Genomic DNA, 144,179 nt, shown 5'->3' on the forward strand with positions numbered 1-144,179 from the left:
AGAGAAATGTGTTCATCACTAGGGTGACTAAGTTGGGAATAAGTGTGTAGACATAAAGAATGATGATGTAGAATGTTATTAAAGCTTGTTTTATTTAATAAGCTGTACAAGTTTTCACATAAAAAATTCGAAGGTATTGCTTTTCAGCACGCCCTCGTAAATTCCCTTACCCTCATTTAAAATACAGATCAGGTCAGCCTATAGACTGGCTGCTGCCCTCTCGGTATGACATAAAGGGTACTTGATAAAAATATCCCTTCCTTCACTAGAAACATCGCAGCGGCCCTCACATCGCACTTGAGTCACAGCGTGCGGTGCGGATGCCTCCTTGAGTGCGGCACCTGCCAATTTATTTCCCCGGCTCTCCCGAAGGAGTGCGTAGAGAGCATACCGTCCACATAAACAAACATCGTAAATGATTTCTTTAGTTCAAGTATTTTCCCAGAATAATTAAGCATGCACGAGACGTGCCCTTAAAAAAGAAAGGTAATGCGAAGGGTATTGGAAACTTCACGCATGGTTCACTATTGTCTGCATTCTCAAAGACATTTCAATCAGTCATGGGTTGCATGCATTAATACAGTCTCTATAACGAGGTACATTTTGGTTTCCGAAGTGGGAGAAATGCAATATCATCCATTAAGAATTCACGAAATTGGTAATTGAAGCGCTTGACAAGGATGACTGTGTCAGAGGCACATTCTTATTCTTGTCCAAGGATCCTGACTCTGTTGACTGTTAAGATTAGATCAGATTAGATTAGATTCAGTTTTCCTTCAATAGACCCAAAAATTAGATGATTCTCGTTGGTGTGAAACATGTCAGAAAGTATAATATAAAAAAATGACACATTTGAATATAATACTTACTGCCCGGATCATTTGTCAGGAGATTGTCGAAATAGGTGAATACAGTGCGCTAATCTGGACCAGCTAATATTTACAGAATTAACACGCTGTCAGAATGGAACATGGTTATGCACTATGCATAAATCTGTCATATAAAATACCTAATCTTGACTGTTGTGACAAAGTGCTGTCAAAACTGAAATCTAACAGACACTTTTACTTAAGCTGGCATAACAGACTCTGTTAAAATTTTCATCTATAGAGTAGAAGGAGATGCCTATCGAAAAGTCTTTCAAACTCTGTTTAAACCAAGATTTATCTGAAACCAAATCTTTCATGGTTGCTGGCAGTTCATTGAAATGTGTATATCTGGATATTGGATCCCTTTTTTGGACCAAGGTAAGTGATTTTAGATCTTTATGTAGATTGTTCTTATTCCTAATACTGATAATATGCATTGAACTATTGGCAACAAATTTCATTCAGGAGTAAATATACTGAGAAACAGTGGTTAGAATACTAAGTTCCTTGAACAGAATTTTACACGATGTCCTTGAATTTACACCACAAATGATTCTCATCACACGCTTTTCCATCCTAAAAACGTTTGCTCTGTTTGATGAGTTATCCCATAGTATGATCCTGTATGACATAACAGAATGAAAGTAAGCCAAGTATACAAGTTTTTTATGTTTACATCTCCTACATCTGACATCATTCTCACTGCAAATACAGACTTGTTTAGGCGCTTAAACAATTCTGTATTATGCCCTCCCCAACTGAATTTATTATCGAGTTGTAATCTCCGAACTTTAACACTGTCGACCTCTCTGATCTGATATGTCTTCATATGTTATAAACTTGTGGGAAGAAAATCTCTTACGGGTTCTGAACGCCATATAATGGGTCTTCTGAAAGTTTTATGACAGTGAAATAGCCTTAAACCATTTATTGTCAGAGAATATTTGATTAGCAATTATTTCTCAATCTGTACTTGACTTCCTACTTTGCTACTTATTGCAATGTTCGTATCGTCTGCAAACAAAACAAACTTAGCATCTGGCAATGTAACAGAGGAGAGGTCATTAATGTGCACAAGAAAAAGCAATGGACCCAAGATGGAACCTCGAGGAACACCACATGTAATTAATTCCCAGACAGATGAAGACTGACTGCTTACTACACAGGTATTTTGAAACTACACACTTTGTTTCCTATTAGATAGATAAGACTGAAACCACTTCGCAGCGTTGTCAGTGACTCCATAATATTCTAATTTACTTAAGATAATGCTGTGGTTCACACAGTCAAAGGCTTTTGACAGGTCACAGAAAATGCCAGTAGCTTCTAATTTATTATTACGTACATTTTCACTGCAAGTGTAAATAGCTTTCTTCTATATCAGTACCCTTAAGAAATCCAAACTGTGATTTGGACAATATATTACTTGCAGTCAGATGCTTAAGGAGACGCTTGAACACAACTTTTCAAATATTTTTGAGACAGCCGCCAAAAGTGAAATTGGTTAGATAGTTTGATGGTATCTCTTTATCCCCCTTCTTGTAAAGAGGCTTAACTTTAGCACATTTTAAACAGTCTGGAAATGTTCCGCTGATAGGAGATTGATCACACAAATAAGATAGAACTCAACTCTCATGAGAACTCTTTGATTAACTTCGTTGATATGTTTTCATACCCACTGGATTACTTAGATTTTAAGGATTTTATGATGGATGCTACTTCGTTGGGAGACGTCAGTGTCACTTCCATTTTACTCAAGCTATTTTTAAAGACTGATTTCAGATACTCCATTGCACTGTTTACTGAAACTGATACCCCCAAGCTGTCACTAACAGAAATGAAGTACCTGTTTAAGAGGTTTGCTACACTACACGCATTTGTTAGCAAAGTCTCATTTATTTTTATAGCTATCTGTTCCTCTTCCTTTTCCCCACCTGTCTCTGTCTTCACTATATCCGATGCAGTCTTTATTTTGTTGCCTGGTGTAATTATCTTTATCTCATAATAAAGCTACTTCGATTTCTGGATTACTTGCTTCAATATCTTGCAGTATTCTTTGTAATTCATACAATTCTAACATCAAAACTGTTCCTAGATAGTAGATATAGTCTCCTTTTTGTCCCACATGATATCTTTATTCCTTGTGTAACCAATGGTTTATTTTTTGACTTCTGTCTGATTTGAGTTATCTTTAGGGGAAAACAATTTTCAAAAGAGGAGGTAACTTTATTAATGAATGCTGTGTATTTTCCATTTGAGTCAGAAGTATTGTAAACATCAATCCAGTTCATGTCTTTGAGCAATTTCCTGAATTTCTCTATTTTTTACTTATTTATTACCCTCCTGTACTCAGATTAATTATATTTTTTATCCTGACAAGTTTCAAAATTTAACACTAGATGCTGAATGTCATGAACAGATAGCCCATTTACTATTGCTTTTGTGATATGACTTTTTTCCCTAGATTTGTCTACAAAGACATTATTAATAGCAATCTCAGAGCATTTACATATCCCAGTTGGAAAGTTCACAGAAGGAACTAAATTGAATGATAGTGTTACTGAGTGCAATAAGTGTTCACTGACAGATCTTTCCAATAAATCCACATTAAAATCACCAGCAACCACTATTTCTTTGTTTTTTTGCCATGAAATGGGACACCAAAGCTTCTAGATTTTTTTATGAATAGGTTAAAATTTCCTGAAAGTGATCTGTATATACGTACTATTACAAAGGATTTTTTATGAAATACTACTTATAATGCACAAGCTTCTAAGTGCTCTCTGAGCAAAATTCATTGATATCACTATTCTTGAAATCAAAACAGTTTCTGACAAATGTGGCAACTCCTCCTTTCTTCTCTATTTTCTTTACAGAAGTAAGAAGCTAACTTGAATCCTTTAACATTTAACATATCATACCAGTGGCCACATGATGTTCAGAGAGCCAGATTGTATGAATTGGTTTGCTCAACTCTAATTCTTCAACACAAATAGGCAACTCATTAAGCTTACTCCTTAGTCTGCAGATACTCTGGGGCAATAAGGATAACTGATTTTGTCCACTGGCTGAATTACAACTGGGTTTCACAATTTTTTAGTTTTTCTAATTTCATTCAGAGGCTGTCTGCATGAACTGTGTACATTAAAATTTGCTTTCTGGTTGCCTGTTTTATCAATTTGAATGTCCTTTTCAGCCTGTTTCTGAACATCTTCTTTTCTGCCCTCCGTACCCCAAAAACAGCTCATCTGTCACTTACAACCATTGGCACTTTACCACTTGTGACAGTTCCCCCCCCCCCCCCAATTTATTTGCAAGTAGCCCAGACACTTTCTGATAGAGTCAACAGGAACCACACTGATAGGAGATCTCATACCTGATCCAAGGAGCCTTTCCACCTCTAAATTAACTCTCCTAACCGAAGAATTTAAATGAGGCTGGTCATGGCGCCTTAGGACAGACAAAAGCCCAACACCAATATGTCTCTTTGCTGAAGCTACTAAACAAGCTAGAAAAAATGGTTCAAATGGCTGTAAGCACTATGGGACTTAACATCTGAGGTAATCAGTCCCCTAGAACTTAGAACTATTTAAACCTAACTTTACCACTTGTGACAGTTCCCCCCCCCCCCCCCCCAATTTATTTGCAAGTAGCCCAGACACTTTCTGATAGAGTCAACAGGAACCACACTGATAGGAGATCTCATACCTGATCCAAGGAGCCTTTCCACCTCTAAATTAACTCTCCTAACCGAAGAATTTAAATGAGGCTGGTCATGGCGCCTTAGGACAGACAAAAGCCCAACACCAATATGTCTCTTTGCTGAAGCTACTAAACAAGCTAGAAAAAATGGTTCAAATGGCTGTAAGCACTATGGGACTTAACATCTGAGGTAATCAGTCCCCTAGAACTTAGAACTATTTAAACCTAACTAACCTAAGGACATCACACATCCATGCCCGAGGCAGGATTCTAACCTGCGACCGTAGTGCTCGCGCGGTTCCAGACTGATTCGCCTAGGACCGCTCGGCCACAACGGCCGGCTAAACAAGCTAGAAGCGCTAGATGTAATGGATATAGCAAACGAGTGATTTCAGTCCTACTGTAAAACAGGGTGTGGAAGACAGAGATATTAACATACTTGCTGATGATAAATTTTTAGTAAAAGAACAAGAAACATATGAACATAGGAATTAATCATGGCAGTGTATTGGGTCCCGTTCTGTTAACATACATAATGACTTTCCAGACAGTATAAGACAACGAGGAAAAGTTTTCTTTGGTGATGACAACAACATTATGGTCACTACTAAAGACCCGAACCCCTATTAGAGAAAGCAAGTTTAGTTCTCAAGGTTGTTTACCATTGGGCTGCATGTAATAAATTAACAGTGAACATAAAGAAACTAAAAGGCATGCAGTTCAGTATAAAGAGGGAACATAACTGTCACATTAAGTGCAGGTGATAAACTTACGGATAGTGTAACAAGCACAAGGTTTTTAGCGGTGAATGTTGATTGTCAGTTAACGTGGAAAGAACACACAAAGATATTTCGAAAATAATGTCATCTGCATGTTTTGCTCTTAGGGTTCTATCATCTGTTTGTAGCAGCCAGGGTCTTTTGGTGACATGCTATTCTTACGTACACACAGCTCTTATCTGGGAATCGGAGACACAAAACATGGATACAATTTTTAAACTGCAGAAAAGAGCCGTAATTAGGAGTATAACAGCTAGAGACAGTAGACGGACTTACTGCAGTGAACTGTTTAAAAAAAACGGGTATCCATACTGCACCAAGTGAATACATGGACCAATCTGTTGCGCATATCAGGGAGAACATTACTAAGTATTTCACTAATAGTCGTATACAGAAAGCGGAACAAGAATCAGTTTGGACTTACGTTTATCAAGGAAACACAAGCACTCAAAACGGTGTTTTCTATCAGGGCATAAAACTGCGTAATAAATTGCCAAAGGAGATGAAACAGATTACTAAAATACATATGTTTAAAGAGGCAGTTAAAACGTTCTTCATTACTAATGCATGCACACACTCAAAGATTACTTAGAGCATTCAGAGTAGTGATTAATAATGGAAGGGATGATTACATCACTTTGTCACATTATCATACTGTAATGGTTTTGCAAGAAAGTCATTTGCCAAGATTTATAATCAATGATAGTAATATCTTGTCATTCTCCTGTATTCAGTATCTCGCTTATCACGGAGGGAGGCCGATTCAGTTTGTCAGGTGGAGTGAGGGAACGACATGAAAACGGAACTGGGAAATAGTGGCATGTTCACCGCCTTTGACTCAGTTTCCCAAATGGACTGGAGTTAGTGCAAGGGGTACAGCAGCAGTTTCGTGGTTCCGGAGTCATCAATTTTTGTATGCAGCGGTGAGGAGTAAAACTATGTTTGTATCAAAGGACTCTGTACAATAGGGACCAACTGAATGAAATAGTGTAATTGTCAAGACGCTTACCTCACATTCGGGAGGATGGATCTTGCTCTATCCGGATATCCTGATTCAGTTTTTTCTTCATTTTCGTAAGTCACCTCAGGCAAATGGCGTGATGGTATCTTCACCAAGGCAGCAGTTGATTACATGTTCTATCATCTTAAAGAATACTCAAATTTTCTTTGGGAATGTATATTTTAAAGCTATTTATTTTCATTGCATTACGATGACAAATCCTGTATCACTGGAAGATGACCCCTGGATGAGCTAATTAATGAATAAAACGTGCCCTTGTACACACAGAGTGACACTTCCTTTCCCTATTTTTTTAATGTGCAGAGGGCGTCGAGAATTTTATAGACTGTTTTATCTGTTGAGAACTAGTTATGGATTGTCTCCAGAACACACATGGCATCGGAACATTGATGGTATTTCAGTACTTGGTCTCATCTCTTCTGGTTTACGCTAAGAACTGCTTAGAGTTCAGAATCGAATATTCTGAATTAAATGGGGCACCGATTTCTGAGCAAGTCGTCAGGCAAATGACGCAACGACTGTTGGTTTGTCCCGCTTCGATCTTAAGTTCCGAAAGAAAGCTCACTTCCGGTTCTGCGTTATTAAACATTTCCATTAATGTTTTATTTCTGAAACGGGTTTAAACATTTCTAGTGGCTGAACACTTTCGTGCTGGCATTAATTTGCAGGCTTTAAATATAGGACATCAGATTCTGTAGTGTCAACTGTGTGCATTCAACATTAGGAACATCGCCTGTGTTCACAGCGTTTCTCGAGTTTCCGTAGTGTGCGAGAGCCACACAGAAGACTGTTTCTGTACTTTAATCGTTTTTAAACTTCTTACTTCATTGAGAAAGCGCTCAGTCATCGAGAAGAGTATCACTCAAAATTCATATATCATTTGACTTAAATACTAACTTAGAATTTTGTATTTTAACGTGAGCCTTCTGTTCTGCCTAGGAATCTCTTGGTCTCAACTGGCTCGAGCGTGCTGCGAGCTATCCGCATATATCACCCAGATGGTTATCGTTGCACATTTACCCTTAGATCCACGAGCAGGAACAGAAAGGATTCCACCATGTTGGCTTGCAGGCTTTTTCGGATTCCCAATTTCACGTGTGCCATATTGAATGAGTCATCATGTAATTTAGGCTAACCGTTGGATACAAAAAAGTTAGTCCCCTCAAAAGTGACTGCACTTATAAATTCACATGGCTTAGGTTTCAGAAACCTTAACAATTTCGTGAGATCCGTCGTGGAGTAGTACGTTCCGTACATTCTAGTCATGCTTCTACAATTTTCGATACTGGTAGTTTACTTGTCCCGGTTTCGATTTGTATTTCACTTATGTGTGTCACATTAGCTTTCTTTCTCATTTTTTTGGGGTGTGTTCACTGATGATGATATCTAATAGAAGTGTTGAGACATTGTTTTGTAGTTCACTATGCTATCGAAAGTGTATGTAAGTTATAACTTGGTTCATAGATTACGTAAAAGAGGGTGGAAAAGTATATGTTAACGGCAGCGGCCTGTGCAATTGTTAGCTTTATATGGACTTGCAAATCTTTCCTACCATTGTTGTTGTTGTGGTCTTCAGTCCTGAGACTGGTTTGATGCAGCTCTCCATGCTATTCTATCCTGTGCAACCTTCTTCATCTCCCAGTACCTACTGCAACCTACATCCTTCTGAATCTGCTTAGTGTATTCATGTCTTGGTCTCCCTCTAAGATTTGTACCCTCCACACAGCCCTCCAATGCTAAATTGGTGATCCCCTGATCCCTCAGAACATGTCCTACCAACCGATCCCTTCCTCTTGTTAAGTTGTGCTACAAACTCCTCTTCTCCCCAATTCTAATCAATACCTCCTCATTATTTATGTGATCTACCCATCTAATCTTCAGCATTCTTCTGTAGCACCACATTTCGAAAGGTTCTATTCTCTTCTTGTCCACACTATTTATCGTCCATGTTTCACTTCCATACATGGCTACACTCCATACAAATACTTTCAGAAAGGACTTCCTGACACTTAAATCTATACTCGATGTTAACAAATTTCTCTTCCTCAGAAACGCTTTCCTTGCCATTGCCAGTCTACATTTTATATCCTCTCTACTTCGACCATCATCAGTTATTTTGCTCCCCAAATAGCAAAACTCCTTTACTACTTTAAGTGTCTCATTTCCTAATCTAATTCCCTCAGCATCACGAGACTTAATTCGACTACATTCCATTATCTTCGTTTTGCTTTTGTTGATGTTCATCTTATATCGTCCTTTCACGACACTATCCATTCCGTTCAACTGCTCTTCCAAGTCCTTTGGTGTCTCTGACAGAATTACAATGTCATCGGCAAACCCCAAAGTTTTTATTCTTCTCCATGGGTTTTAATACCTACACCATATATTTCTTTTGTTTCCTTTACTGCTTGCTCAATATACGGACTGAATAACATCGGGGAGAGGGTACAACCCTGTCTCACTCCCTTCCCAACCATTGCTTCCCTTTCATGTCCCTCGACTCTTATAACTGCCATCTGCTTTCTGTACAAATTGGAAATATCCTTTCGCTCCCTGTATTTTACCCCTGCCACATTTAGAATTTGAAAGAGAGTATTCCATACAGTAAACCATACTGATTTTGTATCAGTTCCTCGTTTCTGTTAAAATACGCTAGAATACGTCACGAGGCTCTGATGAACATCAGTTACATTTATGGATACCTCCGACACGCTAAACCACTTCGTCGTATACGAGAACCAACACCTTCAGAACTGATACTCCAGTTTGGGGAAGAGAATATACCAGGAGATTTAGATGCAAGTTTTCAAATTTACGCTAAATAGTTTCGTGTTATCGCTATATTAGCTTCTTTATAATGGCACAGCCGATTTTTTCTACATGTAGTTTCCTTCCTTTCATTCATGAGATCTGGTTCCTAGGACACACTGCAGTCCTAGAATAATACCTTCTCAAACATTTCGTAGATCTATGTGCACATTTCTATGCGCACAGATCCGTTGCTTAAAGTCTGCGGTAGCAATATTCATCAAAAACATATGCACCCAATGCGGTCTTACAGAAAAGGGATTCAGTGTTACGTCAGTGACCTATAACAGGTCACTTTCTAGAGTATATCTTGAGAGAGAAACCACTACGTATACAGAATTATTTGGGGAAAGTAATAAAAAATAAGACGAATGGAAAGCTCTGTCTTGCGAGAGAAACCACTGAGCATATAAACTGATTTGGGGAAAGTAATCAAAAATAAGACGGAAGGAAAACAAAGCTAACTGCATAAATAATTTCCTTCTTCAGTGGTCTGAACCTGCACCCACTTACAGTTCATGTAGTTCGGCCACATTTCTCGTTACGGAAGCCGATCACGTGATTAAAGGGACGAGACTGCTGGCCGTCAGATAGCATCACATTTCGGGCCTTGTGAACTCGGCCAGATGGCTGCGTTCCTTCGGAACGGGCCAGTGTTAACTGGATGGCCCAATGAGCGAGAGAGTCCGTATGGGGCGGCTGTCAGCAATGAAGATAAGTGAGGCGGCGCAGCGCAGCTCATCAGTCAGCGCGCTACAATGGTCAGACAGAAGCGCCTGGCCTATCTGCCATCGCCGCTACCGGCCGCCGCCGCCGCCGCCGCCAGCGCAGCCGCCGAGCGGTCCGTGTCACAATGCGACGCAGCGGCTCCGTCGCCGTCACAACATCGTCCGCGAATGTTATCTGCCCGAAATCGCTCTCCAGTCGGGCGACGATTAATCGTCTCCGGCAGCGGTCACACCTCGCGTGCACCATAGTTCCATCATTATGCCACGACCGTGTAAAACACGTGATACATTTCACAGCTCGTCGCCCGTGAAACAGGCGTCCCAAGTCTTCTCTACTTAAGATTATCTCAGCGACTGCCTGTGCTGAAATGCGGATAGCCATATCAAACCGTGTTACGTATTTTTAAGCTTGAAAACCTATACACTGACACTGTCAGCACATTGAAGCACTCCCTGCACTATTCAAATCAGTTCCATATTCTCTATTGATCTTCAACAACAGTATAAACTCTTGGGCAGCTTTATCGGCTTCCTCCTAGTGGAGGTGTTTTGAGATTTTCTAGAGCGTTATGGGACTTAACATTTGAGGTCATCAGTCCCCTAGAACTTAGAACTACTTAAACCTAACCTAACCTAAGGACATCATACACATCCATGCCCGAGGCAGGATTCGAACCTGCGACCGTAGCGGTCAAGCGGTTCCAGACTAAAGTGCATAGAACCGCTCCGCCACAAGGGCAAGACCCCTGTTGGGCAACTGTGCGTCAATTACTTATCTGTACTGCCCAGGTGACTGTAATGAGTGCTAGTACAGTGTATTATTGAACTTGTGTTTCTGTGAAAACACAGAGAATGAAAGGAAGGAAGCACCAGAGGTACCATCTCTTTCTTAATAATACCAATGGGATCAAAGAGATCAACATCCCCATACCACAGAAAAACAAGCATCCGTAGTGTTATACGTCCAAATTCCATTACACGCCGTGGAGGTTTTTAGACAGTACTCAGAATACTGGGGCACAAGGAATTCCCACCGCTCTTCTACGCAGCTAGACAAATTATGTCGAACAATTTGTTTCTTTCTAACCACCAGTATTGAAGGAGGTCTTTTACAAATTGAGTGCTATCGTTCTGTTCAAAGTATCTGCTTCGTTTGTGCCCCCCTCAGAACACTAGAAAATTGAAGTATAGTCGTCTTCCTTCGTTGCAACTAGTAAGAACGCCCATAAACCGCCGGCCGCTGTGGCGGAGCGGGTCTAGGCGCTTGAGTCCGAAACCGCGCTGCTGCTACGGTCGCAGGTTCGAATCCTGCCTTGGGCATGGATGTGTGTGATGTCCTTAGGTTAGTTAGGTTTAAGTAGTTCTGAGTCTAGGGGACTGATGACCTCAGATGTTAAGTCCCATAGTGCTTAGAGCCATTTGAACCATTTTCCCATAAACCGTAATATTTTGTATGATGTCATCTATTATAATTTGTCTTCAGCATCTGAAGACAACGAACTGTGGTTCCAGCAGTCAAGTTCCGCTGTTCGTCGACAGGTGGTAGTATCTACCTTTCCCATGTTCCAGAGGACTGTATACGGTTTGTTGTAATAGTTTAGAAGAAATCAAACAGCCAAAGGCAAAAACTTTACTTTTAACGTCCCAATACTAAAGTGATTGGGGAAACCTATTAGCGCCATTATAGGTAACCAAATCGGAAGTGACAGTGTTAAAATGACGGAAATAGCGTATAGTTAATCTGAGAAAGTATGAGAACATAGTTTTGGACAACCGTACTTGAATTTGCACCACCCCGCTCCAAAACAAATTCCCAAAGCCATAACTTTCACACCACGACGTTCATTTCCAATCAAAAGGTATATTGTTTCGTAGAATGGAATTTCCTTAATTTTTTAGTGTTTTCATGTAATTTTCAACTTCTAACGCCAGAGAGTTACTAATGTCGAGGAGGTCCGAAATAAAGGGTTCTAAAATTTTAATTCCGTCTTTAGGAGGGAAAACGTGACGATGGAGATCTCACTGATTAATCAAAGTAAGCAATCATTACTTTATTTAGCACCGAGCATTTCGTACTTAAGTTGAATAATATGACAGATACACTGATGAGCCAAAAGACAATGACCACTGTCCACCGCGAGGTTAAATGTCTCCTCGTGGCGTTGCGGACACGTGACGCAGTAAGAAGAGAATGTAAGAAGAAGGGAGTCGAATGGACAGTCATTATAGCGAAGGTACGGGCCGCAAGTGCAGGCATAAGTGTTTCAGAGCACAGAGTTCAAAGCACTTTATTCAGCATGGAGCTCCACATCACACAATCCCTAGTGTTCTTGCTTTGACCCAACGACATCGTCAGTTATGTTTGCAGTGGGCTCAGCATGACTGACTTTTCACAGTGGATTGACAGAATTGTGTCTCCATTTCTTGTTACGCTAGGTCGACGGATGGGTCTTTCCACGCCGTCATCTAGCTGAATGGCGGCACGAAACATGCATCGCGCCACAGATGAAGAGTGGTGAGAGCGGAATTATACTATGGGTACACTGAGTTGGGCTTACATTGGATCTGTGGTGGTAATCGATGGTGTCATGACAGCAGTGACCTACGTAAACATTATTGCGGATCACCTGCATCGCTTCATGCTCGAAGTCTTTCCATACGGTGATGACATCTTCCGATAGGGTAACTGAGCGTATTGCAATGACAGAATCGTGCTACTGTGGTTTAAGGGGCATTGTAGTGAACTCAAATCGATGTTTTGGCCAGCAGGTGTGCCTGATGTAAACCCACTGTAACTAACACATATCGGGTGCCAGCTGTGCGACCGTAAACCACCATCCCGTAATTTGCGGGAATTGCTTGGTCTGTGGGTAGACATCTGGTGCTACATACTTCTGGAATCCTGTCAAAGACGTTTAGAATCCATGCTACGCATAATTTCTGTTGTACTTTCTTCTAAAAGTGGAACAACACGCTATTAAGCAGGTGTCATCCTGCATTATTGCTCGGAGACTTGCAGCAACTCGACTAAGAAATTTCCGTCTCATTCGTAGGCTGCCGGGAGCACCACAACACAAACTCCGTTCGCAGTGTTGTCGTGACAGGTGCACATCGACTGCTGAGACATGGCGTCACATTGTTTTCAGCCATGAATAGCGGTTGCGCACTATATCAGACGACCATCGTCAGTTACCTCCCATGCGACAGTATCGTGGTGCCATTTTTCAACAGGACAATGTCTGTCCAAATTTCTCGTGTCTCTGTGATCTGTCTATGTGGTTCTGAGGTACTCTCATGGCCATCAAGATCACCATATCTGTCCGGGAGTCCCGTTTGTGTTCCCGAAGCATCTCCGTAACACTTACGTGTTGTATGGACCTGCCTCTGAACTGCTTCGATGTATTCCTTCAGTCCGACCTGTTACGGATCCCAAACACTCGAGCAGTAATCAAGAATAGGTCGCACCAGCGTTCTACATGCGGCCTACTTTACATGTGAACATGTGAACCACTCTTTCCTAGAATTCCCCCAATGAACCGAAGTCGACCATATCGCTTTGCAGCGTCACCCTCCAGATATTTAAACGACTTCACCGTGTACCCCTTCTGGATACTTCACTTTTTTTGCCACGTCCCGAGATAGAACAGATGAGCTCTCAACAATAGATTAACAGTAGTTTATATTCTGCAGTAGATGATATTAGGCTTCTACTTTCTGTATCGCTTGACTATCTCTAACGTGATCTTGCTATCTCGATTCGGCAGTTGCGTGGATTGAGTTTCACGGAAACGGCCTTAGTGTACTTGCGTCTGCAGTGAACCCCGAGTAAGCCAGATTTAAACCCAGTCAGTCATGCCATAAACGTCTGCATTCCGTCTTCTATTTTGCAGCAGACGACGCATAGCTGTGTGTCTTAAATAATATGTTTGGTATCTCGTAGTGAAGTCCGTGGGAGATGCTCATATGCAGTGAAATGTATTTATTTATAGCTGGAGAATACAGCATAACTTCGGCCACATTCCATACAACTCTGAATCACTGTTATTATTTCTTGCTGAAAATTATACAGAACCACGTTTCTAACAACAGCACAGTTAATACCGGTTCCCCGTGTCTGCCGACAAAGTATAGTCGTGAAACGTTCCTTTACCAAGTCCACGATCCTTCGATCCTGCTTCCATAAATAGTGCTGGGTGGTGAAAAATTTGTTACCTCCAAGTGTTCATTACCTGCGCGTGAAATTTCTGTTAGCCGCGTAACGTAGACAATATTTTCAAAAAAATGTTGCACGAAATATTGTGGAAGGAATATCAGTTTGGAGTAATCAGAGTTAAGAAATATTGAAACCGTCTTCTACTAACTAGCCCTAATTTCTAATAAATTTTACCTGTCTCTATTGCCACTCATTAGAACAGTTGATGGTTCAAATGGCTCTGAGCACTATGGCACTTAACTTCTGAGGTCATCAGTCCACTAGAACTTAGAACCACTTAAACCTAACTAACCTAAGGACATCACACACATCCATGCCCAAGGCAAGATTCGAACATGCGACCGTAGCGGTCGCGCGGTTCCAGACTGTAGCGCCTAGAACCGCTCGGCCACCTCGGCCGGCTAGAACAATTGATCCAAATCATGGAGTACAGAGGTTTAAATCACTTTCTAGAGGTCCATATTTACATTCTCCATGATTTCCACAATGAGCTTAATGCTACTACCGCGCTGGTTCGTTTGAAAAGAGCACGGCATTTTTCCGAGTATGTATTCCTCCTACAGTGGCCTCATCATTGATGCGACTTAAGACGCTAACTTTGCTTGATTTGTTTTTCTAAATCAACTAATAATAATTTCGTATGGATCAATGTCTTTGCGCATATATTACAATTGGACTGAACTTACGTGACTTGCGTGTTCTTAATCAATCCAGTATCCCTACCACCGAGCGAGGTGGCGCAGTGGTTAGACACTTGACTCGCATTCGGAAGGACGACGGTTCAATCCCGCGTCCGGCCATCCTGATTTAGGTTTTCCGTCATTTCCCTGAATCACTCGAGGCAAATGCCGGGATGGTTCCTCTGAAAGGGCACGGCCGACTTCCTTCCCCATCCTTCCCTAATCCGATGAGACCGATGACCTCGCTGTATGGTCTCCTTCCCCAAACAACCCAACCCAATCCCTGCCATGGACAAAGGGACTAGAGTCCTGCCAATTCTTCACATCTTTGAGAGGAGAGGTCTAGGTTAAAGGCAGAATGAAATAATCCGTGGTCCGATAGGTTCTATCCTGCTACGTTTCGGTTTTCAGGCACGCGCTTACCGTTTGACCTCCAGGTCCGAACTGAATCAGCTGATGCCTCATTTACATGTGGGAGCATGATAATGATGTTCAAGTATTTATTGCTATAATTCAGTGTAGTGCGTCCACAGTTAACTATAGGGGTATGTCCTCTGAACTACACGTTATAAATTAAAGCCTCCACCACGTTTTTCTGTTTGTATGTGAAAGCTAATCTCAGGAACAACTATACGGATTTTGATACGGTTTTCGCTAATAAATAATTTAATTCATGAGGAAGCTTTATGCACATAATTTATTACCACTACACCAGAAAAGGAGTCCTGCGGTAGATACTTAGTACCAGGCGTGCATAGCTCAGGCAGTTCTATAGTTAATCTACACTGCCGAACAAGAGGAGGTGAAGCGTCGAAGGGGAGGAGAAAACGAAATGAAACTGCACAGGTTGAGAGGATATGTGAAGTTATTTCACTGATTAAAAAACTGGGTTAAAATTGAGAAGAACTTGTCAGTATGGACCCATTTAACAGTGCACCGCCTATGGCCTAGATACATACAATGATTTGGTTGGGAAGGGTGTCATAAAGGTGTTGTATCCCCTCCCGACGCTATCTGATAGACAATTGTTGTAACTGGTCGTTGATATCCAGCATACAGGCACTGTAACAGAGTAGACTTCCTAGCTGTTCCATACCCGTTCTATTGGGGACAGATTTGCATCTGTTTCTAACCACAGAAGTGCCTCAGCGTCACGCAGGCAGTTCACAGAGACGCGTGCAGTCCGTGGACGAGCGTTCTACTGTTGATAACTGGCACCACGAAACTGTCGTATGAGACACCCGAGGATGCAGGATGATCGTGACGAGCCGCTGTGCCGTCACAGTTCTCTCAATCCCTACCACCCAGACGCGAAGTCATATCTGATGGTTCACAGCTGTGGTTCTCCAAAACATTTTAAGAATGCGACCTCTGCCCAGGTCACCTCCATAATCGACGAGTTGTGATGGACTTTCCGACCGCGGACTTCGCGATCCACTACGCTAACGTGTTCTTTCCGATCACGAATATTTTAGCCGTAGATTTTCCGACCATTTGGCATTTAAGAACACCATACTGAATTTAGAACGGGTCCACATTTTTGCAGGTATATGACTAGTTTTTTGCTTTAATATCCAAACATCTTATTAAAGTTAGGGCGTTCTCAGTGACCTTTTTTCTTTCATTTTTCAAAACTACCTGTATATGGATTGTATTTCGGTTAGGAAATGTTTGTATTGTGCTTTACTTTTTATTTTACACTGGGTGTATGTTGTGACGGGCAACCGAAATTAGCCACAAGTCTAAATGAGTACACCATATCGTATGCAAACAATAAGAAATCTAAGGATATCGTCTGCTTTGAATTTTTGTTTATAAACCACCCTTTAAGACACGTATTCCGGTAAAATCGTTGCATGTCGCCCTTGCTTATGTTTTTGGTGTTAACATTACTGTATTTGGCTTGTTCTGAGCTGTAGCTGATTTGCATTTGCGTGCCGTAAGTATTTTTTCTTTGTTTTTTGTTTTTTGTTTTTGTGGGGCTGACCTGTGGACATCATAATAAAATCTGAAACTTTGGTTCTGAGAACTATTGGTGAGGTTTATTATTCATTGGATTGTGGTGCGTTTTTTAACAGCGTTTACTCACATATTCTCCTGCACATTTGTGAAACCTGCGGCCGGCCGTTGTGGCCGAACGGTTCTAGGCGCTTCAGTCTGGAACCGCGGGATCGCTAAGGTCGCAGGTTCGAATCCTGCCTCGGACATGGATGTGTGCCATGTACTTAGATTAGTCAGGTTTAAGTAGTTCTAAGTTCTCGGGGCCTGATGAAACGTGCGCCATGTATTGCTGTGGCTTAGACACACTTTTCACTGTACAACTTAAGTTTCTGATGTGCTGTTGCCTGCTGTTTATTTCACTATTTTGTTTTTGTTTGATGGCAGTCATCTTTGATTTTGTTTCTTTTGCTTTCATTCTGTTTGTGTAGTGTGGTATGTGTGTGTGTGTGTGTGTGTGTGTGTGTGTGTGTGTGTGTGCGTGCGTGCGGGGTGTGTGTGTGTGTGTGTGTGTGTGTGTGTGTGTGTGTGTGTGTGTGTCATTGATGACTTTCTTGCCCTGTGTGAAAGCATTTTGGATGTGGTAATTTTCTTCTTTAGTTAAAGAATGGCACACATGAATAGTGTTTTTTTTATGATTCGGAGGTCTGTTTCTATGTCACTGGGGTGGTAGTTGTTTTTAATAAGGTCATCTGCATATGTGGAATATGTGTTGCTACTTTTAAGTACTCTTAAATGGTGCGAGTGTCTCATCACGAAATTTCTACATGGATCATACAATTCGCAAGTTTGCTGGTGTACACCTGCATTGTTCAATTTATCTATGGTGGTATTTGGTATTTTTAATATTTTCTGCAGTGTGTTGTTTGTTTTATATGCCATATATGCAGTATATCTTGATTTCTCATAACGTTTCCTATTCTGTGTGTTATTTTGTTGTCGAACGCAAGGGTTTGCCATGGCTTCTTGTTGTTTGTGGTTCCTTCATCTTGTGTATGTCGTGTGTTCTCTGTTCTGTGGTTGTTGCTCGTGTTGTGTTGTGATACTGCTGTGTGTGTTCGAAGTCACTTTATGGTTCAATTTGGCAATAGTGTCTAATTTGTAACTATTTTCTGTGGCAGTCTATCTGATTACGTTTCGTTCAATCTGTATAGGAGGTATTTGTGGCTGGACCATGTATGTGCTGGTTTTCCGTGTTGTGAATAACAGTTCTTGTTGATGTATGTTTCCTGTGTACGGAGAACTGGTGTTTGTGTTTCTTGTTTTCTGTAGTGAAATCCAGGAAATACCTTTCTTTTCTGTTTTATTTTCAAGGGTGAAGTGTATTTTTGGGTGAGCGGTATTGATGTTTGTGTGCGAATGTGCTATCGAATAATACCCAATAAAAGACACACACACACACACACACACACACAAAACAAACAGAATTATATCAAACGAAACAAATAGAAAATTCACTGCCATCAATCCAAAATAAAACAGTGAAGCAAAGGCCATTAAAAAGCACTTCAGGAACGTAAGTTGTACATTGAAAAGTGTCTCCAGGCCACACTAACATAAGACGATGCATGTTCCACATATGTACAGGAGGATATCTTAACAAATGCTTTTAAAGTACGAAACATAATGAAATGAATATCAAACCACATCAAATAGTTCTCCATACAAAAGCTTCACAATTTTTAGCGATGCTCACACGTAAGTCCAACAACAGGAATAAAACAAAAACACTTTTAGCATACAAATACAAATCAGCCACAGCTCAGGACAAACCAAACAGAGCATTGATAAGGCCAAAAAAAGGGGGGGGGGGACGGCGAGGGGACAATATGCAATGATTTTCACGGGAATATGTATTTTAAGGGTTAGATTACAAACAAGAATTCAATGCTGACGATATACTAACATCCCTTAAGTTAGCAGATAATGTGGTGTACTAATTAAGAGCCGGCCGCTGTTGCCGTGCGGTTCTAGGCTCTTCAGTCCGGAGCCGCGCGACTGCTACGGTCGCAGGTTCGAATCCTGCCTCGGGCATGGATATGTGTAATGTCCTTAGGTTAGTTAGGTTTAAGTAGTTCTAAGTTCTAGGGGAGTGATGACCTCAGATGTTAAGTCCCATAGTGTTCAGAGCCATTTGAACCATTTGAACTAATTAAGACCTGTGGCTGATTTCGCTTGGCATCTACAAGACACGCAGCGTAAAACAAAAGATAGATACATACGCAGTTTAAATAACAAGTAAATCTGATGTAACTTATTTCCTAACCTAAATATAATCTGTAGGTATGTATTTCAGAAAAATAAAAGAAAAAACCTTACTGAGGATACCACAACTATGGTGAAACATATTTGGGTGTTAAAGCAATAGAATAACTATGAAGTTACAAGCAGACGGGCCCATCCTTAATTTATTACTATTTTTTTCTGCTAGCATGGGAACTGAGATTAAAATCCCAATATGATAGTTTCAGCGCCATGCCGGGCATTTCTCTACAACAATTGTAAGAATAGAACAATCCACTTCCACCAAACCATACTCAGTGTAAGGTTTAGCACAATATGTTCACCTAACTATGTTATTCCTAACAACGCCAAGGTTCATGTAAACAATAAGTCATCTGCTGCGCGATAGGCAAAATAAAATCAGAATTTTCTTGGCTTAGAAAAGAAATCCAAGAACTGTACTCGATGGAACGACGGTTTAACATAACACTTTAAAAACAACACACTTACAACTGTGCAATCACATGAAACAATCTGTAATACTTGATGGTGTTACTAGGAATGTTAAATCTTAAATAGAAAGAACAATACAAAAGAAACTTGGGAAACAGGACCAGAAACTAAAGAATCAAATCCATACAATACGAATAACCGACATCAGCACACATAACATACTTTCTATGAAACAGTAGCTAATTTGACAGAAATAAAATTTTCAAAACAAGAAAAAAACTGTTCTAAAAGCGTCCCACAATCTAAACACCCGTGTCACACTGAGAACAACAGAAAACATCATTACTGAAAGTGAATATACAGGGTGTTTCTCCTAAGAAACTTGAGGAGCATTTTCTCTAGTGTGTCAGCTGATATCTGAAATTCAGTTTTTGCACTGTGTAGGTACAGTCAGTTCAGACAAGTAATGCTCATGAAGTCTTTCATACGACGCCTATTGTCAACGAAAAGCGTCGGTTTGTTTCTCTTTACAAAGAAAATAATTTTTAAAGCGGAATTTTACATGCCCATTCTATAGAGCAGTCCCGTATTAGTATATTGCGATATCTGTTTCATCGATATCTATTAACAGGGACAGTAATACTCGATGAATAACTTGTACTCCAGCAGCGAGAACATTGCCCTGGCCCGCGCTGACTCCTGCCGCCAAGGATGCACCACTACCGAGTCGTTGTTGGAGTATTGGATATTCTTCGTGTTTTACTGTCCCTCTTAAGACATATCGAAAAGAATAAAGGTCTCATGTATAAAAGGAACCACACCAAGAAAACATTGAAGTTTACAACAGGAAACCAAGTAACAAAACTAAAAAGTGATCCCGCTCGAAGATTTCAAAGTGAGATAAATAAGTTAAAAAAAACATCAAATTCAGTCTCCCACAAAGCCAAAACAAAAGACCAACACAAAAGAACCCCAGGGCGCCCAGTCACTGTTTTTCCAAACAACAACAAGCCTGATGGTTGACCTGTCGGTCTTCAGAACTGCACCATCATATCCATTAGCCCAACACATGCACAGTTATCTACAAAAACGCTACACTTATACAAATAACAGAAGTTTAGAAAACACTAAAAACCTAATTGACTATATGAAATATACGAATACACCCAACACAGCTACACCACTCTCATTTCATGCGTATGTTTGACATTGCATCAGTCGCTTGGTGAGACCTGAAGGTTATATTAATCTTGAGGAATCAAGTTTTCCAATATCGCTACCAATTCTACTTGCTAGCTGGTGATGGTGACGGTGAAAATACAATAAGAAAACCCTCTTTCTGAGCTTTCAGAGGAACCACCCTTCAAGTAGTGTTGTCTCCACAAGTCTCATCAAGCCCACAGCAGACCACATCAAATGTAAACAGAACCAAGCTATTCGTTCCACTTGCCTAAGCAGGAGGAAGTGTGTTATCATAATACTGTGTCCCTGTAATGTAGGATTGTGAACTAAGACGATTCTTCTGTTGGGTATAAAAATGGTCCATAGTCCAAGAGCTATTCAAAACACTTGACCCTATCTTTTCATCACCAATAGAACCCGAGGTATGGGAACCGTAAAATACTGTTTTTATGCGCGGCGTTTTGGAATATTTGAGGCACATATGATGTCGCATGCACACCGATTATTTATTATTACTTTCGACACAATTATCTGGCTATTTCTGAGTTATTACTGTGTTATTCATCTTGAAGAGATTTGATACTGGCATCTGAATAGCTGAATCGTTTTGGTTTCAAGAAATTTTACCTATTCCCCCTATTTGTTCCCGACATCCCTTAGATAACTGATACACCTAGCGCGTTCAAGTTTCATATAGCACTGACATCTTATATATCTTCCACAGGGGACACTCAAACGGTAAACGAAAGGTCCATCATGTACGATGGACAGTTGTGCAATGTGTATCATTAAATTTACCCACCTTCCTGATCCCATGTTTCTAGTCTACTTCCTTTAGGCAGCAATGACCTATGTACTGTTGGGATGAGGGGGTAATAGTAGAAACTTCATGTGTCTCACCACAGACCTGCTGCCAGCATTTCGGTCTTTAATGACACTCGAAATATCGTGTCGACAGACCAAAATTATTAGTTCACTATGCCCCGCCGATGCTCAAAAGGAATTAGGTGTGGTGAGCGCAGGAGCCAAGTAAAATATGAAATTTCGCTCTGTGAGTTCCGGAACAATCCAGCGGAAGTAGTTCTGCAGCCACGCGTTCTATTGTGTGTAGTAAACTCTTTCACTCACCGTTCGGTGACTTCTTCTGCAGCATGTACGCCTGCCTTGAAAAGACGACTAATGTTTTTATAGCAAGGAAAGCTGCAAGAAAAATTAGCCGCTCTAGACATATCGACAGGCTGAAATAAATGATTTGCAGTCCCATGTCCGGCTAACTACCAAATGAGAGAAGATCACAGAATGAAAACTCTGGTATATTATCACTTTTAAGTACAACTTTGCGTCGCCAAGTCCGTGCTAAATACAGTTTGAAATGTTACTTTCACGAGACGAACAGTTTAAGGTATTCATAATGACCTGTTACCAAAAATACACATGGACTGGGTTAAATGTCTCTGAGCACTATGGGACTTACATCTGAGGTCATCAGTCCCATAGAACTGATAACTACTTAACCTAAGGCCATCACACATACCCATGCCCGAGGCAGGATTCGAAACTGTGACCGTAGCAGTCGCTCGGTTCCGGACTAAAGAGCCTAGAACCGCTCGGTCTTCGAGGCCGGCACACACGGACTGTCTGTGGATTCAAAACTCGCTGAATACTATTCAAACATCCCTCTATCCCTCTGAACTCTTCCAGAATGAGTCTGACAGGGACATAAGAAAACTGAGGTCATCTAATGTCGAAGATTTATGGAATAATTTGCAGATGTGTTTGAGTGCAATATCTGAAAAAAAAAAATTACATAATCGTATCTCCTATATGCCAAAAGTTTTTGCAGCTGTTCTGATGGTAAATTGTGATACCCTAATGAGGTTAAAATATAAACCGTATTGTATTGTACTTAATGACAGAGAGAAAGAATATTTATTTGATTTCTACGATTTGCTGGTACACTGAAATAAGCTATAGAGTTCTTATGCTGAGTGAACGAAAACTTATATGGATTGATGAGAGAACACGCCTTTGTTTTAGCCCTGACTTACAGCCAATAACTCTTGGTTTGTAGAATTTTTTTAGTTATAATACAGTGATTTCATGGTATTCAACAATTTTCTGCAATCATCCATAACAGTACATACTCAATAATGCGCATCACGAGCACCCTTACCAATCATCCACACAATGAAGGTAAGTGCGTGACACACAACGCTGCGGAAATGAGTGTTCAATAACTCTCACGAGCACTGCGCTAACTCAGTTACAAGGCTGGGTTCGAAGTAATGATTAGACGAGCTCGATTAGTGGGAGTAACCTGGCCGTGATGGAGCAACTGCGGCTGGCAGGAGAAGCTGTGCGTGTGTGAAGGCGCGCCTCATGATGCTGGGCGCCCGAGGCTGTCCGGAAGCCGAGCCACTTTTCTCTGACACTCCCAGCAGCGCCTTCTTGTCACGCACTTACCCGTGAGTGCCGCGTCTTCCCAAGATCAACTTTGCTTAACAAAGTGGCTCAGACAGCTTCGCTGTAGTGTCCGTGAGGTTCTGGTAATCTTGTAGCAAGTTTGCTCTTGGGCTCACGCGCGCTTGTGTGTGTCTGTGCGTGGATGGGTGGGTGGGTGGGTGGGTTTCAATGATCACAGTCAAGATGAAAATTTTACGGAAGTGTTCTTCATCTGTAAAGGAGACAGCGCATAGGACACTAGTTTGATCTATTCACGAGTACTGCTTGAGTATTTGGGATCGGCACCAGGTCAGATTAAAGAAAGACATGGAAGCAACTGAGAGGCGGGCTGCTGGGTTTCTTACGAATGGGTTCAAACAACACGCAAGTGTTACGGAGATTCCTTGGGAACTCAAATGAGAGGAACTCCACTGAGAAATTTAGAGAACCGGCAATTGAAGCTGACTGCAAAACAAACCCACTGCCACCATCGTACGTTTCGCATAAAGACCACCATAGTGCGATACGAGAAATTAGGGTTCATACGGTGGCATGTTGACAGCCTCCGACAGGAAAGGAATGACTAGTAATGGTAGCTTGCGCAGCATTCATGTAGATGCAGATCGTAATTAATGCACTGAATCAGAGTTAAATTCTCCAGCCATGCTTACTTTTCGAGTAATTCTTATCAACTCATTCCAACATCACTGCTCCCAACGTCCATTTAAAAGTCTTTTTCACGAAATTTGACGATATTTCATTGAATTTTTCAGCTAGTCACGTAGCTATGTAGCAATACTGTACGAGAGAGAGCAACGAGTTTTTTTTTTTTTAAAAAAGACTGGTTCTACATTGTATGATATGATGAGAAAGAAGTTTTAATACTCACCCTTTTTCGTGAATGCATTTCTGGTTACAAACTTCTCCTTCTCTAGGGTAACATGTAAAGGTCCTGGTTTATCGAACATTAATGAAGATACTTGTTACATTTTCATAGTATTTTCTTTTATTTCCCATCCAGGCACGGAAAGTGTTCTGCACATGACAAGAGAGAGTCTTCTTTCGAACACAGATTTCATAAGACATTCTAAATGCAGCTTCAGTACAAACTACAGTTTTCAACACAATTGAGTCGTACTTGGCGCACATTCTGTCCACAGCACAAACACTAACTTACAACTTCGTGTCTAGAAGAAAAACTGTACAATTCCAACCTGTGGGAAAGATTAATTACTTTTGGCACATATGAAAAATGATACCTTATGGCATTAAGTTCTACTCTGATCTAGAACTAGCAACTGGTCAAATGAACTTTTGTACATGATTTTCTGTAAAGCAGAGTGAACAGTTCAAATAAAATATACATATTGAGATTAGTCAAATTTATAAAACTATAAACCATTGTATAATGTTGTACATAATTTGAAAGCAGAGTTGATACTTACTGGCAGATTAAAACTGTGTGTCGGACCGAGACTCGAACTCTGGACCAGCACACAGTTTTAATATGCCAGGAAGTTTCATATCAGCGTACACTCCGCTGCACGGTGAAAATCTCATTCTGGAAACATCCCCCAGGCTTTGGCTAAGTCATGTCTCCGCAATATCCTTTCTTTCAGGAGTGCTAGTTCTGCAAGGTTCGCAGGAGAGCTTCTGTAAAGTTTGGAAGGTAGGAGACGAGGTATTGGCAGAAGTAAAGCTGTGAGGACGGGGTGTGAGTCATGCTTGGTTAGCTTAGATGGTAGAACACTTGCCCGCGAAAGGGAAAGGTCCCGAGTTCGAGTCTCGCTCCATTGCACAGTTTTAATCTGCCAGGAAGTTTCATATCAGTGAACACCCCGCTGCAGAGTGAAAACCTCATTCTGGTTCAAATGGCTCTGAGCACTATGGGACTTAATTTCTGAGTTCATCAGTGCCCTAGAACTTAGAATTACTTGAACCTAACTAACCTAAGGACATCACACATAACCATGTCCGAGGCAGGATTCGAACCTGCGAGAGTAGCTGTCATGCGGTTCCAGACTGTAGCGCCTAGAACCGCTCGGCCACCCCATCCGGCACTTCATTCTGGAAGCAGAGTTGTAAAATTTGCGATGTATGCCAAGTAGCCGAAGTAATAAAGATTTCATATTATATTTCCGATTGCATTTTTTTTAATGAAAACCAGATTTTGCTTCCAAAACATGACAAAAATTCTTCATTTAATGCTTAACAAAATGTTAAGACAAAGTATGTAACTGAAATATTCTACACTGGGAAATATGTGTCATTAATAGTCAAATAAAGCAGATGGAATTTATAGAACAATTAATTTCTTTTAAAATCAAAAACAGAAATACTGTTCCAAACTATAAAAGGAAAAATTGGAGAAGTATGAAATTTAAATAACCATATCCACACAATACACGGATCTCATAGGATTCCCGATTGTACTTCAGACTTGGAATTTTAGGTATAACGTAGCTGCAAAAAATGGGATCACAAATTTCGTCATACAAGTTTCTTTGTATTGTAATGTACTTTGGAATGTTTGTATGATATTGAATACGTGGAAATTGTCATCGCAGCCCTAAACTTTGGAGCAGTTGGCAACTTTGATCGGGGCCACTCAATTTATTAATTAAAATTTAACTGGATCTCATGAAATAAAAGTACATTTATTAATTTCAAACAAACATGTAAATGATTCAAAAATTTAAAAACCTCTCACACACCTATATCTATATTAATTTATACACTGAAACGCCAAAGGAACTGGTATAGTCATATGTATTCAAATACAGAGATACATAAACAGGCAAAATACGGCACTGTGGTAGGAAACGCTTATATAAGACAACAAGTGTCTGGTGCAGTTGTTAGATTGGTTACTGCTGCTACAATAGCAGGTTATCAAGATTTAAGTGAGTTTCAACGTAGTGTTGTAGTCGGAGTACGACCGATGGGACACACCCATCTCTGAGGTATCGATGAAGTGGGGATTTTCCCATATGATCATTTCACGACCATACATTGAATATCAGGAATCCGATAAAACATCAAATCTCCGATGTCACTGTAGCCGGAAAACGTTCCTGCTAGAACGGTTTCAATGACGGATGAAGAGAATCATTGAACGTGACAAAAGTGCAACCCTTCCGCAAACTGCTGCAGATTTTGGGGCTGGACCATCAATGTGTGTTAGCGTGGGAACCTTTGAACTAAGTATCATCGACATCGGCTTTCAGAGATGAAGGCCCACTCATGTACCCTTGATTATTGCACCACAAAAAAGCGCCACTCTTCGCCTGGGCCCATCAACACTCACATTGGAGTGTTGATGCCCCTGAAACATGATGCCTGGTCAGATGAGTCTCGTTTCGAATTGTATCCAGCGGATGGACATGTACAGCACCTTATGTCAGCACGGGATTGTTTAAGCTGGTGCAGGGTCTGTAACGGTGTGGGACGTTTGCAGTTGGACTGGTATGGGACCCCTGATACATCTACGTCCATTGTGCATTCTGACGGACTTGGGCAATTCCAGCAGGACAACGTGACATCCCCAACGTCCAGAATTGCTACAAAGTGGCTCCAGAAACACTCTTCGAAGTTTAAATGCTTTCACTCCCCACCAGACTGGCTAGACATTCACATTATTGTGCATATCTGGAATGTCTTGCAACATGCTGTTCAAAAGAGATCATCAACCCCTCGTACTCTTACAGATTTATGGAGAGTTGTGCTGGATTCCTGGTGTCAGCTCCCTCCAGCACTATTTCAGACATTAGTAGAGTCCATTTCATGTAGTGTTGCGGTAGTTCCGTGTGCTCGCAAGGACCCTATTCAATATTAGGCATATGTATCAGTTTCTTTGGATCTTCAGTGTAAATTTCTATTAGAAATATCTAAAATGCGTGAGGTAAATTATGCAAAAATCAAATTAAATACAGTATACCTTTTCGATTATTAATAAAAAATCATTAAAATAATTTGTTAACATCTTTGTAATCCTTATATTTTCATTATAATAAATTTGTTTTCAGCTAAATCCTCTCCATGCAAAATTGCTAATGTATGAGTTAAATCTAAAAATCATTCTTCCAAATATATTCCATTAGTTTCTCTATACATTTTTTTAATCATTCAGCAATTTTTTCACTTTCTCTTGAATTATGAAATTTATCTGAAAAATAACTACCAGTGATTTCCTTTTATGAAATAATAATATTTATTACCTTGGTTGATTTCATTATGTTTGTATTATTATCAGAATGTAATGCACCTTAAATATGTAATACATTCACATAGTTTAATAAATATAGGAAAGACAAAAATGTAAAAATAATGAGTTGCACAATGTGGAATTCATAAATTAATATCTTTAATTTCTTAAAACTTTATTTTTAAATAAATTTCTGTTTTTCATTTTTTAAATTTTAATTTTTAACTACAGTTAATGCCAACACTCTTATTAATTTTTTTCCTGGCAAGTTAATATACCAAAAAACAGTATTAAATTATTAGTGAAGTACAATTAAATTTTTGATATAATAGTACTAACTTCCAATATACAAATACTAAATATGATGAAACAATTTCTGTAGAACTCAATAATGAATTTAAAATTATATTGTCAAGAAGATTTAATAAACTAATAGATAAACATCATTTTCAAATAAAATGCAAAGATATAAACAACTGTAAGGTTTAAAATTTAGAAATCACTAACCGCTAGCTGTGGCTACAGTTTGTGATTTTCTTAAAAGTTATTTCACTGTAAATGAACCTCAAATTATTGGAAATTAGAACATTTGAAAAGCTATTATAAATTAAGAAACAAATTGTAATTATATTTACAGTTAATTACATAATACTAAGCAGACATATAAGAAAAGGTTGTAAACGATTATCATATTCTCAAATTGAAAATGACCATGAAATGTTTAAAAATGACATAAACTCAGAAAAAATTATAGAAGAGATTGACTTTTCCCTTTTCATAAACTATATTTAGAAAACAAAAACATAGAAAAACATTTAACCATTACTGAGATGAAAAAAATTAAAAAGTTTACAAACTATAAAATTGGAAAGTAATATAAATTCAACTGCACTTAATCATTTCTTAAATGAGGCAAAACAATATATTATGAAAGCAGTGAAAACAAAAGTTAAAATGATTTAATAGCTTTAAAATAAATTGTATTTTTTATGAAACATAATATAGGCAATTAATTAAGTTATGGAACATGGACATCAAACCCAAAGTTATGGGATTACTACAGAAAAAGGAATGATTAAAAAATTTAAGAGATGGAAATTACTTATTTTAATAAATAAAATTATTGTAATATAGTTACCAACAAATAGATATGTTGCTGTATTAAGGTTCCTCTTATACTGAGCTACCTGAAAAATAAAAGGAGAACAAGCTTGTAGTAATGTAAGAACTAATGATCAATATTGTTTTCTGTGATCTATAGCTTCGACATTATACGTAGTGAATAGGCAGAAATTTAAAAATCCAGATAGCACAAGTAATTATAAGGAATTTGATAAGAGCTTGAAGAAAAAATACATTATATTTTATTTCCTGTTGAAATTGACTATATTCCAGAAACTGAGAGTAATATTAGCATATCTATGAAAATTTATTCTTTTGATGAAAAAAATCAAGCATCTTTATTGAAATTAACAGTTATAGAAAATTTATTATATTTGAAAAAGGAAACTCGTTGACACTACTGTTGGATAAAAGAGTTATCTGAAAATGTTTCAAGTAAAATTAATAAAAATGGGAAACAAAAATATTACATTTTAATAACAAATATATTACATTTTAATAACAAAGAAAAATTAGATGAGAGCAAAATAACTGTTTATTCAATAAACAAGTAAAAGTAGAACTACAAAAGAAAGGTTAATATATAAAATTTACCCAAAACATTCATTTTGTTAATTATGCAGATTTTGAAAGTATATTATTAACACTGGATAACTGTCGACTCCATCCCAAAAATTCCTTTATTATAAAATATCAACAACACAAACCAAGTGGCTTTGGTTATTTTACTGAATATACAAAATATACTGAAAATATAAAATATAAAACATTATGAATTCCAGTTCGTTATTGGACTAAATTGCCATAAAAAGTTTGTAGAATATATTAAAAAACTAGTTAAACTTATGGGAAATTTATGTTTAAACTGAACAATTGAAACTGCTAACGTCTAAAGACCAATCGAGACATAATTAGTCCAAAATTTGTTCTTTGTGTAGAAAACATTTTACAAAATGTAATGAGAAAGTTGATCATCACGATCATTTGACTGGAAAATACATGAAACCAATATGTAATAATTGTAATTTACAGTTAAACATGTTAATTTTTCACCAATTTATTTGCATAATTTATCAGAATATGATTCTCATTTATTTGTAAAAGAAGTCAATTATCATAAAATATGAGCGTCATTTTATAAGTAATGCTCTACATTTTTTTCAGAACATATTTATTGTTAAGAGCCAGAATTTGGTGACAACATACATCAACATGTCCTGTCCATGTCCTATTCTTCTACGTAGTCTCCATCATGTTCGATGGCCAGATGCCAACATTGTGGAAGAGCATGTATTCCCTGCTGGTAAAAGCTCTTGGTCTGCACGGGTAGCCATGTTTTCACTATGTGAGCGACACTCTCATCATCTTCAATCTGTGCCTTCCGAACAGAATCTTTACGGGTCCTAAACAGATGGAAGTTTGCAGGTGCCAGGTCTGGACTGTAGGGTGGATGAGGCAGTCATGTCGAACCCCATTTGGCCATGTGTTCCTGGGTTTGCAGACTTGTTTGTGGGTGTGCATCATCATGTTGGAGCAAGATTTCTGCTGGATTCTTGTGTGATCGAAGATATCGGAAATGGTTCTTGAGTTTATACAGAGTCTTCACGTATTCCTCTGAATTGATGGTTGACCCTCTTGGCATCACATCCACGAGAAGGACGCCATCGCAATACCAGAAGATAGTCACCATGGCTTTACTGGCAGAGGCGTTGCCTTGAATTTCTTCTTTTGTTGTGAATAAAGATGATGCCTCTCCATGGACTGCCTGTTGGTTGCCAGCACAAAGTGGTGCACCCAGCTTTTGTCACCCTCAACAGGGACCCATATGGAAGACCTGCTATATCCACCCACTAAGGAGTTCCTACTCCAGTCCCGTCACGAGCCTCTCCCACCCCATGAGAGGCTGGGTCGCCTGTGAAAGCAGCCATCGTATTTACCAGCTCTTCTGTAACCATTGCACAGCATTTTACATTGGTATGGCAACCAACCAACTGTCAACCAGAATGAATGGCCACCGCCAAACTGTTGCCGAAAAAAAGGTGGACCACCCAGTGGGATAACATGCAGTGGAGCTCAAAATGCGAAATTCCAATGGCTGCTTCATAACCCATACCATCTGGATCCTCCCCACCACAAGCAGCTATTCTGAGCTGTGCTGTGAGCGCGCGCGCGCGCTAGTGTGTGTGTGTGTGTGTGTGTGTGTGTGTGTGTGTGTGTGCGTGCGTGCGTTTGTGTATGGGTGTACAAACACTATCCCCTGTCCCAGTACTCCTGCCCAGTATATGTCAGCTAGTTGTGTGCTGCCGTCTCACACCCCAATCTGTGAAATCACATGCCCTGCTGGCTGCCACCAGCCCCTTAGCGAGCCCACAGACGGCTCCCCACTCTCCCACCAGCAGCCCCTGCCTCCCATCTCTCTCCATCTCTCACCCTGCCCCACCCTACACCACCACCTCACTACAGTACACTCACTGTGGGTCAGGCAAGAGTTGGCAGTCTATTGAGCACAAATTAGGCAGACAGGCATGGTGTATGTGAGCGAGTGTGTATGTTTGTGTGCATGTTTCTCCTACAAGCTTGAGATGGGAATTTCATTCTCAAGGCTAGCAAAGGAAATCTCTGTACCTTTCGTTTGTGTACCTGTCGAGGACGCAGTGCTTTGTTCCTAAATAATTCATTAACATATAATATGTTTTAAAGGAAACATTAAAAGAGTTATTTGATAATTCTATTAAAATGTTAATTAATGCAAAAATACATTACAAATTGAGAATTATGATAATTTTTTTCAGATGTTATTGAAGTTATGAATGTAAAAGATGATTATGATGGTTGAGAATATAGCTTTGAGATAAAGAACACATAATTGGTTTATTTTTCAATGGAAAACATAAATATAATAAATGTTACTTTTTAAAAATTAAAGAAGTATTAGATTTTTAAAAATGGAAAAATTGTAATTTTATTAACTTTCAGAAAAATGAGAAAATAAAAACTTTTGTTAGATTTTAAAAATGAAAATATTTATTACATTTGTTTTAAAATGAAAAATAAAAAGAAATTCATGTGTGAGATTTTTAAAATTTTAATCTTTTCATATTTGGTTAAAATTTATGTTTTCTGAGCTTTTATTTCATGATATTTGGGTAAATTTTAATTATCAAATTGAGTTGAAATGCTCCATTTTTCAACCGAAAGGTTTTCAGCAGTAGTATATGGAAATTGCCGACTGCCCCAAAATTTGGCGACGCATTGGCAACTTCCATCTGCTATAATGAATACTTCAGCCTTACAGCTGACTTACTTTGGCTATCATCAATCATTAATTGCCATGCTGAGACCTTCGAACCGTATCTCGTGGGCTACGTAGTTGATGCCAATGGAAGAGGTTCTGAACCCATCTAAATCTGGTGTGTTTATTATTATTATTGTTATTATGTTTTCATTACGTTGTATAGTGCATTTGCGTCTGCAAGTCATGAACTACTGTCGTATCTCTAGACATAAAAGCCGTTCAACGACGAGACACAACATGTGGACTGTGAAATACTGACACAGCTACTGAAAACAGAAAGGAGTTGTTAACCCTCGAGCGGGCGCGCCGTTTTACATAACACGAGCGGTCGCACGGGGCACTTTGTACACATGAAAAGAATAGGTTTCCTTATGTCCTAAGGTAAGTCATGTTGATGAAAATCACAGTTTCATCTTAGTTTATTTCAACAAGGAGAAAATAAACTTACGTTATATGAGCTAAACGACTGTTTTAGTGAAAAATAATGAAATAAATTTTCGCTGTAACTCACTGTTGCCAAGGACAGGTGTTAAAGAGACAGTAACGTCGCATTCGAAGCATTAAGCAGTTGCATCAGATCTCGGTTAGCTGCTTATTCGATCACTAATTACCTCGCAGACAAATGACTCGATGTGGGATTATGTTGCTAGTTTGTAACTAGGGTCATTTTTTTCAACTGATAGTAAATTTTTTTCTCACCATGCTCACTTTGTATTTATATTACTGCTGCTCCTCTGGACGTACGAGAACGCAACTGCGTTAGCTGAAGCAATACTGAAGGAATGGGTATAGGTCTGCAGTTGTGAAACAAAAATGGAACCGCACAACATCATTTTATTTTTGATTGGCGCGCTTTTTACACAGGCGCCCCCGCTTGAAGGTTAATAAATAATGGGCCTGAGTGATACGAGATTCATCGGAATTGCTTTGGTGAGAGATCTGTAGTCGCCTGCAGCCTCGATCATACAGGCATGCATCGCACGCAGAAAATTGAAGTCATGGAGAAGTACGGAGCTGTCGCTCAGCAGACACCAAGGCGCTCGTAGCCATTACTGTCGATGCGTCACTCCCATGGCAGAGATCCACGCGGTTGGTCAGGGTGGCTGACAGGTTTACGAATGCTGTCAAGGCTAATGAAAGGTCCCATCATCGGCCTTGGAGATATCAAAGCCTACATCTTGGAAGTTCTGCACTTGCCCCAATGCTGCATCAAGAATCCAACAGTCCACCAATTTCCCGAACCTGTTATCTTCGCGCCGACGCAGTATTGCTTCAGTCGCATTTGCGTGCGTTCCGTTACCGAGAGCAGTACCTAGATGAACCTGCGCCCCTCCCTCCAGAAAGCGACAAAACTACATTTATCCATTTTTACATAGTTTTAGATAGTTTTGTAGCAGGTTTAATAAAATAAATCATTACTGAAAAACATTACTTAAGTGAACTACATTTATGTAAAATGTGGCACACAAATCAACTAAGCACTGTATCAGGGGAGATCAAGAAATTTCCATTCGAAGGCCGTTTATTCCAGAATCAATATGCTAATCAGGCAAAACTGCCGTGAGCATCCCACGTTGAAGATACGTGTTTGGTAAAACATCGTGTCCTACTGCGTGAACAATTTCGAAGTTGTCTGCTGTACATCCTCGCCCGACAGCAATCGTCGACCCTTCAAGGCCTTTTTTAAGGGACCATAGGCGTATTAATCGCATGGGGAGAGACCAGAGCTACGGGGAGCGTGGTAACGTGTCTCCCACTTGAGCTGGAGTCACTTCTACGTTACATTTGCGATATGGGCATCGGTGTTATCAAGAATCTGGTGCAACCCTTGTCGTAGCTTTCCTCCATGGTGGATGTCTACCGATGTTTGTCACACGGCAGCCAAGAAAGGTATAACAACAACACGTTGGTCCCGTTTGGGTGCATTTGGTAGAAACGTCGCCATAGTTGACGTTTCCGCATTTACCGCATGCACGCCGGAAAGACACGAATGCCACACTTATCACTTGTCTGTATCTAGGTGCTAATATACCCATATCGAAATCGCGGTACCTTGCCTATTCACTGTAGCAATCTCCTCAAACGGAAATTCTGATCGACACTTATAGTAAATAAATCACTTGTAGTTTATATTTTATAGAAAAATTAAAGTAAAACGCCATCATATTGTTTATGGTTACACTTTACATTAGTTTTAGTGTTAGGTATAACAAAGAACTGATATAAGAACAATAGTAGGCACTGTGAATAGTAGACATTGTGGATAACAAGCTCACCAACGAACCATTAGCAATTTTCCAACTCAGAAATTTATCATCAAGATTGGGGACGGATTCACTGCATTGTGCCGACAAAAAAATTTAAAATCGTGTTGGCCTATCTGAGGAAACATTTACAAATGCAAAAGACCTGGCGATAACTCATCCAACTGCTTGATGAATATCAAATCCATCACATTGCCATCATATGCCGTCCACAGAAAGAAATCCACGACGTACAAATCCGTAGAAAATCCTCCGCAAGCTACCGTACGGTTCATGGCGATGGTAACCCCGTACCATTACCTGTCTTTTCCTTTCCTACTCCACTCGCAAATAGAGCGAGAGAAAAACGACTGTCTGTGTGCTTCCGTATGTCCCCTTACTTCTCGTATATCTTCATGGTCCTTATCCGAAATGTTTTTTGCTGGCAGTAGAATAGTTCTGCAGTCAGCTTCAAATACCGGTTCTCTAAAATTTCTCAATAGCTGTACAAAACATTTTAGGACTTCTTACTACATCATTTCAGGGTAAAACCTCGAGCTTTCGACAATTACCTTCATCGTCTTCTTCAGGAGCAACTGACTTTCAAAACTGCTGCAGTGGTGGCGTTATATAGACCAAAGGCGGCATCTGATTGGTCGGTAATAATGTCATGCTGTCGCAGATTATGTCAACGTCTGCGCTGGTGGCGCCACCACTCCCGCCATAGCATAAACATTGCGACTGATATCTCTAGGTCCCCTCTGCATCAAGAGCTCGCTTCCTTGCAACGCTAAGACCATACCACAGTCACGTTTGAAGATTTCTTCTTACATTCTTGCTTGTACAGGCTCTTTAATTGCAGAATCCCAGTATGAAGGAGCCTGGGACAACATTTTTGTTTCGTCAATCAATGTTTTATGTTTGTTTGTGAGGCTGTGCTCAGCAACTGCAGATTTCTCCAGTTCTCGATTTTTAGTATACTATTTGACGGAAAGAAGTTCTGTCCCAGGCTCCTACAGATTAGGATTTTGTAATTAAGTAGGCTGTAGAAATAAGAATGTGTGATAAAATCTTAAACCGTAACAGCAGATATAATCTTAGGTGTGCAGAGAAGAGCCAGAGATTTTAGTCGCAATGCTTACGCTACGGCGGGAGCACTGGTACCACCAGAGCAAACGTTGACATTATCTGCAACAGTATGGCGTAATTACCGACCAATCAGAAGCCGTCTTTGAGCTATATAAGACCGTCACAAGAGCAGTTTTGATGGTCAGTTTCACCTGAGGAAGACGATGAGGATAGTCGTCGAAAGCTCGAGATTTTAGCCTGAACTGACACAGCAAGAAGTCCGAGAACGTTTTATACAACAGCACAGTCGCGAAAGACTTCGTTCTGATTTCTCAATAGTGTTGCTAGAAACGAATGTCACCTTCCTCCAGGGATTGCCATTTGAGTTCCAGAAGCATCTCCATAATACTTGCGTGTTGTTCGAACCTACTGGTAACAAATCTAGCAGCCCACCTTTGAACTGCTTCCTTTGATCTAACCTGGTACGTATTCCAAACACTCTATCAGCACTCAAAAATAGATCGCACTACCGTCCTATATGCAGTGTTCTTTACAATTGAACCACACTTTTCTAAAATTCTCCCAAAACTGACCATTCGCCTTCCCTACAGCAAGCCTCACATGCTCCTTTCATTCCATATCGCTTTGCAATGTGACGCCCACATATTTAAACGACTTGACTTTGTTAAGCTGGACACTACTGCTGCTGTACTCGAACAAAAAAAAATGGTTCAAATGGCTCTGAGCACTATGGGACTTAACATCTATGGTCATCAGTCCCCTATAACTTAGAACTACTTAAACCTAAATAACCTTGAAACGTCCCCTTAGAAAAATTATACACGACTGTGCTTAAACTGACACACAATATTTTTAACGCAACGCAATCTGACTTTCAATAATCCCTACAAAAGAATGGCCCTGACTAATATTAACCTATACCTTTCACAAATCACTTACCTCACCAAAAATCTTCCTTACTCAAACTACTGCAATACAACGAGCGCCACTACTGCCAGCTAAATAAAAGATTCAAACTACGGAAGTCACTAACTACTGATAGGCACAGTTAGCAAATGAAAGATTTTAATAGAGAACGAACAATGTATTTGCCTTAATAGTAATTATATATATATCAGTTCATGACATCTATTCTTACAAATTTCAAAACTCCGCCATCTCTCTCCCCACGTCCACAACTGCTGGTGGCTCACCTCCAACTGCCCAACGCTACGCGTTGTTAGCATCCAGCTGCCGCTGCCCGACACTACAATGGCAGACAACAATGCAAACTAGCCACAGACTGCTCACAGCACAGCCAGTGATTTTTCATACAGAGCGCTATGTGGCGTTACCAATAAGAAAACCTAAACAGCCTACTTACAACCTAAGGACATCACACAACACCCAGCCATCATGAGGAAGAGAAAATCCCTGACCCCGCCGGGAATCGAGCCCGGGAACCCGGGCATGGGAAGCGAGAACGCTACCGCACGACCACGAGCTGCGAGAGTACTCGAACATTCTGGGTTTGTTTTTCCTATCCATCTGCATTAAATTTAATTTTCTACCTTGAGGACTAGCTGAAATTATTCACAGCAATTATAAATTTTCTACAGGTCATCTTGTATCATCTTACAGTCACTCAACTTCGACACTTTCCCGTACGCCATAGCATCATTAGCAAACAACAGCAGATTGCTACTCACCGCGACCGCTAAATTATTTATGTATATAGAAAATAATGGCGGTCCTTTCACACTTCCGCAGGGCACTCCTGATGATACCCTTGCCTCTGATGAACATTCCCCGTCGAGGATAACATACTGAATCCCATTACTCTAGAAGTCTTCGAGACACTCACACATCTGGAAATCTATTCCTTATGCTCGTGCCCTGCTTAACATTCTCAAGTGGTCTGATGTGTCAAATGCTTCCCGGATACCTAGGAATATGGAATCTGCCTGTTCCTTTCATCCATTGTTCGCAGTATATCACTTGAGAAAAGAGTAAGCCGAGTTTCACATGAGGGATGCTTTCTGAAACCGTGATGATGCGTGATGGACAGAAAATTTTCGGTCTCAAGGAAATGTGTTATACTGTAAGTCATAATATACTCTAGAGGTCTGCATTAAAACGATGTTAATTCCATTAGCTTGTAATTTTGCGGGGCCGTTCTTTTTCTCTTGCTATACACAGGAGTCAGCTGCGCTTTTTTCCGGTCGCTCAGGTCTTTGCGCTGGGAGAGGGATTGACGATAAAAGCAAGCTAAGTAAGGGGCCAGTGCGTTAGAGTATTCTTTGTGAAACCGAATTGGGTTTCCTTGTGCACCTAGCAACTTATTTGTTTTCACTATTTTAGTTGTCTTTCTACGTCAGGGATACTCACGACTGTGTGATCCACACAGGACTCTATGCCATGGTCAAACGACGGTAAATCTGTACGACTATCCTGCATGAACGATTTCTAAAACGCATATTTTAAGACCTTGGCTTTCGTTTTGCCATCTTTGGCTGAAGTCGATTAGCGGGTTTAGAGGGAGTTATTGCATGCGTACGCACATGTTAAACACATTTTCACACATAGACTACTGACCATTACAATTGCTACACCACGAAAATGACGTTCTACAGGCCCGAAATTTAAATCACAGGAAGAAGATGCTGTGATATGCAAATGATTAACTTTTCAGAGCATTCACACAAGGTTGGCGTCGGTGGCGACATCTACAACGTGCTGACGTGAGGAAAATTTCCAACCGATTTCTCATACACAAACAGCAGTTGACCGGCGTTGCCTGGTGAAACGTTGTTGTGATGCCACGTGTAAGGAGGAGAATGCGTACCATCACGTTTCCCACTTTGATAAAGGTCAGATTGCAGCCTATCGCTATTGCGGTTTATCGTATCGTAACATTTCTTCTCGCGTTGGTCGAGATCCAATGACTGTTAGCAGAATACGAAATCGGTAAGTTCAGGAATGTAATGCGGAACGCCGTGCTGGATCCCAACTGCCTCGTATCACTAGCAGTCGAGGTGACAGACATCTTATCCGCATGGCTGTAACGGATCGTGCAGCTACGTCTCGATCCTTGAGTCAACAGATGGGGACGTTTCCAAGACAGCAACCATCTGCACGAGCAGTTCGACGACGTTTGCAGCAGCATCGACTATCAGCTCAGAGACCATGGCTGCGGTTACCGTTGACGCTGCATCACAGACAGGAGCCCCTGCGATGCTGTACTCAACGACGAACCTGGGTGCACGAATGGCAAAACGTCATTTTTTCGGATGAATCCAGGGTCTGTTTACAGCATCATGATCGTCGCATCCGTGGTAGGTGCCATCGCGATGAACGCACACTGGAAGCGTGTATTCGTCATCGCCATACTGGCGTATCACCCGGCGTGATGGTATGGGGTGCGATTGATTACACGTCTCGGTCATCTTTTGTTCGAATTGACGGCACTTTGAACAGAGGACGTTACATTTCAGATGTGTTACGACCCGTGACTCTGCTCTTCATTCGATCCCTGCGAAACCCTACATTTCAGCAGGATATTGCACGACCGCATGTTGCAGGTCCTGTACGGGCCTTTCTGGATACAGAAAATGTTCGACTGCTGCCCTGGCCAGCTCATTCTCCAGATCTCTCACCAACTGAATCCGTCTGGTCAATGGTGGCCGAGCACAATACGCCAGTCACTACTCTTGATTAACTGTGGTATCGTGTTGAAGCTGCATGGGAAGTTGTACCTGTACACGCCATCCAAGCCCTGTTTGACTCAATGCCCAGGCGTATGAAGGCCATTATTACGGCCAGAGGTGGTTCTTCTGGGTACTGATTTCTCAGGATCTATGCACCCAAATTACGTGAAAATGTAATCACATGTCAGTTCTAGTATAATATATTTGTCCAATGAATACCCATTTTTCATCTGCATTTCTTCTTGATGTAGCAATTTTAATGGCCAGTAGTGTATTTGTGCACAGAGTTCATCTATATCTCTAGCGAACTTCGCACTGCCGCTTTGTTTTCACGTAGGTCAGATTTATGATGCCATATCTCCTGAACTATGTGTCTTACGACATTGTAATTTTGTTCGTACATTCAGCGGCATATGTGGATACTGTTAGCCAAACATGTTGCGGACGGTGTTGGTAGCAAAGAAGGAATTAATTTAAAAATCTTTCAATATGCCGCAGTTTTACTGCAGTAGCAGCTAATCGTTTTTCGGGGGTATTCAGAGAAAAAAGATTCGTAAAGATTTAAAATTATGTGTAAAACTTGTTACAAGTCGCTAAGCGCCCACATTCTCAAATAAAGTGTGAGTAAAGTCTGGGTAGTCGCACCTTGTGATCTACTCTACTTTTTCATCCCCACTCCCACTCCTTTGACAGGTAGATGGCTCTTATTCCACAGTGATTATTTACAAACAGTAAATGGTATCTGTACCGAGTTTGGTTGAAATCAGTCCATTGGTTTAGGAGATGTAGAAGATACATACATATGTAAGTACAGCCATGAATTCTTGGCGCAGACAAAACGGAAGGCCGACAGAGATTGAAATCCCGTGAAACAATAGAGATATTTTCAAACCTTGCACCAGACATCAGAAAATCTTGCGGATATGATCGAAGACTCTCAACAAGAAAGTTGACACACAAGATCATAGCATACATCGGAAAGTTAAAGACAACAAGCAAGTTAAAAAACACCTAGAAAAGCCCGGCTAGAAGCAGAGAATCAGATTCTACATAAAACACTACGTACATTTTGTCTTAAACATTTGTTTTGACTCTTGGTAGTTGGTGCTTCAATTCAAGAAAATCCATGTTCTCATTTTTGCGTGGAAAATAGTTACGGATAAATAAAAAATAATGGTTTACTTCGCAATTTTGATTCGCTAAAACTATGAGAGGAATTAGAGTTTTACAAATGTTGACCCACATATTAATTTTTTCCGCGCATTCGGATAAGTTTTGTATGTTTTTTGTAAAACTCTAATTCCTCTCTCTCAAACTTCACCCTATGGGGAGAGAGGGAGTGTTTTAGTTTTAGCGAATCAAAATTTACGAAGTAAATATGTATTTTTTTATTTATCGGTAACCATTTTCCACTCAAAAATGAAAACATCGATTTTCTTGAATTACAGCGCCAACTACCAAGAATCAAAACAAATGTTTAAGACCAAATGTATGTAGTTTTTTATGTAGAACCTGATTCTGCGATAAAAAACTGGGGTTTCCATTTGAAATTTTTAAGTTGACTCCCACCCCACCCCCAGGGGGCTGGGGTGGCGGGCTAATTTTAGCAGCAGCAGATGTCCCCCTCTAAAATAATCAACTTTGGATTCTACACATATTTTCGTGTGAAGCTTATTTCTCGAATTATTCTAGTTTGTCAACTTAAAATTATGCCCAGTATGTAGACCGATCTACTTCTTCAGTCTAGAGATGACTTCTTCCCTTAATTTTGAGGTATAACTCAAACAGCGGAGGCTGGACGTGAAATCAAGGAGTTGGCCGACAGCCCTCTCCTATGCAGGTAGTGTCTTGTGCCCCACGGGTTCAATGTGCCCCCTCGGGTTCTAAAGTCTGTTTCTGAAGTTAGTAGTTGGTGGCCTTAAGTAATCAGTCATGTTACTTTTCTAATACGGAAAGTGCATTCCCAAGAGGCAGTATGGAATTGTGTTTAGTCACTTTCCGGTTTTCTAGGCTAGTGTTGCGTGTATGTGAGCGTGTCCATGGTGGGTAGATATTGCTCTAACATATCGCAGAGCCAGTAGCTAACTGGAGGATGGTGTTTTACATAGTGAACAAGAAGGACTTACCGAAGTTTAATAGAAGCCAATAAATAACATTTTTTTTAGTGGAAATTCAAATGTTCAAATGTGTGTGAATTCCTAAGGGTCCAAATTGCTGAGGTCATAGGTCCCTAGACTTACAAACTACTTAAACTAACTGATGCTAAGAACAACACACACACACACACACACACACACACACCCATGCCTAAAGGAGGACTCGAACCTCCAGCCGGAGGGGCCGCGCAATTCGTGACACGGCGCCTCAAACTGCGCGGCCACTCCACGCGGCTGCCGTGGAAATTCGAGAGTGATGCTTTGAGTGACATTTTCCCTTATTAGCGGTAGTTTGTTATGTGAAGAGCCGGAAGTTGTTACGAGTCATTTAGAGTCGATGTAGAAATTGAAAGTTGTGTACATATTGCAGTTCAGTGGCTAGAACTCGGGTTTCTATTATTTCCATTGGAGTCGTGAGAAGTTTAACCGTGTCTCGCGGGTAAAAGCTAGGCTGTCGATTGTTATTTAGACTGGTTTGGTAGCTTAACAGAGCAGAGAATTAATTCCGGTCCGCCGATAATGTTTCCGACTAAATCCGCAAAACAGTACATCGCGTAATTTGTCTCGCACGCTGCATATCGAAGTAGGTGCGATGATTCAGCAACTGTGACTTAGCTCGACGCCACGAAAGCTCGGAGTCACATACGAGAGAAATATTTCAACCTCATGCAATTGTTTGTTGTTGAAACAAAACACACTCTGAGATATAGAGGATAAGGCTGCATACGTCGCATGGCGCTCATAATGTACGGTGTTATAGCAACCAAACACCACGGAGCGTGAAAGCTAAAGAAAAAAATGGTTCACATGGCTCTGAGGACTAAGGGACTTAACTTCTGAGGTCATCAGTCCCCTAGAACTTAGAACTACTTAAACCTAACTAACCTAAGGACATCACACACATCCATGCCCGAGGCAGGATTCAAACCTGCGACCGTAGCAGTCGCGCGGTTCCGGACTGAAGCGCCTAGAACCGTTCGGCCACTCCGGTCGACGAAAGCTAAAGAGATAAATGATTCTGACAAGGAAATATCACCAACGATGCCTTATATTTTAAGGGAAAAAGTAGTCTTGCAGGATATGAACCCCATAAATCGATCTCGCGCGAAAATATGGACCCTAATTATGACAGAACGCATATATGACCTTCTGATGGTACAGATTTTGAATTTCCCGCGCACTTGTTGTTCGTCACTCCCTTCGCTCCACTGCAGCTGCCTAATGCCAGAGCGCGAAATACCCTACAGCGCGACAGACAACCAGAGCCCTTCCATGCGCGGGCTGTTGAGGACGAGGGAAGTGGATGTGTTGACGACGAGGGAAGTGGATGGGGGAGGTGTTTACATCTGCCAACGTGTAACGAAATCTCGCTCCAGAACACATGCTATTCAACGCGAAAAATAAGATAGTAATGTGAATTCGCAATTTGTCACTTTCACCCATATATACACTCCTGGAAATTGAAATAAGAACACCGTGAATTCATTGTCCCAGGAAGGGGAAACTTTATTGACTGATTCCTGGGGTCAGATACATCACATGATCACACTGACAGAACCACAGGCACATAGACACAGGCAACAGAGCATGCACAATGTCGGCACTAGTACAGTGTATATCCACCTTTCGCAGCAATGCAGGCCGCTATTCTCCCATGGAGACGATCGTAGAGATGCTGGATGTAGTCCTGTGGAACGGCTTGCCATGCCATTTCCACCTGGCGCCTCAGTTGGACCAGCGTTCGTGCTGGACGTGCAGACCGCGTGAGACGACGCTTCATCCAGTCCCAAATGTGCTCAATGGGGGACAGATCCGGAGATCTTGCTGGCCAGGGTAGTTGACTTACACCTTCTAGAGCACGTTGGGTGGCACGGGATACATGCGGACGTGCATTGTCCTGTTGGAACAGCAAGTTCCCTTGCCGGTCTAGGAATGGTAGAACGATGGGTTCGATGGCGGTTTGGTTGTACCATGCACTATTCAGTGTCCCCTCGACGATCACCAGAGGTGTACGGCCGGTGTAGGAGATCGCTCCACACACCATGATGCCGGGTGTTGGCCCTGTGTGCCTCGGTCGTATGCAGTCCTGATTGTGGCGCTCACCTGCACGGCGCCAAACACGCATACGACCATCATTGGCACCAAGGCAGAAGCGACTCTCATCGCTGAAGACGACACGTCTCCATTCGTCCCTCCATTCACGCCTGTCGCGACACCACTGGAGACGGGCTGCACGATGTTGGGGCGTGAGCGGAAGACGGCCTAACGGTGTGCGGGACCGTAGCCCAGCTTCATGGAGACGGTTGCGAATGGTCCTCGCCGATACCCCAGGAGCAACAGTGTCCCTAATTTGCTGGGAAGTGGCGGTGCGGTCCCCTACGGCACTGCGTAGGATCCTACGGTCTTGGCGTGCATCCGTGCGTCGCTGCGGTCCGGTCCCAGGTCGACGGGCACGTGCACCTCCGCCGACCACTGGCGACAACATCGATGTACTGTGGAGACCTCACGCCACACGTGTTGAGCAATTCGGCGGTACGTCCACCCGGCCTCCCGCATGCCCACTATACGCCCTCGCTCAAAGTCCGTCAACTGCACATACGGTTCACGCCCACGCTGTCGTGGCATGCTACCAGTGTTAAGGACTGCGATGGAGCTCCGTATGCCACGGCAAACTGGCTGACACTGACGGCGGCGGTGCACAAATGCTGCGCAGCTAGCGCCATTCGACGGCCAACACCGCGGTTCCTGGTGTGTCCGCTGTGCCGTGCGTGTGATCATTGCTTGTACAGCCCTCTCGCAGTGTCCGGAGCAAGTATGGTGGGTCTGACACACCGGTGTCAATGTGTTCTTTTTTCCATTTCCAGGAGTGTATGTTTAGTAATATTTAACAATATTCTCGTACTGATATGCTTCAGCGATATATACGTATCAAAATAAAAGTAAGTAAACGCAAGCAGCTGAATAATTACCAGGAAATGAAGTTAATAATTTTAGATTTACAATTTAATTATTCCAGCCACGTTGAAGATTAGCGCATATCGTGCAAACATACTTCACTTTAACATTTTCAGCCTTAAAATCTGAAGAAAATAACACATAACAGTGGTATTAATAATGAAATACCACTACGTTACTTCTTTGATGACACACTCACTCGTGACATTCATTTACACTATATTTGTGAATCGCAACATAAAAATGTTCAAATCTAAGAGCTACCTGGCTCAAGCTGTAGGCTATAAACCGTGTATTTTGACATAATGAACAGCGGATGTTACCAGTTTCAAAGCAGCATTTCACAAATTTCTCACTCATTCCGCTGTACAGTATTTCCCTCTTGGTTTATAAGGGGCTGCAACGGGGCGGAGTGAGTAACATACATCTAGCACGCGCAAAATTTAAAGGCCATGCATTCAGGTCGACATAACTGCGTAATATCAGAATTATGGCACACATTTTTGACCGAGGTCTATTACTGAGGCTGATGTCTTACAAGCTTGCATTTCCCCCTTAAAATATGATACCAAGTTGATGATGTTTCCTTATAAAAACGATACTGAGGTCACCCTCTGCAACTACTCGGAGAGAGAAACGGACTCAGAAGATCATTAAGAACAGCTTCACAATAAATTTAATATTGCAGCGAGAGTCTTTGAAGTTATCTGGAGTCACAAGTCTACAGCGTTGGATTCATAAACTGTTCTACTAGCCCCAATACAATTGCTCGGGTGTTTCTAAGTGCTGTTGTCAAACGTCTACAGTAGACAGCTGAATATAATTCAGTATAGTGTAGATCGACCGACGAATAAAATCTTTCTCTTACCTAAGGTTACGTCCCACAGACATTACCTAAGTTTTCAACAGCGCCGAGCTTCTGCTGTCTGTATTGTTGATATGAAATTGCTTTTCATATAAAGGTGGACTTTCGTGAGAAACACACACAATTTAAAATATGAACCAAATCCACAATTTTGAAGGTACAACATGAAATTTTGTATCATGTTTTAGATAAATTTAGCACATTTTCTGTGATGTTCCTTGTATTATACATATTTAACTTTTTTACGTAATTTAAAAATTTTACGTTCTAAAAATAACGTATGCACCCTTTCTCAGAAACTATAGAACATACTTCTACAATACCTTATCTGTTTAATTTATTTGCATATAGTAAGCTTCTGTCATGAGGCTATTATGAATACTTCGAATTGGAAAATTTTAATAATTTTTACAGTAATTCTGTAAGAATAATATAAAATTCACGCAAAATTCCAAGCACTTTGCCCCATATTTCAGCTTCCACTCAGAATCCCAAAATTTACTCTTGAGACAACATTTATTCCTTTCCCAGGTCTTAAGCTGTCTTTTCAGGTGCAGATAGGCGCTGTAAAGCTATTTTTCTCAAGATGTTTTGATTGATGGTTCAAATGGTTCTAAGCACTATGGGACTTAACATCTGAGGTCATCAGTCCCCTAGCACTTAGAACTACTTAAACCTAAGTAACGTAAGGACAACACGCAAATCCATGCCCGAGGCAGGATTCGAACCTGCGACCGCAGCAGCAGCGCGGTTCCGGACTAAAGCGTCTAGAACCGCTCGACCACAGCAGCCGGCTTTTTGATTGATATTTCTTGTCTTAAAGCCCATTCTCTCTAATACCTTCATCCTCCCTACGTTCCTATCGTTAAATACAAGAACTTCATCATTAGTTGCAATCCTGGCAATTATAGCAGGTGAAAATGTGGTTTCAGAGCATCGTTTCCATATGAGTGAACTTAGAGGCTCATTTGGATTCTGGATTTTTGCATGAAAATACTTCTTTAGAACTTCAGGGTCTGCCAGAGAGCTGTAAGTGGGCTTAAACATCCAGAATACAATTAGGAAGTCTCTCCTTCTCAATTTGGAATTTGTTACCCCTCTGAGCCAGTACATATTTACACCGGCTAATGTGGCACAGATGATGAATTGGATGTTCATGTGTTCACCATGTGTAAATATATAGCCCGTACTGCACTTTACATGTCACCTACACTGGATAGGATCTGTCTGATAGTCTTGTCATAATACACTTGGAGAACGTCTATCAACCTCTTTGTGAGTCTGTTGAGTCCATCAATGCCCTTTCTATTTTTCAATTTTTTGGCCTTCATATGACGGACAAGTGTCCCCAATCTACAGCAGTACGTGTCCATATTCGTCTAGACGTGTCCCTTTGTTTGCTTGAAAGAAATCCATGGAATCATTGTTCACCGATCTAGTATTAAAGTGTTGCTTCAAGAAGTGGGCGTGGCAGGAAGGATTACATCACACATTTAATTATATTTCAGGCACTTTGGATGCGATTCTCTAATTGAAACTCTGGAAATTTGAAACTTCCTCGCAGATTAAAACTGTGTGCTGGACCGAGACTCGAACTCGGGACCTTTGCCTTTCGCGGACAAGTGCTCTACCTGAGCTACCCAAGCACGACTCACGCCCCGTCCACACAGCTTCACTTCCGCCAGTACCTCGCCCCCTACCGGTCCGGCAAACAGTTTTAATCTGCCAGGAAGTTTCATATCAGCGCACACTCCGCTGCAGAGTGAAAATCTCACTCTGGAAACTTGTTACCCACGAGTTTTATTAATAAATTTAAAAAAATTGAAAATTGATTTTTTCGATCAATTTCATGAACGGGCCCCCTCAGTGACATCGTAATGTTCAGATATAGCGTACTGGCATAATCCGTTGGCCGTTTCCGCAGTCAGCCTATGCTCCATCCCACTGAGAAAACAGGATACAACCAAACGAATCTTGTGTGGTGGGAAGGTGGGAGAAAGCAAAAGACAGGAAGAAACAATGTTTCCGTTAACGCAAAACCGGTGGATTGAAAGTAAGACAAAGTACTTGCCCAGTAATTACCGCGCAGGAACCTGGACTCGGACGGGCTTCAGCTGCCTCCACGGCTGCAGCAGCTACTGTCGACGTAATTGAACATGCGCAGCGCGATTACGCTTGCCTAAGCCGAGCACGGAGCCTGGTGTGCGTTTACTGAGTGATACGTCGGGGCGGGCGCCAACAAGTGCGTATTGTTTATCACGTTCAGGCGCGGCGTGGGCACTTAATTCTGAGCGGAAAGCCGCATTAAAAGTGCGGGGCGTGCCGTATCGAGCCCCGAGCCGCCGACCGCCGCCTCATCTCCATGTGCGGTCACGTCCGCCAGAAGTAGATATCACCGCCATGCCTCACTTCACCCCTCACAATTTATGGCACAAATTTTGGCTCACGGATAAAAGCGAAATACGGTTTTATGGCGGGCGTTCCTTTAGAGCTGTCGGAATACCTTGTGAATCGCTTACCCGTATTTTGCGTCTTTGTGGTCGCGCGTGGGATAGCGTCGCAACCTCGCAATGTAGAAATACCCTGTCCGGAGTTTCCGCTTAGTATTCCTATCGCTAAACGTGCTTCATCATACCAGAACGCGCTAAAATTATCTCGCATGGAACCTTACTTATTCACTTCACGCGTTAAATAATGCATTCCGGATTATTTAATACGCCCAGAGAGTGGATATAGCAAAACAAACAAAGAAAAATTATTTATTAATCTATTAGAAATGTGTAAAATGTTGCCAATTTATGAGGTGTAAAATATTGCCAATTTAAGATTGCCAGAGCAAAAATACACGTCTTGAAAACGTGGTGAGTAATGCAAAATACTATGCCGCTTCAATAAAAAAAAAAACATTGCAAGTAGCAGCCTATTGAATAATTCCGTATTGATTCGTAATTAAATATTTAGTAATCAGTTATGCTGATAATTTCTGCTATTATCATACACTGAGTCATGAAATACCTCCTCACATCATGTCGGAATTTCTTTTGCCCGACGTACTGCAGCAACTCGACGTGGTAGGGCCCAACATGTCGTTCGAAGTACGCTACAGAAATATTGAGCCATTCTGCTTCTGTAGCCGTGCATAATTGTGAAAGTGTTGCCGTTGTAGGATTTTGTGCACGAACTGACCTCTCGATTATGTCCCATAAATGTTCGGTGGGATGCATGTCGGGCAATCTCTATGGCCAAATCATTCCCTCGAACTGACCACAATGTTCAAAACAATCACGGACAGTTGTAACCCTGTGACAGGGCTTAGTCTCATCCCTAAAAACTCCATGGTTGTCTCCAGTTACCATGCCGCGTTCAAAGTCTGTTAATTCCCGTCATGCGGCCATGATGGTGTCGGAAACCTTATCGCTTGAATCATCTGAGTACAAATGACAAATTCGCCAATGCGCTGCCCTTTTATACCTTGCATACGCGATGCTATCGCCATCTGTACATGTGCTCACTATCCCCATGACTTTTGTCACCTCCGCGTATTTATTATTATTACAGTAACTTTTGTCACAACATTGACAAAAAATAAAAACATAGTCACAAACAAGTATTTAATTTACATACTGACAGATACCTACTACAAGATATCCGCCAATTTGGCACCACTGCCAACTCATCATGAATATTTTTGTCCGAAGGCAGGTGTTTCATTCAAACCAGATACCAAGTATAAATAAAACACGAATTGAACTTTTTGTTTTACGCTATACTCACAAACTGCGTTTGTTGACAGAGACTGGTATATGGTCTTGCATCACACAAATGTTGGTTGAAGCCGCCCACTGTGGCCGAGCGGTTCTAGGCGCTGAAGCCTGGAACTGCGCTGCTGCTGCGGTCGCCGGCTCGAATCCTGCCTCCGGCATGGATGTGTGTGATGTCCTTAGGTTAGTTAGGTTGAAATAGTTCTAAGTCTAGGGCACTGATGGCCTCAGATGTTAAGTCCCATAGTGCTTAGAGCCATCTGAACCATTTGTATTGGTTGAACTACTATATAGAAACATACTGGGTGTCCCTGGAGGAATGGTCAGTACTCAGGGACATGACAGGAATGATCATTTGAAGCAAGAAACTTCATATGGACATATGCCCTATTATCAATATTTTCCGAGATAGGTCACGTTTAATGTGTATTGTTATTTATTTTGCGTACTATTCAATAAATTGTGAGGTTTACACGCATGCTATAATTTAGTAAACGTTATGAGATGCGTTTTATACAGTCTCAGTTGAAAAATACGTATTTTTTACAAATTCACTTCTGAGCATTATCGTACACATCACATTACAGCTGAACCATTTCAACAATGGACTGATGACCACAGCAGTTAAGTCCCATAGTCCTCAGAGCCATTTAAGCAATGTGTTGCAGTTCCTGCACAGATTGTTCAGCTACATTTTCGGAAGAAAAATGCAAACTTGGAAGCATATCTGATCCACTCACTGCGCCAAATAATATGGTAAACACTCTAGGATCAGGAATACGACACTTCGGAAAGCGACGACGGTATTCTTCGATAGCAGCAGGGGCACCATCATCGCAGAAGCTGTAAACACTACCTAAACCTGCATATTCTTCATTAACGTAAATGTGTAGCATTATAGGCAGCCTGTGTACATAGTTAACCGATGTTTCTCTCTGATACACCCTCAGTCTCTCGCAGTACTTCACCCACAACACAGCGTGTTAGTTTAATGGTAGAAAAGTTCCGAGCAAAGAGATTGAAAATAACGAGGTAGGTTGGGCTAGAGTAAGAAATCAAAGACGCTAGGTGGGTAATATAAATGAATATAAGTATACACCGTTAGCCGAAAAACAAATATACATTAAATATGTTCTTCCTCGGAAACCATTCGGAAAAGGGCTTATGTTCATTTGAAGTTTTGTGCTTCAAATGAACGTTCCTGTCATTCCCTGAATATTGACCATTCCTCCTGGAACACCCTGTATACGTAATGGCGAATCGAATATAGATGTCACTTATAATCGGTCAACTTTCATTACATTATCTGCACCCTTGATTAAACATTCTTCACCGCAATATTTTGTTTCACGCAGACACGTTTCACATTACATGTTTCTCTTTCTCACCCATCCCTAATCTTAGTCCGTTCAAGTAGATCAACCTAGGTTACCTTCATTAGATGAAACTCTGAAAGCTTCAGTCACTATTGATATTTTTAGTTCACACTGCCTGGATTTTCAGGGTAACTACTCTTTCTTCAGTCTTCATGTAATTGATTCATAAGCTACAGTCTTGTCTCGGTTGACCTCGCTAATGATAGGACGTTAGCTCATAAGTAAACAACTAAACATCCGTCTCCCCTATTAGTGCATTTTCATAATCGAATTCGAATATTTGACTTTGGAATGTAAATTGGTTAAAAAAAACTATATCCGTAGTCATCAAAGAGAATTACTGATTCTGGTAACGTAGAAGCATAACTGCTTGATGAAACTGAAAATGCGCCGACAGATAACACGAAGATAGAAATATACTAAAAAAAAAGAAAAGAAAAGAAATTGACGGAGGTATAAACTGCTCCGATACCATTAGAAGATAAGACTTCTTTTATTGCCGATCGTTTGTACTCAATGAAATACGAACGTCGCAAGAAACGCGTAAACGAGTGCGGGACGATCGCAAAGTGTTTAATTAACACGGCTGACTCTCTTTCGGGAACTTAAAGACTGTGGCATGCTCCTTACAATTTGATTACGTCTAAACCTGTTCCTCAGCTTTTCTCATTAAATATCGTATATGCTGCAGACATTCCTTGGGAAGCGAAGAGCGATACAGTCATTTTTTATCCTGCAGAGTCGTCCTGTCTCGTTTGGAACTAAGGTGGCCAGTGCAAACCGGTCCCCAAGGTATAAATTTATACACCCGAGGCGCTATGTTATGTAAAATAAGGAAATCGTGTTCTCGATGTCTGCCTCCGTGTCGAAATGAGATCTTAATAATTCCATTCTGTGTACAGCGTACAACGTAAATAGGCTCTGTTTAACCAAGATTTGTGATTTGCCAATCATAAACCTGCGTGGGACTCGGATGAAGAAGAAAGTTTCCTGCCACTCAGATCAAGGAATAACTGAGCTTCTGAAAGCGCTTACCGTCAAGCGATGCATACCGCAAGTTTGATGGACTTTACCTTTAGGGGATAGGTTAATGATACGCCAACCAAAGCTGGGAATATTTTTGTTTTATTCCCGTTCTTAAGTTCCGTCGTAGCAACATGCTTCCAAATATTTTATTTAGCTCGGTGCCACTCAGCAATATATGACAAATAGTTATAGGTGCGGAAAGCTGGCTAAAGCCGGAAATAAGTTCAGCCGAATTTTTCTTTCTTTTTTTTTTTAATGTCCTAATAGTGTTCAGAATATTGAATACAGTTGGTGGTGGAGTATTTATTGCTGTCAGAAGTAGTTTGCCTTGTAGTGAAATTGAAGTAGATAGTTCCTGCGAAATAGTGCCTGTGGAGGTTATACTTGCCAATTGGATTAAACTATTAATTGGATCGTTTTACCGCCCCCCCCCCCCACCCGATTTAGAAGATATGGTTGCTGAACAGTTCAAAGAAAACCTGTGTCTCATTTCAAATAGTTACTCTACTCATACAATTATAATCGATGGTGACTTCAATCTACCCTCGATATGCTGGAAAAATTATACGTTCAAAGCCGGCGGCACGCATAGAAGTTCATCCGAACGCTTTCTCAGAAAGTTATTTTGAATAATTATTTCATGAGCCCACTCGAAGCGTAAATCGTTCCGAAAGCATACTTGACCTCTTAGCAGCCAAAAATCCTGGACAACTAGGGAGTATCATGACGAATACAGGGATTAGCGACCACAAGGCAGTTGCTGCTGGGCTGAATACCGTAACACACCCAACCATCCAAAAGAAACGCAAAGTGCATCTACTTGAAAAAGCTGATAAATATGCTCTTAACGCCTTCTTGAAGAGACAGTTTCCACTCCTTCCGATCTGATCTCGTAAACGTAGAAAAGATGTGGAATGATTTCAGAGTGATAGTATCGACGGCAATTGAGAGATATATGCCTCATAAATTAATAAGTGATTGTACTGACCGCTCGTGGTACACAAAACGGGTCAGATCGCTGTTGCAGAAGCAACGAAAAAAGCATGCCAAATTTAAAAGGACGCAAAGCTCCAAGATTGGCAAAGTTTGGCAGAAGTTCGAGATACAGCGCGTACTTCAATGCGAGATGCTTTTAATAATTTCCACAACGAAACTCCGTCTCTGAATCTGGCACAAAACCCAAAGAAATTCTGGTCATACAAAAAACTCACCAGTGGCAAGACGCAATCAATACCTTCACTGCGCGATAACAACGGTGAAGTCACTGATGACAATGCCACTAAAGCAGCGATATTAAACAGGGTTTTCCGAAATTCCTTCACAAAAGGAGACTAAGTAATATTCCTGGATTCCGATCAAGAACAATTACTAAGATGAGAAACCTAGAAGTAGAAAGTAGCATAAATCACTTAATAAAGGAAAGGCATCCGATCCAGATTGCATACCAGTCAGGTTCCTTTCAGAGTATGCTGATACAATAGCTCCATATTCACCAATTATATACAATCGCTCGCTCACAGAAAGATTCGTACCTAAAGAATGGAAAACTACTAAAGTCACACTAATACCCAAAAATTGAAGTAGGAGTAATCCGCTGAATTACAGGCTCTTAGCACTAACGTCGTTTTCCAGTAGGGTTTCGGAACGTATACTGTGTTCGAACATTATGAAGTACCTCGAAGAAATTGATTTTTGACTCATAGTCAGGAGGAATTCAGAAAATATCGTTCTTGTAAAACACAACTAACTCATTATACTCACGAAATAATGAGTGCTATCGACAGAGGAACTCAAACTGATTCCATATTTTTGGATTTCCAGAAGGCTTTCGACACCGTTCCTCATAAGCGTCTTCTAACGAAACTGTGTGCTTATGGAATATACTGTAGCTTCAGTTGTGTGACTGGAGTCTTGATTTTCTGTCAGAAAGGTCACAGTTCGTAGTAACAGACGGAAAGTCATCAAGTAAAACAGAGTAATATCCGGTGTTCCCCAAGGAAGTGTTATAGGGCCTCTATTGTTCCTCATCTATATTAACAACATAGGAGACAATCTGAATAGCCCTCTTCATCTTATAAAGTCATCAGATGACCAAAACGAATTGCAAAATGATTTACATAAAATATCTGTATGGTGCGAAAAGATGCAAGTGACCCCGAATAAGGAAAAGTGTGAAGTTATTCACGTGTGTACTAAAAGATATCCGCTAAATTTCGATTACGCTATTAGTCACACAAATCTGAAGGCTGCAAATTCAACTAAATACTTACGGATTAGAGTTACAAATAATATAAACTGGAACGATCACATACATAACGTTGTGGGTAGATCAAACCAAAGACTGCGATTCATTAGCAGAACACTTAGAAGGGGCAACAGGTAGACAAAAGAGGCTGCATACACCATGCTTGTCCACCCTATTCTATAGTACTGGTGTGCGGTGTGGGATCCGCATCAAGTGGGACTGACGAATGACATCCAAAAAGATCAAAGAAGGGTAGCTCGATCTGTATTATCGCGAAATAGGGGAGATTGTGCCACAGACATGATAGGTGAATTGGATTTGCAGTTATTAAAACAAGGGCGTTTTTCATTGCGCCGGGATCTTCCCATGAAATTTAAATCATCAGCTTCCTCCTCTGATTGCGAAAACATTCTACTGGCACCCATCTTCATAGGGAGAAATGATCACAATAAAATAAGAGAAGTCAGGGCTCGCACAGAAAAATTTAAGTGCCCGTTTTTTCCCGCGCGCCGTTAGAGAATGGAACGGTAGAAAGACAGCTTGAAGGTGCTTCATTGAACCCTTTGCCAGGCACTTTATAGTGAATAGCAGAGTAATCACGTAGATGTAGATGTAGAATCATTCAGCGTAACAACTGACCAAGTGAAATGGTGCAGTGCTTAGCATACTGGACTCGCATCCGATGGGACGGCGGTTCAAATTTACTTGTGCCTACACGGGTTTTGATTTTCTATAGTTTTCCTAAATCACTCCAGCCAAATGCTGGTATGATTACTTTTGAAAAGCAAGGCAAATTTCCTTCCCCATCCTTGAGACGACAGATCCGAGCTTGTGCTATGACCTCCTCGTCGATGAGATTTTAGATCCTACTCTTCCTTCGTTTCTTCGATAACAACTGACATTAAATTATATATATATATATATATATAATTGTTATTTTATGAAAATGCACATCTTCTTACTTCTAATTACATATCGCACACAAAAATCCAGTTTTTATTGCAAATATAAATTAGTAATTACTGATCTTTTGTAAAAGATTGTTCGAATTTAAAAGAATTACAAATTCAGTTCTTTCTCATCCTTATGTATTTTACGCGTCAGGAATATATTCCTGGGACATGCACCTTGTTTACAATTTTGCTAGTTCTAGGAATTGAACCTGCATTACGTATTGCACACGCATTCTACTGCACAACCACAGGGCTTCTCGAGAAAAAACAACCTTGCTTTAGCTTATTAAAGGCAGTCGGAAAACTTGAAAATCGATTTTCCCGTTACATTTTGAGAGTTGTATCGAAATACTTCTGAAAAGTGATGTTTGAGTTCTAATCTTCTAATCTAATCAAAAGGTATATTTATAAAAATATACAAATATTCGATAGCCACGTGGTCCCGTTGTTAGATGTATTTACTTGATGTTAGGTCAGGTGACGCTACAGAGCCAATGAAGCATCAGTATTCCTCTGGTGCATCTATCAGACATGGTTGTCTGTCAATGGAGTTGAGGGTTATCATGCTAAACATACTGATTTAGAAGGGTGTAGTAAGGTAGCGAAGCTCTGCACACATTATGCTGGGAGCCTCCAGTATCATTCGTCTGTGAGGGATGGTGACGTAATGTTGTTCCACTTTATTACATATATACATTTCTCATGTGAGGGCACCTGACGTCAGCTTTAGTCTGTCGACCAAAGGGATCAATCACATCATGAACTTTTGAATGTTGCTTTGTTGGTATTCTGGGGCGCTGCTGACTCTCGTAACAATTCTATTATGGAACAGTGGAAAGTTTTTCAAAATTTGATTTATCAGATAATTAGTAACATGGATCAAAAGGTATAAAATGGACAACTTTGAAGCGTAAAAAGATATTTAGGAGAGTTTCACTCGAACCAACAAGAAACATACCACCAGCGAAAATTTTGGGAAGAGGTTACACGTTCAAATCTTATAAATTTTGGTATTTCCGCTGTCCACGCAGTGTGTTAATTTAATTTAGCAAACGAGCTATTTCGAATCAGTCAGGAATTATCTCGAGGCTGAAGGGTGGTGAGATCGACGCCACGGAAGCCATTCTTCGTCAGACGGTAGAGAAGAGGTATCAGTCACAGGGGCTGGCGGTGTTGGTGTTGGATGTGGAAGACCCACACCACTAAGAGGCGCCGATGGCGACAGCGACTGCTGGAGCAGCCAACATTGCTGCTGCGCCACGCCGTATACTTTTATACAACAGCTGAAAAAAGTACCAGTAGTTAACACTCTTTTTAACTGGAATGTTTTCGTACCTACTGCTGTCAGTATCTGAGTTGAAGAAGGCTGCCACCCACATAACAAAGTAGAAGATTGCAACGCGATCACCGCTGAACTCGTAATAATCCAGCACGGACAGGCAATTAACAGTGAATAGCTGAACTGTTCAGTGTCGAGTACAAAGAAGATCTGGTTTTTTGTTGTCACCGTCAAAGTGTTCAGAATGCATCTTCTTGGTCATTCATGAAAGTTGTTGACGGATTTCTGATGGTCATATCTACCTTCGAAGCGAATAAACGTTATTTCAGTGCTATCTTTCGAAATGCTCTGTTTTTCTAACATATTATCTGATAGTGATCAGAGGAAACTTACGGTTTCTGCAGACGTCAATGCGCCGAAAACGGCGGTGAGAAGATATCACAAGCAAGTCAACTGAGGCGATACCAGGTGACCAGCACATTACATCAGTAGGGACTTAATTCAGTTTATTCATCTACATCCCTGAAGAAACCGACGCTACCATAGTAACTTTTTAATGCATTTTAACTCCCTTTTTCAAGAAACTAATCTGGTTTCTATAATGAAACAAATTATTCGATACATCTAAGACAATTTAATGTGTCAGTTTGTTGAGGTAATGCTGAGGGAGCTTACTCTGTCTGCAAAATGAGAGCTGCTTTTCATAGTTGTTGCATTGACTATGTATCTACATCTACATCTACATGACTACTCTGCAATTCACCTTTAAGTGCTTGGCAGAGGGTTCATCGAACCACAATCATACTATCTCTCTACTATTCCACTCCCGAACAGCGCGCGGGAAAAACGAACACCTAAACCTTTCTGTTCGAGCTCTGATTTCTCTAATTTTATTTTGATGATCATTCCTACCTATGTAGGTTGGGCTCAACAAAATATTTTCGCATTCGGAAGAGAAAGTTGGTGACTGAAATTTCGTAAAAAGGTCTCGCCGCGACGAAAAACGTCTTTGCTGTAATGACTTCCATCCCAACTCGTGTATCATATCTGCCACACTCTCTCCCCTATAACGCGATAATACAAAACGAGCTGCCCTTCTTTGCACCCTCTCGATGTCCTCCGTCAATCCCACCTGGTAAGGATCCCACACCGCGCAGCAATATTCTAACAGAGGACGAACGAGTGTAGTGTAAGCTGTCTCTTTAGTGGACTTGTTGCATCTTCTAAGTGTCCTGCCAATGAAACGCAACCTTTGGCACGACTTCCCCACAATATTATCTATGTGGTCCTTCCAAATGAAGTTGTTCGTAATTTTAACACCCAGGTACTTAGTTGAATTGACAGCCTTGAGAATTGTACTATTTATCTAGTAATCGAATTCCAACGGATTTCTTTTGGAACTCATGTGGATCATCTCACACTTTTCGTTATTTAGCGTCAACTGCCACCTGACACACCATACAGCAATCTTTTCTAAATCGCTTATAGCGCTCAGTGTTCGATCACGGGTGGAGGAATCATCATTACGTCAAATAATTATTACGACTAATCTGACTTTTAAACCAAAGTTAACTACAAGAAACATTGCAAACGTGCTAAAGCTATTACACGGTATATTGGGAACAGGGGGTTTCGTTCTGATCATCTGTCGCTAGCGGGGAGAGTATTTATGGCATCCCTACACGCGAGGGGATGGGGCAGGTTTTTTTTACGTCATCAGGTCAGCGCACCGCTCCACCGAGGCATCACTACCTCGATAATTTTACAAATACGACAAAATGAGCGATACGCCGTGATAGTTGAAGAAAGAAAACCAAACTAAAAAAAAGTCTCATAGCCGAGATAGGCATTAATATCGTCAAAGAATCATGGACGACATCGTTACAATTGCCCTGTAGAAACCGAGTTTCGTGACATCATCTCCATGCCAGAAGGGTGCAGTGTTCCAACATGACGCCTAGATATATATCTGACTTTGATCGCGATGCAAAAGTTTGAGTCCCTAGGCTTATTGTAAAGTAAATTCGTATGGCATTAATAGCTGGGAGACCCCTAAGGGCAAGTTCAGCTGCCTAATTGGAAAGGTTATTCTTGACCTTTGCGCTCGCACACGCCTTTCCGTCGCTAAGTACGAGAACTGTCTGGGTAGGTCTACTTGTTAAGTGCAGTAGTGTCATATTCGTGTTGGAGTTTGAGAGGGAAGAGAGAGGGTGAAACCCTGAGTCGTGACATAGCTCCACGACGACCGACGAGCTTAACGGCCGCATTCGCCGGACGGATCATCATCGACAGTGTTGCACGCCCTCACTTCATGAAACACTGTGGAGACGTCTGGAATTTAATCCAGGACATTGGCGCACAACTTGTGATCGGGGAATTTACACCATCAGCCCTCCTGTGCTCTCTGCCGTAAGGAAAGTTGACAATACGCGGCGTACCAGGACCGTCCTCCAACCAAATACCGGCCACTCTCGGTGGTGCATAACTTCAGTGATCTGACGGGAACCGGTGTATCCAACTCGTAACGTCGTTGACGCCCATAGTTACCGGTGCCCACTCTGTTTGCTTACCACACACATGATCACAAGTACCGTTCCTGCAGTGGTTTCACTGTGACATCCCTCGATGACAGACACAGTAGGTGGAGGGTGGTGCGTGACCGGCAGCGCTTGTACTCTCACTGTTGCCGGCACTGTTCTAGGCGCTTCAGTCCGGAACCGCTCGACCGCTACGGCCGCAAGTTCGAATCCTGCCTCGGGCATGGATGTGTGTGATGTCCTTAGGTTAGTTAAGAATAAGTGGTTTAGAGTTCTAGGTGAATGATGACCTCAGATGTTAAGTCCCATAGTGCTCTGAGCCATCTGAACAATTTTTGAACTCTCACTGTTATTTCAGTGTGTAAAAAATCTGAGTATTCGTCAAGCTCAGTAACGAACACTGGCATTTCCAACAGAGTACCAAAAGCTTGTTGCCAACAAATAAGTAAGATTCTATGCCACATATCTAGTAGCTCACTGAAGCAGGGCATTTTTCCAGATAGAATGAAATACTTTATTGTTAAACCATTGCATAAAAAAGGGGATAAGTCTGGTGATAACAACTACCGCCCAATCTTACTTCTGACAGCTTTATCCAAAATTCTTGAAAGAGTAATGTATTCAAAGAGTAGCATCACATATTTGTAAAAATGAAGTACTAACAAAATATCAGTTTGGTTTTCAGAAAGGCTTTTCAACAGAAAATTCTATACAGGGTGAGTCACCTAACATTACCGCTGGATATATTTCATAAGCCACATCAAATACTGACGAATCGATTCCACAGACCGAACGTGGGGAGAGGAGCTAGTGTGATTGGTTAATACAAACCATACAAAAATGCACGGAAGTAAGTTTCTTTACACAAACCTTGGTTTTTTAAATGGAACCCCGTTAGTTTTGTTAGCACATCTGAACATATAAACAAATACGTAATCAGTGCCGTTTGTTTCATTGTAAAATATTAATTACATCCGGAGATATTGCAACCTGAAGTTGACGCTTGAGTACCACTCCTCCGATGTTCGATCGTGTGTATCGGAGAGCACCGAATTACGTAGGGATCCAAAGGGAACGGTGATGGACCTTAGGTACAGAAGAGACTGGAACAGCACGTTACGTCCACATGCTAACACCTTTTTATTGGTCTTCTTCACTGACGCACATGTACATTACCATGAGGGGTGAGGTACACGTACACACGTGGTTTCCGTTTTCAATTACGGAGTAGAATAGAGTGTGTCCCGACATGTAAGGCCAATAGATGTTCAATGTGGTGGCCATCATTTGCTGCACACAATTGCAATCTCTGGCGTAATGAACGTCGTACACGCCGCAGTACATCTGGTGTAATGTCGCCGCAGGCTGACACAATACTTTGTTTCATATCCACTGGGGTTGTAGGCACATCACGGTACACATTCTCCTTTAGCGTACCCCATAGAAAGAAGTCCAGAAGTGTAAGATCAGGAGAGCGGGCTGGCTAACTTATGCGTCGTCCACGTCCTATGAAACGCCCGTCGAACATCCTGTCAAGGGTCAGCCTAGTGTTTATTGTGGAATGTGCAGGTGCACCATCATGCTGATACCACATACGTCGACGCGTTTCAGTGGGACATTTTCGAGCAACGTTGGCAGATCATTCTGTAGGAACGCGATGTATGTTGCAGCTGTTTGGGCCCCTGCAATGAAGTGAGGACCAATGAGGTGGTCGCCAATGATTCCGCACCATACATTTACAGTCCACAGTCGCTGTCGCTCTACCTGTCTGAGCCAGCGAGGATTGTCCACGGACCAGTAATGCATGTTGCGTAGATTCACTGCCCCGTGGTTTGTGAAACCCGCTTCATCGGTAAACAAGTAGAACTGCAACTCATTTTCTGTTAATGCCCATTGACAGAATTGCACTCGATGATTAAAGTCATCACCATGTAATTGCTGATGTAGCGACACATGAAACGGGTGAAAGCGGTGACGATGCAGTATGCCCATGACACTACTTTGACTCAGTCCACCGGCTCTCATAATGTCCCGTGTACTCATGTGTGGGTTCATGGCAACAGCAGCTAACACACCAACTGCACCCGCTTCTCCTGTGACGGGCCTGTTACGGACCCGTCTGCGTACTGCAACCATACCAGTTGCATACAGTTGGCGGTAGATGTTTTGCAATGTGCAGCACGTTGGATGCTCTCTGTCCGGGTACCGTTCTGCACACACCCTGCAGGCTTCAGCTGCACTTCGTCGACACTCGCCATAGATGAGTATCATCTCCGTCTTTTCAGAGTTCGAATACACCATGGTCACAGTTCCTACAACACTACACTATCACAGACATCTGGTAACACGGTGTACTACAGCTGGTCTGCGTGCGGAGACGAATACAGAATAACAATAGCAGCAAGCGCTACATGCGGACACTGCGACAGCTAGACCAAACCACAACAGTGCACTACAGCAACACTCGTAAACACGGTCGTCATCGTAAACATGTGCCTGCAGATGCTGCTCGCCGACCGTGGCCCGTGTTTGTTACAACACGCAACGGAACGTCGGAGGTTTCAAGCGTCAACTTTAGGTTACAATATCTCCGGATGTAATTAACATTTTACAGTTCAACAAACGGCACTGATTACGTATTTGTTTATATGTTCAGATGTGCTAACAAACCTAACGTGGTTCCATTAAAAAAACGTAGGTTCGTGTTAAAAAACATACTTCCGTGCATTTCTGTATGGTTTGTATTAAACAATTACACTAGCCCCTCTCCTCACGTTCGGTCTGTGGAATCGGTTCGTCAGTATTTGATGTGGTTTACGAAATATATCCAGCGGTAACGTTAGGTGACTCACGCTCTATATGATTTCACTGATCAAATATTAAATGCATTGAATAACCGAACATCATCTACTGTGATATTTTGTTATCTCTCAAAGGCTTTTGATTGTGTGAATAATGAAATTCTTCTAGATAAGATTAAGTATTGTTGTATGGGACAGTGCACAAGTGGTTTAATTCATACTTAACTGGAAGAATGCAGAAGGTTAAAATTAATAGTACAGATAGTATAAAAAAACAGCGGTGTCCTCTAACTGTGGAGGTATCAAGAATGGTGTCCCACAGGGTTCAGTCTTGGGTCCCTTATTGTTCTTCATATGTATTAACGACTTACCACTCTATATTCATGAAGGTGCAAAGCTAGTTCTTTTTGCTGATGACACAAGTATAGTAATCACACCCAACAAGCAAGAATAAGCTGAGGAAATTGTAAATAATGTCTTTCAAAAAAATTATTAAGTTGTTCTCTGCAAATAGGCTATCACTAAATTTTGAGAAAACACAGTTCTTTACAGTAAGTGGCGTAACACCATTGATTATTATAGACTACGAACAGACCTCTGTTGCTAAGACACAATACGCAAAATTTCTGGGTGTGTGCATTGATGAGAAATTGGATTGGAAGAAACACATCGATGATCTTCTGAAACGGTTAGGTTCAGATACTTATGCTATTAGGGTTATTGAAAATTTTGGTGATAAACATACCCGTAAATTAGCCTACTATGCCTATTTTCATTCACTGATTTCACGTGACATCATATTTTGGGGCTATTCGTCATTAAGAGAGAATGTATCATTGCACAAATGCGTGCAATCAGAATAACAACTGGAGCCCACCCAAGATCACCTTGGAGACATTTATTTAAGGAACTCGGGATATTCACAGTACCTTCGTAATACATATATTCACTTATGAAATTTGTCATTAATAACCCAGGTCAGATGACGTGGGTGGCTAGCTAGGACTGCGACCAGACTAATCTCTGCCAACAACTCTGTCAGATGTGAAACTGTTAAATGTGCTCGAATGTAAGGCTGGCTGCATGGGCAGTTGTTCAATCATGTTGGAAGTAGCGTAGGTCTTTTCCTCCTCCGTTAATGCATACACTCACGTTCAATCGTATTCTCTCGTCCGGATCACTATTTTTGGGCCCCAGCCTATACAAGAGTTTTGTAGCGTCTGTAGGTTGCTTGACACAGGATAGTCTGTAAGTGGTGCTTTATTTTAAAATACATTTGAGTGTAATCCACTGAAATGTGACTATTTTATTACCTAATGTTTTCAAAGGAAAGTGGCGCCATATGCGCACTGAAAGTGGCATAGTAGCTGATTTTACCTGATAAGGATTACAGTTCTTTGAAATTCATGATTATTGGCATTATGTCGATGGCAGTTGCAAGATTTTATGTTGGTCTGAAGTTCTCCTTGCTAATAGCATTTCCTAAACATCCAACATTTTCTTTGAAGAACTCATAGTTTTGTAGATGTCGCTACAGTGCAACTTCCAATAATTTTCTGAATATAATGAGATTAGCCATTGTAGTTGCGCTCTGCCAAAACTACGGTTCAGTAACTTTGGTTCAAATGGTTCAAATGGCTCTTAGCACTATGGGACTTAACATCATAGGTCATCAGTCCCCTAGAACCTAGAACTACTTAAACCTAACTAACCTAAGGACATCACACAACTCCCAGTCATCACGAGGCAGAGAACATCCCTGACCCCGCCGGGAATAGAACCCGGGAAGTATGTCGCACTTTCGAACTTCGTCAGCACCAAAACAACACGAAGGGAGCTCAATAAGCAGTGAATTGCAGGGCGAGCTGGAATTCCAAGACAAATCATCAGTGATTAAAATGCTCGAAACAGGGAAAGAAGGTGCCGAAGACATAAAAAAAGGGTTTTTGAGCAATGGAAGAAAGTCATTTGGTCGGTTATGTCTTCTTTCACACTGTTTACAACATCTAGCCGAGTTTACGTTGCAAGCGCGGAACATGTCGGGGGTTGGGTGATGCTTTGGGCAGTCATATCGTGGTATTCCATAGACCCCATGAGTACTCTGCAAGATCGCATTGCTACCAAGGATTAAATGAGCAATTTAGCTGATCAGGTTCATCCCATCGAGCAATATTTGTTCCCCAGTGGTGATGCTGTAATACAAGTCTACAGGGTCACAGTTAAAATAGCTCGCATTGTCCAGGATTGGTCTTGTGTGCCAGAGAATGAGTTGTGGCACCTTTCTGACGATTTTTCCTGACTGGCGTACTGAATATGGACGTTAGGCCTTCAAACTAAAACTTTTTTATCGCGTGTTATCAGTCAAGTCCGTTAGCTGGTTGGTCTGATTTCAGTGCACCCAACGTCGAGGTTATTAGTGCTACATTGCTGTTGTTGTTGTTATTGTTGTGGTGGTGGTGGAAGCGTTGGTAGTTGTCATCAGTCTGAAGATTATTTTGCTGCAGCTGAGCGCCCTCCCCCCATCCCCCCCCCCCCCCACACACACACACACACAAACACACACACTTCCCCCAATACTAAACCGGTGATCCCTTGATGTCTGAGAATGGGTCCTATGAACCGAACCCTTCTTTTAGTCAAACTTAGGCCACAAATTCCCTTTATCCCGAATTTATTCTGTACCTACTCCTTAGTTACATCTTCTACCTAGCTAATCTTCAGCAATCTTCTGCAGCACCACATTTTAAAAACTTGTATTCGCTTCTTGTGTGAACTATTTATCGTCAACAATTCACTTCCCTGCAAGGCTAAACTCCAGACAAATAGCTGCAGAAAACATTTACTAACAATTATATCTATATTTGATATTTAAAAAATTTCTCCTTCAGAAGCTCTTTTATCGCCATTATAGTGTACATTTTATATCCGCTCTACTACGGCCATCATCAGTTATTTCAGTGCCCAAATAAAAAAAAACCAGCTCATCCACTACTTTTAGTGTCTCGTTTCCTACTGTAAATACCTCATAATCAGCTGATTTAATTTGACTACATAACATTACCATTTTTGCTTTTGCTAATGGTCATCTGATAACTTCCTCTCAAGACACTTCTCATCATGATCAACGGCTGTTCCAAATCTTTTGCTGTCTCTGACAGAATTACAATTTCATCGGCAAACCGTTAAATTTTTATTTCTCCTCCATGAACTTTAATTCCTTCTGCAAGATTTCTTTGGTTTCCTGTACTGCATGCTCCTTGTGCAGATTGAATAACATTGAGTATAGGTTACAAACCTGACGCACTTCCTTCTCAATTACTACTCCCCTTTCATGCCCCTCAACCCTTTATAATTGTACAACCTTTCGTTCGCTATATATTACCATTGCTACCTTCAGTGTTTCAAATAGTGTATTCCAGTCTATACTTTAAAAACTTTCTCCAAATTTACAAACGCTATGAGTGTAGGTTTGAATTTCATTGACCTACTGTATCTTCTAGGATAAGTCGTAGGGTCAGTATTGCCTCACGTGTTCTTACGTTTCTCTGGAATCCCAACTGATTTTCCCTGGTGTGAGCTTCCACTATTTTATCATTATTCTATAATTAATTCGCGTTACTATTTTGCAACCATGTCTTATGAAACTGATAGTTTGGTAATACTCACACCTGTCAGCACCTGCTTTCTTTGGAATTGGAATTATTACATTATTCGTAAAGTCTGAGGGTATTTCAGCTATTTTATCCATCCTGTACACCAAGTGGAACATTTCTGTCATGACTGGCTTAGGCAACGATATCAGTAGTGCTAAGCGCATGGCGTCTACTCCACGGTTCTTGTTTCGGCTTAGGTCTTTCAGGATTCTGCCAAATGGCCCTCGCAGTATCGTATCTCCTATTTTATCTTCGTTTGCCGACTCTTAACCTTCTGTGATATTCTCTTAAGTTCAGTTCCTTTGTATAGTTCCTCAAAATGCTCCATCAACGTTTCAACTTTCCCTTCTTTGGTTGGCACGGGTTTTCCGTTCCAGTACTTGATATTCATACCGTTGTTTCTCTTCTCTGCAAAGGCCGCTTTAACTTTCCGATAGGCGGTATCTATCCTCCCCAATAGCTATATATGATTCTATATCTTTGTATTTTTTCTCTAGCTAATTTTGCTCAGTCATTTTGCACTTCCGGTCAGACTAATGTTTTAGATGTTTGTATTCCCTTTTTCCTGCATCTTTTGCTTCATTTTTATATTTTCTCCTTTCATCAATTAAAGTCAATGACCCCTGTGTTATTAACGGATTTCTACTAGGACTTTTCTTTTTACCTACACTACTGGCCATTAAAATTGCTACACCAAGAAGAAATGCAAATGATAAACGGGTATTCATTGGACAAATACATTATACTAGACCTGACATTCTGATTATATTTTCACGCAATTTGGGTGCATAGATCCTGAGAAATCAGTACCCAGAACAAACACCTCTGGCCGTAATAACGCCCTTGATACGCCTGGCCATTGAGTCAAACAGAGCTTCGATGGCGCGTACAGTTACAGCTGCCCATGCAGCTTCAACACGATACCACAGTTCATCAAGAGTAGTGAATGGCGTATTGTGACGAGCCAGTTGCTCGGCCACCATTGACCAGACGTTTTCAGTTGGTGAGAGATCTGGAGAATGTGCTGGCCAGGGCAGCAGTCGAACATTTTCTGTATCCAGAAACGCCCGTACAGGACCTGCAACATGCGGTGGTGCATTATCCTGCTGAAATGTAGGGTTTCGCAGGAATAGAATGAAGGGTAGAGCCATGGGTCGTAATACATCTGAAATGTAACGTGCACCGTTCAGAGTGCCGTCAATACGAACAAGAGGTGACCGAGACGTGTAACCAATGGCAGCCCATACCATCACGCGGGTGATACGCCAGTATGGCGATGACGGATACACGCTAACAATGTGCGTTCACCGCGATGTCGCCAAACACGGATGCGACCATCATGATGCTATAAACAGAAACTGGATTCATCCGAAAAAAATGACGTTTTGCCATTCGTGCACCCAGGTTCGTCGTTTAGTACACCAACGCAGGCGCTGTGATGCAGCGTCAACGGTAACCGCAGCTATGATCTCCGAGCTTATAGTCCATGCTGCTGCAAACTTCGTCGAACTGTTCGTGCAGATGGTTGTTGTCTTGCAAACGTCCCCGTCTGTTGACTCAGGGATCGAGAAGTGGCTGTACGATCCGTTAGAGCCATGCGGATAAGATGCCTATCATCTCGACTGCTAGTGATACGAGGCCATTGTGATCCAGCAAAGCGTTCCGTATTACCCTTCTGAACCCACCGATTCCATATTCTGCTAACAGTCATTGGATCTCGACTAACGTGAGCAGCAATGTTGCGACAAGTTAAACCGCAATCGCGATAGGCTACAATCCGACCTTTGTCAAAGTCGGAAACGTGATGGTACGCATTGCTCCTCCTTACACGAGGCATCACAACAACGTTTCACCAGGCAACGCCGGTCAACTGCTGTTTGTGTATGTCACGTTGTAGGTGTCGCCACCGGCGCCAACCTTGTGTGAATGCTCTGAAAAGCTAATCATTTGCATATCACAGCATTTTCTTCCTGTCGGTTAAATTTCGCGCCTGTAGCACGTCATCTTCGTGATGTAGCAATTTTAATGGCCAGTAGTGTATTTGATGTCTGCTGCCTTCAAAAAAAAAAAAAATGGTTCAAATGGCTCTGAGAACTATGGGACTCAACTGCTGTGGTCATTAGTCCCCTAGAACTTAGAACTACTTAAACTTAACTAATCTAAGGACATCACACACATCCATGCCCGAGGCAGGATTCGAACCTGCGACCGTAGCAGTCGCACGGTTCCGGACTGCACGCCTAGAACCGCGAGACCACCGCGGCCGGCGCTACCTTCAGTATTTCAACCATTCGTTACCCATTCGTCTTCTTCTGTATTCCATTTCCCTGTTTCAGTTTATGCTCCCTCTGAAACTGTCAACAACTTCTGGTTCTTTTAAATTTTGCAGGTCATATGTTTTCAATTTCCTACCTTTTTGCAGTTTTGTCAGTTTTAATCTATAGTCCATTTCCAATAAAGTCTCTTCCACGTATACAACATTCTTTCGTGGTTCTTAAACTACGTTAGCGATGATTACATTATGCTTCGTACAAAACTGTAACAGCCGGCTTCCTGTGCCATTCCTTCCTCCCACTTCCTGTTCACATACTCGTACTATTTTTCCTTCTCTCCATTTTCCTACTATCGAACTGGTAATCGGCATATAAACTTGTACTAATGTCGTTGGTGTTGGCTTCGTGTCTGTCTAGGCAGTGATAATGCGTTCACTATGCTGTTCATGGTAGCTTACCTGCATTCCTAAAAAAATGGCTCTGAGCACTATGGGACTTAACATCTGTGCTCATCTGTCCCCTAGAACTTAGAACTACTTAAACCTAACTAACCTAAAGACATCACACTTATCCATGCCCGAGGCAGGATTCGAACCTGCGACCGTAGCGGTCACGCGGTTCCAGACTGAAGCGCCTAGAACCGCACGGCCACCCTGCATTCCTATTTTCTGATTAATTATTAAACCTACTCCTGCATTATCCCTATTTGATTTTGTTTCAGTAATACTGTACGCACCTGACCAGAAGACATCTTCATCCTGCCACCTAATATAACTAATTTTTAATATACCTAACTTCAGCCTATCAGTTTCTCTTTTTTTTAATTTTCTAACATACCTTTCCGATTAAGGGATTTAACATTTCACTCTCCGACCCGTAGAACAGCAGTTTTGTTTTTCCTGATGACGACGCCCTCCTAAGATGTTCCCGCCCTGAGGTCTGAAAGGGGGAGTATTTAACCTCCGGAACAGTTTAACCGAGAGGATGACATCATTATTTAACCATACAGCAGAGCTACATGCCCTCTGGAAAAATAACGGCTTTAGATTCCCATTGCTTTCAGCAAGGCCATGTTTGATACTACCAGACTAGATTAGTCAACCATGCACACTGTAGCCCCTGCAACTACCGAAAATGCTGCTCCCCTGCCCCTATTCAGGAACCACACGTTTGTCTCGCCTCTCAAATGATGCCCCTCCGTTGTGGTTGAAACTAAGCCTTTAATTATTTTTATCCTTTAAAGACTGACCTACAGAATTTTCCCCAACAAAGACAACTCAGACTTAACCTATTCATATATTAACCATAATATACAAGCCCAACGCAGTCTGACTGCTATACAGTGACAACATGACTTCCAATAATTAACACAAAAGAATGGCCCTGTATTACAAGAAATCGTAACATTAACCCATACTTTTTCATAAGTCACTTGCCTCACAAAAAATATTCATGACACAAACTACAGGAATTACAACAAGTAGCTACAACAGCCAGCTAAATAAAAAGATTATAACTACCATAGACTCTAACGTCTAGGAGGCATATGGTCAGCAAAAGAAAGATTTTGTTGAAGAGCAAACAATGTATTTAGAAAATTTTAGCTTATTCATGTGATATCCAGTTCTAAAAATTATGTAGTTATCAATAATTCCACTGCCCAAACATTACCAATCAAACATTCATCATCTTACATTTCCTTGCGTCTCACTTTACAATGCGTGTCCTACCAACAAAAGGTCTCCACTAAAAGAAACATATCCATACACTTCTCTATCCACTCGTTAACTGCTAGCACGTCCAACCACAGGATCTCTTGCCGAGGGCACTAAGCGAAGCATGTCCATACACCTCTCTATCCACAAGCTAACTGCTTGTCGGTCCAACCACAGAATCTCTTGCCGCGGGCGCAGAGCGCTGTCAGCGATATTAACACTGTCTATAGCACTGAAATAGAAAAGTCATGTGACTAGGGCCTCCCGTCGGGTAGACCTTTCGCTGGGTGTAAGACTTTCGATTTGACGCGACTTGCGCGTCGATGGAGATGAAATGGTGATGATCAGGACAACACAACGCCCAGTCCCTGAGCGGAGAAATTCTCCGACCCAGCCGGGAATCGAACCCGGGCGCTTAGGATTGACATTCTGTAGCGCTGACCACTGAATTACCGTGGGCGGACGTCTATAGCGCTGCCAACATACAAACAGGCTACTTACATGGTTGCACCTATATTACTGATATGTATATCATTCACCTGTGCAAGCCATACCAACACGGCGAGATCCATAAGCCTATGCCTGTTTTTGACCAGATTACTTGAGATTTCAATGGCATACCACAACTCTTTCTAAGCATAATTGCATCTCGTTCTCTGGAGTACACTGAGGATGATATATAATCAGTTGGACAGATATACGTAACAGCACTCTGCTTCTTCGGCTCTGCTCAGCTTTTTCCGTTGCCCTCGTTCCGCTTCTGCACAGAGTCTGCATGGTTTTTAACGGAATTGGCCTGAACACTTTAAGACGTGGCCAGATACCCTAGGCGCTTCAGTCTGGAACCACGCGACCGCTACGGTCGCATGTTCGAATCCTGCTTCGGGCACGGATGTGTGTGATGCCCTTAGATGCGTTAGGTTTAAGTAGTTCTAAGTTCTAGGGGAGTGATGACCTCAAATATTAAGCCCCATAGTGCTGAGAGCCATTTTTGGATACCCTACCTGTTGCCATTCCGTAACACCCAGCACGCCACGGAAAGTGTGTAGCCCAATTATCTGCGTGTTTGTGGTTCATGTGAAAGTGTGGGAAACTTTTCGAATCATGTAACAGGCGGAACTTCGGAACCATCCAGGTATTCACGCACTGGGATGTTGGAAACCGCCAAAAAACCACATCCACTCTGGTCGCCACACCTACCCTGGTTGTTACGTTTCCGGCACATCTCGCCATCGCGAAAGGGGCTCCTTAACACGCCCGGCTATGCGGGCAGGTTTCGACTCCACGCAGCTTAAAGGTATAATATGGTTCCTCAGAAGAGGACGTGTCCAGGTTGGGCAAAATTTGGCAACTGAAGAGAGGTTTTGCAGTCAAAGAGTTTGTTAAAAGTAAACTCATTCTACAGGATGTCTCAAACCTTTTCGGTCAAATTGAAACAGATGATGGTGGGTCCACAACCGATTATATTCAGACAGGGAACCAATGGTCGGAAATGCATATTTATTGTGAATGGGTGTGTACAGCGACACCACCTACCAACAACGAAGCTCACAGTAATTTGTTCAAAGTGACGACCGCCAGTCTCATCCCATGTATTGCAACGGTGCATGCAGTTCTGCTGCACTCTCGCAACGATCTTGGGTGTGGGTACACTGGAATAGTCAGCGGATGATGAACAGCATACATCCCTGTCCACCACACAGTTATACTGTACACAACTTAGCTCATAGCATTTGTGTCATGTGAGGACCGCATGAATCGCACCGGCACATTAACCTGTGCCGCACGCACACCACTACTCCTAGTGTCAGCTGTCGATTGTATTAGACACTGTAACGCACCTCACCATGGACACATCGCAAGCTGTCAGATGCAATGGATAACTGACACCAGGGATAGTGGTGTACATACCGGTGCGATTCATGCGGTCGTCATTTGGCACATGTGCCATGAGCTAACTTGTGTACATTATGTCTGTTTGACGGTCGGGTTTGTACTCTGTTTATGGCTCACTGTCTGTTCCAGTGTACAAAGGACACACTGGATCTTTGCTACAATGCAGCAAAAGAACATGAGTTGTCGCAATACATGCGTTCAGACAGGCAGTTGTCGCTTTGAACAATTACTATGAACTATGGTGTTCAGTTGTAGACTCTCTACCATTTATTTCAGTTTAACCCAAAAGGTTTGAGACACCCTGTGTTCAGTAGACGGAATACATATGGGTGCTCATAGGCCTATGAGGCCGTCAGGCAGTCATGATGGTTAGAGAAAATATTAACTCCGGTGTCGTAACAACGTCCGAGAAAGAAAGAAAGTAGGAGAGAATTCTCGTCATTGATAGATGAAAAACGGACCAAGGCGAGCTTATAAGCAGATCACAGGAACAAACAACCATCGCTGAAGCAACGATCCTACTCGGCATATAGGCTACAACGTATTGTACTTGAACATTACGTGAAAATATTAAAACGAAAAATTATAGCTAAAATAAAATGTTTAAATATGAGTTAGACTGTCAAGGCGACCTGCACTTAGAATGAGCTCCAGATCCCTTACTTCATCTGCATAAGTCCGTCTCTAATTACGCTCTGCTTGACGGAACGTTGTCCGCTAGGCTCGAGAGCTAATAACTTCTGCGCCTTCTCACAGATTTGCTCTAAGTTCAGTAAACTGCCTGGAAATAAACCAGCACTGCATGGCACGTTATCTAAAATATGTGTGCATAATCGTTAACTGCCTCACTGTCGACCAGATCCTTTTACGGTGTTACGAACTTTTAATGGCTTCTCTCGATACGGCTACTATCCACATGATGATCCCCTTAGTTCAGCTGATCAGTTCCATGATTCCCGTCCTTTCTCCCTTAACTCTTCATCGTACAGTTTTCCTCGAAACTCTACGTCGTAATATAAACTTCCTCTTTGAAAGTCTAGGGCTATGATTGATAGGTTAAGTGCAGCCAGACATAAGTATATTCAGTGAGCGATCTGTTTTCAGAAATTATAAAGTCAAGTACTAATTACTAAACTAAACTGAACCATTACACTGTTAGTTTGCAACCACCAGTATACTTCTGTCTAATATTTCTGTACGTCGCGATCACTTCTAAGTAACATGGGGATACGAGTATTTGAATCTCTCATGAAGTGTAAATGTATACTTACGTAAGCTGACGTACTTTGATTTTAGTTGAAAAGAAGATTAGAGTTTAGTTAGCGTTGATAACGAGGTCATTAGGGACGTAACACAGACTTGGGTAGGGCCAGAATGTATAGGAACATTTCCTTACCGAATGATATATCGTGACATTCGCGCTGATGCGAACCACAAAGAACCTAAAGTAGATGAAAATTGTTCAAATGGCTCTAAGCGCTATGGGAATTAACATCTGAGGACATCAGTCCCCTTGGCTTAGAACTACTTAAATCTAACGACCCTAAGGACATCACACACATCCATGCCTGAGGCAGGATTCGAACCTGTGACCGGAGCAGCCACGTACTTCCCGACTGAAGCGCCTAGAACCACTCGATCACAACGGCCGACCCTAAAGTAGATGAACAGATTGTGACTGGAACCACGTTTTCTCTAGTTGGAGTCCGTTGCACCACATCCCGTTTAAACTTAGTTATAAGTAATTTATCGTAATCAATACGAAATAATTCCTCAAAACAAGGAAGGAATCTTTTTTTAAAAACAAAAGAAAAAACAGGAATCAGCGTGGAGCATCATTTTCATTCAGATGAGTTTCTTGGTACTTGGATAGATACATGTTTACCGATTTATTAATGTAATGAAATATTTTTGCTTTTCGGTATTCGTTCAGCAAACTTTTATATAATATCGCTTCTTGTTCTAAATTCATCGTTGTCGTTAATCCCTCATTACATGAGAGAAGATTATTCCCACTGCTTTCCTTCTACTCTATCGGATACGTCTCTCTCTCTTCTCTTTGTACAGACCGGTAGAATAGGGGAGAGTGTTGTAGGTAGAAGATAGTGTACCTATAACACATAATGTTTATTGATTGATCGAGTGACTGATTTTTGAATCACATGAATCAATGCTTACTAGAGACCACCGTTAGCAGTTTCCGTCAATTTCTACAGTTTTGTTGTTGTTAGACGTGAGGTTGTGTTTTGTGCAAAATGGCTCTGAGCACTATGGGACTCAACTTCTGAGATCATTAGTCCCCTAGAACTTAGAACTAGTTAAACCTAACTAACCTAAGGAGATCACACACAACCATGCCCGAGGCAGGATTCGAACCTGCGACTGTAGCGGTCTCTCGGTTCCAGACTGCAGCTCCTAGAACCGCACGCCCACTTCGGCCGGCTGTTTTGTGCAGCATTTGTAAATATTTCGAGTGCTTCATATTTAAGAGCTGCATGACACATGTCCGTTCGGACATTCGTCTTACAAGCTTCGAGAACTTGTGGAGGGAAGTGAGTACATAATATTTTCTAAAGGAACCCATGTCTGAAATCGTACCGTTTCCGTTCTACGACGGGTTCAATTCGGGTGTTTAACTCATCCACTTCTGCTTGAGAAACTGAGCTAGGCGTGACGCAGTGCATAATATTAGGTAAGAATTCGAAAAGAAACATAATGAAACATCCATTTACCACCTAAGCACATTAGTTTGTATCAACGCTTAAGTATCACTTGTTTATGTTATTCCAAAACAAAAAAGAACCCAGCATACTGTATGTACAGAACACTACTGATACATTATAACAGCCGCTCCATGTGATGACCGCCAACGTTGTTGCACACATTCTACCTACGAAGCATGTTCTGGTACACACTATCCACTCCACCTCCCGTCTCTCAGTTTCTGATGCAACGGCCAGAACCTGTGTTAGCAGATGTTCCTCTCTGTACAAGAGTCTTGGAGCAAGGCAGATGTTACGGGACGTCAGGTGACCGGCTGATATAGTGCACGCCATCCTATCTGCCCTATGGCATACCAAGACAAGCAACTCTAAGGCTTTTCCTTTTCTCTCAACACACGTGGACGCGTTACACATTTAAACTGAAACCGTCGTAGAAAGGAAATGGTGTGTTTCCGGACATGGGTTCCTATTCAAAATATTATGTACTCACTCCCCTCTACAAATCCTAGGAGCCTGTAACGGGAATTTCCGAACAACCTGTATATTAAATATGTTTGGAATATGCTGTTAATTCTTCAATTATAGATTTTTATGGCAATTAGAAATGGGATATTTTTAAAACCAGTTTTATAACATGCAAACAGGTAAGCCATAATTTGCCGGTGGTGCACCATCTTGTACCTTGAAGCAGAAGGCCTTTTACCATGGAACATATGATATTTGCGGATTAACTGAGTTTTGTTATGCCTTAATAATATACCTTTCTTGAAAATTGAAATTCGTATCAGCTTCTAATTGTTTCAGTACCAAAATGTATTTAATTTGTAACTGGTCTTTGAGAAAACTTCTGCTTCATTTGGTTTCACTTATTGATTATTGGTGTGTTGTACAGTAATAGCGTAACAGATAGACGACTAAATGGAGTACTCACAAGATCTTCTCTACTGAAACATTTGTAAATAGCGGTAGGATATTTGTTCCTAGGTACATGGCCATGTTGTACCTTGGAACATGTTTTCGCATGCGGAAAAATCTTAATTTTCCGGACTAATTTTCGTAATTTCGGAAAAAGACTGCAACACATAAAAAGTGAATGCTATCTTTTGAAAATGTAATAAAAAATATTAATCTTCTGTGACATGCCTGGCTTAATGCGAAAGTCTGAAAAGTATTCCAAGCTACAATACTCTCTCCTACTTGGTACGTCATACAAAGCTACAAGTGCCTTCATACGGATTGGAGGCGAAGTGCATAGGTAGGACAACGAATGAAATGTACCTCGTCTATTTATATGTCTCATCTAGAATATAGCGACCAAAGAGCTCGTAGGATTTTTTTTTTATTTTCTTCCGGGCTTATTGGCACCACACCATACTTTCTCCTTCTTTCCTGTTCTGTGGGCCACTAATTGGTTATAAGAACTGTTACTACTATTCTGTAGTCAGCTACGAGAGTTGTACAGAAATATCAGCGTCGAAAACCTTGTGCTCCGGAAAAGAATCTATGTTGTTTATCACCGTGCGACTACTACGGTCGCAGGTTCGAATCCTGCCTCGGGCATGGATGTGTGTGATGTCCTTAGGTTAGTTAGGTTTAAGTAGTTCTAAGTTCTAGGGGACTGATGACCACAGCAGTTGAGTCCCATAGTGCTCAGAGTCATTTGAACCATTTATGTTGTTTATCAACGAAGGAGACGATGTACCACACAAAAATTACAGCATTCTTGCTTTTGTAGTACCAACAGCAGGAAGAAATGTTACGCATTTAAGCAAGAAAAAGAAAAACCTCATGGAATTCCCTTTGAACCGAACGTGCAACTATCGTATAGAAGACAAGAGCAGTGTCTGAAGTAACAGCACTCGTCAGTATAGCAACGACTCAGGAGGGCGCCCCACGGCCTCTCAGAGGAATACAGCATCACCGCACTTGCCTCCGAACGTCACGTCTCGTTGGACTTCAACTTTCACTGTAAAACGGATAAACAAAGTCTGTACAACAAGCAGTCAACAGAAGGAAAGAAGCTGACTCACCGTCTGCAATTAGCCATAGTGACAGCTCCACAAGCTACTGATACAAGTCGTTGCACATGAGTGCATTCCGGATGTTTCTCCCGAGGATTGTTTTCGGAACCTCTGTGATCGGAGGCGAGTGCCGGCGTTTGAGTAGCATTTGCCACGGTTCCTATCAATCCCATGGTAAGACATGCCGACAAAACCAACGTCCGGTTGCCTCCCAGCTCATTGTCAGGACGAGTAAATTGCTTCGCAGATAACTACTGTTGGGTTGGTGCCCGCACGAACCATCGGAAAACTTCACCGAAACAGATGTATCATTACCCATCAGCTGTTTATCAGCCTTCGTTGTTCGGCGTGGTCGCAGTTCTACCTTTCTCTGTTCATCCACAGTGACGAAAACAAATCATTACAGTATGGATCATCATTCAACTATTAAATTTCATGGAGATGTTCATCACATTACAAGTATTACATGATTAAACACTAATTCCATTAGATACTGACGTCCATGATCAACATCAGTATGAGGTGTGACTCCACGGGCTCGTATGCACTCTTCTTGTCATGTCAAATAGCTCCCCACACTACGATATCAGAAGTTGAAAAGGTACAGGATTCGAGAATCACTGCTGCCTGTGGTCTTCCACCAGCATATCTGCTGACACACTGGCGTCGGTATGACCACCACATACAGAAGTGAGACACTCGATGTCTCACTCGCTTCTGCCTCTACACCATGTATCTCACTGTTGTTTGTGGTGCAGTGCCAGCAGTAACCGACGCATGACAACTCAAGATCTAAGCCCAGCTTCCAGTAATCTGTTCCCGACAATTCGAGGTGACACTGTACCAGTTCGGATTTCAGTTGTTATCACTTAGCTACTCGTCCGAGCCAGTTGAATAAACCTACGATCTTCTCGTGATGTATTCATTCTATTCATCTTGCCAAACTGTTGTCTTGAGTCCATTTCCTCACAATTCATTATGCAGTCATTGCACTAAAGCAAACTGTCTGTACAATATGTCGATATGATGCTCCCCTGTCCATCAAGACAACGATTTGACCTTCTTCAGTGTCCGAAAGATATTTTTGAGCCGTAGGTGCATTTCTTCTGAACATGCTACGTTGCGGTCTCCTCCTTAGTTCCAGGGTCATTAGGCACATCCACTAATGATCATACATTTACACTATTCTTCATCTGTAGCAATCCCTTTCGTCTGTAACGAAAATATAGGACGTATCGTATGAGGATAAAATTTCAATCAACTTTTCCCACAGGCACGCCAATACTGGAGTACCAGTTTGGTACTGTTCAGTCAACTTGTCCATAGTGCAATATTTTCCATTTCAGTCACTGTATGGTTACCACCAGGTCAAAGTCGTGTATTCATAGACTGCACAATGTTCCTCTTCTTTCACAAATACTTCAGATATTAGATAAATATGTCAAGATGTTGAAGCAATATTTAAAATATGAGATATTAAACACAGGGGTAAGCATTTTTCTTTACTTTTTACGGATCAACATATTGATGCAGTTTTGTTCTCATTGGAAGTAACCGCTTATTTCCTTTAAGGTGGTCGACAGCTTATGGAAAAAGCAGTTGAGTGATACCACGTTTACCAGTCTTGGAATCTTTGAATTGGTTGTAGTCTCTCTCTTCGGCGATATGGTAATAGTAAGACCGGCGACCACTGACAGAGCCTAGTTGCACTTCCTCTGTAGGTTGTGACGCAAACATCGAATGTTCATGTGTGACATATACCACAAGTGAAAATAAGATTAATACGACACTTCTAGAAACGTCGCGTTATCTTAACACTGCCACCTTGTTGGAAACACAAGAGCTTTTCATCATCACATGATTAGTCGCAAACAGCCCTGTGTCGTAATTATTCAGTCTCATATTTAGCAAATTTTCTGATAGTTTTTACGAAGCATTTGACTAAGAACAATAAGAAGCATTATCACATTGTATTCCTCTTATCAAGAGGTATCGACCGCCATGAAAAAGAAGATCACATTTAGAGGAAAAAGTTTCTCCAATTTTTCGGTTAATAAAATAAGTATTCATGTGAAACATAAGGCAAACTACCTCACGCTTTGCTCACAACCGCTTCCCGAAAATCCTGCTTCACTATCTTGAAACTTTTATGAAATAGTAAAGGTAGTAACGCTCCGTGGTAAGCCTGTATAACTTTCTCGAAGCAAGAATTATTTTTTTTTTTTAATCGACACGTCTATGACTTTCATAGTTTCGATCACTGACAGTTCTTCGTATTTAATACATGGGCGTACTGAAAGGTGGAAAGAACAAAAGCAGACAGTGGCTACCTCATTTCTTGTAGAAGAGATTACCAAGCTAACGTGCACATTAATCTATTTAAAGAAAGGCTGAGCCAGACACAGCTTATCACGGTTCCTCTTTCTCCACTGACTTACCATAAGCGAAAGTACTTTGAGACCTTCCTTCCTTTCATCCGTTTTTCAAGAAACGGAGTGATAGCTTTCCTTTCTGACGACCTATGTTACTTCTCTGTCGAGTTGGTGTATAAAGTGCCTGTTAGCCGCTATCTAGCTGTGGATGATAAATTCAAATAAAATCACCCATAAGGCTCGTCCAGTGGTTAATAAACTGTATTTACGCTAGAAACGGACGGGAACCAAATTCTCTCCGTACTCTGCGGTTTCCCTAAATATCTTCGGGCCTGGATGGCCCTCCAAACCGATCACAACTGAGTACAAGCTAGATATTTACTCGTATAAATCGGTGGTATGTTTCCAACAACCTGAACATCGATAAGGCGTAGTTGTAGCTCGATTGCTGTACTCCATTTAATGAAACTGTTGGTCGTATATGAGTCTGTAAGGAATATGTGTATGAAACAAGATATCTGTTATCGAGCTATAGACAGAAGATTCTACGGATGGGATAGAAACGGAATCCTTTAGTTTCTGTATGAGACTTCATTATAGTACGAGGCGTGCTGAAAAGTATTGCCTCAGAATTTTTTATATGAAAACTATTTAATTTTTTTTAATAAAACAATCTTTATCGACCTTCTATTCCTTCATTCTTCATGTCTACATGTTTGTAGTCCTCTGCCGCTAGACGGCTCCGAATTGTAGCATCTAAGACAGCTGTGTGAAACCTAACTACTGAGGCATGGCGACTTATATCGCTCCTGTCTAGAGCCTGTGTATCGGGAGAATGACTCATGCGTGCACAGTCACAGATGGTCTGAAGCGGGTTCAGTCGAATATGTAGTTCTAGTTTTCATCCGCTAGAGGACAGTAAAGGACAAAGAAATTCAAGAAACAGGTCAAGAGAATGTTTTTGTGAATTTTTCTGCTTATTTCTTGTAGGCTTTATTGTTTATTATTGTTTGTATAGTTTTGTATATGCTTTTAGTAGTGTGAATGATGCGTGAATGTGGTCTAAAGTAAATATGTTGATCCTTGTTCTACTGACGAACATTGTACGATGGGGAATTTTGTATCATGATATGTTAAGTAAGTTTATGGTAAAAGGAAAGCTAATTCGAGTGCATATCACAGTAGTTAATAACGTAAAGTATAAACAAAATATCAGAATGTTAAATATTTATTTCGGGAAAAAGTACAGTTCGAAAGTGTGTTATTTGTTGATTGGTTAGTCACGGAAAGCGCGGACTAACGCGGGAGAATAATGTTATTCTATTGGCCTTAAAGAAAACTGACCAATCATAACGAAGTATACTTTGCTCGTCTTTTCTCTTGGAGATATAAAATGCTTACAGTAGTCTAAGTGGTCGGAGACCAGCCTTTCAATGTATGGTCGAGTGTAGTAGGAACTCCGAAGGAAGTTATAATCTGAGTGCATTAGACACCGATAAACTTAAAAGTATTGCGAGCATTTTAATTTAAGAACAATCCGTGCTTAGTAGCTGTTCAGATTTCGGGAAATATGTTACCATAAACTTGCTAACGTAACTGTAAGAGTTTGTGCATGACTGTTAAGATTAGCACGGCTTTGACAGTGAACGTGTACATTGTTAAGGTTCAGAATATACCGATGTTTTGCCAGTATTTTTATCTTTCATTCAAAATTAAGACCTTTTCCCGACTCTTGGAGACGTTAGGTTGTATGCAGCCTTGTGCGAGTTGCAGTACGGTAGGTTTCTGGTCTGCTTTCCTACCGGCGACCTGCTGCAACTTCACAGGTAGGTGCAGGTAATGAACGAAAGGAACCGCGCTGCTGCACTACGCCAGTCAAAAAGAAAAAGTGTAATGTAATCGAGTTTCGAATTCGAATAGTTCGTCCACCCATGTATCATCCTTTCCTTCAGCATGACAACAGCAGACTACATACGTGCGCTGTGAAGTCTGCAACAATTCGACGCGACGCCTTGGGATCACTGTCGTCGATCATCTTACGACTTGGCCCCATCAGATTTTCATCTGTTTCCAAAAGGTAAAGATGAAACGATGCAAGCAGAGGTGAGGTTGTGACTCTGAGAACAAAGTCAAACATTCTATCAAGAAAGTGGTTCCCCGTTGGTGGAAATGTGTACGTCGCTAGGGTGGCTATGTTGAGAAATAAGTATCTAGACTTGATGAATAAATATGTAGAATGTTAATTACGTTAGTTTTACTCAAAAAGCTTTAAGAGTTTTCACATAAAATATTTGGAGCATTGCTTTTCAGCACGCTGTCGTATTATTTTTATTATTATCGTCGTTAATCATATCTGGGCCCTACTGTGCCACGCGATGTACGACATGAGGTATATTCAGAGTTTACTTTAGCTCTTATTTGTGCCCATATTGCTTTCTTTCTATTCGAATGGGCTCTTTTCTGCTTGTCCCACCAAGTTGTACCTTTCTCCTTCGGTTTTCCGCCAGACCAACTATTCGGTCGTGAATTTTCTGCTCAAATATTCTCCTGTCACGTACATAAAGTTGTGCTATTCCTGCTTATTTCAGGCCTTTCTTACTGCACCGATTAATTTTATTGTTTAAATTTTTGGTTTATTCCGAGTATCCTAGAACTCCACAACATGTTTAGTTCATCTGATTGTTTTCATTATTTTAATATACCCATAGAATTTCAGCCTGCGTTTTCTCATATCTGAATACGTATTGGTACATATTTCAAATTATTATTATTTGCTCTTAGTTTGTACGTTCCTTCTTCAGTATAAATTAGGCCTAAAATTTTCCTGATTACATTTCGTTCTCTCTGTTAGATTCCTTCAGTGTCTCTCATTTTGTTTAAAATGAGTGTCTCAGTCCTATAAAGAAGGCCCTGTTTTATGACTTTGTTGAAGTATCTCAGTTTGATGAGTATCTCAGTTTGATGAGTCTGTTAGTTTAGTTCTTTCAACATCTCTCCCGTCGGTAAGACAAAGCTTTGTGATCATTCGTGCTGCCCTTCTCTGCATACGTTCAGTATCCCCTCTCAGTCCTATTTGGTTGGGCCCCACACGCTTGAGCAATATTCTAGGATAACTCGCACGAGTGATTTGCAAACAACCTCCTTTGTAGACTGATTGAATTTTCCTACTATTCTACCAATAAAACGGTGACTGCTACCTTCTCTACCAACGACTTAGCCTATATGGTCGTTCCATTCCATATCCGTACAATGTAGTTCACCCAGATATATGTACGAATTTACCGTTTATAGTTGTGACTCACTGACATTATGGTCATAGAATACTTCGTTCTTTTTTTTTCATTTTGTGAAGTGCACAGTTTTAAATTTTTGAACATTTAAACGAAGTTGTCTATCTTTGCGCCACTTTGAAATCTTATCAATATCTGACTGAATATTTATGTAGTTTCTTTCCGACTGTACTTCATTATAGATAAGTGCATCATCTGCGTAAAGTCTGAGGTTGCTGTTAATATCGTTTGCAGGGTCATTAATGTACAACATGAATAACAAGAGACCGAACACACTAACCTGTGGTTCAACCGCACTTATCTCTGTATTTGCCGATGACTCTCCATCCAAGATAACTTGCTGCGTCCTCCCTACCACGAGATCCTCAATCCAGTAACAAGTTTCAATTTACGAATTTATGTTTGTTTTTGTGCTGTTCGAATGTTCTAACAAAGAATCGCCAGGTCGACTGCAAAAGCTAAGCAGTTATATTTATATTGTTTACCTCTAATTTGAATGGATCGTCAATTTTTTTTTATCTCTGGTTTTAGTTTCCGTCACGCTGGATTATTATTCCCAAGACACAGTTGAAAAGTAATGGAGAGTGCCCATCAGCTTGTCTCACTCCTATTTTAATTTTAAAATTTACTGAAATGTCTCCCCTCAATGTAAACATAGTATTTGTAAGACTTAGTGTTTCACTAATATTTCCATTGGTTTTAATACACTATTCCTTCACAATCTGGAAAAGAGACTTACGGTCCACTGCCTCATAATATTTTGAAAATCTACGAAGGTACAAACTAGTTTCTTATTATAAATGTTTCGATGCTGAGAATTAGCTTCAGAAATAAATTTATTCGTGATAAGATCCATTTCGTCTGAAACCTCCTTGATAGTCTTCAGTTTTGTATTCAAGTTACTGTTGCACTCGAACCAGAAGACACAGTCTTGCATAGCACAGGAACAAGAGAAATCGTCCTGTAATAATTAACGTCTGTTCTGTATGTCTTTTTATGTAGTGGATGTGTAAGTGCAGTTTTCAAATCGTTCGAAATTTTCTCAGTTTGTCACATGTTTTACATGTGATTTCCTTTAAGATTTTAGGGCCAGTTGATTTCAGAAAATCTGCATCAATTACGTCTTTGGAAGATGGTTTTTTATCTTCTAAGCTTTTAATTTGTCTAGCAACAACATCTTCATTTGGTGTTCCTGAATTTGGATTGGCCCTTAGGAAAATTTCTGGTAGAATTCTTTCCGTGGGCTCAGTACAGTTTAGAAGATTTTGAAATATTTGCAAACGTCTCTTGATTGTCTGAGGCAGAGATTCGAGGGCTGGTACCTATTTAGCTTTGCGTTAAGTATTTTATGCAAAGTCCGGAAGTTGCTTTTTTTAAAATATTCTCCAGTTTCACGGATTAGATTGTGCCTGTGCCCATGTTGTCTTTATGCTGTCTAATTAAATTTGAAGCTCCCTTTCCTGCTGCCAGAAACATTTCATATTCATTTTCCGATTTCTTACTACTCCATGTCCTGAATACCTGGTGTACAGATTTTACATCATCTTCACAATCTTCTTTACGCCGAGACTGTTTTTTCGGCTTTGTAAAGGGATTTGGTTTCGGTAAGTTCTGTTAAGCTTGTGTTTGAGTTGTTCGAAATTTTTTGCTTGCATTTTGTCGGTTTAACTGGCTAATAGCAATAGTTGGTTTATCCTAGTATCAGATTTAGGAATTAGGGACATTTTTTGCTGAATTTTTGGTGTTTCACATATGGTTTTACTCGGGTTAGGTATTGGTCTATGTCAATATATGCACCTTTGTTTATCTGAAAACTTAAAATCTCTTTTTAGCGTGAATATGAGATTTAGGTATGACCAATTTGGAATTCACCTATATGAGTGATCGATATGATATTTTTTGTTCTTTTGTTTTAGGGATTTTATCTTAAAATTGGTCGGCATAATACTGAGGTTCAAATTTCTGCACAGTCTTACCAGTCTTTTTCCATTTAGACTGGTACATTTTTGGGCAGAGAAGTCATCAACTGTTTTCCTGAACTGCATCTCTATCCCTAAGTGCGTACTAAATTGCCCATTAGAAACTTTAATTAGATTTTTTTGGAATTCTGAAGATAGTATTTTCTAGCACTTTCCATGGCTTAGTTGCTTTCTGTGTGTCTTTTATGTTCTTCGTTGAAGAGCATATTGCATTAATTACTGTGAATATTCTATTAGCACAAATCAGGCAATAGTCGTTAATCTGTTGTTCACAGGCCTTACTTCGATTACAGAAATGAGAATATCTTCTGAAACTACGCATACAACCCCATGATCTTTTATGTTTTCAACGACTTATTTGTCTGTTTTACTTATGACAGTACAATAGTATATATACTAGGTGTCTCTCCTAAGAGTCGTCAGGCACATTGTCTCTGGTGTTTCGGCAGATAACTGCAGTTTCGTTTTTACTACGTGTAGCTGCGGTCAGTCCAAACAAATACTGCCGACCACATGTTTCATGCGACACACAGCGTCGACGGAATGCATCGGTTTGTGCCCTGTTTCAAACAAAACGATTATTAAATAGATATTTTACGCGCGCATTAGATAGAGCGCTACCAAATTAGTCTAGTGTGATGTTCGTTTTGCCAGTATGTATTAACAGGAACAGTAAAACACAAGGAATATCCGTTACTGTAGCAGCGACGGCGCAGCACGATTCTGCATGGCGGTAGCATTCAGGGCGGCCCAGGGCGATGCTGTGGCTGCTGGAGCACTTGTTATTCCTCGTGTTTCATTGTCCCTGTTAGTATATATCGGTAAAACGAATATCGTACTAGACCGCTTTGTGATCGCTCTGTCGAATGGGAACGTAAAATTTCACTTTATAAATCATATTGTTTGTAGCGAAAAACAAAATGACTCTTTGCATCGACGCTGAGAGTCGCATGAAAGACGTGAGGACCAGCATTTGTTTGGGCCGACTCCAGCAACACGTTGCGAAAACAAAATTGCAAATATCTGCCGAGACACCAGAGACGGCCCGCATCTCGTGGTCGTGCGGTAGCGTTCTCGCTTCCCACTCCCGGGTTCCCGGGTTCGATTCCCGGCGGGGTCAGGGATTTTCTCCGCCTCGTGATGGCTGGGTGTTGTGTGATGTCCTTAGGTTAGTTAGGTTTAAGTAGTTTTAAGTTCTAGGGGACTGATGACCATAGATGTTAAGTCCCATAGTGCTCAGAGCCATTTGAACCATTTGAACACCAGAGACGACTCTTGGGAGAGACACTCAGGCAACCTTCCATTCAAGTTAAAACGTGGTAGGCGCATGGACATCAGATAAGAACCATCGCCATCAGGTGTTCACGCAGAAAAACGATCATCAGTAATGATGATATCGCAGTCAGAGACGAGATAAACACGAGAAAGTTAACAGTTCGTGCGTGTGGTCGTTTGGGGCTTTTTAAATATAACTTTCAATGCTCCAGCATTGGGCTGGAGCCTGGATGTCTCCAAACGTGAGAATTATGATAACAAGCGCACCATCATGAGTGAACCCTGGTTCATCCGTAAATAAACTGTTATTGTCAAACGTAGGGTTGCGTACAGCTTGTTGCATCCATTGACAGAACGTAAATCTAGGACCGAAGTCGGCCTCACTAAGGCACTGAACTCGCTAGAGGTGGTGAAGGTACACTCTGTTTCGTTGCATTGTTATCCAAACACTGATATGACCCATTCCAGGAAATTGTGTGGCAAATCTCCTTGCAGAGGTTCCTGGAGAGTGTTCGACTGTTTCCAGCCCCACATCTTCAAGCACAAGTAATTCGTGTAATTCTACCTGCTACCACAGCATGTGAAAAGTTCCCAGTTTCTCAGAGGCGTTGTTGCTCCCTCGTGAACGTTCGGCTCTCGGGGTGCCTTCGGGCAGGGTATTGTTCTTATTACAAGCGTGTACCCACCCGTGTTTTGCTGGATCAAATGTGTTCAAATGTGTGTGAAATCTTATGGGACTTAACTGCTAAGATCACCAGTCCCTAAGCTTACACACTACTTAACCTAAATTATCCTAAGGACGAACACACACATCCATGCCCGAGAGAGAACTCGAATCTACGCCGGGAGCAGCCCCACAGTCCATGACAGCAGCGCCTGAGACCGCTCGGCTAATCTCGCGCGGCTTTTGCTGGTAGCCCTACCATTCATGAAATGCACATCCGGTTAAGCATTTTGGTCTCCACCGCGAACTAAACTTATGGTAGCCTAGTATAATGCTAAAGGGCGTTTTCCTTGAAATCATAAGCACATCTTCAGAAGGTTAAAAAATTGTGAAACTACGTCTCGCACGCACAAGTTCGTCAACATGTTGTACTCATTCATCAGTCACACCTGAATGACTTCTTCGACCACTTTCAACATGCATAGTTATGCGATCATACTTGAATTTTCAGCACCACTCCCTTAATTAAATGAAATAAAGTTGAGTAACATATAAAAGAAGTTCTGAGGAATTTGGAAAGAGTGAAAGAGGTAATCCATGAGACGGTCCGTGGGTGATATTTAGATAGCTTAGTCAATGACAACATTTACCGGGTAGTAAAAGTCCGACTTTCAATCGTGGTTCACCACTCTCTTTTAACCTGTCAAGATGTTTCTAAGCAGCACACATTCCATTTGTGAGTGACATATTCGTCCTGGATAAAAGTAGTTTTTCTCAGATACTTCATAATGCTGATATGATACCGGTAGTTTCTCAATTAAATGATGCTGTGATGTCGTGGACTACTTATTAGAAATATCACCACCCATTAAATCACAATGAAGACTGAAAACGTAACCAACAAAAATGAGGGATGCGTTTACATAAAACATTGCTACTTCCTGACCATTCATCGCCGAACTGTTCCTTCATTATGCTCTGTACTCTGCCCACTTTAGTTATTCTCGAACCTTGCTCAGTCTTGTCCTTTTTAGTCCATCTCACACGTTCCTAAGGACGAACACACACACCCATGCCCGAGAGAGAACTCGAACCTACCCCGGGAGCAGCCCCACAGTCCATGACAGCAGCGCCCTAGACCGCTCGGCTAATCTCGCGCGGCTTTTGCTGGTAGCCCTACCATTCATGAAATGCACATCCGGTTAAGCATTTTGGTCTCCACCGCGAACTAAACTTATGGTAGCCTAGTATAATGCTAAAGGGCGTTTTCCTTGAAATCATAAGCACATCTTCAGAAGGTTAAAAAATTGTGAAACTACGTCTCGCACGCACAAGTTCGTCAACATGTTGTACTCATTCATCAGTCACACCTGAATGACTTCTTCGACCACTTTCAACATGCATAGTTATGCGATCATACTTGAATTTTCAGCACCACTCCCTTAATTAAATGAAATAAAGTTCAGTAACATATAAAAGAAGTTCTGAGGAATTTGGAAAGAGTGAAAGAGGTAATCCATGAGACGGTCCGTGGGTGATATTTAGATAGCTTAGTCAATGACAACATTTACCGGGTAGTAAAAGTCCGACTTTCAATCGTGGTTCACCACTCTCTTTTAACCTGTCAAGATGTTTCTAAGCAGCACACATTCCATTTGTGAGTGACATATTCGTCCTGGATAAAAGTAGTTTTTCTCAGATACTTCATAATGCTGATATGATACCGGTAGTTTCTCAATTAAATGATGCTGTGATGTCGTGGACTACTTATTAGAAATATCACCACCCATTAAATCACAATGAAGACTGAAAACGTAACCAACAAAAATGAGGGATGCGTTTACATAAAACATTGCTACTTCCTGACCATTCATCGCCGAACTGTTCCTTCATTATGCTCTGTACTCTGCCCACTTTAGTTATTCTCGAACCTTGCTCAGTCTTGTCCTTTTTAGTCCATCTCACACGTTCCTAAGGACGAACACACACACCCATGCCCGAGAGAGAACTCGAACCTACCCCGGGAGCAGCCCCACAGTCCATGACAGCAGCGCCCTAGACCGCTCGGCTAATCCCGCGCGGCTTTTGCTGGTAGCCCTACCATTCATGAAATGCACATGCGGTTAAACATTTTGGTCTCCACCGCATCGGTATGTGGCATCATTTATTGACTGAACGTGAAAACTTTTTTTTTCTGGCCAATAATTTGGTCCTGTACCATTTTATGAAGACATCTTACTTAAAAATATACTCAAAGAATAGGGTTTCGTTGATGTTACTAGCAATAACTCATGTCGCATGTCGCTGAATCTATTTCAAGGCTGCAACGAAGACAGGAAGAGAAACTATGCCTAGTTGTCTCAGTGTTCTTTTTCAGTTCCAAATCCCTCTGAGGTACCTACCGACGCTTTCATATGACTGGTAGACACTGCTGGGTGCAAGATAGCCGGTCTGTTAATTACATTGTTATTCGCGACGAATGCAGCACAGACCAAAAGACCATTGTTACCACGTCCTTCTACTGCCACCAGAGCTGAGCGTTCAGTGTGGTTGACTTCCATGCGGGGGACCCAGATTCGATTCCTGAAAATGCCAGGGATTTTTCGATGGTGGGAGAATTGGTATGGAGTGCATTCGACCTCGTGAGGCCAGCTGAGGAACTACTCGACTGATTAGCAGCGGTTTCAAGGTCAAGAACCCAACAACGACCGGGAGAGTGGTGTGCTGACCACATGACCCTCCATAGTGCATACGATAACGCCTATGTCAGAGGTTGACTCGGCGGTCAGTCGTCTGGCATGGGACTTAACTTTACTTTCACCACGTCCTGTAGGGTCTCCTTCAGTATTCTGAAAGGATCACATTTATAGTTAGTATCTTTGTCTTTCATAGCTATTTTTCAGTAAACTGAAGCGCCAAAGAAATTGGTATGGACTTGCGTATTCAAATACAGAGATACGTAAACACGCAGAATACAGCGCTGCGATAAACAACGCCTACAAAAGACAAAAAATGTCTGGCGCAGTTGTTAGATCGGTTACTGCTGCGGCAATGGCAGGTTATCAAGATTTAAACGAGTTTTAACGAGATGTTATAGTCAGCGCACGAGCGATGGGACACAGCATCTCCGAGGTAGCGATGAAGTTGGGAATTTACCGTACGACCACTTCATGAGTGTACCGTGAATATCAGGAATTCGATAAAACATCAAATCTCCGACATCTCTGCGGCCGGAAGAAGATCTTGCAAGGTCGGGACCGTGCAACTCTTCTGCAAATTGCTGCATATTTCAATTCTAGGCCATTAACAAGTGTCAGCATGCGAACCATTCAACGAATCGCCATCGATATGGGCTTTCGGAGCCGAAAGCCCAATCGTTTACCCTTGATGTCTGCACGACACAAAGTTTTACGCCTCGCCTAGGCCCATCAACACCGACATTGGACTGTTGATGACTGGAAACATGTTGCCTGGTCGGACGAGTCTCGTTTCATATTGTACCGAGCGGATGGACGTCTACGGGTATGGAGATAATCTCATTAATCCATGGACCCTGAATGTCAGCAGGGGACTGTTCACGCTAGTGGAGGCTCTTTAATGGTATGGGGCATGTGCAGTTGCATTGATATGTGACACCTGATAGTCTAGATACGACTCTGACAGGTGACAAGCTGGTCAGCATCCTGTCTGATCACCTGCATCCATTCATGTCCGTTGTGCATTCCGACGGACTTACGCAATTCCAGCATACAATACGACACCCCACACGTGCAGAATTGCTACAAAGTGGCTCCAGGAGCACTCTCTGAGTTTAAATACTTCCACTGGCCAACATACTCCCCAGACATGAACATTATTGGGCATAGTTATTTATTTATTTATTTTTTTACTCGTCTAGTTCCGTAGGGCCAAACTGAGGAGCAAATCTCCAAGGTGATGGAACGTGTCAGTACATGGAATTACAACATAAAAGTAATAATAGATAAAATAAAATGTTTATGAACCCAAAAAAGTCAGGCCATAAGTTTAAGTAAACGCAATCGACAGTACAACATAAGAATCATCTTATTTTTCCAAGGAACTCCCCAAAAGAATATAAGGTGTTACACATGAGGAAACTCTTCAGTTTCGATTAGAAAGTGCGTGGATTACTGCAAAGATTTTTTAATTCTTGTGGTAGCGTATTGAAAATGGATGCAGTAGTATGCTGCACACCTCTCTGCATAAGAGTTAAGGAAGTGTGATCCAAATGCAGATTGGATTTCTGCCGAGTATTAACTGAGTGAAAGCTGCTAATTCTTGGGAATAAGCTGATATTGTTAACAAGAAACGACAGTAAAGAATATATATACACTGAGAGGGCAATGTCAAAATACCCAGACTAGTGAACGGGGGTCGACAAGAGGTTCTCAAACTTACACCACTTATTGCAGGAACTGCCCGTTCCTGAACCAAAAACATCCTTTCAGAATGGGAATTGTTACTCCAAACTATAATACCATACGACATAAGCGAATGAAAATAAGCAAGGCAGACTAATTTTCGTGTCAAACGATCACTTATTTCAGATACCATTCGAACAGTAAACATGGCAGCATGAAGTCTTTGAACAAGGTCCTGAACGTCAGCTTTCCACGGCAGTTAACTATCTATGTGAACACCTAGAAATGTGAAGTGTTGAATTTCACTAATCATATTCCCATTTTGCCAAATTAAAACGTCGGGTTTTGTTGAATTGTGTGTTAGAAACAGTGAAAACTTAGTCACTCTGATTTAGTGTTAGTTTATTTTCTACAAACCATGAACTCATTTCATTAACTGCGCTATTTGAAACAGGACCAATGTTGTACACAACATCCTTTACTCCCAATTTAGTGCCACAAGCAAACAGAAATATTTTAGAATTACCTGTAATACTAGAGAGCATATCACTCAGACCCCACATCACAGCCATTCTCAACACTGTGAATAATGACCTTTTGCTGTCTGTTGTTAAAGTAAGAGGTGAACCAATTGTGAGCTACTCCCCATATTCCATAATGGTCCAACTTCTAGAGCAATATTTTGTGATCAACAGAATCAAACGCCTTAGATAAATAAATAAAAAAAGTACCTAGTGCTTGAAACCTTTTGTTTAATCCATTCAGTACCTTGCAGAGAAAAGAGAATATAGCATTTTCAGTTGTTAAACGACTTCTAAAGCCGAACTGTACATTTGATGGCAAATTATGTGATACAAAATGGTCAATTATCCTTAGATACACAGCCTTTGCAACAACTTTAGCAAACATTTATGGCATAGAAATAGGTCTAAAACTGTCTGCATTATCCCTTTCTCCCGTTTTATAAAGTGGCTTTACAAATGAGTACTTCAATCGTTCAGGAAACTGACCATATCTGGGATGCTTGCAGTGTGCTGTTCAGAAGACATCTCCAGCCCCTCGTAGTCTTACGGATTCATGGATAGCTATGTAGGATTCATGTTGTCAGTTCCCTCCAGCAGTACTTCAGACATTAGTAGAGTCCATGCCACGTCATGTTGCGACACTTATGCGTGCTCGCAGGGACTCTACACGATATTAGACAGGTGTACCAGTATCTCTGAATCTTCAGTGTACATTGAAGTTCCCTTCTTTGCAGTATGCTGCTATGATCTCTCTTCCAGTTTTTATGAAAAAGCCTGTACTTCCAGAGGTTTCCGATAGCGATTTTGCTGAACAATGTTGAAACTCTTATAGGACGTAATCAATTTCCTTCGTTCGAACGTAATTTCAAACATGTCCTACCCACTAACTTGAAACAAATAGGTACTACATTGAGTGCCATGTTGAATACATTATTTTTATCTTATTCAAGGTAGTTCTGAGTATTCTGCTTAGACGGGAAACGTTAATCCATGCAACACACTGCGAAAGGTTATGAATGTAATTCATCTACCAGTAGTATGTCTGAACGTGTTTTTGTTCGGTGGAAGGTAACTTGTCCTCGCTCAGAAATACCTCTGTAGATTTATTTACAGTCTGTTACGCAAATGCAGAGGGTGTACAACCTTTGCGATTTTCTGGAACTTCCTCTGCAGGCACTGCATTTCGCTGCACTGGCCAGTATCCTGCCTTGTCTATTATATCGTGAATACTAACGGGCCAATAAAGCAACACAGCGGGATGTCCGACGCTATCTTGCCGCAGGATGAATATTCAGGCTGTGCGCGTTCTGTTTCTCAGCAGGGATGCGTGGGTGCGTGCTGAGCAGGGAAGCGATCCCTCACGTATATCACCTGGCATTACATCATTGGAAGGTACGCTAGAAATACTACCGGCCACCTCATACCATCTTACATGACATAAGCAGTAATCTTTTTCATAACTAGATCTCCACCGTGCGTCTTGTGTCTCAGATTTTACCATCATCTTGAATATTTGCTCATTGGGCACTACACACCGCCATTGCAGCTTCGTCAGCACATGTATAGCCTAATGTAGTCTTGCAGGAAGAAATGAGCTCTGTACAAATTCCACGCTGGTCAAATCGTAGCACCTCTTGTGGCACTAACATATCGCAATGATGAGACGCCGGAATTATACAGAATGTTTAAAAAGAAGTGTAGTATGTTGCTACAGGAGGTAGTATCAGTCAAAACTAGACGAAAGTTCCTTTAATTACACATCCGGAAACCAATACCTGTTGATGTGTGGACCGTTTTGCTTGTGACGACTAATGTGCAGTACTTACAGCTGAGGCAGGATTCACATGAGATGGCATAGTAAATTACTCCGATACACAAGTGTGACAGATGTAAACCATCGATCGGTCATGGAGATTAGGCATCAGGATAGCTTCAGCATCAGTGTATGAGCAGAAATGGTCGGTGACAGATTTCTAGAACGATAAGTTTTATCAAATAGGAAGACAGGTGCTTCGTACCACCGATGTCTGCTCGATGTATCACCAGCACTACTGGAGAATGTTATTCTTGGAGAAAGACAACGACTGTGGTTTATGCACGATGGGACACAACCCTATTTTCTAAGGAACGTGCGACAGAACGTCACTGTAACCTTTAATGGCGATGGGGCTTCGGTAGCATGACCTCCCCGTTCACAGGACCTGAATCTGTTGGATTTCTGGCTGTGGGGATATTTTAAGGTATTGGTGTCCATCCAGCCCTTCGAAAACATGCAGACGTTGCAGGAGCCTGTGATCATCGCATGTGGCACAGTGCGAATGCAGCCAGTTGAATTTGAAAGAGTACATGATTCACTGCAAAGGAGTAGAAGGACGACTCAGGTTGCATGGTAACCATATGCAGCACCGCCTATTGTGTCAACTTCACGTACCAGACAGATGGGAATGAACGCCCAGATTGGTCCACAACTCAACAGTTATTTGTTTGTGGACATATCATTATGGGAACTTTTCTTATACTTTTGACCAGTACTACCTACTTAGGAGTGTGTGTCACTTTTTTTAGAAAAACCCTGTATTCACATTGTTTCGAGATGACTTTCCATTTATTTGCAGTTAAACTCATTAATAAGTACGTAGATGTTCATTTGTGTTCCAGCTTTTGGATAGGAAAACTGGGATACAGTCCATTTCGACATAGTAGGCAAATAACATTGATCTCTGTAGGTGATTCGAATGAAGTCATTCATTTCATAGAAATATAACATTTCATTGGCTCTCCAGTTTCTTCCTCCCAATCTCAGTTGAAAACAATTTACTTATGGAAGTATCACCCACACGCACCAATCTTCAGACTTCATTTTTTTATGGACAGTACCTTGTATCTTGTACTTTCATGTGGTAACTCCTACAACTACTTCAGCTAGTAACTGAATTCTTTAATTAAGCTTTTAATTTTGAGGACAATAGTCATTTTCCGTGCCTGTTTTATTTCTCGTGGAATAATATAACACGTAAGATAAAGTGATATTTAAAAGCTGTAACAGTCACACTTTCTTTATTAAAACAGCTTATTTCATCATATCTGGTTGCAGGACTGAGCCTATATTCAGGTGACACCACATTTTTCCTTTAACCATATGTGAAGTTAATGACATTATCAGAACATTCCTTGTACATCAATTAAATACTTTTCAATTAAATGTTCACTGTATAATTTACATTAGGCTACATATTTTAAAATAAAATTGATGAGAGAAAAATCTTGAACTTCCTTATAACCACTCTACACTATTTTTTACAATTACACTTTTTTATTTTGATCCCTTTTTTGCTTAGAGATCATTTTAGTCAGTTTTGCGAGGTTAAATAAAGAAAATAAAGAGCTGAATGTATAAATAATGTCTAAATATCACAGTCAACCTCCAAGAAACAGTGTAGTACCTGCTTTAGGATATTAATGTGCAGCTTGTCGACTTGTCATTCACCATCGCATGGAGTCCCAGACGTCCATTACTGCGTGCATACCTTAAATGAGCAATGTAGGTGCGAATTTATGGTTAGATAGTAATCCAGAAAAGTTCAATGTGGATGAATTCTAGCCATCTAGACGGAAAGTCAACAGAAAAATTACAAAGCTCTTTCCAAACCAGCAAACAATGACATTACCCCGGTGACGTGCTGCATTGATATGAATGATTACTACCCCAGTGAGCGATGCATCTTGTACATGGTAGGGGAGCGCATAACCACTTTGCAATTAGCACTGTGTAACAGGCACAGATGTACCAGAGAATGTAAACTACTAATACGAATACACCACAAAATATGATGTCGCCAGTACGTTACACTCGGGTGGTGTACTCGCTTCCAAGATAATAGGGTTTCATTGTTTATTCGTTTAACTTCACATCCACAAGTATAGTGTTGTGCACATAGAACCAAGCTTCAAAAATGACTTGTGTATCGTGACAAGGGGATCAGCCTTGTACATGACGCCTGCAGGCATCACGACATCACATACGCAGCAAATGAGGATTTCCCAGGACGGCACACTGCAGATAACTAGAATTTTAGTCGACATAGCAAAGGAAATATGTGCAGAAAGGAATATCACTGTTGGCCAGTATATCGCTGCACTTGTATTTGATAAATCAATGTATGCAAAACTTAAGCTGGGAATGGAGTTACATTTCAGTCAAGTTATGAAAGCAGCTTGACTTCCACTGAACACAAAGAAGAAGTAGAAGAAGAAGTCCACCTCAAGGTTTTTAAAAAAAATCTGTCAATTATCCCTGATGGCAGCTAAAACAGCCTCAAATTGAAAGAAATTAAATCGCCTATTCTCCTACAACTGCATAGCACATCAGTTGGAATCCTTTCGTTCATAATCCCAGCTCTGGTGTGACTTTCTGCGATAGGCTCTTTAGCAGGCGATGCTGCGGCTATTGCCAGAACAGTAAAAAATCCGGGAAACTTATGCCATCAGTTAAAAAAATAAATAAAAAGACATAATAGGTTAGTGGATTCGTTGTATACTGGGAAAGGACTATATTTAAAACTGCACAGGAAACTACCTAAGCTACATGGAAATCTGATTATTGTGGAATTGTAATTTTAGACGTTAAGGTAGGACCTGAAACTCACTAGGTGGCACATTTTAGAATAAGAATCCGAAACAGAGTTTACTACTTTGATTCATTCAGCAGTTACAGCTATCAAAAGCATTACAGCATTAATTTACTGGTGACTATGGAGTCTACAATTTTCAGTGCTGCAAGGACTTCAATACATACCTGAATGATAAATTGCGTCTCATGTTCATTCTAACAGCTATAGGAAAGGAGACATAGTTGAGCTTGAGGAGCGATGCCATGTACTCTGGCTTTAAAAGATCGATCATTGGGACTATGTGGGAATTACTGCCCACCAATCACATTAAGCCAAAGAGGTAGAAGTATTGGGCTGACAGGTTTAGAAATATGTAACATTATTCCTGATATCACAGCATCAAATTGAGATTTACATCTGGGTAGTGGTAAACTTGTGCAAATACTCTATGGTACATACAGTACTGATGATGTAAACGTGTGTTTAAAACGGGCTACACCTGTTGTAACGTGTCACTCTGTTCTGGACTGACTTGTTTCATTTTTATTTAATTAATTCATTTACGGATCTAAGACATTCAGGTACCGAATAAATAAATCAATGCTGATCATGAGTAACCTCAGTGAGTTTAGCGATTAAACTGTTATTTTCTGTTCTGTTCCACACTTACAGGGTAACTATTACATATGAAATTTTCTGTAGTGTAGTTTACAAGAATACCGCTGTTATAAATCTAGAGGTACTCCTTAGGCTGAAGACTACAAAGACAAGGATTGTTTGTTGTGTGCATTTGATAATATACAACTTCCATTAAACTGGATAACAAATAAATGACTTTTATTTAACAAAAACAATATCTCATGTCTTGTCACTTCACAACTTCCCCCTAGCACACCCCCCAATCCCACCCCCAGGACCCTCTGCCTTGCGCAGCGACCCTCGGTGAGTTATGCTACTACTGGCTGAAATCTACCCCCACCACTGCCCCCCTGGCTGCAATTATATAAGGCATCATCTCAGTCCACATTTCACATCAGGTTGATCTTAACATTTTTGCATGTTATTAACATTGTCAACATCACCATTATGAAGAGATCCAGGAGCAGCAGAAGCAGTGGTAGCGCCAATAAAAGCAGTAGTGGCAAGAAATTCAATCATTTTGAGGGTGATGGAGATGACAGAATACCGCCACTTCTCTGTAATGAAGACATATTTGAAGCTTTCATTAGGCGTGTTACGGATGAAGATCCTACACATTAAGCGCCAGCTATTTTCCATACATGTGTGCTTATATCTATATAAATTATCGATACTTACAGACTGTTCTTGTTGTTTTAGGAATACTGAATGATGATGATTTGAGTGCCAGCCCTGTAGATGTGACTACACCACTTCAGGACCCTGATAATTTTTATGTGTGTATCGCAACACCAAGAAGGAGTTGTGCGACATAAATGGCAGTTGGTAGGCGTGTTTCTACGTCTAAAAGACGCCGTCTATTCCAGTCGCATAAGTGTGACGCTATTAGCACCACGCTGAGAATGGGAATCAGGTTTCCTTTAAATATACTCTGTAACGGTCGTGAGCATTAGTTACCTTTGAGATTAGACGTAGTGAGTTGATGTTAGTCAACAGTGCCTGTAAGACGACGAAAACTCCTTTATCTCACTGAATTTGAACGAGGTAGTGTAATAGGGCTATGAGTAGCTGGATATTACTTCTGCAATATTTCGGAAAGTTTTGGCACGAATATAACCACTGTACATGACTGACGGCAGCAGTGGTTACAAGAATGTACATGCGCAAGAAGACTAGGTTCTGGATGGTCACGTGGCATTGCCAAAAGAAAAACCATCGTGCTCAGTGTATGGCGCTGTCGCATCTTATTGCATCTGCAGCGGCAATTTGAGCGGCAGTTGGAACCACCTCAGGGACTGTTCCGAGACAGACGTCCTGTAGCGTGCATTCCACTGACCCAAATCACCACTTTTTACAACTTCAGTAGTGTCAAGCGAGAGCTCATTGGACGGTAGGGTGGAGGTCTGTTGTGTTTTCTGATGAAAGCTGGTTCAGCCTCATTCCCAGTGATGGCCGTGTGTTGGGTTAGAAGGAGCCCAATTTGGACCTGCGCCTGACCTGTCTGCGTGCTAGAGACACTGAATCTACGCCTGGAGTTATGTTTTCCAACTGGGTAACACTCGTCCACATATCGCTGTTGTAATGCAACATGTTCAACAGAGCGTCGACATATTGCCTTGGCCTACTCGATCACCAGATCTACATCTGTATCTATCTACAACTACAGCCATACTCTGCAAACCACCTGACGGTGTGTGGCGGAGGGTACCTTGAGTACCTCTATCGGTTCTCCCTTCTATTCCAGTCTCGTATTGTTCGTGGAAAGAAGGATTGTCGGTATGCTTCTGTGTGGGCTCTAATCTCTCTGATTTTATCCTCATGGTCTCTTTGCGAGATATACGTAGGATGGAGCAATATACTGCTTGACTCTTCGGTGAAGGTATATTCTCGAAACTTCAACAAAAGCCCGTACCGAGCAAATGAGCGTCTCTCCTGCAGGGCCTTGCACTGGAGTTTATCTATCATCTCCGTAACGCTTTCGCGATTACTAAATGATCCTGTAACGAAGCACGGTGCTCTCCGTTGGATCTTCTCTATCTCTTCTATCAACCCTATCTGGTACGGATCCCACACTGCTGACCAGTATTCAAGCAGTGGGCGAACAAGCGTACTGTAACCTACTTCCTTTGTTTTCGGATTGCATTTCCTTAGGATTCTTCCAAAGAATCTCAGTCTGTCATCTGCTTTACCAACGATCAACTTTATATGATCATTCCATTTTAAATCACTCCTAATGCGTACTCCCAGATAATTTATGGAATTAACTGCCTCCAGTTGCTGACCTGCTATATTGTAGCTAAATGATAAGGGATCTATCTTTCTATGTATTCGCAGCACAGATCTGTCTCTAATGGAGCACATATGGAACATCGTCGGAATACTACTTCAGCGTCATCAATAAACAGCATTAGCTGTCCCTGTATTAACAGACCAAGCGCAACAGGCATGGAACTCCATCCCACAAACTGACATCCAGCACCAGTACAACACACGGATAACTGGTTGCATGCTTGCAATCAACATTCTGATGGTTACGCTGGCTATTAATGTACCAACATTTCACATTTGCAGTGGTTTATCTTGCGCTTACGTTAACCTGTGATCTTACAATCTTAATCACTTAAATATGTACCTAGACAAATATATTCCCGAAATTTCATTACACTAAACGAGTAATTTTTTGGTGTTGAGATTTTTTCCTCCAGTGTATGAACACTACTGGCCATTAAAATTGCTACACCAACAAGAAATGCAGATGATAAATGGGTATTCATTTGACAAATATATTATACTATAACTGACATGTTACTGACCCTACGACTTATCTTAGAAGCTAGATTAAGGAAGGGCAAACCTACGTTTCTAGCATTTGTAGACTTATAGAAAGCTTTTGACAATGTTGACTGGAATACTCTCTTTCAAATTCTGAAGGTGGCAGGGGTAAAATACAGGGAGCGAAAGGCTATTTACAATATGTACAGAAACCAGATGGCAGTTATAAGAGTCGAGGGACATGAAAGGGAAGCAGTGGTTGGGAAGGGAGTGAGACAGGGTTGTAGTCTCTCCCCGATGTTATTCAATCTGTATACTGAGCAAGCAGTAAAGGAAACAAAAGAAAAATTTGGAGTAGGTATTAAAATTCATGGAGAAGAAATAAAAACTTTGAGGTTCGCCGATGACATCGTAATTCTGTCAGAGACAGCAAAGGACTTGGAAGAGCAGTTGAACGGAATGGACAGTGTCTTGAAAGGAGGATATAAGATGAACATCAACAAAAGCAAAACGAGGATAATGGAATGTAGTCGAATTAAGTCGGGCGATGCTGAGGGAATTAGATTAGGAAATGAGACACTTAAAGTAGTAAAGGAGTTTTGCTATTTGGGGAGCAAAATAACTGATGATGGTCGAAGTAGAGAGGATATTAAATGTATACTGACAATGGCAAGGAAGGTGTTTCTGAAGAAGAGAAATTTGTTAACATCGAGAATAGATTTAAGTGTCAGGAAGTCATTTCTGAAAGTATTTGTATGGAGTGAGGCCATGTATGGAAGTGAAACATGGACGATAAATAGTTTGGACAAGAAGAGAATAGAAGCTTTCGAAATGTGGTGCTACAGAAGAATGCTGAAGATTAGATGGGTAGATCACATAACTAATGAGGAAGTATTGAATAGGATTGGGGAGAAGAGAAGCTTGCGGCACAACCTGACCAGAAGAAGGGATCGGTTGGTAGGACATGTTCTGAGGCATCAAGGGATCACCAATTTAGTATTGGAGGGCAGCGTAGAGGGTAAAAATCGTAGAGGGAGACCAAGAGATGACTACACTAAGAAGATTAAGAAGGATGTGGGTTGCAGTGGGTTCTGGGAGATGAAGAAGAGTAGCATGGAGAGCTGCATCAAACCAGTCTCAGGACTGAAGACCACAACAACAACAACAACAACAACAACAACAACAACTGACATGTGAATACATTTTCACGCAATTTGGGTGCATAGATCCTGAGAAATCAGTGCCCAGAACAAACAACTCTGGCCGTAATAACGGCCTTGATACACCTGGGCATTGATTCAAAGAAAGCTTGGATGGCGTGTACAGGTACAGATGCCCATGCAGCTTCAACACGATACCACAGTTCAAGAGTAGTGACTAGCGTATTGTGACGAGCCACTTGCTCGGTAACCATTGACCAGACGTTTTCAATTGGTGAGAGATCCGGAGAATGTCCTGGCCAGGCCAGGGCAGCAGCACGGGTCGTAACACATCTGAAATGTAACGTCCACTGTTCAAAGTGCCGCCAATGAGAACAAGAGGTGGCCGAGACGTGTAACCAATGGCACCCCATACCATCACGCCGGGTGATACGCCAGTATGGCGATGACGAATACACGCTTCGAATGTGAGTTCACCGCGCTGTCGCCAAATACGGATGCGACCATCATGATGCTGTAAACAGAACCTGAATTCATCCGAAAAAATGACGTTTTGCCATTCGTGCACCCAGGTTCGTCGTTGAGTACACCATCGCAGGCGCTCCTGTCTGTGATACAGCGTCAAGGGTAACTTCAGCCATGGTCTCCGAGCTGATGGTCCATGCTGTTGCAAACGTCGTCGAACTGTTCGTGCAGATGGTTGTTGTCTTGTAAACGTCCACGTCTGTTGTTTCAGGTTTCCAGACGTGGCTGCAAGATCCGTTACAGCCATGTGGATAATATGCCTGTCATCTCGACTGCTAGTGTTACGAGGCCGTTCGGATCCAGCACGGCGTTCCGTATTACCCTCCTGGACCCACCGATACCGTATTATGCTAACAGTCATTGGATCTCGCAGCAATGTCGCCATACGATAAACCGCAATCGCGATAGGGTACAATACGACCTTTATCAAAGTCGGAAACGTGATGGTAACCATTTCTCCTCCTTACAAGAGGCATCACAACGTTTCGCCAGGCAACGCCGGTCAACTGCTGTTTCATCATCATCATCATCATCATCTTCATCATTTAAGACTGATTATGCCTTTCAGCGTTCAGTCTGGAGATAGCCCCCCTCATAAAATTCCTCCACTATCCCCTATTCAGTGCTAACATTGGTGCCTTTTCTGATCTTAAACCTATTACTTCAAAATCATTCTTAACCGAATCCAGGTACCTTCTCCTTGGTCTGCCCCGACTCCTCCTACCATCTACTGCTGAACCAATGAGTCTCTTGGGTAACCTTGCTTCTTCCATGCGTGTAACATGACCCCACCATCTAAGCCTGTTCGCCCTGACTGCTGCATCTATAGAGTTCATTCCCAGTTTTTCTTTGATTTCCTCATTGTGGACACCCTCCTGCCATTGTTCCCATCTACTAGTACCTGCAATCATCCTAGCTACTTTCATATTCGTAACCTCAACCTTGTTCATAAGGTAACCTGAATCCACCCAGCTTTCGCTTCCATACAACAAAGTTGGTCGAAAGATTGAACGGTGCACAGATAACTTAGTCTTGGTACTGATTTCCTTCTTGCAGAAGAGAGTAGATCGTAGCTGAGCGCTCACTGCATTAGCTTTGCTACACCTGGCTTCCAGTTCTTTCACTATGTTGCCATCCTGTGAGAATATGCATCCTAAGTACTTGAAACCGTCCACCTATTCTAACTTTGTTCCTCCTATTTGGCACTCAATCCGTTTATATTTCTTTCCCACTGACATTACTTTCGTTTTGGAGATGCTAATCTTCATACCATAGTCCTTACATTTCTGATCTATCTCTGAAATATTACTTTGCAAACTTTCAATCGAATCTGCCATCACAACTAAGTCATCCGCATATGCAAGACTGCTTATTTTGTGTTCAGATATCTTGATCTCACCCAGCCAGTCTATTGTTTTCAACATATGATCCATAAATAATATGAACAACAGTGGAGACAGGTTGCAGCCTTGTCTTACCCCTGAAACTACTCTGAACCATGAACTCAATTTACCGTCAACTCAAACTGCTGCCTGACTATCCATGTAAAGACCTTTAATTGCTTGCAGAAGTTTGCCTCCTATTCTTTAATCTTGTAGAACAGACAATAACTTCCTCCTAGGAACCCAGTCATATGCCTTTTCTAGATCTATAAAGTCATATGCCTTTTCTAGATCTATAAAGCGTAGATACAATTCCCTGTTCCACTCATAACACTTCTCCATTATTTGCCGTAAGCTAAAGATCTGGTCCTGACAACTTCTAAGAGGCCTAAACCCACACTGATTTTCATCCAATTGGTCCTCAACTAATACTCGCACTTTTCTTTCAACAATACCTGAGAAGATTTTACCCACAACGCTGATTAAAGAGATACCTCTGTAGTTGTTACAATCTTTTCTGTTTCCATGTTTAAAGATTGGTGTGATTACTACTTTTGTCCAGTCTGATGGAACCTGTCCCAACTCCCAGGCCATTTCAATTTTCCTGTGTAACCATTTAAGACCTGACATTCCACTGTATTTGATGAGTTCCGACTTAATTTCATCCACCCCAGCTGCTTTATTGCACTGCATTCTATTGACCATTTTCTCCTCTTCCTCAAATGTGATCCTATTTCCATCATCATTCCTATCCCATTCTACTTCGAAATCTGAAACATTACTGATCGTATTTTCACCTACATTGAGCAACTCTTCAAAATATTCCCTCCATCTGCCCAAGGCATCCACAGGATTCACTAGCAGTTTTCCTGATCTGTCCAAAATACTTGTCATTTCCTTCTTACCTCCCTTTCGAAGACTGCTAATTACACTCCAGAATGGTTTTCCAGCAGCTTGACCCATAGTCTCCATCCTGTTTCCAAAGTCTTCCCAAGATTTATTCTTGGATGCTGCAACTAGCTGTTTGGCTTTGTTTCTTTCTTCAACATAACTTTCTCTGTCTACCTGAGTTCTAGTATGTAGCCATTTTTGATACGCCTTCTTTTTCCTTTTACAGGCTGCCTTGACTGTGTCATTCCACCAAGCTGTTTGCTTCATCCTACTTTCACACACTACTGTTCCAAGACATTCTTTAGCCACTTCTAGTACTGTGTCCCTGTACCTTGTCCATTCCTTTTCCAACGACTGTAATTGACTACATTCAACTAACTGGTACCTTTCTGAGATCGCTGATATGTACCTGTGCCTGATTTCCTTATCCTGAAGTTTCTCCACTCTTATCCTCCTACATATGGACCTGAGCTACTGCACTTTCGGCCTCACAATCCCAATTTCACTGCAGATTAAGTAATGATCAGTGTCATCAAAGAATCCCCTGAATACACGTGTGTCCCTCACAGCCTTCCTGAATTCCTGATCTGTTATTATATAGTCAATGACAGATCTGGTTCCCCTGCCTTCCAAAGTGTATCGGTGAATGTTCTTATTTTTAAAAAAAGGGGTTTGTGATTACTAAGCCCATACTGGCACAGAAATCCAAGAGTTGTTTCCCGTTCCTGTTGGCCTCCATATCCTCTCCAAATTTACCCATCACCTTTTCATACCCTTCTGTTCGATTTCCAATCCTGGCGTTAAAATCACCCATGAGCAGAACACTGTCCTTGTCCTTTACTCTAACAACTACATCACTGTGTGCCTCATAAAAACTATCCATCTTATCTTGATCTGTCCCTTCACAATGCGAATATACTGACACAATCCTAATTTTCTTGGTAGACACTGTCAAATCTATCCACATCAGTCGTTGGTTTACATACCTTATTGCAACTACGCTGGGTTCCATTTCTTTCCTGATGTAAAGCCCTACACCCCATTGTGCTATTCCTGCTTTGACTCCTGACAGGTAGACCTTGTATTCTCCCACTTCCTCTTCTTTCTCACCCCTTACCCGAATGTCACTAACAGCTAAAATGTCCAGCCCCATCTTACTTGCAGCCTCTGCCAGCTCTACCTTCTTCCCAGAGTAGCCCCCATTGATATTAATAGCTCCCCATCTCATTACCATTTGTTTGCCAGGTCGTATCTTAGGAGTCCCTGCTTTTTCAGTTAGAGGTGGGACTCCGTCACCTCCAAAGGTCCGAGACATTTTGCTCTGATTGTTGCTAGCATCATATTTAAAGTACCGGGGAAGCAGGTTGCTAGCCTTACTTGCCCCGAGTCCCATTGGGTTTTACTCCTAACGGTTGAGGGACTAACCGTTGGATTTGGTAGTCTTTGCCGTATGAGCACAAAGGTGACCACGACTCAGAATATGCCCGATATGCCCAGCCTTATTCCAAAGTAACTGGTATCCCGACTGTCGGGACCACTTACTTGGCCACTCATACGTTGCCCGTGGTTCATGAACTAGGACATGACTACAGGAACCCACACCATGAACCACAACTGCTGTTTGTGTATGAGAAATCGGTTGGAAACTTTCCTCATGTCAGCCACCGGCGCCAACCTTGTGTGAATGCTCTGAAAAGCTTATAATTTCCATATCACAGCAACTTGTTGCTGTCGGTTAAATTTCGCGGCTGTAGCACGTCATCTTCGTGGTGTAGCAATGTTAATGGCCAGTAGTGTATATACAGGGTGTCCCACATAACAATACCACCTCATATATTTCTTAAATGAAATAAAATTTGGAAAATGCAATAGGCCAGGGATTTATCAATGTCAGGAGCCAATAGAATGGGTAGGAATGCACAATCCATAAATATATACAGATATCGCCTTCAACAGACTTCCGTTTCTTAAAAAAAAAAATGAGACATTTCTGCCGTAATGTGCAGAGCAATGGTTGCGTACTGCAGGATTCAGGACAGTGTAGGCAACCCATACTATTGCACTATAGCGTTATAGCAGAATCTGTGGCACTACTTCCGCTATTTAAAGTCTAAGTATTGCTCAAGGTAAATTTTTAGAGCACTGAACCAAGGCTGCAATCACTAATTGTACGTTTGGTTTTCATTTCAGTAGAAAAATATACATGCACCAATTACAAAAAAATAACAATGTGTTGGAAATGATGTCTGTTTACTTGTAGTAATTGTGTGTTCCTGCCTGCCCATTGTGGCCCTGACATAGGAGCATCCCTGGCCGACTGCATTTTTTACATTTTGTTTCATTTCAGAAACATATGAGGTGGGAACTTTAGGTGTGTGTGTGTGTGTATGACATTACATTTAATGACTGAGTTCCTCGTAGGATCGATTAATGTTGACGTTATGCTGTCCGGCCCCACTGTCGACTTCACTAGCAGCAGAGTGTTGGTGCTCTAATATTAACTCAAGCACTGATAAGGTGGCCATCCCGTCTCAAGGTTACTAACATATATGCACATCTGTGCAAGTCTCCTTACGTTAATAGATGCATAAAGGTGTTGGCCACACCATCTCAAGATAATAATGATTGTGATGGTTTGTATTACATATCTCTATTTCTATATGTGCGTACATGTTGAGTACTGTCGTTTTCATGTAGATTTAAAACGTGTCATTGTTTTGTCTGTTATAGTGTTTCACACGTAGGGAATGCAGTATGAAATGAGGCAATCCATCCCATTGTGGCAGCTCATATCGTCGAAGATCTGATGATGAGACTTCTGAAATTTTCCCGGCGTATTTCTTCTTCCAGTAATTTTCGGGCTTGCAACCGGATCCCATCAGCATTTTGCCATGATATTTCGGCCATCCGGCCATCCTCAGGTGAACAGACAAATTACTGAAGAGACCCGACGCAGTCATCGTATTTATAGCGAAATCCGTGCATGCGAATCGTACTGGCGGTTTGTGTCTCTTGCGTTAGGAGGTGACATGCGCGAGGCAACCAAGTTGTGTGTGCTGCCCTCAGTGGTGAAGTAAGAACAGTCCAATCGCTGAGTATCGACTGAGCATGTCGATTCCGCTGTGATCGCATAATTTTAATAATTGGATTCCAATTTTTATCCAGCTGAAAGTCGTTATCACGATTCATTAAATTATCAACAAGACGTATGTCCACGGATTCTTTAATTACAGAGTCCCAGAAGCTGGAACCCGGTGCTAAAATTTTGATATTAGTGTATTCCATTGAATGTCCCATGGAAATGCAGTGTTCTACTACTGCTGATTTTAAGGGTTGCCGCAGACGGTTGTGTCGTTTGTGTTCCACACAGCGCTCCTAGACCGTTCGTGCAGTCTGACCTATACATGCCGAGCCACACTCAGGGAATTTTATAAACACCCCCTTCCTTAATTGGAAATTGTCTTTAACTGATCCGACTAAGGCTCTGCTCTCTGCTGGTGGACGGAAGATGACATTAATATTATTCTCCCTAAGCAGTCTCCCTATTTTAGAAGATACGTTCCCGGCATATGGAAGGAATGCAGTTGATTTATAGTCTTCATCAGTCACGGACACCTGGCTTCCCATATCTAGAACACGAGACAAAATGCTTCCATTCACATTCGTTCATGGCACTGGACTCACAAAAGCATTAACACCTCCTCGTCTCTCATTAAGAAAAAGCTTCTTCAAGCCTTCAGAATCCAAAATATTCCACTGCTGACAGCTATTGTTCACCTCATTTGCAGTACCCGAATCGGCTGTAGACAGCAACTGTCAATTGCTGTGGCCTCTCCGCACGCACATTATTCCTGTTTCTTGATCATCAAAAGCTGCTTAAAGTCTTCAAAATTCAACATATTAAATTGTTTGCAGCTATTATTCGTCATATTTGCAGCATCAAATTGCTGGCTCCCTGAAAGCGCTGTGTCGTAGATCACCTGAATGTACCCGCACAATGGACGCACCTGAAACTCTATCGTCCCAACGTCCATGAATACCGTTTCCTCTACCGCCTCGATTGTGACCAAATAATCTACCATTCCAGCCGTCCTACCTCTCCTAGAATTGTTGCCTTCATTGTGGACGGGTGATCCTTCCCGATGCCTCAATCTATCATTCCTTTACTTACCACGATAATGCCGCCCATGATAATAATTCTGATTGTTTTGTGATCTCCGAACAAGATGAAAAAATGTTTATCGCTCTTAGCACGTGACTAAATATGAAACCGAGCTCGCACTTCTTTAACAATTCAGAATTGAAATATAGCAACTCAAATGTGCAATTACTAGTAACACCTGACTAAAATCTGTTATACTTTGTGTGTTAATAACCACAATGAACAACTGAAGAGGTCTCACCAAATATCCGACTGCAATCACCACCTTCGACCTGTTTCCAGTTCGTGGGCTACCCAAAACCAAAGTGTGATTCTAAAATAGGTCGGCCACGTAGCCCAAGTCAACCGCCGAAAGCCTGCTGGGACTGAGCGGAATCTCCAATGGTGAAACCATTTGCTACAACACTGGCCCACAAGGAGATAGCTCAAAGAGTTTGCATTACCTATCGATAACAATCACAGGTCATCTTTGCGAAAAGTATGCAAAGATTGTATCGCGATCCCAAGAAACCCAACTGTAAATACAGTGAAAGTAATGTTTAACATGCATCGTTCAACTTTTGATATCATGCGAGAAGCCCTTAACTTTCAGTTTCATGTGAGAAGCCCATATAAGCTTTCCACCACTTGTAACTTCATCGGCCGCTGTGACCGAGCTGTTCTAGGTGCTTCAGTCTGGAACCACGCGACCGCTACTGTCGCATGTTCGAATTCTCCCAGGGCATGGATGCGTGTGATGTTCTTAGGTTAGTTAAGTTTAAGTAGTTCTAAGTTATACGGGACTGATGACCTCAGAAGTTAAGTCCCATAGTGCTCAGAGCCATTTGAACCATTTGAACTTGTAACTTCAGTCAGCCCAGAACACAATGTATTCAAAGCGCCGGGAAGCTTATTGTTTCGTCAGATGTACGGAAACTATTTAACCCCGGAGTTTGAAACCAGGGGTGTAACGGGTTTAATGGTTTGAGGGGGGCAAATAGGGAGGGATCGAATGTTCGAAAATTTATCTGCTTGTGTTTCAATATCTGGACGCTGCGTGCTGTAGACTCTAAACATGCATTGCTGTGAATAATTTCATTCTACGCTGACCGGAAAAAAATCACAAAACCAAAAAATAATTAACGAATTAGGTCTACAACTTTGCCTTCGGCGTTTTGCAATAACGGCAGTAGCGGAAAAGAGTGATGCAAGTCGTTCGTCGTAAGTGTCATACAGTGAGCTTAGACATTTGAGAACATAACGCCATCAACATATCAGTCGATTTTTGATTGCACCATAAAGTTATTCTCGACTGAATACGTTAACTTATGAGCCCAATTCTCGTCATCTGGGGGAGGTTTTAATTTTCTGCTTTGATATGAAGAAATCTAGGGCTGATACTCATAAAAAGCTAGGATGAGACGCCTGTTAGTGACAGAACTTCGCAGGAAATGGTTCCCATGCTTCAAGATTGGTGATTTTGAAGCTGATGATCGGCATTGTGGTGAAAGAGAGAAAGCTTTCGATGCTACTGTAACCGACGGAAACAGTCACAGGAGATAGTCATCGAAAGCAGTTGATGTGTTTGAGCCGAGCACTGAAAGACAAACGGTCACACTACAGCGATAGACATGAAAAAATGATTTTGCACCATGACAGTGCACGACTCCATGTCGAAAGTCCCGTCAAAACGTACTTTGAAACGTTGACTTGGGGTGTTCTACCCCACCCGCTGTATTCCCCAGGTATTCTTTCCACTGACAGCCATCTTTCTCGATCTATGACACACGGCCTAGCTGACTAGCACTTGCGGTCATATGAACAAGTGCAAAATTGGATCGATTCATGGCTCCCTTCAAAAGATGCCCAGTTTATACACTGCAGGATTCGTATTCTGCCCTAAAGCTAGGAGAAGGCAGTGGCCAACGATGGTCAATACTTTGAATCGTAAATTTATTTGTATGTTTTTCACAATAAAGTCTCGAACTTCGAGAAAAACGGCGAAAGCAAAGTTGTAGACCTAGTAGAGCATGAAATTTCGGTAATACAGTTGTCTAGGCAACACATTTAGGTGATTAACATTTCAAGATCACAGATAAATGTAAGCGCAAGGTAAGCCACTGCAAATTTGGAATGCTGGTATATTAATAGCCGTTATAACCACCAGAATATTGCATGCAAGCATGTAGACATGCGTGTATTGTGTTGTACATGTGCCAGAAGCCATTTTGTAGGGTAGAGTTACATGTCTGTTGCACTTAGTCGGTCAATAAAGAGACTGTCAATGCTGTTCGTGGATTACGCTAGAGTTGTTGTCCGATAACGCCCCATATGTGTTCGATTGGAGAGAGATTCGGAGATCCAGCAAGCCAAGTCAACACTTCGACAGTCTGTAGAGCATGTAAATTACAACAGTGGTATGTGGACGAGCGTTACCCAGTTGGAAAATCCCCCCTTGGAACGCTGTTTATGAATGGCAGCACAACAGGTCTAAACACCAGACTGGCCTAGACACTTGCGTTTAGGATGCATGGGATAACCACGAGAGTACCCCTGTTCTTATACGAAATCACACCCCACACCATAACTGCAGGTGTACGTCCAGTGTGTCTAGCACGCAGACAGGTTGGGTGCAGTCCAAAACTGGCCTCCTTCTAACCAACAAATGGCCATCACTGCCACCGAGGCAGAACCAGCTTTCATCAGAAAACACAACAGACCTCCACCATGCACTTCAATGAGCTCTCGCTTGACACCACTGAACGGCGGTGGTTAGGGGTCAGTGGAATGCCCGCTATAGGGTGTTTGTCACGGAGCAGTCCCTGAACAGTTCATTGTGTCACTGCAGTGTCAACTGCTGCTCAGATTGCTCCTGCAGATCCAGAATATTGCGTCAGAGCCGTACCCCGAATACAATGGTCTTCCCTACCGCTAGTGACAGATGGTCGTCCAGAGCACAGTCTTCTTACTACCGTACGCTCTCGTGAATACCACAGCCAGCAATCATGTACAGTGGCTATATTCCTGCCAAGTCTTTTTGCAATATTGCATTGGGAACATCTAGCTTCTCGTAGTCCTGTAACATGACCTCGTTTAAACTCAGCCGGCTGTTGATAATGGCCTCTTTGTCGCTAAAAAGGTATTCTTGACTAATATCAACTAGCTACTTTCAGTCTCAAAGCTAACTAACACTCACGACCGTCACAGCGTGTATTTAAAGCAAACTTGATTTGCATCCTCATAGTGACGTTACTAGCTTGCGCGATATTTCATACACATCTTTCAGATGTAGAAACACGTCTACCAACTGTAGTTTATATTGGTGCTGCGATTTTTTTTCCATCAGTGTATGTGAAGATATTTTTCCATCACCAGTCACAGTGAAGCAAAAGATTCCTTTCCATTCTTTCGGTATTGCAAATATGCACTTGGATGACACCTTCTTAAGCATCCTATAGAAAGAAGTGCACTATTCAGCAGGTTTCATTTTCAATAGGCTTCCAGCAGGAGTTACAAAAATGTGTGATTCGCCCCAGGTATTCAAATCCAAGTCGAACGGTTGTCTTGTCGCACATTCCTTCCATTCTTTGCAGGAGCTCAACGTAATAAATTTTTTCGTCTTTTTTATTGGCTTCATGTACCAAGGAACACATGGAATTATTTATGTCTCCTTTCTTTATTTCCACTGGTTTTGCATCATTTTCTCTTCTATCTTGTGCCCACATTGCATCTGTTTGTTTCTTGGTTTTCTCTTGGAAGCCCTTTAAACTTCTTTATTTTTGCTCTGAACTCCTTTCTCCCCCTACGTCTTCTTCTATTATTTCCAATATCCTCAGGTCTACTATAAATTTTTTGATCTTCGTCTCTGATGATTTTTGGTTTCCGTTAAAAAATTCCAAAATTCTTTTTCTTCCTATTGTTTGTCCATAGAATACAACTCTTCTCTTCCTCATTGTATCTAGTGTTCGTTCATTTTTTGTATACTTATTTTTTACTTCTTAATTTCCATTTCCCACTGTCATATTTTGGTCCCAAAATTTTCCCGATTATCTTCCTTTCCTTCTTTTCTGTTTCTGCTAATTGTTTGGCTGTATTTAACGAAGGACATTCTGAAGCTTAAAGGCATTCGGGTATAATGACAGTGTTGTAGTGCCAGAGTTTTGCATTTATGTTAATATATTTCTTGTCTCAAAGGCTTTTAGTTAATTGAAAATCCTAATCCTATTCTATTGCTAAATTACCTTCTTTGTCCGAATAATTTTCTTGTATTATTTCACCTAGATATTTAAATTTTGTAGCCTATTTTACTCTTCCATAATCAATTTCATTATGTTTCAGTGCTTCCTTCGCTCCTGACAAGTACTCTGTTTTTTCAAAGGACCTGCTTTTGAAGCTGTCTCCTGTAGAAGATCTATCTGCTTCATTACATCTTCTACAGATTCGGATAAAATGTTAAGATTGGCTGAAAAAGCGAAACATTCAGTGCTCCCCTTTTCTCCCGATTAAGATTTATTTGAATTCTCCTTCTTCTGTTATTTTCCTCCATTCCACGATTACATTTTCTAGTCCACGACTGAACAGCAATGGGGACAATCCAGCTCCTTGTCGTACACCAGCTTTGATCTCAAAAGCGTTGGTGATTTAATTCTCTTGTTAGAAAATTTTCTAATCAGCTCTGTAAACTATGAACTGACACGTTCCATGAACTATATCTCTGGCTCCACGGAACTTGAGAGATAAACTACCGAATAAATAATAAAATAAGCTGCAGTATTCCAGCAAATTCCTATGACTATCACTCGACATTGCCTCTGTCGCAACTTATCTCCCTAGCTCGGTGACGCTGTACTGAATCGGAAGAAAGCTTCTTGGAGAGTTATAACGTGGTGATGGGGCCACCGGCATGCACGGATAGGGATTCAGTTTCCCCTACAGTGACGAACGACGCGGCGACGCGGCGACCAGAGCGCGTACAGCGCAGTGCGGCTACAGCTCCCGAGATAAGCTGCGCAGTCGCCGGGCCGCGTGATTGATCGGACAGGCTATGAAAACGTTTTGTTAGTTGGCGTGTCCGGCACCCAATAACACGTCTATCAGATAGGCGGCCGGCTGCTGCCAATGAGGTCGGGTTTCCCGTCCTGGGGGACGCCTCCCTTCCTTCGCCAAATAGACACTGGGACACCACTCTCTGCATTGCGTCGCTCAAAAATCCTGCCAGCGACTCGGTCTGTAGGACCGCACCGCTTACACTTTTTGGTTTGGTTTTTAGGAAAAAGTGGTTGTAGCTTTGTTCCGTGGTCGTAAATCGTAGGCGGTTTTTTGTGGGCCCCGTTCCACGGAAAGGTTGAACACAGCCGAGGGGTAGGGGGAGCAGAAGGGCGGTAGGACGTACACGAGAGGGAGAGGACTCTCCTCGTTTCCTCTCCCTCCTTTTTTTTTCCTTTTTCGCCTCCTCTCCTTTTTCTCTGTCTTTTTTTTTTCTTTTCCGTCTAAAATGCCGACATTGTAATATGTAGCGATGATGAGGTAGAAGGCAATTGGTTGCCAGGGAGAGGGATGGGAATGGGCCGAGCGCGCGTGCAAGAGAGAAACAGAGGCCGAAAGAAAGGGAGGGAGAGATGGAGAGCGAGCGAGAGAGAGAGGGGGAGAGAGTGAGAGAGAGAGAAACAGGGACCGCGACTTGGGTGGTCCAGGCTGGCCGTGTTATTAGAATACGCCGCGCCACAAAACGGACGGAAATTACCGCACATCACTAGCATTTTATATTTCTTTTCCTCTCCTGGGAATCTTTGCTCTTTATTCGGTTACGGATTGTTTAATTCTGAGTAAACTGGTGGTACAAAGGCGGCAGCCGAGTAAGGACCGGTCGCCGGTGCCTTTGTCGTTGGCGCATTCCCCCCCGCCCACAGAACCTGACCCGCAGCGAGTTGCGTGCGCGGCCCGCTGTTGAAGATATCCTTTATCGAGAGAGAGGAGCCGCGCTCGGAATTCTGCATATCGGTTCCGAGCCCGGTGCCCAGCTGTAGCGGCCGGCCTATTCCTCTTAGGCTCAAATTACAGTCATCGGTGGCCCGGCGGCGCGTCGTTCTCCCACGTCGTGACTGAGCCACGTTCTCGATTTTTCCCGCAGGCTGTGATGTGGTGTACTTCCCGTATCGCCATAAAGGCGGCTTTGTGCTCGCCATTACCGAAAGAGCTTAACACATTACAGAGAATGTCAAATGAGCCAGATATTGCTGGTTTGGAAAAAGAAAGACGTTAATTAACGCTTACGTAAATCAAATAGATATTTTTATGTATCGACAAATGCTTTCCTTGGCCTGTGTAGTCAATTAGTTATTACTACTTTGAAAGATCAGCTGCTTGATGACGTACCGTCACAATATGGAACACGTCTGCTTCCGAGAGTTACATAAGTATAATTAACCCTTAAACAATAAAATGCTTATAATTTACCGACAGTTAAGTTCAACATCAATTAATATTTAAGACGAAAAACACAGAAGTAGATGCATCATTCATTTGCACCATACGTTCCTGTAGAACATATTTAAAACATCGTCTGTCTACAGAAGATTTCACCAAGGAGAAAAAGTTTTAACGTTCATCTGTAAATTCCATCGGTATCTATCAGTTCTTTCTTTTTCTTTATTGTTTCTTTCCTTTCCTTTTACCACTCTGGAAATGAGAAAAGATTTTACAGCATAGCGAAATGACACACAATTTTAAAGATTGCGGAAGTGCAGTCTTGGTTCTGTTTCCCCACAACAATACTATATATTTCGTCGTTAATCTTACGCTGAAATCGAACTTCAGTAACAAAATTCATTAATAAATAAGTACATTGTAGATGTGTTGCTACTATGCGTAGCTGGTTAAGCAGGCATTTATGGTACGACAAACGACATTATACTTACTGTACTATCATGCAGCACAGCCTTTCTGTCTAAAGGTCGAATTAATCGGAATTGTCAGTTTTTAATACATAACGAAATTGGTGTGTTGTTTCATGCAAAACATTTTTATTTTAGTAAAAATTATCGTTAATGTGAATATTTAAAAATTCGGATGGAACTTAAATTAACAGAAATTCGGATGGAACAGAAATGTCGAACAGTTTGATAAATTGTTGTTGCAACAATTTTTTATTATTTCAGTAATTATTCATAGTTTACTGCATTATGCTTCCCCGCTCGCGCTAACTCAACTTTCTACCTCAGTCTACCGCTAAATTACTGCTATTTGCTCACATTGCCACTTCATACACTCAAATCGTTTTAATACTGTTTGCCATACTAAAATGTAACTATGTTGTTAAGAAGGTACTGTATGTGTGAAACCATGGTTCGAAATAATCAGATCACGTTGAAGAAAGAAATTAAAAATAAAATACACCGCTGGTAACATGCTATAATTTCTATTGTTACTAGATGCGTTCGCCATCTTTGCGATAGTTTTTTTCATTTATTTTCTTACAGGATGAATTATTACAGTCCTCTGAAGTGGACAGTTCTGATCAGCCATTCTGAAGATCCGAGTACAATTTAGTGCCAACAGATTTTTTTTTTTTGCACACTCATTCAAATATTAATTACTATTGCCAACAATTAGGCATCAGCTTGAAGGATGTCTAGGTTTTGCTTTTGTTGTTCTGGTCAATAATTTCTGTATCATTGTAATACGTACATTTTGAGTTTCGGAGTTAATGATAAACTGTAGGTGTCCCTATATGTGGCCGGGTAAATCAATTCAAAAGTCAGAGAAAAGTCAGCTACACCATTTTAAATATGACCATGCCAATCAAAGTCTTGCCCCCTTACAAAACTTTTCAGTTGTTGGCAGATTTACTTACTTAGCAAGTTCATCATTTCCATTCATTACTATGCAACAATCACAATATTCAGTGTCATAGTTTACATACGGTACGGTATGTTGATACAGTCAACACCTCTTCACATTAATTTAACCAAATAAATGAGTTATGAACATTATATAATGAAAAAATCTCCAAAGATTGTTCTTTCAAAAATTTCTGCACTATTGGCAAAAGAGATATTAGTATAGATATCTGATGCACTTTAAAAAAATGTAGCAGAGCCTCTCTGCGTGCAAGTAGATTAATCGAGTGAAATATTTGGTTGATTTAATAACTGTCCAGCAATCTACTACGGCTTCCGTTACCGACTTGCACAAAACCTCTCTGTAATTAATTTACTATTTGACATTCTTTGCAAATATTTTCTTGAACCTTTTAACAATATCTTGTCCATAAAGACGCCTATAGATAGTTCCTTTTTTCAGCAGCGATCTGGACATCAGTCTCTGAGGAATAATAAAAAGTATGTAGGTCCTACACTCCCATTGCACACAGTAGTTACGGACAAAAACTGAGTTTCCGACAAGTTGAGAAAAGAATTAGGTTACAATTTCCCTTTTAAGCTGCTGCCATAATGATTCGTGACCACAACATATAAGAAACCAGAACATGTACCGTGAAATTTGTATACGAACATAGAAACTGAGTTTTAAGTTCCTAGACATTTGCATGTAATGTGAGTACGATAAGTAGCATTGAACAATAAATATAGAGATATACGTCAGAGCTGCATTTACTGAGTATGCGAAGGCTCCAACTGACACATTACTCCCTAAATCAATAGCATTTTGTGTTTACAAGAGATTTACTTACGTACTGCAGTTTTTAATGTCTGCGACATAAGGTAAAAGAACGTACACGGTTACTTCACTGTTTGTTACTGCCCTGTCTCTTTACAGATTGTTTTGAAATGTGAGCCTGCAGTGAAACAGCAAAAATGACTTGGAAATACAAAATACAAAATGAACAAGTGCTAAATCGAAAAAATTAGGAAAGTTAACTACATAAAGCTTTGTTAAAACAGATGCCCACAAGTATGAACATCTTAGTTCATAGGTATGGTGTCCACATTGGCACGGAATTCAGTGTTACGCCAAACTGACTTTGTATGTAGCTACCAAACGCAATGAAACCAAGTGCTGGCATGCACCGTCAGAGGGAGAATACAGTAGCAGCATGTGAGTTCGAAATGGAAAAAGTAATTGGTGTCCAGGAGTTGTGTTTTTCATACCGTGATATTTTGGCTCGCATGGAGCATTTTCCTAATTAATATATATGGAGTTCTCCGCAGTGACGGATGGGTCATGGACCACGTAGTGCGTTGCACTGGTAAAAGTTAGAAGGAAAGATGTTTAGGGTGTGACGACCTGTCGACTAGGTCATAGGTCATTGGATACTGAGAGCAAGCTTATATTCGGGAAGAATGAGAAAGGGAATCGGCAATGTTCTACTTAAAGGAACCATCATCGCATGGCCTGACAGGAATTTGAGCTCTTGTTTTTCCTAATACGAGTATAGTGTCTTACCTCTGCGTCACCGATCCTACATCATCAGTCGCAGGCGTGGCTTGTTGCTGTAGCACGGTGACGGAAGTGGACCTGTTTGCGTCGATGGTTCGACGCCTTATGCTGCACACTGGAATGGTGGTAATCTGGTGCCAATATCTTAAAATCAGTTAGGTAACCACGGAGAACTTAGACGACTGAATCACAATGCCAACCATACTCTCATAATATGGACTGAAGGGTTCTACTTCTAGGATACTTCGTCTCGCACAAATCTAGAAATGAATCGCCCCAATAAATTATTCTCAGAGGAAGACAAAGCTAATGGCATTCTGATTTTATAACACAAATGGATTCAAATCCACAAATGGGTTTTTTGTATTAGATTTTTCATATATTTTATAATCACTGCAGGTGAATCATCATTTTAGTGCTTCAAAGAAGAACATTTGGAAATTTTTCTCGATCTATGTTAGTGTCCACTCAAATCATCTGGGTACGAACGGCTGTGAGTAACAGAATTTCCTTCTCACTTTCATTTACTTCTTGCACCCGTACTCCATTTTTGTGTTAGAGTTGTCCTCAGTTTGCCTCATGTTTCAAGACTGTTAACGTGTTAGGAGTAAGCCAAATATATATGACTGGCTGTAAATAACGCATTTATTACATTTATTGGCACTACAAAGGCTACGCGTGTTTTCTATTATACATCTAAAATATTAGTTATTCATTTATTTATGTGACCCAGAAAATGAAATCTTGATCAATAAAAACGTTCTTCACTAAAGAAATTTCAAACCCGAAAACAAAGAAGCCTTTAAGTGTTTAAGCACCTGCCTGACACTTTCCTAAATAATAAAGGCTATTATAAACATCTCTAAGGAATGACGACTATCGTCTACGAATATTAGTCATTCTGGCCTTTTCTTCCGTTAGGGAACCCTGGCAAGGAGAGGAACTGATGTTTATAAAGAAAATCTTGAAAGAAATAAAGATTCCTTAGAACGCATTCTTGATATTTCTTGGAGAAGCCGCTTCCAAAGGAAGCAGCACACAACGACATGATGTAGTACTGCTTTCTCGTCTAATGTTCGATCGCTGGGGTTGACGCTGCATCTTTGGATATTGCCAAAATTTGTTACTCTTGCGTTTACTTTGATGCCAGCTTCCGTCTGGAAGCTCCAAGCACGTCATTTATCTCTCCAAAGAACGTAAGCCTCTGCGTCCTAAAGAACATTTTAGAGTTTTCTTTTGAAAATTTGTCATATATTCTTGCATTTCGCAATACTAAAGGACTAATTGTCTGTGTAGTGTAGCTTTATCCATGATCTAAACCCAACATAATTAGAAAATTTTAATACTATCCCAGCAACAATCACGGACACTTCCAGGAAAAAAACGCAGGGAAAACACGACACATGCCACAACTAGGAGTTGTGGAAGAAAGACAAACGTTTGCGTTTATCGTGAAGGGAGACTCTCGTAAGGGAGTGCAAATAAAGTCTGGCCCCACAATACAAACCATTTTCCTCGAGGGACACAAAAATACATACCAGTTTAGAAGTACAGGGCATACAAATATATACAACTTAATACTGACAAGGTATCGCAATATTCTGTGAAATTCAGTACGCCGGCCGGAGTGGCCGTGCGGTTCTAGGCGCTACAGTCTGGAACAGCGAGACCGCTACGGTCGCAGATTCGAATCCTGCCTCGGGCATGGATGTGTGTGATGTCCTTAGGTTAGTTAGGTTTAAGTAGTTCTAAGTTCTAGGGGACTGATGATCATAGATGTTAAGTCCCATAGTGCTCAGAGTCATTTGAACCAAATTCAGTACATGGGTAAACGAGGACAATCTTTTTCGAACTATATACGAAACATTTCAGTATACAGTACCAGATAAGCCATACAAAGCGTACAAATCACATTTAAATTAAACAATTTATTCATTGGCAGAAAAATGACTCAATGATTCTCCAAAAATTTATACAGGAAGTGAAATTGATGTAACTGGAGATTACAAATTTTCATGCAACTTGTTTAAGTGCCCTCCACCGCACACCGTTGGGTGGCTTGCGGAGTATAAATGTAGAGGTAGATGTAAATATGTTATATACTAATATTGAGTACCCGATAATACTTTGAAACCTAATTTGCGACGATTTTTTAAAAAAGTTGTTTCTTTGTGTAGGGATGTGACTTCTCTATTTCTCGATTTAACATAAATATCCCATTTTCCATTAATAACTGGACAATAAAACACCATGCACTGAGGTTACAAACTGGTGATTCACACCTCCGTAGATGGCCAAATGGCATTTACCCCCAATGCTGAAGATGCTAGTTACATGACTCGGAAGCATTGGGAAAAATATAAGAACTGCACGTCTTGAAATAAAAGAGTAATGGTTTGTAGCACCTAATAAAAACCATTAATACTAACGAGAAAACAACAAAGGTAATTGGCGTTTTGGAGGTGAAACTGCTGTAAAATATCTGTTAAAATATTCATTACTGTCATCAAAATATCAAACGAAAAAGTTGCAATTCGGTAAACGTTTGTAAATACTCAACGAATTTATGTGACAACAGAAACATTATCGAATGTACAATGGATAGTATATGTATATACATCTTTTTACAGCAAATATACTGCATAGTCTGGGTTATCTCAGAGCACATGTGTGCAGTTCATATAGATATAAATATTCATACAACATTCATTTTGACCATGTTTTGCACGTTTATTTACATGCTTAACTGGTTAAGTAGCAAACTCTATAGTACGTGCCTAGTCTTAAGTAGGCACTGCCGGAAATATCTAATAAAAAATAGATCTATAACGTCTTCCTGCGGCAACAGAGACTAATTTGTGTACAGTGCTGAAAATGCTAGAGAGCTGTAAAATACTGACGCAATATACCTGGTGGAAGTATCATTCTGCTGCAGATACACCGTGAAATTTATTCTGCAAAAAATTAGTATAATCGCTAAATTTTGGCATTTTGTTACGATATTTTTCTGAAGCTACATTCTAGCGTCTTTCGAAATTCATCCAAGGAAAAATGAATGACAAATCTGATGCTCAATTTAAACTTTCCAATATAAATACTTTGGCATAATGTCAATGTGAAAATCATCATATAGCCAAACAAGTAACACATTGTCCCCTTGAAAAGGATACACTATGTGTAAATTGGTTTTATTACGGCTGCGACAAGTATAATTAGATGCAGAGGTTTTAGTAATTATCTGCCTCTACTGCAACATACTTACACAGCACAGTGCTAGGAAGATGAGTACACTCGAGGCGCCGAAATCGATATGATTAAGGAAACAATATTCTCACCTTAAGATAGCGACCAAAGGGGCTGCTGAAATATTGTGTCAAAACGACTCTATGATCCGGCTGCGGACCCGACAAGAATATAATATGATACGTTCCGTTATTTATGCAGCACGTATTCGTATTTGTCTTATGTTTCATTCCCTACTTAAAACAGGAAAAGTAAAAAAAAATAGAAATGTGTATTCGTTACGGCATTGCGCGGAATCAGGCCCGTCCGTTATCAGAGGAAACGTTCGTTTCAGCAATTTCGGAAAAAATATGTAAACAACTCAGTTATGTGCTCAGATGAATGTCATATACGTACCTAGTCTGTTTTACAAGAAGTCCATTCCATCGGCCGACGGAATTCCTAACTTTAACTTTATTTCATCATTCGCTCAGAATTTTGATGTCGGTGATGAACAGTAAACAGGATTTTAAAGATGTTGAAAGCACGTTAAATCATAATTTTCCTTGTTTTTTGTTGACACTGATTTTATGATGAACTGCTGTTTCCATGTTTTCTGGCGTATTTGAACAGTGTGTTCACATCGATATGTTCCACTGAGGAGAAAGAAAGCTACCAGTAGTTAGCCGAAAAACAGAGTTTTACATTTACAGTGCAGTCTGCTTCACGTCACAGATAGTTTGACACAGGGGAAAAGACGTAGTTCTAACTGCTCTAGTTCTCTTCTGATGCCTTTCAATGTTGACATCGGAAATTATTTTACATAGACAGTTCTTCATGGTTAATAAATGACAACAATTAATGAAGTAAGTCCAGGAAAAATGCACGAGTGATATATAAAAGCATCTAACAAAAACAATGTATTTTCCTTATCTTAATATAGAAACGTTCAATAAGTAATAAAACACTATTTCTGAAAGTAGGTTGGTTTTGTTCGAGATTACAATATACCATATTTATCCCCACTCTTCTGGCTGAAAACCCTCTATTTTTCAACATAACTCCGTTGAATGCGTGGAACTTAATTCGCATTACTGGGAGGACGTCGATTTGCAGTTGGGTTTTGGAACATATACTGTATTCGAACATTATGAAGCACCTCGAAGAAAACGATTTATTGACACATAGTCAGCATGGTTTCAGAAAACATCGTTCTTGTGAAACACAACTAGCTCTTTATACTCTTAAAGTAATAAGTGCTATCGACAGGGGATGTCAAATTTATTCCATATTTTTACATTTCCAGAAGGCTTTCGACACCGTTCCTCACAAACTGCGTGCCTGTGGAGTATCGCCTTAGTTGTGCGACTGGATTCGTGATTTCCTGCCAGAAAGGTCACAGTTTCGTAGTAATAGACGGAAAGTCATCGAGTAAAACAGAAGTAATATCCGGCGTTCCCCAAGGAAGTGTTATACGCCCTCTATTGTTCCTGATCTGTATTAACGACATAGGAGACAAACTGAGTAGGCGTCTTAGATTGTTATCGTCTTGTAAAGTCATCAGATGATCAAAACTATTTGCAAAATGATTTAGATAAGATATCTGAATGGTGCGAAAAGTGGCAATTGATCTCGAATAAAGAAAAGTGCGAAGTTATTCACATGAGTGTTAAAAGAAATCAGCTAAATTTCGATTACGCGATAAGTCACACAAATCTGAAGGCCGTATAAATTCAACTAAATACTTAGGGATTACAATTACAAATAACCTAAATTGCAACGGTCAGATAGATAACATTATGGGTAGAGCAAAGATTGCGATTCATTGGCAGAACACTTAGAAGATGCAACCGGTCTACTAAAGAGACTGCTTGCACCACGCTTGTCCGCCCTATTCTGGAGTATTGCTGTGTGGTGTGCTATCCGCATCAGGTGGGACTGACGGATGACATCGAAGAAGTACAAAGAAGGGCAGCTCGGTTTGTATTAACACGAAATAGGGGAGATAGTGACACAGACATGATACATGAATTGGAGCGGCAAACATTAAAACAAAGGCGTTTTAGGTTGCGACGGGATCTTCTCATGAAATTTCGATCACCAGTTTTCTCCTCCGATTGCGAAAACATTCTGTTGGCACCCTCCTACATAGAGATAAATCATCATCACGATAAATTAGAGAAATCAGGGCTCGCACAGAAAAATTTAAGTGCACGTTTTTCCCGCGTACCGTTCGAGAGTGGAACGGTAGAGATACAGCTTGAAGGTGGTTCATTGAACCCTCTGCTAGGCACTTTATTGTGAAAAGCAGAGTAATCACGTAAATGTAGATGTAGACGTTTGTGCCCGCATGGTGCCACTCTACTAGCAGACTTCAGAGCCAACGTCTTACTGCATCAATAATATCCCCATCATCCACGTACTTCTTCCCACGGAGTGCCTCCTCCTTTGGGAGGAAGGTGTGTGATCCGGGCTGTGGGGCAGATGCAGAACGTCCAATGAAGTTTTGCGAGCTCCTCTCTAGTGCACAAATCTGTGAGAGGCGTTGCGTTGTTGTGGAGAAGGAGAAGTTCATTTGCATTTTTGTGGTAACGAACTCGCTGAAGTCGTTAATTCAGTTTCCTTAGGGTAGCACAGTACACTTCAGAGTTCATCGTTGCACCATGAGGAAGAACATCAAACAGAATAACACCTTCAGAGTCTCAGAGGACCGTCTCCTTTACCGGCTGAGGGTGCAGCTATGAAATTTGTCTTCGGAGGATAGATGGTGCGGCGGTTCGAAGTGATGAATCTCTGTTCCAACACTTGTGACAATGATGCACAAAAAATTCTAACGATCAGCCTCGTAGCGCGCCTGCACTTCCGCACATATGGTCTGTCGCTCTTTATTGTCTTCTGTTAGGCGGCGAGGAACCCTGAGGGCAGACACCTTTGATTACCCCAACTCGTGGACGAGTGTGTCAGCACTACCAGCAGAGACGTCTAGTTAAGCAGCGAGGTGTTCCATAGCGATCCGCCTACCACCTCGAAAGAGAGTATCCGTAAGTTCCAATATTTCAGGAGTCACATCTGTGTGCGGCCGGCGGACACGAGGGAGATCTGCGCGACCGTCTTGCTGTTATGACAGACGCCTCGCCCAACGACTCACCGTGCTTTTATCCACTTCCAATTCTCCGTAGAAATTCTGTGACGCGCTGGTTTTCCGCCGAAAGAAACTCAATGCCAGCTCTGCTTGGAAGGCACCCCCGTTGCAGACGCCATTTTGCAGGCTACATATGGCGCCGCCACCTAACGCAACTTCTTGCAACTATAGGAGCTGCAGAGGGAATATTCCACGATGTCCCACAACAAACTCCGCACTTTTGGAACTGAAACTGGCCGAAAAGAAAAACGTGTTGCATTTCTTACTGCACATCCTTATATACTGAGTTCTTCGACAGTAAAGGCAAAAATTTAACGTTCTTGGAAGACTGTTAAGAAACGTTATTACTATATTAGGTGACGTAACGGTCATAATTGACAGTATTTGATACCATAAGAGTTATAAAAATGAATCTTAATATTTTAAGGTCACAATTTTTATAATTTTACAAATATCTAAGGAGCTTATTCTCGTTGCCAGTGACAAGTACTTACCACATTTAGCATTTTACAAACTATTCTCATATGGAACGGCTTCAGCACCTAATACCGAAGTCAATTCTGTCAAGAACTTACGGAAGAGTTGAAGGATGAGCAATGAAAAAGATATTAACGGTAGACAGACTTGTGGTCCCGGTGACCTTATAACAGAGCAGTTTTATATTAATGTGTTCTACAAGCGTTTTTCACTTTGGATACGCTCTGTTAGCTTACAAAATAATGTTCGCCTTCTAACGCTTGTTCTCCTATGAACACAACAAACTTCGCAGATTTTCGTCCTGGTCAACGCATGGTATGGTGTCCCAGGACGCTAAAACATGACTTTAATATCTGTGCCAGTCATACCTCTTAGATTGTAGATAACCGTTGCTGAAGTCTGAGACGCCAACTGTTTCACAAAAAGACTTCCATCACGCCTTATCTGTTACTCGAGCTGCCCACTAAAGACTACCACAATGACTGACCCAGCCTTTTACACATCCTTTGCTTAACATAGTACTTGGCATTTTCTGTACTTGGGCCCAGTAAAGAAAATACTGTTTACCTTATAACTGACGCGACAGAAGAACTAGACTGGAGAGCGTTGGGTCGGACATGACAAGTGAAACTCCCGTAATCAGCTTAAAACCCAAACGCCCCCAGGCCTCCCCAAGGGTGCGTTATTAAATTAAATCGTAATGATCTGCCGGAGATAATGATAAGGACAGCGGCTGTCGTGCGACAGCCGGTGAAGTCATCACTGCCATTGGAGCAGAGGAGTGTCATTAAGAAGCGCGGCATTGTCTGCCGGGCCTCCGCCGTAAACAATAACAAAAAAACGACCGCTCGACGTTAAGCACCCACTGCCAGGAAGCGCTGCTTGCCAATAGCTCCACCTCCTTATAAATGGCCCGTGTTCCTTCGGCTACACATGCCCGCTGTAAAAACCAGCCGCCGACTACCTTATAAAATTTAGGACACGAATCCTACAGCCGTCTATTCTTTCTTCGAAAAATTCGCGTATTATTCCCTGAACTACAACCTATTCTGGAAACAGGGGCCGCACTCACTTATGTACTCATACAATAGCATTCAGCTTAGGTATGTATGAATCATATCTTACAAGTTAAACGTGACTAGTTTAAAGCGAGAGAATTGTAAATTAGGTCCAAAATAATATTCCACATCTGGTACTCCACTCGAATAAGCGTACTTTCTTTTGTAGAGTATCTGTTGTATTATACAAAGAAGAATACATATTTTCTCATCTAAATATTACCTAGTCGCTGCTATCGACACTATTTCCCTTGTCACTCATTAGAACTCAACAAGTGTTATAAATTTTGTAGGAATTCCTGGAACATATTGGAACGCGGAGGAAGAGCTCCTGATCTTTCCGGAGCTAAATGTGTCAATAATGTTACAGTGTTATAGTTATATGTGCACAGTATAGAAACACGGAAAGGATAAGAGTTATGGTTATAATGTCCTGTCGACGACGAGGGCATTAGCGACGGAGCACAAGCTCGGACTGGGAAAGGATGGGGAAGGAAATCGGCTGTGCACTTTTGAATGAACCATCCCGACATTCACCTTAAGTGATTTAGGCAAATCGCGGAACACCTAACTGTGTGTGTTGCGACAGGGATTTGAGTAACCTTCCTCCCGAATACGCCTCCATTCTGCCTTTCTGTCGTATGTCCTCACTTTCCCAGACACCGCACAAACATTTGTGATCATTCCTGGTCTTCAGCGCACGATCTCGCGTTGACAGAGGTTGGACCAGTATATCTTTCCCACCACTACAAAGATAGTGATCATTTATTCAACCATTAAGAAAACAACTTGTAGCCTGTGGGTAAAAGCCATTGTGTTAGGGGTTGTTAGCGTTTGTTATCGACGTGTGCTATTATGGTTGATGTGAGATTTGAAGAAATTAAAAAGAACTGGAACATCGCCGAACTCTGAACTACTTTGTGAGCACTTTACTATTCGAAAAAGACCTTTAGTACTTTCCCGGTGTACTCCTCGTTTTACATCAAACCTCGCACGCTATAATAAAATATTTAGCCTCATTCTACCGTTTTACAATTTAATTTGGTACATTATTTGTAACGTAATGGACTGCTTGGCTGATCAACATCGAAACGTTGTCCAGTAACCACAGCACATCTATATGTAGTACTTTAAGTTTATATATTTATTAGCGGACACTCATTGCACAATACCTTCCTAATAGCGGAAGTGAGTAAAGTAGCGTAGTTCGTAAGGCAGTACAGCCGAGTTCAAATCCCAACTGGTCTTCTTCGTTCAAGTTTTCAATAGTTTCTTTAAATTACTTCAGAGGAATGCTTAGATATCTCTTTCGAGAATTTGAGATTCGATTGCTACCTACGTGATTCTCCAAATAAGCCAGTACTCCATCTCTGTTAACATTGATAACGATGAGACGTTAATTTTAAATTCTACGTTACTCTGAATGATAAGAATTATGTGTTTTGCGTGCGACATTCCGTCCAGAGCCTGACGATACATTATCTGATAATGTGGACTGTGTTACCTGTTACAGGCACGATATTCTTATGCGAATAAATGTCTTTGCTGGGAACACCTAAATAACGGATGTAACTGTCCACTCCAGTAAAGAATAAATTAAGTACCGAATTTTCTTATAGCAACTATACAAGGTGGTCAGAAAAAGTCTGTAAAGATTGTAAGGGCGTTGCGGAAGCATCGAAGTTGGCCCATCAGTCCTTTCACACTGAAATTCAAGCGACCAGTCAGATAAGAGCAGTGTCACTTTTTCTCATAGCACAGATGATGGCGCACGAGACTACTCAGCTTTTGCTAGGGTTAATCCCTACTACCGTCCCACGTCCAACTATTGTATTATTCGGTTTTAGTTAATCAAATCAAGAACATGTTTAGCGATACCTTCTCTAGCGCGCAAAGTACCTGTTGTGACCAGGTGACACTACAATCGTCCGACCACAGGTGTGGGTTCTTTGATTGCTCTGGAAGAAGGCCCATCATACAAGAAATATTAAATGGCTCTGAGCACTATGGGACTCAACTGCTGTGGTCATCAGTCCCCTAGAACTTAGAACTACTTAAACCTAACTAACCTAATGACATCACACACATCCATGCCCGAGGCAGGATTCGAACCTGCGACCGTAGCAGTCGCACGGTTCCGGACTGCGCGCCTAGAACCGCGAGACCACCGCGGCCGGCTACAAGAAATATTACTTCGCTTTATTATATAAATGTATGAAAGATTGTATTAACTTAGATACACTTCTTTGCCACAAGACTGTTGTATAATTTACAGCTGTCACTGACTAGCACGGTATCACTTGATGCAATTATTGACAAACTGTTCTCTTGCAGTACAAATGCAACATTTACGACAGTGCCCATTCATCTGAAACTTTAACTACTCGTTGGTCCTACACTATGTTGACTGCTGTAGTTGAGGTCTCGAACTAGACAGAGCTCTTGCTTGCATGCTCGACGTTATTTTGACCTCAGCGTTAGGGCACTGCTATGCTTATGGGGAGACGTCTTCTTCTGGAGTGCCTTCCATTGTTTTTTATTAATTGCAGCGAGCCCTCGCTCATGTCTGTGATATCGATTCGCGTTGCTTACTTTGGCGTGGCACCGCGATCTCTGGACAATACCACAGTATCGAAATGTTTTCTTAACAATTATTTCTGAGCACAACTACCCAACAACACATACAAACTTTTCGAACAACCTCTGAACGCCGTGTATTATTAAGGGAATGTGTTTGCATAGTTCACCTTCCTTTTCATTACTCCATCCATTTTATTCCATAAAATTATAATTTATTCCATTTTCAGGACGCGAGTTAGCAGTTGTTACTCTCTGAATGATAACAACGCTGTCAAAGCTCTCATTCTCAATTAACGGCACTTACATCACATCTGGATTGTGGTTACGATGCGGATGGATACTTCTAATGTAAGACATCAAGCTGTAGCTGAATATTTTTCTCATATTTTGACAACAGTCGTGACTCTTAATGATATGATGTAAGCGACGGGCAGCTGACTATGGGCACTTCGACTTTTTAAACGTTTTGCTCTGTTGGGTGAAGAATATATTTCAGTGTGCTAGACAGCTACAAAATTATTGTAGTGACAATACCAATATAACCAGAGACACCAGGAAACGCTATGATTTATTGGTTTATTCTCTTAGAGTTGAACGAAAGTATTAATGAGCTTCAGAATGCGCTAATATTCCTTATACCCTCAAATTTCATAAAGATGTTAATGATTGCCGTAAACTCAAAACAACAAGACGTTCAAGAGGTCAAATGAGCCTGATTACGGTACTCATCAAAACATAAGTATTAATCGTATTTTTTGATTGTATTGTTGCTCTTTTCTGTTTTTTTCATTTTAAATACTTTTTGCAGTATATTTAGTGTGTGTTTATTGTGGGTTTGCCTGAACATTGAATTTCCGAAATCGTTTTATAGATCTGACTTTTGTTTACAGACGAAAATCAACGTTTGTAACGAACTGTGTACATACGAGCGTATTTTTAAAATACATTTAGCTATGAATAGCCGCATTAGTGTCTTTTTTCCTGTCACACAATGGAAGATTTTCAACTTCTGTGTTAGGTTTCGGAAATGTCTCCAGTTGTTTGTGACAAACGTTTGTTTACATTCGTCTGATCATTTAGAATAAATTTTCATCTGAAGTTACTGAACTTGCGGTAATAACGAATTTAACTCAGTAGCGGTAGTTTTATTCCTTTTTTACTAGAGTAAACTTATTACAATTCATAATATTTCTTTATTTTTTCATGTTTAAGCATTTTTGGTTCATATAAATATTGTTTTATCATGAGTGGAATCTATAGTAGCTCTCATAGGAAACTGAGTAGTGGATGCATTTTGGGAGCTGTAATAAATGGTTTCTTTTGACAATGTAGTGGGGAGGTCTCTGGGTGGAGCGCTGTGGCCCTCTTCAGAAATTGGAAAATATGTATCAGAAGTAGATTAACAGATGAGCAGAAAGGTAGGGTCTGTGCCCTTCAGGCATAGTAGGGTCCAAAGCCAAAGCCAGGAGGGGGCTGTTGAGGATGAGGGAAAGTAGCGGTGAGGGAGGGGCTGGTTGGAGACTGGGAGTTTGTAGGAGGGCTAGTAGAAGGACGTATTCTGACAACTTTGTAGTGGCTGCAGCAACAGGTTTCAGCTGCATGAATTGATGGGAGAGGAGCCTCAAGATGATGTAGGAGTGGGTTACACGCAGCAGACTTTTCCCGTGATTAGGAAGGTTAGGAATAACATTAATGTTAGGAAGAAGAGAGTAGTGCTACGTTAGCAGTCATTGCAGAGGTGTGGTCACTCAATTACAGGAGAAATTAGGGGAGGAGCATCAGTTCATCAGCATTTCCAAGCAGTGTGCTGGACTGGGTTAGGTGATCGAGAGTTTAGGAGCTTCATGTAAGACTTTCACAAAAGATGATCTGGTAGTAATAATGGCTGGGGCGGGAAACAGCTTGGACAGGGACGGGACACACAACAAATGTGATAACTTGAGGAAGATACCTTCCCTAATTGTTTTGGAGGCATGATCGGCCTCGTCTTGAGCAGTGCTATAAGAGTGTCACTACGGAGCTGGACATGGTGCAGATGACTACAGGCCAGGCGCACATTGTACTGGTGCCATTCGGCACTATTCAGAGATAGGGCTACATTAGGTACGGTCTGCACCTCAAATGGTTTAGGAAAGGGAGGTTAGTGGAGTCGATCACCGAGAGTATAGTGTGTGGGTGTGGAACTACACAAGGTCAAATACCCGTTATCATGATTAGGAGAATTACGCCTTTTTTAAATTCTTCTACACCCTGAATGCGGAAAATAGAATATACCACGCTGGAGTGCACAGGCAACACAGAAATTGGCTCAGAATTATCTACTATTCATCAAAACATGCAGTCCATCAAAAATAAATTGCACCAAACTGAAGTTGAATTGCAGCATGATAGTATGCATTACAGAGCACTGATGCAGAGATGGTGAATTGCAGCAAGAACAGAGTCCGCCAGAAAAATGTATACACTTTTTGTCAGGCTCTATCGAGATAACGATATTGTCGTTCAATTTTAGTTACGAGTGTGTTGTAGTATGGTCTTCGACTCGACAGATGTTAGTACTTTCATCTCAGTATTGAGAAAACAAGATGGTTGGAGCACGCTTGACACTCGAGCAGCGAAAATACACTACTGGCCATTAAAATTGCTACACCAAGAAGAATGGCAGATGATAAACGGGTATTCATTGGATATACATATACACTCCTGGAAATGGAAAAAAGAACACATTGACACCGGTGTGTCAGACCCACCATACTTGCTCCGGACAAGGCGAGAGGGCTGTGCAAGCAATGATCACACGCATGGCACAGCGGACACACCAGGAACCGCTGTGTTGGCCGTCGAATGGCGCTAGCTGCGCAGCATTTGTGCACCGCCGCCGTCAGTGTCAGCCAGTTTGCCGTGGCATACGGAGCTCCATCGCAGTCTTTAACACTGGTAGCATGCCGCGACAGCGTGGACGTACCGCCGAATTGCTCAACACGTGGGGCGTGAGGTCTCCACAGTACATCGATGTTGTCGCCAGTGGTCGGCGGAAGGTGCACGTGCCCGTCGACCTGGGACCGGACCACAGCGACGCACGGATGCACGCCAAGACCGTAGGATCCTACACAGTGCCGTAGGGGACTGCACCGCCACATCCCAGACAATTAGGGACACTGTTGCTCCTGGGGTATCGGCGAGGACCATTCGCAACCGTCTCCATGAAGCTGGGCTACGGTCCCGCACACCGTTAGGCCGTCTTCCGCTCACGCCCCAACATCGTGCAGACCGCCTCCAGTGGTGTCTCGACAGGCGTGAATGGAGGGACGAATGGAGACGTGTCGTCTTCAGCGATGAGAGTCGCTTCTGCCTTGGTGCCAATGATGGTCGTATGCGTGTTTGGCGCCGTGCAGGTGAGCGCCACAATCAGGACTGCATCCGACCGAGGCACACAGGGCCAACACCCGGCATCATGGTGTGGGGAGCGATCTCCTACACTGGCCGTACACCTCTGGTGATCGTCGAGGGGACACTGAATAGTGTACGGTACATCCAAACCGTCATCGAACCCATCGTTCTACCATTCCTAGACCGGCAAGGGAGCTTGCTGTTCCAACAGGACAATGCACGTCCGCATGTATCCCGTGCCACCCAACGTGCTCTAGAAGGTGTAAGTCAACTACCCTGGCCAGCAAGATCTCCGGATCTGTCCCCCATTGAGCATGTTTGGGACTGGATGAAGCGTCGTCTCACGCGGTCTGCACGTCCAGCACAAACGCTGGTCCAACTGAGGCGCCAGGTGGAAATGGCATGGCAAGCCGTTCCACAGGACTACATCCAGCATCTCTACGATCGTCTCCATGGGAGAACAGCAGCCTGCATTGCTGCGAAAGGTGGATATACACTGTACTAGTGCCGACATTGTGCATGCTCTGTTGCCTGTGTCTATGTGCCTGTGGTTCTGTCAGTGTGATCATGTGATGTATCTGACCCCAGGAATGTGTCAATAAAGTTTCCCCTTCACGGTGTTCTTATTTCAATTTCCAGGAGTGTATTATACTAGAACTGACATGTGATTACATTTTCACGCAATTTGGGTACATAGATCCTGAGAAATCAGTACCCAGAACAACCACCTCTGGCCATAATGACGGCTTTGATACGCCTGGGCATTGAGTGAAACAGAGCTTCGATGGCGTGTACCGGTACAACTGCCCATGCAGCTTTAACACTGTACCACAGTTCATCAAGAGTAGTGATGGCGTATTGTGACGAGCCAGTTGCTAGGCCACGATTGAGCAGACGTTTTCAATTGGTGAGAGATCTGGAGAAATCTCTGGCCAGGGCAAGAGTCGAACATTTTCTGTATCCAGAAAGGCCCGTACAGGACATGCTACATGCGGTCGTGCATTATCCTGCTGAAATGTAGGGTTTATCAGGGATCAAATGAAGGGCAGACCCACGGGTCGTAGCACATCTGAAATGTAACGTCCACTGTTCAAAGTGCCGTCAATGCGAACAAGAGGTGACCGAGACGTGTAACCAGTGGCACCCCATACCATCACGCCGGGTGATACGCCAGTATGGCGATGACGATTCATCCGGCAAAATGACGTTTTGCCATTCGTGCACCCAGGTTCGTCGTTGAGAATACCATCGCAGGCGCTCCTGTCTGTGATGCAGCGTCAAGGGTAACCGCAGCCATGGTCTCGAAGCTGATAGTCCATGTTGCTGCTAACGTCGTCGAACTGTTCATGCAGATAGTTGTTGTCTTGCAAACGTCCTCATTTGTTGACACAAGGATCGAGACGTGGCTGCACGAGCCGTTACAGCCATACGGATAAGATGCCTGTCATCTCGACTGCTAGTGATGCGAGGCCGTTGGGATCCAGCACGGCGTTCCGTATTACCCTCCTGAACCCACCGATTCCATATTCTGCTAACGGTCATTGGATCTCGACTAACGCGAGCAGCAATGTCGCGATACGATAAACCGCAATCGCGTTAGGCTACAATCCGACCTTTATCAAAGTTGGAAACGTGATGGTACGCATTTCTCCTCCTTACACGAGGCATCACAACAACATTTCCCCAGGCAACGCCGGTCAATTGCTCTTTGTGTATGAGAACTTGTGTATGGAAACTTTCCTCATGTCAGTACGTTGTAGGTGTCGCCACCAGTGACAAACTTGTGTGTATACTCAAAAAAGCTAATCATTTGCATATCACAGCATCTTCTTCGTGTCTGTTAAATTTCGCGTCTGTAGCACGTTATCTTCGTGGTGTAGCAATTCTAGTGGCCAGTAGTGTACATTGTGAAGTGGCTATTCAAGTTTGATAATACCACTGAAGTGCAATGTCAGTGCAGGTGGAAGTTTGAAACAGAGCTGCCAACCCGCCTAACAATTAAACGCATCATTGACAAGTCTGAATTGCATCGAACGAATTGTGATATTCACAAATGAAGATTAGGAAGACAGCGTACAGCTACTTATCCTGCTACGTCGGCTCTCGTGTTGGAAACGTTTGTTAAATCTCCGCAGAATTCTTCTACGCAATGTGCACGTGAAGCACGGGTTAGCAGTACAAGTGTACAAAGAATTCTGAAAACTGCAAAGTGGAAAGTTTGCATACCGTGTTTACTGTACGCTATTAATGATGACGACCCTGATCGCCGAATACAATTTTGCGAAAGGTATCAGCGAATAGTAACTGGTGACGTTGTGACGAAGATAGTGTGGAGTGACGAGACACAATTTAAACTTAATGGAACCGTGTATCGTCATAACAGTATGTACCGGGCACCGAAAAATCCGCATGTTTATATGGATAATGCGGTCAATCTAACAGGGTTCCACGTGGGGTGTGGACTACCATCTAGGGGCTTAGTAGGACCCTTTTTCTTTGTTGCTACTCGCGCTGGAGAACTGTACCTGGAAATGTTACGCACATTAATTTTTCCAGGTATACGTGCACTTTATGGAGCTGATGAAGAGGTCTTCTAGCAACAGGGCGCCACCTAGCCGTACGAGCTTTCCTGGATGACAATTTTCCGGGACATTGGATTGGATGAAGAAGGCCCATTGAGTTCCCTCCACGGTCACCAGATCTAACACCCATGGACTTTTACTTGTGGGTAACTGTGAAAGATAATGTCCCTCGACGTAAGTCGCGCACGCTCGAGGAACTTCGCCAGGAGATTACAGCGACATGTGCAGGTATCTCCACTGAAACATTGACTGACGTAGCTGCGTCGACGGCATGTGCTAAACTGAAGGTTTCACGACATTTTTTTTTAAGCGAGCAGTACCTTTGATAGTACTCAAGGAACTGTGGCTTAGGGCAGTGCGTTTCCAAAGAACTGAGAAATTGGGACTTCCTAATACCCGCAGTTACCTGTCTATTTTCCTTAGCTGCTGCAGTAGAAATAGCTATTTTTGGAAATGTTTCGTCAAAAATTAAATTAAACAGTTTGTAGAATTTAGCTTCTACATTGCTTTCCATATGCATTTCATGCGAGGTTTGATTTGCCAGTGCCCTAGAAAAAGTATGTGTCTTATGAATTAAGAAAATCCTTTTGTAGGCCTGCAGTTTTGCAGGTTTCACAGTGCCTGTCTTCAGCTTCATTGTCTGAGAGTAAGGCATTCACCGAAGAAAAACTGGTAGGTTGCATAAGTGTACACAACCTCTTTAACGAAGCATAGTTTGGTTTCTGAAATAGGAAAAGTAGAATACTGGTCATTGCAGAGCTCACAAAAGTGGTACTGGTCTCCAATTTGTGTATCATTGTAATACGTACATTTTGAGTTTCGGAGTTAATGATAAACTGTAGGTCTCCCTATATGTGGTTGAGTAAATCAATTAAAAAGTCAGAGGAAAGTCATTGTAATATGTTAATTTGGAGTATAGGAATTAATGTTAAAATGTAGGTCTTCCTATATGTGGCTGGGTAAAAGAGGAAAATCATTGTAATACGTTCATTTTGAGCTTCGTTCTTAATGATAAACTGTAGGTGTACCTATATGTGGCCCGGTGAATCAATGCAAAAGTCAGAGGAAAGTCAGCTACACCACTTTCAATATGACCACGCCAATCAAAGTCCTGCTCCGTTCAAACTAACAATGATTTCATTTCCCGCATTATACGGGAAATGAAATCATTGTGGTTTGGGAACCTTCGTAAAACACATGTAGCACTCACAAAATGACTACACAGCAAGCACAATGATGTTGCTTTCCACAACAGAGCCTAATATTAGGAAGGTAGTACAACAATCAAACAATAAGAAATCAGAAGGCATAAATGAGACACCTGTCTCTGTTCTAAAAGCGTACACAGATAGCACACAAGACCCATTAACAAACGTGAAAAAAGAGTCCTTTAACTGGTGTTTCCTCAAAGTATGTAAGGCAACCACGAGTGGTGCCTTCACTAACGAAACGTAATGAGGGAAACACTGAAAGCTAGGGGCCAGTTACAAGGCTGTCTTCATTCCAAACTGAAGCAATCACCGAAGAAAACCTGATAAGTTGCATAAGTGTAGACAACCTCTTTAACGAAGTATAGAGTGGTTTCGTAAATAGGAAAAGTACAATATTGATCATTGCAGAGTTCACAAAAGGCACTGTGGAGCATAAGGCACTATCGAGCAACCTAGAAGCGATAGGTATCAGAGGAACAGTGAATGAATGGCTTCATTCTTACTTGGAGAATAATCTCAACTCTTAGCTATTGGAGTCTTTTCTGTGGATCGAAGGTACAAAATAATTACTAGAAATAGTGGTCACGCTCATTATAAAGAGTTATTTAAAAAACTGAGCATCCTCACTGCACCAAGTGAGGACATCTACCAATCTGTGGTTTATGTCGAGAAAAACTATGGATCATGCTTACACTTTATATTTTCTACTAGTTTTTGTCGTAATTATTACGTGTAGAATATCCAGTTTTTACTTTGTGATTTTTGAAAATATTTGCAATCTTCTGTGATGCATTGGCAACATATGGGATACTATTTGTTTGTTGTTGTGGTCTTCAGTCCTGAGACTGGTTTGATGCAGCTCTCCATGCTACTCTATCCTGTGCAAGCTTCTTCATCTCCCAGTACCTACTGCAACCTACATCCTTCTGAATCTACTTAGTGTACTCATCTCTCGGTCTCCCTCTACGATTTTTACCCTCCACACTGCCCTCCAATACTAAATTTGTGATCCCTTGATGCCTCAAAACATGTCCTACCAACCGATCCCTTCTTCTAGTCAAGTTGTGCCACAAACTTCTCTTCTCCCCAATCCTATTCAATACTTCCTCATTAGTTACGTGATCTATCCACCTTATCTTCAGTATTCTTCTGTAGCACCACATTTCGAAAGCTTCTATTCTCTTCTTGTCCAAACTAGTTATCGTCCATGTTTCACTTCCATACATGGCTACACTCCAAACAAATATTTTCAGAAATGACTTCCTGACACTTAAATCTATATTCGATGTTAACAAATTTCTCTTCTTCAGAAACGCTTTCCTTGCCATTGCCAGTCTACATTTTATATCCTCTCTACTTCGACCATCTTCAGTTATTTTACTTCCTAGATAGCAAAACTCCTTTACTACTGTAAGTGTCTCATTTCCTAATCTAATTCCCTCAGCATCACCCGATTTAATTGGACTACATTCCATTATCCTCGTTTTGCTTTTGTTGATGTTCATCTTATATCCTCCTTTCAAGACACTGTCCATTCCGTTCAACTGCTCTTCCAAGTCCTTTGCCGTCTCTGACAGAATTACAATGTCATCGGCGAACCTCAAAGTTTTTACTTCGTCTCCATGAATTTTAATACCTACTCCAAATTTTTCTTTTGTTTCCTTTACTGCTTGCTCAATATACAGATTGAATAACATCGGGGAGAGGCTACAACCCTGTCTTACTCCTTTCCCAACCACTGCTTCCCTTTCATGCCCCTCGACTCTTATGACTGCCATCTGGTTTCTGTACAAATTGTAAATAGCCTTTCGCTCCCTGTATTTTACCCCTGCCACCTTTAGAATTTGAAAAAGAGTATTCCAGTCAACATTGTCAAAAGCTTTCTATAAGTCTACAAATGCTAGGAACGTAGGTTTGCCTTTTCTTAATCTAGCTTCTAAGATAACTCGTAAGGTCAGTATTGCCTCACGTGTTCCAACATTTCGACGGAATCCAAACTGATCCTCCCCGAGGTCTGCATCTACCAGTTTTTCCATTCGTCTGTAAAGAATTCGCGTTAGTATTTTGCAGCTGTGACTTATTAAACTGATAGTTCGGTAATTTTCACATCTGTCAGCACCTGCTTTCTTTGGGATTGGAATTATTATATTCTTCTTGAAGTCTGAGGGTATTTCGCCTGTCTCATACATCTTGCTCACCAGCTGGTAGAGTTTTGTCAGGACTGGCTCTCCCAAGGCCGTCAGTAGTTCTAATGGAATGTTGTCTACTCCGGGGGCCTTGTTTCGACTCAGGTCTTTCAGTGCTCTGTCAAACTCTTCACGCAGTATCTTATCTCCCATTTCGTCTTCATCTACATCCTCTTCCATTTCCATAATATTGTCCTCAAGTACATCGCCCTTGTATAGACCCTCTATATACTCCTTCCACCTTTCTGCTTTCCCTTCTTTGGTTAGAACTGGGTTTCCATCTGAGCTCTTAATATTCATACAAGTGGTCCCCTTTTCTCCAAAGGTCTCTTTAATTTTCCTGTAGGCAGTATCTATCTTACCCCTAGTGAGATAAGCCTCTACATCCTTACATTTGTCCTCTAGCCATCCCTGTTTAGCCATTTTGCACTTCCTGTCGATCACATTTTTGAGACGTTTGTATTCCTTTTTGCCTGCTTCATTTACTGCATTTTTATATTTTCTCCTTTCATCAATTAAATTCAATATTTCTTCTGTCACCCAAGGATTTCTAGCAGCCCTCGTCTTTTTACCTACTTTATCCTCTGCTGCCCTCACTACTTCATCCCTCAGAGCTACCCATTCTTCTTCTACTGTATTTCTTTCCCCTATTCCTGTCAATTGTTCCCTTATGCTCTCCCTGAAACTCTGTGCAACCTCTGGTTTAGTCAGTTTATCCAGGTCCCATCTCCTTAAATTCCCACCTTTTTGCATTTTCTTCAGTTTTAATCTACAGGTCATAACCAATAGATTGTGGTCAGAGTCCACATCTGCCCCTGGAAATGTCTTACAACTTAAAACCTGGTTCCTAAATCTCTGTCTTACCATTATATAATCTATCTGATACCTTTTAGTATCTCCAGGGTTCTTCCACGTATACAACCTTCTTTCATGATTCTTAAACCAAGTGTTACCTATGACTAAGTTGTGCTCTGTACAAAATTCTACTAGGCGGCTTCCTCTTTCATTTCTTAGCCCCAATCCATATTCACCTACTATGTTTCCTTCTCTCCCTTTTCCTACACTCGAATTCCAGTCACCCATTACTATTAAATTTTCGTCTCCCTTCACTATCTGAATAATTTCTTTTATTTCATCGTACATTTCTTCAATTTCTTCATCATCTGCAGAGCTAGTTGGCATATAAACTTGTACTACTGTAGTAGGTGTGGGCTTCGTATCTATCTTGGCCACAATAATGCGTTCACTATGCTGTTTGTAGTAGCTTACCCGCATTCCTATTTTCCTATTCATTATTAAACCTACTCCTGCATTACCCCTATTTGATTTTGTGTTTATAACCCTGTAATCACCTGACCAGAAGTCTTGTTCCTCCTGCCACCGAACTTCACTAATTCCCACTATATCTAACATTAACCTATCCATTTCCCTTTTTAAATTTTCTAACCTACCTGCCCGATTAAGGGATCTGACATTCCACGCTCCGATCCGTAGAACGCCAGTTTTCTTTCTCCTGATAACGACATCCTCCTGAGTAGTCCCCGCCCGGAGATCCGAATGGGGGACTATTTTACCTCCGGAATATTTTACCCAAGAGGATGCCATCATCATTTAATCATACAGTAAAGCTGCATGTCCTCGGGAAAAATTACGGCAGTAGTTTCCCCTTGCTTTCAGCCGTTCGCAGTACCAGCACAGCAACGCCGTTTTGGTTAATGTTGCAAGGCCAGATCAGTCAATCATCCAGACTGTTGCCCCTGCAACTACTGAAAAGGCTGCTGCCCCTCTTCAGGAACCACACGTTTGTCTGGCCTCTCAACAGATACCCCTCCGTTGTGGTTGCACCTACGGTACGGCCATCTGTATCGCTGAGGCACGCAAGCCTCCCCACCAACGGCAAGGTCCATGGTTCATGGGGGGGGGGGATACTACTTATACATTTGTTTTTTTTTCTTTTTCTTCTGTGGTGTAGTTTGTACCTGGGTTTTTCTTCACTTTGTTCAGGATTGTGTCAACCATGCAAGCATTGTAACCATTGGTAACTGCAATTTTTTTCACTGTGTTTATTTCTTGTTAGCTGTCGGCCTTGCCTCAGTGGTGACACCGGTTCCCGTCAGATCATCGAAGTTAAGCGTGATCCACACTCAGACTCTGGAATATACACTCCTGGAAATTGATATAAGAACACCGTGAATTCATTGCCCCAGGAAGGTGAAACTTTATTGACACATTCCTGGGGTCAGATACATCACATGATCACACTGACAGAACCACAGGCACATAGACACAGGCAACAGAGCAAGCACAATGTCGGCACTAGTACAGTGTATATCCACCTTTCGCAGCAATGCAGGCTGCTATTCTCCAATGGAGACGATCGTAGAGATGCTGGATGTAGTCCTGTGGAACGGCTTGCCATGCCATTTCCACCTGGCGCCTGAGTTGGACCAGCGTTTGTGCTGGACGTGCAGACCGCGTGAGACGACGCTTCATCCAGTCCCAAACATCCTCAATGGGGGACAGATCCGGAGATCTTGCTGGCCAGGGTAGTTGACTTACACCTTCTAGAGCACGTTGGGTGGCACGGGATACATGCGGACGTGCATTGTCCTGTTGGAACAGCAAGTTCCCTTGCCGGTCTACGAAAGGTAGAACGATGGGTTCGATGACGGTTTGGCTGTACCGTGCACTATTCAGTGTCCCCTCGACGATCACCAGAGGTGTACGGCCAGTGTAGGAGATCGCTCCCCACACCATGATGCCAGGTGTTGGCCCTGTGTGCCTCGGTCGTATGCAGTCCTGATTGTGGCGCTCATCTGCACGGCGCCAAACACGCATACGACCATCATTGGCACCAAGGCAGAAGCGACTCTCATCGCTGAAGACGACACGTTTCCATTCGTCCCTCCATTCACGCCTGTCGCGACACCACTGGAGGCGGGCTGCACGATGTTGGGGCGTGAGCGGAAGACGGCCTAACGGTGTGCGGGACCGTAGCCCAGCTTCATGGAGACGGTTGCGAATGGTCCTCGCCGATACCGCAGGAGCAACAGTGTCCCTAATTTGCTGGGAAGTGGCGGTGCAGTCCCCTACGGCACTACGTAGGATCCTACGGTCTTGGCGTGCATCCGTGCGTCACTGCGGTCCGGTCCCAGGTCGACGGGTACGTGCACCTTCCGCCGACCACTGGCGACAACATCGATGTACTGTGGAGACCTCACGCCCCACGTGTTGAGCAATTCGGCGGTACGTCCACCCGGCCTCCCGCATGCCCACTATACGCCCTCGCTCAAAGTCCGTCAACTGCACATACGGTTCACGTCCATGCTGTCGCGCATGCTACCAGTATTAAAGACTGCGATGGAGCTCCGTATGCCACGGCAAACTGGCTGACACTGACGGCGGCGGTGCACAAATGCTGCGCAGCTAGCGCCATTCGACGGCCAACACCGCGGTTCCTGGTGTGTCCGCTGTGCCGTGCGTGTGATCATTGCTTGTACAGCCCTCTCGCAGTGTCCGGAGCAAGTATGGTGGGTCTGACACACCGGTGTCAATGTGTTCTTTTTTCCATTTCCAGGAGTGTACAAGATAACATGCCAGGAATGTTCCATGCTCTACCTAGGACAAACAGCCCGAAAATTTCAAAACCAGGCGCACAGAGCACATAACACACACACTACATCAGCCATAGCAACACATATGCATAATACACGACACCCATTTGGAAAAACAGAGCAAAATGTCAAAGTACTCCACCGACTAAATAAAGGACATAAAATGGATTTGCTAAAAGAAGTAGAGATATATTCACATTACAGAAAATATGAAGATAATATATTAAACGAAAATCTTGAAAGTGAATCAGAGAATTTCTGCAGATGTTTCGATAGTATACTTAAATAGTAACACATAGAAATAAGCACAACTGTAAAATCGATATAAGTAAATTAGGATCAAATTGTTAAGGTAAATAACCTCTGTACAAAAGCAAACCATACTCTGTAGAAGACCTATACTGTCATCTCTGTTGACTACTTGTAGGGACAACTTTCTAACTGTTTTGTTTATGTAAAATGTTTTCGATTTTTAAAAGTGTACAACAAGTTGTGTATTGTGTTTAATGTGTGTGAGACTCTGCACAGATGGACCATAAGGCAACGGCAAGTATAAATTCTTCTAAATTTTACCACTAACTTCACAAAAAGATAGACAACCAACTAAAAATCGCGTGTTTTCGTACATATTGCAGTAAAGTCAACGGAATGAAGCACACTCTCACACCTCAACAACATCACATAGAAATGGCATAACAAACACAAAAAACGCACTTGAAAATAGGAATCATTTCCCGAAACGCGTCGTGTGAAAAATAAAATAAATACAATCGTTACTGCTAGCAGATGAGTTATTTATAAACAAACCTATTGATTGACTAACTGTACAGAATTTACCAATGACGCGTACTTTATATCAGAGTTTCGAGGCTCTTGTTGGAACTTAGGGAGAATGTAATAGCTTCGTAAGATATTTTATAACCTTAACACGTGTTTCTTAAGACAATTTGAGATATTTTGCCTTATTTAAAAGAAAAAAAAAACTGACCTTTAATTACATAGTGAAATACTGGTATTTGCTGCGTGGTGGAGAAAATTACTTTCTGTCTCATTGATAGCTACTTAAATTGTATTTCCTGAATGAATCAACTTCTACACATTTTCTAAAGTGAGCAAAAATGGGTTAATTATACCGATGAGGCAAGCATCATGACCACACACTTAACAGCGTGTTGGTCAACCTCAGGAACGTAATACTGTCGCGATTCTGTTTGGCATAGATTCGTTAAGTTCTTGGTAGGTTTTCGGAGATATATGGCACTACATATCTAACAACAGTTCACTCAGTTCCCTTAACTTACGGGCCTGTGGTTTCTCGTAGTGAGATGGAAACCGATGACGTTCCAGATGTGTTCCATCTGGTTCTGATCAGGCAAATTTAGTGGCCAAGACATCAACGTCAGTTCAATTCGATACCCTTAAAACCACAGCAGCACAATACTGGCCTTTTGACGCGGTTAGTTATCCCGCTGAACGATTCCACAACCGTCGTGCAGATGTCAAGCAGAATAGGACGCAAATGGTCCGCAATGGTGATCTCGTTGTCCACAGACGTAATGGTTTCTTCGAATACTACCACAGGTCCCACTGAAACACAGATGAATGTCTCTTATAGCACAATACTGCCCCAATTCGCTTGCGATGTCGCGAGTTGCAGATTTTGATCACCTGTTTACTTGCGTGAAAACGTATGCGAACAAGACCATCGACCAGGTGTAACAAGAAACATGATTCATCTGATCAGACGACACCTTACCACTGACGCTCGGTTGAATATAGATGATCCGGTGGCAACTGGAATCAAAATTAACAGTTTTGTTGCATCACCAGGGGAACATGTAAAGATAATGGTTTCATGGTCCTCTAACCACTCACGACTGCAGCACGCGAACAAAAGACCAGCTTCGCCGTTTCTGAAATATCCGTTCCCAGGCCCCGAGTCATAACCTTTTGTCAAAGTCACTTATGTCAGTAGGTTTCCTCATTTGTATCCCCTGTAGTTGCTAGAAAGATTTTCCCATTCTGTATTTTGCTAACTGTTGTTTCAGTTCCCCAAGGAAGTGCGGCCTGGCAACGAATCAAACAGCTCTTCACCCAAAGCCTTTACATACTTAACAGAGGTGTTAAAATATATAGAAGTCATACGAAAATAACTGATGTTTTGTAAAATAAACTTTTTGGGACAATTTTTATGATTATTTAAAACTTTTAGATGATTTTATATTACATTATTATATGATCACTGATGATAATAATTATGTTATGGTGATGCTGGTGGAGCATGAAAATGAATATGGTCATGATGGAGATGAAATGATGAGCATTATTATGGAGTTTTGTGGAAGCGTAGGTAGCGACTGAAAGTCATTGGCTGGGACGATCCCCACTCGTTACTGCTCCGCTTATGTTACCGCATTACGTGCCGTTCAGTCTGGCACTGAACGGTTGCCATAGTGCTTGGGCTCCTCGGTACATGTAATATGACTGATGTAATATCAACTCATGTAATACTCCGTGCAAGTAAGATGTATTATGCAAGTACACGCATTGCTTGGAAAAGATGTATCGAACAGTTGGCTACAATTGAAGTTGGGTATGAATTAGGACACATTTATACTTAAAGATTATGGTCTCAGGCTGTGACTTTGTAAAAATATCGAACTGTGCAAACCGAATAAAGTAGGATATCAACCTATATGCTTAAATTATCACACTGTTGAAATTGTTTTACATTTAAAGTGTCATATCTGTGTATTTGTCTTAGGACGATGATCTTTAAATGTGGGAGAAAATCGGTGACATTACAACAGATTTCCCCAAAATTGTAACTAGTGTGGGGGCTGGTCATACATTGGAATGCTAACAGAAAAAGTCATTGTTTTCAACGCACTGTAATTTTAAGCGTTAATACTGCAGAGACACGTTCATTACAGTATAACGTAGACTTCGTATGTAACAGGAGTTTATTTGTTTAAATAATGCTCCACGGTAATTTTTTTAACATTACGTCTACAGGGAGTTTCAGAAATGACCGGTATATTTGAAACGGCAATAAAAACTAAAAGAGCAGCGATAGAAATACAACGTTTGTTGCAATATGCGCGGGACAACAGTACATTTTCAGGCGGACAAACTTTCGAAATTACAGTAGTTACAATTTTCAACAACAGATGGCGCTGCAAGTGATGTGAAAGATATAGAAGACAACGCAGTCTGTGGATGCGCCATTCTGTACGTCGTCTTTCTGCTGTAAGCGTGTGCTGTTCACAACGTGCAAGTGTGCTGTGGACAACATGGTTTATTCCTTAGAACAGAGGATTTTTCTGGTGATGGAATTCCACCACCTAGAACACAGTGTTGTTGCAACAAGAAGTTTTCAACGGAGGTTTAATGTAACCAAAGGACCGAAAAGGGATACAATAAAGGATCTGTTTGAAAAATTTCAACGGACTGGGAACGTGACAGATGAACGTGCTGGAAAGGTAGAGCGACCACGTACGGCAACCACAGAGGGCAACGCGCAGCTAGTGCAGCAGGTGATCCAACAGCGGCCTCGGGTTTCCGTTCGCCGTGTTGCAGCTGCGGTGCAAATGACGCCAACGTCCACGTATCGTCTCATGCGCCAGAGTTTACACCTCTATCCATACAAAATTCAAACGCGGCAACCCCTCAGCGCCGCTACCATTGCTGCACGAGAGACATTCGCTAACGATATAGTGCACAGGATTGATGACGGCGATATGCATGTGGGCAGCATTTGGTTTACTGACGAAGCTTATTTTTACCTGGACGGCTTCGTCAATAAACAGAACTGGCGCATATGGGAAACCGAAAAGCCCCATGTTGCAGTCCCATCGTCCCTGCATCCTCAAAAAGTACTGGTCTGGGCCGCCATTTCTTCCAAAGGAATCATTGGCCCATTTTTCAGATCCGAAACGATTACTGCATCACGCTATCTGGACATTCTTCGTGAATTTGTGGCGGTACAAACTGCCTTAGACGACACTGCGAACACCTCGTGGTTTATGCAAGATGGTGCCCGGCCACATCGCACGGCCGACGTCTTTAATTTCCTGAATGAATATTTCGATGATCGTGTGATTGCTTTGGGCTATCCGAAACATACAGGAGGCGGCGTGGATTGGCCTCCCTATTCGCCAGACATGAACCCCTGTGACTTCTTTCTGTGGGGACACTTGAAAGACCAGGTGTACCGCCAGAATCCGGAAACAATTGAACAGCTGAAGCAGTACATCTCATCTGCATGTGAAGCTATTCCGACAGACACGTTGTCAAAGGTTTCGGGTAATTTCATTGCTACGCATGGTGGATATGTGGAAAATATCGTACAACAGAGTTTCCCAGACCGCAGCGCCATCTGTTATTGACAATTGTAACTACTGTAATTTCGAAAGTTTGTCTGCCTGAAAATGTACTGTTGTCCCAAGCATATTTCAACAAACGGTGTATTTCTATCGCTGCTCGTTTAGTTTGTATTGCCGTTTCAAATATATCGGTCTTTTTTGAAACACCCTGTATGTACGTCTTTGGATAACGATGTAGAAAAGTGGGAGAAAACTGGCCGAAAACTGTAACAAATCATCCTAAAATTATAATTAGCAATGGTAGGTTGTCTTGGACTAGAGTGAATAGGAGCCGAAGGGGAGGGGGTGGGAACCTGTTTTCCCACCAGTTTAGGTCATCCTATTGGCCTAGCTTGAAGGGGGAGGGCGACCTTAATTTTGAGGCCAGAACCGTAATTGTGGATAGGCTAACTGGAGGGGATTATCTTGATACTCAGTTGATGTCAGGTTACATATTGGCCTTGAATTTACCCTAGATGCTTCCAAAGAAGCTTGGGTGGGGTATCAGATTACATTGTAATCAGACAGTGTATACTAGGTCTACAAACATGTACTTGCAAGGAAATATAAAATGTATCACATATCTTTATTTTTCCGAAGACTTCATGAATACCCTTGTATTTATTTAATACATAACTCTGTTATACACTTAACAACAAGTTACTCGATAGCAAGGAGGACATGAAAGTTAGCATTTAACATTTCATTGACGATCAGGATATTACTCATGGAGCTCAAGCTTAAACTGGCCAGCCAGTTTTATGACCGGTAACTAGTAACGGCCTCTTCCATGAATCCATTCCAGAATTCGCCTTGAAAGGTCAGTCAAATCACAGAAAACCTCAGTCTGGATGGCCAGACTGGTATTTGAGTCTACTCTCCCAAATGTGCATCCAGTGCCTACACTATTGCACCTCTATGCTCTGTTACTCGCCACTTAACTGGCATGGGTTAAAATGGAACCCATCAGCATTGTTAATTACAATGCCAAACCGCTGATGCAGTGTGTTTTACAGATCACTCGATAATCGCTACTGTTTGAAGCAAAAACGTTTACAGTATTATCGCAATGTTCAACATGAAACAGATGGTTAACGTCACCTAAAGATAAAAAAATTATTTTTAAGTACGAAATAACACAATTCAGTGCACCCTGGAATCTTAAAATTGATACTGTTATTGAACACTCATTGTGACTACCCAAAGAATTTTTTTCAAGCAACTTAATTTTAACATTGACACAATGCCGTAAGCATACTAGTTTTGAATATACGAGTGTCTTTCTATTATTCAGCTTGTTGCTATGTTCTTGCAAATTAGTTCCATCCTCTACAGTCTGGCAATTTTCCTCAGTGGACGTTCATTAGGCAGTGATCCAC

The sequence above is a fragment of the Schistocerca gregaria genome, chromosome X (genome assembly GCF_023897955.1).
Source record: "Schistocerca gregaria isolate iqSchGreg1 chromosome X, iqSchGreg1.2, whole genome shotgun sequence".
Classification (NCBI taxonomy): domain Eukaryota; kingdom Metazoa; phylum Arthropoda; class Insecta; order Orthoptera; family Acrididae; genus Schistocerca; species Schistocerca gregaria.